General features: G+C 39.6%; 2 protein-coding genes, 2 long non-coding RNA genes and 1 other non-coding gene across 7 annotated transcripts; 1 reads left to right on the forward strand and 4 right to left on the reverse strand.

The window, feature by feature from the left end:
* Window positions 1-9,001: 9,001 nt before the first annotated feature.
* ZCCHC12 (zinc finger CCHC-type containing 12) lies at window positions 9,002-10,743 on the reverse strand. Its single transcript, XM_036443524.2, has one exon. The coding sequence runs from the start codon at window positions 10,738-10,740 to the stop codon at window positions 9,538-9,540; it is 1,203 nt and encodes a 400-aa protein (XP_036299417.1). The 5' UTR covers window positions 10,741-10,743; the 3' UTR covers window positions 9,002-9,537.
* A 31,214-nt stretch (window positions 10,744-41,957) lies between these two features.
* LOC118722076 lies at window positions 41,958-44,247 on the forward strand. The gene is made up of 2 exons (XR_004988890.2): window positions 41,958-44,044; window positions 44,077-44,247. It is a non-coding gene; the product is annotated as an uncharacterized LOC118722076 (long non-coding RNA).
* On the reverse strand, window positions 42,425-119,607 carry IL13RA1 (interleukin 13 receptor subunit alpha 1). Of its 3 annotated transcripts, none has more exons than XM_036443438.2 (11): window positions 119,398-119,596; window positions 109,839-109,978; window positions 102,840-102,978; window positions 98,904-99,024; window positions 89,092-89,282; window positions 85,815-85,966; window positions 76,630-76,677; window positions 76,213-76,345; window positions 70,043-70,139; window positions 67,527-67,611; window positions 42,425-45,021 (listed from the first exon to the last, which is right to left on the reverse strand). In XM_036443438.2, the coding sequence occupies exons 1-11, from the start codon at window positions 119,474-119,476 to the stop codon at window positions 44,929-44,931; spliced, it is 1,278 nt and encodes a 425-aa protein (XP_036299331.1). In that variant the 5' UTR covers window positions 119,477-119,596; the 3' UTR covers window positions 42,425-44,928. The 3 variants fall into 3 exon arrangements, with proteins under 3 accessions (XP_036299331.1, XP_045439529.1, XP_045439530.1); XM_045583573.1 differs by having other exon boundaries at window positions 76,213-76,348; XM_045583574.1 differs by lacking the exon at window positions 70,043-70,139 and having other exon boundaries at window positions 76,213-76,348; window positions 119,398-119,607.
* LOC118722232 lies at window positions 99,598-99,704 on the reverse strand. The gene has a single exon (XR_004988940.1). It is a non-coding gene; the product is annotated as a U6 spliceosomal RNA (small nuclear RNA).
* A 7,528-nt stretch (window positions 119,608-127,135) lies between the features above and the next one.
* On the reverse strand, window positions 127,136-127,936 carry LOC123652591. The gene is made up of 2 exons (XR_006742020.1): window positions 127,815-127,936; window positions 127,136-127,616 (listed from the first exon to the last, which is right to left on the reverse strand). It is a non-coding gene; the product is annotated as an uncharacterized LOC123652591 (long non-coding RNA).
* Window positions 127,937-142,776: the final 14,840 nt, after the last annotated feature.

Consider the following 142,776-nt stretch of genomic DNA (forward strand, 5'->3'; position numbering starts at 1 on the left):
CAGCCTCTCTGTCAGTTTAGGTGTGAGCATGCCTAGGGCCCCTAATCCAAGTAATAAACTAGTCAGGTAACAAATTCACTACTTGCAACTCTCGAGCCCTATGCATAACCAGGTGAATTTTTCTATCAAGGTATATCCGTGAAAATGTTGGGTGGGAGGGAAATTTGGTCAGTGCTTGTTAGGCAAAGGTGTTCTTCCAGAATAAGCGGTACAAACTCCACTCCCTAGGCCAGTTCCCTGGTGGTACCCCAGGGGAAAGCACACCTTTCCAAGGGCGGTGGGAAGGTGCAGGAGGCTGTAAATGAACCTTTTTGAGCTAGGCGAAAGGCCAGAACCAGCCCCTCTTCTGCATTGTGGGAAGGGCAAAAACTGCCACAAAGTAGGGGTCAGATGTGGGCTCCCAGGACCACCTCTTGTCCGAAACTCACGCTGCTACTGTCAGAGTCGCCGGGCTTATCTTGTTTTCTTGTTTGCCGCTGCAGCCCCACCTTTTAGGGAAGGAGAAGGTGGTGGAATTTTCAAAGCAGTCTGAGCTGGTTCTAGCCCTGCAGGACTCCAGTGTGCGATAACCCCACCACCCAGCGCGGGACCCCTGGGTCACGTGCCCACGCCCCCAGCCCCGCTCCCATACCCCACCTCCTCCCACCCTGCACTGGCGATGGCCTCGCAGCTCTCCCCGCACTGCGGGGACACCAGTTGGTCGGAGCATGTGCAGACGGGTTGGCGGGAAACCAGCGGCTTCTGTTCTGCAGGGTAACACTGGCCTGGCCGAGGACCCTGTGGCAGAAATGGCCATGCCCCTGGGACCTAGGTGGCCTCTCGAGGCGGAGGAAAGCTGACCTAGACTCAAACTGGAGTAGGTAAAGGGTTCAGGCTTCTACCTTTTCCTCCCTTTCTCTCCAGGGAAAGGACCCCGAAGAGGACAAAATTGCCAAATTATCATGAACCTGGATCCCAGCTCCTTTCTGCAAAAACTTGAACAAAATGAGGCAGTTTTGTTGAGGGTGGTTTTTCTTGGAGTTCCTGAAAGAAAGAAAAAATGTATTTGTAGCCTCGTGAATGTGAGCTAGGTATTGCCTCCCTGAGCCTCAGTTTCCTCCTCTATAAATTAGGAATAATAATGGTGCCTACTTCACAAGGTGTTGGTAAATATTAAAGAAAATAATCTATCTAAAGGGTTGACCAGACTGGAGAAAGCTAGTGATTTAATTTGTTTCGCAGAGTTTAGCACACTCCTAACGTAGGTGACATCTTCCTTGGGATTCAGGGAAACTAAAGGATGTTGACACCACAAAATAAACATATACTTAACGTTAAATATTCATTAAAATGTATATATGAGAATCGAAACAGTCTCCCCACACTCAGCCTGGACACAGAAACATAACCACCCCTTACTATCTACCATACATAAACATTACTTTACTAGACAACTGTCATTACTGGCATTTTCCAGGATTCTTTTGTCCAGGTAGTTTCTTCATTATAAGAATATCCCCAAAAGATCCATCAACTCTTCAATGGAAAGCATTAACAGCTTACTTAAAATTACTTAAATCCCTTTCCCCCAAATCCTCCCCTTGCTGCTTCCACAGACCTAGGCTGTTCATATCATGATCCTTACCCAACTCTAATCAAGTTCCCATGTTGACAGACTCTCTGCCTTAAATCAAGCTTTCACTTATCAGTAAATTCTGACCTTTCCATTCCTCCATGAAACATTGCTATAACTTTGAGTAAAGGGGTTCTCCTTTACTGCGATAAGCAGTAAATTCAGTTTTGTCATATCAGTAGGTGTGTGGGTGATATTTGGAAGCGAGCATTTGGCAGTTTTGAAGGCCTTACAGAGATTCAGGGCAGGCTAAAACCTCACTACCACAGCTCAAGATCTTTAACTTGGAAACAGTATGCTCCTCTGAACCCTCTTGAACCTATGTACCTTGGTTGCGACTCTCAGATAGCAATGGTGAGGTACAGAGGTTTCACATTAGTTGAAGCTCTGAACCCATGACTTGAGCTCCCATTTGCTAAGGATACTAATCCTATGGCCCATACATCAACCCCTACAAAAAGCCATTCCTGATCAGCTGGATTATAGGGTCCTCTATGTTCCAAATGTCCCCTGTCTCAACCCTGTCATGGCTGTCACCACATTTGTTTTATTCCCATTGAGCTACTTCATATAATTTTAAGCCTAGTGTGAAAAAGGGTCCCTGCTTGTAATTGGGTCAACCTGTGACGTGGCTGGGACTTGGGTGGTTTTATGGTGATGTCTTCCTCTCCACCTCAGCTGCCACACCCACCATCCTGTAGCTAACCTTGAGGTCACTCCTTTCATTCAAATCTAATAGTGAACTAGAGAGAGTTTTATCATTTTTTCTTCCAAGGTATTTCAGATTTTATATTAATGTCCCTTACTATTTTATTTTCAGATATGTTTCTACCAATTCTTTTGCTTATGAAAATAATCATAGTTACCACAATTAATGGTCAGTATTTATCAGCCAGTAACAACAGTGTTTATTTCTTGTAGTCCTTTTTTGGGGGGGGGGTATGTTTTTATATTTGCTCAGACTTTATCCTCCCCCCTTAATCTTCTTTTTCCACACAACTTTTATTTTGTGATCTTTAAAGTATTATCAATATATGTATTAATAGAAAAAGAACAAAAATTTCATAACCATGTAAAATATATATATATTCACTACAAAATTAGGGGAAAAAGATTTAAGAGGAATATGCCAAAATGTTTAGTGTTGACCTACAGTTTATTTTTTTGTTCTGTATATTTTTATGACTATTTAAATGTTAACCATATAAATCTTTTGCATAGATTTGTGATATTCTAAGTACTCTACTTTTATTTGCAGTTGTTTTCCTGTGCTGAATTAGGTCTTGGTCCATCCAGAATATTTAAAATCAACCTCCATAACATTCCTTCAAATAAAATTCAAGTTATTTTCCTTATAAAAATTCAAACAGCTTTAACATATGTTTGACAAATAGGAAACTATCAAATATTCATATCTACCTATTACCCCTTCCCCAATTACCCTTTTCCTAATAATTGATCTCCCATTGTGTAGAGAGCAGCCTGAGAAGGCACATGGACATTCTTTTAATTCTTATCAGCTGAGCCCGAGGGCACTGGCAGAATCCTCTTATCAGTACTGATTTCTTAATCCAGGTGCTTGGAATGAGGAACAAATAAGACCTTGACTCACCCAGGTCTTGATATGCTAAATCTTGTACCAAAAAAATAAGGAGCTTACCCAGATTTTGATGAATAGGATCTGGGCACACCAGAAACTGCTTTTGACCTTAAACACCCCTTTGGAAGCCAATAAATATGTTGTGCTGTCGACTGTCTCTCCATCAGAAAGATGGTACCCACCTAGCTCCCAGCTTTATAAATCTATTTCTGCCTCTTGTCTCTTTCTTTCTCTAAGTTCTTAATCCCCAGCTCCTCCCCTCAGGAACCTGTCGTTTTTTCCGTGTGGGACACGGAAAAAGGAGAAACACCACACCATTGTAATATAGATTTTCTCAGTAATGTCAATATTTTTACTTGAAATATATAATGGAAAGTTCACAGACTTTGGTGCTAACCTGTCTTTTGGTTATATAACAGTCCTGTTGCTATCCCTTACTGAGACTCACTTATGTCCTCTAAAATTAGGTTAATAATTCTTACTATATTTTTTATATGTTTAATACATGGGAATTGAAAATATGCATTATCATTACTCTCCATTATTCTTAAATAGATGGAAAAGAGCAAACAGTAACTGAAACCTCCCTATTCTAAGGGCAGTTCTTTTTAATATTTACAAATGCATGTGGAGTGACTGGGAGTTTGAAACACCTAAATATAAGTTTTGGTAATATGACATGGTTAAAGCACAAAGAAGCCAATCTCTCACTTTCTGCCATGCTAGGAGTGAATGGTCCAGATAATGTGACAGCCCGGGAGAGGGAGAAGCAAGCAATCCTATATAATAAAGAGGTAATATGCAAATTGACCATCACTCCAACACACAATAGGTCCACCACAAAATGGCCAGCAAGGGAGGGCAGTTGTGGGTGATCAGGTCAGCAGGGGAGGGCAGTTGGGGGTAACCAGGCCTGCAGGGGAGGATAGTTAGGAGTGACCAGGCTGGCAGGGTAGGGCAGTTAGGGGCAATTGGGCTGGCAGGGGAGCAGTTAGATTGATCAGGCTGGCAGGGGAGTGGTTAGGGGGTGATCAGGCTGGCAGGCAGAAGTGGTTAGGAGAAATCAGGCAGGCAGACAGGCAAGCGGTTGGGAGCCAGCAGTCCAGATTGGAAAGGGTGCAGTCTAGACTGAGGGACACAGACCCTTGTGCACTAATTTTGTGCACCGGGCCTCTAGTTGATCTATAATGTCTCCCAGGTTTCTGATCTCATCAGCTAGGTGGATGGTGGTTCAGCATTGTGAACTGTTTTCTCATTAACTATTTCCTCTCTAGCAGCACCTGTTCCAGGAGAGCAGCAATAATGAAGGCTGTCGTTTGCCTACTATGCAGCAGGCACTTCATTCATTCCAGCCACAAACATTTATTCAGAGCCAGCTTATGTTCTATACAGTGCTCTAGAAGCTGGGGATCCAAAAAGGAACTGGGAAGACTAAAATGTCTGCCTCTGTTGAGATTGTGTTCTAGTAGAGAGAGATACAAACGATATAATAAATCAATAAATTATCTCTCTATATAAAACCCTAATATGCAAGTAGACCGAACGGCAGACAGAACAACCAATCATTATGATGTGTGCTGACCACCAGAGGGCATGCATGAAACATGGCAGGCATCGGCCATGGCGAGATAGTGGGGCAGGTGAGCGGGGATGCCAGCCCAAGGCAGGGTGCCAGTCGCTGTCATCTGGGTGAACCTCCAGTGGTTACTGAAAATTCTTTGCTCCCATGTGCTGCAGTCCCATTGGGCACTCACACCTGCTGCCAGCACCAGCCCCGCTCGCACCCGCTGGCAGGGCCTGACACCAGCCCCAATCACTTGGCACTGTCAGCAGATGTGAGCAGTGGCTGCTCACCCCAATCGCCCCTGAAGGCTTCTCCACCTCCCCCTGCTCCTGAGGTATAATCAGAGCAACAGCCACTGCTCGCACCTGCTACTGGTGCTGGCCCCAATTGCTCCACACTATCAACGAGTGCAAGTGGGGACAGTGCTGTCAGCACATGGGAGCAGCAGCAGCAAGAACAGGGCTGCTGGCAAACGGGGAACCAGGGACCACTGCAAGAGGGGCCAGGTGGGGTATGGAGGATGGACTGAGACCCAGTCCTGTGCCCATCACAACCTTGCAGCCCACAGTTCCTTTCAAGGTACATGAATTCATGCACTGGGCCCCTAGTTGTATATAATAAAAGCCTAATACGCTAAGTGTCTGGTGGACTGTTCAGCCATTCAACCAACCAAAGTATAATATGCTAATGATATGCTAAGCCCACTCAAACGCTGGCTATGACATGCACTGACCACCGGGGGCAGAAGCTCCAACCAGTAGGTTAGCTTGCTGCTGGGGTCAAGCTGATTGGGACTGAGCTAGATGGGCTGTATATGCCATGGAGTCCTCCTGCTATCTCTTCTTCACTGGCCAACCTTCTGCATTCTTCCCTGGCCCCAATTGTACACCATTAGGGTCCCTTGACCTGGCCTGCTCCCTCTCACAATCAGGGATCCCCTTGGGGGATGTCAGAGAGGTGGTTTTGGCCCAGTCCAGTCCCACAGGGGGAGTGCCACTCAGCCAGAAACCAGGCTCACAGCTGGCAAGCACAGTGGCAGTGGCAGAAGCCTCTTCTGCCTCCGCAGCAGCACTAGGGCTGTCCTACTGCTGGCTTAGGCCCAGTCTCCCTGGACTGCAAGAGGGTACAAGCCAAGCTGAGGGACCCCCTAAGTGCATGAATTTCATGCACCAGGCCTCTAGTGTAGTATAATAGATGATACACATGATGGAAAAAATAGAGCAGGAAAGGAGGAATGGGAGTGCTAATGGCTAGGTATACAGTTTTATTCTTATTTAATTTTTAATATTTTTATTGATTTCAGAGAGGAAGGAAGAGGGAGAGAGAGATATTGAAACATCAATGATAAGAATCATTGATTGGCTGCCTTCTGCATGTACCCTACTGGGGACTGAGCTGGCAACCCACGCATGTGCCTTGACTGGAATCAAACCTGGGGCCCTTCAGTCCCCAGGTCGACACTATATCCACTGGGCCAAACCAGCCAGGGCTAAATGGGCAGTTTTAAATGGGCTGTGCAGGGTCAGTCTTACTGAGAAGTTGATATTTGAGCAAATACTTGATTAATGTGATGAGAGATCAAGGCAAAGGAACACCTGGGAGAACGTTAACAATAGCCTGTGCAAACATGTGAGATGAAAATGTGCCTGAATTCTGTACCAAGACATCCAAACAACCCTGTGCTAGGCACCAAAGATATAAGCCTAGTGGGGAAGAGAGATAATTATACAACCAGTTACAAAAAAATTACTTAAGACATAAGGGATGACCTCTAGTGAGAATCAGAGAATGCTGACCTAAGAGTGTACTAAGGGAAATGATACTAAAAGTTTGGCAAGGATTTTGCCTGATGAAGGGGAGGACTGGGATGATAGAAGAGCATGTTGGGAATCAATCATAACATAGATGACCTGCTGGACTGGTGGTCTTTTAAGCTCTTTGTCAGGAGGGGTCACATTTCATTTGTCTGATTGGGCCCAATGATCTGAAGGCACACCCAGCATTTTATTTATTTATTTATTTATTTATTTATTTATTTATTTATTAAATATATTTTATTGATTTTTTACAGAGGGGAAGAGAGAGGGATAGAGAGTTAGAAACATCGATGAGAGAAAGTAATCAATCAGCTGCCTCTTGCACAGCCCCCACTGGGGATGTGCCCACAACCAAGATACATGCCCTTGACCGGAATAGAACCTGGGACCTTTCAGTCCGCAGGCTGAAGCTCTATCCACTGAGCCAAACCAGTTTCAGCAACACACCCATCATTTTAAATGTGGCATTCCATTCCTAATGTGGAGCCTACTTTTTTTGGCCAAACTTTACTCAAAGTCTTTAAAATTGTTTCCAGTTTTCCACTATTACCAAAAATAAAAATAAAAAAAAGTAAAAAAAATGCTAGGGTAAGCATCTTTTATTCATAAAAAATGTTACATTTGTTTAGTTATTTCCTTTTTTAAACTTTTGTATTTAATTTATTGGAGTGACATTAGTTAATAAAAGTATATAGGTTTCAGGTGTACAATTCTATAATGTATCATCTGTATGTCCAGTTATTTTCTTGACATCAATTTCAGAAACTTAAACTGGGGTTTCATATTTCAACCTTTGAAAAATTGCATAGTTGGCCTTCCAGAAAGAATGTGTCAATTCTCAGTCCTATCTGCACTGTGGAAGAGAGACTGCCCATATCCTTACCAACAGTTTGTTACTTTTAGTATCTTACCTCAGAAATTGCATATAAGAATATAAGGATAAATATGAGGAGAAGATGATTTCAGGTTTTGAGAAGAAAGTTTCTTAAATTGATAATTTTTTTTCTATTTGTTCAATAGAATAAATTAGTCCATGCCCCAACAATGTTGCCCAATGGTTGAGCATCAACCATGCACCTGAAGGTCTCTGTTTGATTCCTGGTCAAGGCAAATTCCCAGGTTTCAGACTCAATCCCTAGTAGGAGGCATGCAGTAGACAGTGATCTATTATGTTTCTCTCTCATTGATGTTTCTATCTCTCTCTCTTCCTCTCTCTGGAATCAATAAAAACTTATTAACAAACAAAACACCCAGTGTTTTTTTGTTTGTTTGTTTGTTTTTTAAAGAAATGAGACTGAGACTATCCTACTGTGCAGGCTTTAGGTCATAACTATGACAATTTATAAACCTGTATCCAGCATGAAGCCAGTAGAAGGATCAGATATTTTATACTCATTACCTTAGAGAGAAGGTAATGGGGGATGTCATTACCTTTACAGAACAACAGTTGATCTCCGGCTCTGGGGAGGAGCAAATCTGATGTTTGATTTCCTTAATCTCTGTCTTAGGCAAATTACTATTGCTGTGTGTGACTCAGTGTCCTGGACTGTAAAATGCGGATGGTGCAAAGGCCCATACCTATGGGAGCAGTTGTGAGGCCATAAAAAGTTGTGAGTTCCATTTTGAGATGAAATGCTACATCTGGGGATAAATCCATCCCTTCAGGGTGAGGTGGAAACCCAGCCCCACTCTCTCTGCTCCTTTTTATGCTGCCTCTGAGTTTCCTAGTAGTGACAGGATTTCAGAGTTATCTGGATTGTAAAGGACTCCTCAGACCTCAGTCATAGCTCCTTCCCTCCACACACTGGGGAGCCTATGTGTCCCTCTGAGATGAGTTCCCCTTGCTCTTAGCTGCCAACTGTTGCTCAGCAAAGTGACTTGTGAGGGGGTAATTGGCTGGTACTGAGTGATCTGCAAGGGTAATGGTGCCTTTGACAAATGGGAGAAGGAGACAGTTCCTAGAGACACACAAAACCAGGAGAAATCCATCTCAGGAGAGATTGCTGGTTGTGACCATGATGGAGCAGCAGCAGTAATCTATTATAAGAAATCCACCCAAAAGAGAAAGAGCTGTCCCTCCTCAAAGGGACAAGGATCGAAGCCTCTAGACTTCCCATTTGGGGTTATACTCGCAGCACCAGATCCCCGGCCATAAGACTCCTCTGGATACATTACAGAAATCATTGAAGCATTGTCAGCTAGTGGGTGCCATAGTTTGGCTCTGATCTAAGGGACAAGTCAATTGTAGGAGTCTCTATTTACCTTTGGGGAATATTTCAGCTTATTTCTTCTTCCCTTTGCTGTGCCTGCAAAATGAGATTGCTAAAAACCCCTTTATAGCTTTTTACCATATTTCTCTTATTTCCTTTTCCTTTACTTCTTAAAATAATACCACAGAAACATTAAAATAGATGCTGATATATATTTATTGACATAGAAAGAAGCCCACAACAAATTGTTTGGTGAAAAAATACAGACAATAGAACAGCACTAATATTTGACACTTTTATCTGTACATATATCTATCTGAATACAAACTATAGGTGTATGGAAGTATCTAGAAGGATAGTCATCAAAGGGTTGACAATGGTTATATAAGGGTAGAAGATTTGGACTAATTTGTACTTGACTTTTTGTACTTTTTTGTTGTTTGAAGATTTAACAGTGAATTATATCACTTTCACAAAGAGAATAAAGCCATCAAGGAAATGAGCACACACAGAAAACAGACCCTTAGGCAGCAGAGGTGGGGGTGGGGAGCAAGGACAGAGGACAGGCCATCTTTCTCCATTGTGCTTGTATCCAAGACCCTTTCTCCTGAACCCTAATAAAAGCTGCTATGGGGATTAATTCATGCAATTAGAGACCCCCTCCCTCAGTTTTCCTATCACTGGGCTCTGAATATACCTTAACGCTTCATTTAAGGCTGAAGGCTAGCACCTCACTATAGCTCAGAAGGGTCATCAGATTGGTCAGGAGCCTCTCTTGACCTCTCCTCCTTTGTATGTGTCAGCTCCTGCAGGGTCATGACCAGATTTTCAAACATCTCAGCCTTGTTGCTCTTGTCACAAGTTTCCTTTGAGTGGTCCTCCTTGCCACAATATGAAGAATGGGTTGTGTATTTTCGCTTCCTGGCTCTACAAATATTCCCAGGACCATCATTTTTATCTCCAGAACCCCCACTGGTGGAAGGAGATTGAGCCTGGGAACTATTGGGGGAATCAATGACTACCACTTGATCCTGAGGTCTGGTTCTGCTTTTGGGGGGAGGAGAACCAGAGGATGAAAGTGGAGGGTCCTGAGATTCCACCAGGATCACATCTTCGTCTGAGTCATCCAGGGTGTCATCTATCTCTATCACGTTGCAGTCAGCACTGCCGATTACTATCCGTAGGGATCCCTGAAATGCCACTGGACTGGTTGCCCTCTCCACCATTGACTCAGATCTCCTGGCCCGCTTCCGATTAATAAAAGTGTCATCCCAATCCTCCTCCTCCCTTATCATCTTGATTAACTCCAGAAAATTGGGAAGACGCTCCTGCTCATTTGCATACATCCTGAGAAGATGCTTCAGTCTGTAGCGCAGGTCCCCATTCAGCTCAGCCCCTAAAAGGAGCTGGTGCAGGCGAGTCTGGTTTGCATCTTTCGCAGCTATGATCCCTGCCTGAATAGCATTCTGGAGTTGCACCTCTAAACGGATCACATACAGGGAGGCTTTCTCCCCTTGGGCCTGCACGGTGTTAAAAAATTTACCATGGGCACTCACATTGGTTTCAGTCTCCCCAAACACCAATTTCATTGCGTGCAAGAAATCTGCCACACTTAGGTTGGGGTTGGCTGCCTGGAGCAAATGCATGACCTCCCGGGCAGGGCCCCTAAGGGTTTTCATCAGGCGCTTGAGCTTTTCTTCTTCAGACATATTCCACTCTGGCAGGACCCCATTGACTTGGATTAGCCAGTTTTCAAAGGTTTCTTCCCCCTGGGCTGGCACCCCCCTCCCTGAGAACAACTTCATGTTTCTTTCTGCCAAGTTGGCCATTAAAGGACCAAGACTCCTACCCAGGGACCTCAGCATAGAATGGGCCCAAGGCGGCAAGCGTGTGTTCTGCCGCCGGCTATTACCCATGTGTGAAATGATGCTAGCCATGACAGATGATGATCGGGTATCTGAATATTATCAAGATGTTTGGGCTTTTTGGAAGAGACTAATCTGCAGGCGTGCCGGGAGCCTCTGCCTTCCCCCTGTAAAAAAGAAGAAAAAGAAAAAAAGAAAAAAAGAAAAAAAAAAAACCAGGAGGGGTGTGTAAGAGGAGATTAATAGGGCTGCAGCTGTTTTCTCTCCCTTCCTGAATATCCTCAGTACATTTTATATCTGCCATCTGCCTGCTGTCCTAAAAATATCCTCCAGGAGACTGGCAGTTACAACCTCAGGGAGCCAGCCGGTGTCTCCCTGTTAGCGCAGAGCTTTGGACAGCCACATCCATTCCTCCAGTCTTTCAAGAGCAACAGCAACTGTTGCTTCTAATTCTAAGTGTAATCGTGTATGGAGCTGATGTTGGGCTCTCAAAATAGAGCACAGTGGTCAGATCTCATTTACCTCATGGTCTCAGGTCTCAACCACATTCCCTCTCAAAGTGCCTCTCGCCCCACCCTTTATCTCTCAGATTCTTACAGGAGCTCAGGAACAAGCGTGTGCCTTTATTTCACTATCAGCCTCTGCAACTGGTGGCCTCCATGAGAAAGCTTGTCTCCAGGTACAGTCGATCTTTGTCCACTGGGGGTCCTTGATCCCGGACTTCTGGGCCTCAAGACTGAGCCTTCGTCAGGAAGGGCAGGGAAAGGAAGGGTCAGAAACAGCCCCATCCCTCATCCTGCTCCCTCCCTTCTCATCCCACACTCTTTTGCTCCCTCCACTGAAGCCAAGCTGGCCATTTGAATACAAGCCAAAGAGACCCTGCCCCTTCCAATTACAGTTCCCCTTGTAAGTCTTCAGCCTACCACCTCTGCAATCAGCAGCACAGAATTCAAGTCCAGATTCCTCTTAGATGGCCTGCCACCGAGAAAGGGAATAGGAGTTGGAAATGCACAGGGACACCCATATATCCCTCACCAGGATGAGATGAGGAGATGCAAGATAGACAGCTTGCGATTCTCTTCCCTTGCCTCCCCAACCTCTCTGAAAACTCCCCCTTCTCAATCCAGGCAAACCCTACCCACTAATAGCATTCCGTGGCACCCCACCTCCTCCCTCAGCGCAGTCAGGCCTAGAATGCTCCTTGCCCAGCCTCCTAGATCTCGATTTTCCAGGCGGGGAGCCGCCCATTCCCAGTGTGACTTTCCCTCCTCTTTCCCCTCCTGGCAATCGCCCCCCCTTTATTTACCTATGTTCCGCGGGTGGGCAGCGGCCAGACAGCTCTGGATGTAGGCTTTGGCCTCTGTGGCCCTGCAGTGGGAAAGGATGGACGCTTCTTGGGCCGCTAAACTACTCGGGGCTGCTGGAACTGAACTGTTCTGCACTGCCACCGGGCTAGGGGGAGTAGATTTCGGTCAGCATGGTTCCCAGGGCAGCAGCTGCTGCTTTTATCCTCAGTCCTCTGAGACAAAAGAGCGTGACGCGCGGGCTGGAGCGGCCAATCAAAGAAGCGTGTGTGTGTGTGTGTGTGTGTGTGTGTGTGTGTGTGTGTGTGTGTGTGTTGGTGGGGTGTACGACTCCCAGCACAACCTCTATCCTAGGCAAATTATACCGGAGCAGGGAGTGGGGGTGGGGGTGGTTACAAGGCACTGGGCCACAAGTCTGCTGGGCTTCAAGTGCAGTTTAGTTGCATGGACTGCAAATTTGCTACTCTTCCTTTCTCCCTCTTTCTCCCTTGACTAAATTCCGTGTCTTGAGGGCAAGTGCATTAAACACAATGTGGAATCGAAAACAAATAAATAATAGAAGTACTTCACCTTTGTGTGGTGGGAAGGGGGGTAACTGTAAGAACACTAGAGTTTTCTTAATGCAAATAGGCTTGCACAAACATCTTTTACTGTGAAGGATGTGGCTATATGTCCATGTCCAGTTAACAGCGAGAAGACTTAGGCACCCAAGCTGTTAACCAATTAAACTAAACTATGGGTACAAGGCTGACTGCAACAGAATAATTTGGGGGAACTTGTTAGAAGTGTAGATTACTGGATCTGGCTTCTGGGGGATTCTGATGAGATGAGGGGATGCAAATGAATGGGGTATGATTTTAGATTTTAGGTTTTTAACCACCACTGTAGTTGATCCTGAGGTGTATAGAAGATGGTAAGTAAATGCACCTGTCTCCAGTGTTCATAGTATATCTGTGGTGAAATGCATCTCTAGAACATATGTTCTTACCTGTGTCCATGATCTTCCTGAAGTTGTATGGGAAGAATTTGGAATCTGTAGGAGGCTGAATAATGGCCACCTAAATATATCAAGTCCTAACCCCTGGAACCTGTAAATGTCACCTTATAAAGTAAAAGAGCCTTGACAGATGTGACTGAGGATTTGGACATGGAGAGATTGTCCTGGATTATCTGAATGGGCCCTAAATGTGATCACAGGTGTCGTTATAAAGAGTACAAGAGAGCTGACACACAGAAAAGGAGAAAGGGATGTGAAGACAGAGGCAGAGAATGGATCGGTGTGGCCACAAGCAAAGGAATGCTGACAACCACCAGAAACCATAAGAGGCAAGGAGCAAAGTACAACTCTGCCCACACCTTCAATTCAGTACAGAGGAACTGATATTTAACTTCTGGTCTCCAGAACTATGAAAAAACAAATGCCTCTTCTTTCTAGACACCAAGTTTGTGGTAATTTGTCACTGCAGCAAAAGGAAACTAATGCAAATTGCATTTTTCTGAATCCATAGCTTTGTCAATTTTAAAATGGGTCAGTGGCTCAATAATTGTTAAAAAACAATCCCCTGTGATATTTCTTCATTAGTATATTCCTCCTTAAATTTGTACTTGAGGAAAGAGTTTGAGAAATTAAACACAGTTTTACTAGAGCTCTGAACTATAGTTTTCTGCCATAATATAGGTCTTTCATTTACTGGTTCAAGGATAAGTTTCTAGGTGGTTATTCGTTGAGCTCTTAAAAAACTTTGCCTGTGATGGACTTGGCATTAATAGACCCAGACAAGGAACAACTCAATGAAAACACTACGCAGAGTTGTCTGGGGTGAATGGGCCATGTGGCTCCATGTCTTAGGTCGGGCTGCCATGACAAAGTACGATACCATAGACTGTGGGGGCTTAAACAATAGGAATTACTTTTTTTGAAGTTCTGGAGGCTAGTATCCAGTTAAAGTTGCCTACAGGATTGGTTTCTTCTGGGGCATCTCTCCTTGGCTTGCAGATGGCCACCCTCTTGCTGTCTTTTTACAAGGTCTTTCCTCTGTGTGCCCACTCTTGATGTCTAAATTTCCTCTTCTTATAAGCACCCCAGTCAGACTGGATTAGAACCCACCTAACCTCCTCATTTTCACTTAGTCACCTTAAAAATCTGAAGTTTAGAAATTAAAGCTTTCAGTTGAAATACAAATAGCTAGCTTTGGTTGCCTTACTCCTCCGTGCCAGGAATTTTCCATCCGTTATCTCTTTTAAGCATCTCTGGCAACCCTAATGAGATAGAAATTGTTCTCTGACTGAAGGAGCTGAGGCCATGCAGGCTCTTCACACTAGGGCTTAGGCTCATTGGAAGCCAGAACCCAGATGGGGATAATTATGGGAGATCCTGGCCACACTAACCTCATAACCCAAGGACAGCATCTTTCATGAAAATATTCAACAAGATAGTGAAACAGCTGAGACCGGTTTGGCTCAATGGATAGAGCGTCGGCTTGGGGACTGAGGGACCCGGGTTCGATTCCGGTCAACGGCATGTACCTTGGCTGCGGGCATATCACCAGTAGGGGGTGTGCAAGAGGCATCTGATCGATGACTCTCTCTCATCGATGTTTCTAGCTCTCTATCTCTCTTCCTTCCTCTCTGTACAAAATCAATAAAATATATTTAAAAAAAAAAGAGAGTGAAACAAATATATTTTTTTCAAATTTTAAATTAAATTTTTTTCATCACCTTTTATCCACTCTATGCCCTATACCACCTCCACCTATCTCCCTCTACCCCTGTAATCACCACACTTTTTCTCTTTATTTATTTGGTCAGCAAACTCATTAGTCAACAGAGCCAAATATCAATAGTACAATGATAGAAATTTCTTTTGAGAGCCAAAATTTTAAAACTTAAACTTCTTCTAATACCATTTCTTCAAAATAAACTCGCCAGGGCCAAGGTATTTTGTGGAAGAGCCACTCTCAAGGGGCCAAAGAGCCGCATGTGGCTCGCGAGTTGCAGTTTGCCGACCACTGCATTAAGGTATTACACATGTGCCCTTATCCCCCCATTGCCCCTCCCACTTGTGCCTTTACCCCTAGTGCCTGTGTCAATTGGTTAGGCTTATATGCATGCATACAAGTCCTTTGGTTGATTTATCCCCTTCCCTCCAACTCTTCCCTGTCTTCCCTTTGAGGTTTGATGATTGGATTGATGCTTCTCTATCTCTGATTTTTTTTGGTTCATCAGTTTATGTTGTTCATTATAAATATAATTTTAGACAAATAAATCTAAAAGAGTTTATCACCAATAGACTGAACTAATGGAAATTCTAAAGAATGTACTTCAGGAGGAAAATGATCTTAGAAGAATGAAAACCTAGAAGGAATAAAGAACAAAGAAAGTAGCCGAAACCGGTTTGGCTCAGTGGTAGAGTGTCAGTCTGCGGACTGAAAGGTCCCAGGTTCGATTCCGGTCAAGGGCATGTATCTTGGTTGCGGGCATATCCCCGGTAGGGGGTGTGCAGGAGGCAGCTGGTCGATGTTTCTCTCTCATCAATGTTTCTAACTCTCTATCTCTCTCCCTTCCTCTCTGTTAAAAATCAATAAAATATATTTTTAAAAAAAGAACAAGGAAAGTAATAATGCATGGGCAATGTAAGTGAATATTGACTGAAGAAGGATTTATAAAAACATCTATTCTGGGGTTTTTGTTTTGTTTTTAGTAACTTTTTCTTTATTATTATTTTTTAATGCTCACCCGAGGATATTTTTCCATTGATTTTTAGAGAGAGTGGAAGAGAGAGGGAAAGACAGAGAAGTATCAATGTGAGAGAAACACATCAACTGGTTGCCTCCCACACGAACTCCAACCAGGGCCCTGGCCAGGGAGGAGCCTACAAGCAAGGTATGTGCCCTTTACCAGAATTGAACCTGGGACCCTTTGGGCCCCAGGCCAATGCTCTATCCACTGAGCCAAACCAGCCATAGTTTATTCTGTTTTTTAAAAATAAATGAAGTATTGTACAATAAGAAAAGATGTTAGGAAGGACATAAATGGAGTTGAACTTTTCTAAGGGCCTTGTATCATAACAGAAGTGATCTGGTTATTTATTAAATGTACACTTTGATAAGGTAATTTTGTATGTAGGAATTAATAGTATTAACTATTAAAATAATAGTAACAGGGTATAAATCTCCAAACTAGTAGAGAGGGAAAATAATTGAAAAAAAAATTTTTTTTAATTCTCAATAAAAAAAAAATTCAAGAAGAGGTGAAAGAAATAGAGGTTGGACCAATATAAGCACAAAATAAAATTATAGCTTGAGTCTCAAATATATCAATAATTTTATTAGATGTTTATGAGGTACATGATCAGATTAAAAAAACAAATATTGTCTAGTAGGATCAATAAATGCACCCCTATTTAAGAGAGACAAATCCAAAATATAAGAATACAGATAGGTTGATAAATCATACAAATAATATATGTGAGAGAAAAGTTGTATAGCTGTATTCATATCAGACAAAATACACTTAAAAGCAAAGCATTATTAGAGACACATTTCACAACTAGAGGCCTGATGCACAAAGATTTTGCAAGAATGGGCCTTCCTTCCCCTAGCTGCTGGCACTGCCTTTCCTCTGGCCAGGAGCTGCCTTTCTGCCTTTGCTCCAGCCAAGAGACACCTTTCTGCCTTCCCATGCTTCCCAGAGGCCTGGAGCTTCTGGAGCAGTGTGGAACACTTGCATCATCACCATGACGATGCAAGCATGCTGCCCAACCTCAGCAGCTGGGCGCCTGAATATGCAAATTAACCTTCCATCTTTGCATACTCACTCCTGATTGGCTGGTGGGCATCGTGAAGGTACAGTCAATTTGTATCTTCCTCTTTTAGTAGTATAGATGATAAATGGTTCAATTCACCAGGAATGACCTTGTACTTATAAATATATAAAGTAAAAATTAACTTACTAAAAGGAGAAATAAATATGTAATCAGAGTATATATTTCATTATATATAGAGACGTCTTACCATACTTCTAGCAGGAGCTGATCAAGGAGGCAAAAAAAAGTCTCTAAGGATATAGAATTTTTGAACAATATGATTAATAACTTGAACTAACCAACAACTATGGAATATACATACAAATGCTTATAAAATTTGAGCACGTACTATGCCAAATAGCAAGTTTCAACACATTTTTAAAAAATTAAATCTGGCTTGGCTGGCATGGTTCAGTAGTTGAGTGTCTATCTATGAACCAGGAGGTCACGATTCAATTCCAAGTCAGGGCATATGTCCAGATTGCAGGCTCAATCCCCAGTGTGGAGCATGCAAGAGGCAGCCAATCAATGATTCTCATCATTGATGTTATCTCTCTCTCCATCTCCATTCCTCTCTGAAATAAATAAAAATATATTTAAAATAAATTGAAATAAAAAATTCAAATAATTTATAAATTAATACCTAAAAGATAACTGGATAATATCTGTATATCTCAAAATCAAGACACACTGAAGGAACTGAGGTGTCGAAGAAAAATGATAGTGGAATTGAAAATATTTGTGGCAGAAAATAATGAAAATGCTCATATCAACACTTGGGAATGCAGCTAAAGCAGTGCTTAGAAGGAAAAATTATCTCTTATCAATGATGAAAGGCCAAAATTTTGTGAATTTAGCATTCACCTCAAGATATAAGAAAACAAGATGAGCACAAAAAATTAGGAAAACCAAATCACAAAGGTAGGAACAGAAATGACATAGAGAGCAATAAAAAATAAGTTGAGAATTTTCTCTTTTGACATTTCTTTTCAACATTAGACAGAAATTAGACATGAAAAGTAAGTAAATGGCATCCAGATTGGAAAGAAAGAAGATTTTTCTCTGTAGATGATATGATTTTACATGTAGAAATTCCTAAGGAAATCACTAAAAAACTGCTGGAATGAATAAATTAGTTCAGCATGATTATAAGATACAAGATTAATATATAAAAGTTCAGTTGTATTTCTATACACTAGCAATGAACAATCCAAAAATGAAATTTAAAGAACAATTCCACTTTATAAGAGCATCACAAATAAAATATTTATGAATGAAATTTTTAAAAGAAATGCAAAACTCCTACATCAGAAATTTCTCTGTACTTCTGTTACAATGTTACTGTAAATCTAAAACTATTCCAAAATCCCTTCACCTGTCTTGCCCAAACCCCCAACCCGTCTCCCGGATACTGTCCGTCTGTTCTCAGTATCTACCGTAAGAGTCAAGGTAAAGAGATTAAGAGGGGGGAGAAAAAAGACACAGATTGCCAGAAGGAAAGGGGCGTGAAGGGAGGTGGAAGAGGGCAAAGGGGGGATGAATGGTAGCAGAAAGAGACTTGACTGTGGATAATAATCACACAATGCAGTAAGCAAATAATGTGTTACAGAGTTGTGCATTTGAAACATGTATGGTTTTATTAGCCAATGTCACTCCAATAACTTCAACAAAAAAATAAAAATTTAAGGAAAAAGTACAATTGCATAGCTACAAAATAGTCATGGGATGTAGAGTTGTAATTATGTAAGGTGCCAGGTACATGCCTGAATTATCAGAGGGATCTCTTTGTAAATTATATAATTTTCTAATCACTGTGTTATACACCTGAAACTAATCTAAAATAATATTGAATGTAAACTAGAATTGAAAAATAAAATTAAAAATAAAACTTTTCCAAAATAAAATGTTTATATGTAAAAAAATGATGAATTTTATGAAAGTGCACTATCTATAATAATAAAAGAGTAGTATGCTAATTAGATCAGACAGCTGAACAACCTTCCAGATGTCCTTCCAGATGACCTCTGGACAAAGTCGGGGCTGTGAGACCAAGGCAAGCCGCAGAGGCTGCGAGGGGCTGTGAGGGCCAGCTGAGGCTGTGAGGGTTGGCCAAGTCAGCCAGGGCTGTGAGGGCCGAGCCCCTTGCATGAAGTTCATGAATCAGGCTTCTAGTATCACAATAAAGCTCTTTTATAAAAAAGAATACTTCTGATATGGATCCATTTATATAAAGATCAAACACAGGTGAGACTAAACTACATTGTTCAGACATGCATACAGAGATGATGAAACTATAAAACAAAGCAAGAAATTATTACCATAAAGTCAGGAGAGTGGTTACCCTGCTGGTGAGGGAGGAGTTTTGATTGAAAAGAGACCTACACAAGGCTTTTGTAATGCCCTAATGTTTTATTTCTGATCTTGATTAATGGTTACATGGTTGTGTTTTCAACTTGTGTTAAAATGTACATGCATACTTTATGCACATATGTTCTATTTTTTTAAAATATATTTTATTGATTTTGTACAGAGAGGAAGGGAGAGAGATAGAGAGTTAGAAACATCAATGGGAGAGAGTCATCGATCAGCTGCCTCTTGCACACCCCCTACTGGGGATATGTCCGCAACCAAGGTACATGCCCTTGACTGGAATCGAACCTGGGACCTTCCAGTCCCCAAGCCGACGCTCTATCCATTGAGCCAAACCAGTTTGGCAACACATATGTTCTATTTTCAACAAAACAATAAAATTAAACTCAGTCACATAAGTTTAGATGGACTTGTTAAAATGTTGGACTGAGCCAGGCTAGTTATTTCAGATATTTACAGAAAAGGGTTGCTAAAATAGTGTCCATGAGATTAAAAGAGTAGGGGTGGAGAAGGAGTATAGTAGAGGGGGCTGGGTAGAAGGTTTGACTTTCTAAAAGAAGTGCTTATTTGGGTTGGTTTAGCTAAGCACTAAAGATGAGGTAATAGTAATAGTCGTAACCAATATCAGGTTATAATACTTTTTTTTTGCATTCTTTCTATTGAGTAAGAAAAATTTACTTTCAACAATAGTATATTATGAGAATAAGGAGAAATTTAAATACTTTGTATCAGTGTAGTATTCCTTGTATTAAATTAAAAGGTTGTGGTTGAAAGCATTTAATGTATAGTTATATTATTTTAAACACTATGATTATTCAGTGAGACCTTACCATTGAGATCCAAAATGGTACCACTTATCAAAAACTGTTTTTTAAATAATTATAATTAAAATAATTCATCCAGTTTGTTTCATGCGGGAAGGTTAGGGAGAGGTGGACTTGTATGTATGCATATAAGCATAACCAAGGGACACAAAACACTGGAGGGTGAGGGCATGTATGGGAGTGGGGGGGCAATGATAAGATATGTACACATATAATACCTTAATAAAATATAGAAAAAATAAAATAATAAAATAATTCATCCAATTTGTATATTTCATTAAAAATCTCTTTGTAAAATATTGGAGTAGTGTGTAAGATTGTATGTAGTTGTTCACTGAATGTTTTGTTACCCTTAATTAATTTCTTTAAAAAATTTTTATATGACCTTTTTCACCGATTATACATTCATAAAATATGTTCAATATCTGGCCCTGCAAACCAATATTAAGAGTAACCGCTTCCATATGTTTCATCTGTATTTGACTATTTGATAATATGTATTCATACTTTGACTTTATGGGAGAGATAAAGAATAAATGTTGGATCCCTGGACAAAATTATAGGTGACACTTTTTTCTGACTCAGTATTGCATTCATTAGACCTAAGGGAAAATGATGCATACTATAATTAAACGCTATGTTTGTTTTATACTTTAAAAAAATATGGGACAGCCTGGCCAGTGTGCCTCAGTGGTTGAGCGTTGACCTGTGAACCTGGAGGCCAGGATTTGGTTCCTGGTCAGGGCACATGCCCAGGTTCCAGGCTCAATCCCCAGTGGGGGGCGTGCAGGAGCCGACCGATCAATGATTCTCATCATTGATGTTTCTATTTATCTCTCCCTCTCTCTTCCTCTTTGAAATCAATAAAAAATATATATATATTTAAAAAGATGAGGATAAAAGGGAGAGATCAACCAAAAGACTTATTTGCATACATATGAGCCTAACCAGTGGTCGAGGACAATAAGGGGGTGGGGGCATGAGTGGGGGGGGTAGAGGATTGGAATGGGGGGTTGACAAATATGTGATACCTTAATCAATAAAGAAAATTTTAAAAAAAGATGGGGTAATAGTGGTGAAGTACACAAGCTCAGCCCCCCAACAAACTCGGTTTGAATTCTGCATCTGCCACTTAGTTCTTAGGTTCTTAATCCTCCTGTGCCTCAGTTTCCACATCTGTGAACAAAGTTTATAATCACACTAGCTCAACTGTTATTGTGAAGATTAAAGGGGATAGTCCTTGTAAAGTCTTGGTTTTCGACACATAATTGCTTAATAACTATCATCTGTTATTACTTCTTTCTACAGCTCTTTATAAGGTATATTAAATTAATTCTGAGTTCCTCTTGTATGTCTGCTATTGTTCTATTTTCTATTTGTGTAGATACATGAAAATATTAAAATTGCATTTTTAAACAACTACATTTTTTACTTCTCAGTCTTTCAGACTGGTTCTGCCTCTTCAATTAGCCCAAAAAGAGGTTGAAAGGAATAAATATTTATTGAATATTCCAATGTGCTAGGTATTGTGTCAGGTGCTTTACATATGCCAACTCCCTCAGTTCTCAAACCTATCCTATGGATTGTTACATTTAATAGAAATTGAGACTCAGAGAGGTTAAGTATGAAGCCTTAAATTGCTCAGCCTAGAAGAGGTGAGGTCATTTTTTGGAAAAAGGTCCATCTACTTTAAGCCCTTGCACTTCCCCCAGCATTGTATTGGCATGGAGTTGACCAGACCATTAATCTACAAGGGATTCAAATAATTTTTTTATATTTTATTGATTTTGTACAGAGAGGAAGGGAGAGAGATAGAGAGCTAGAAACATCGATGAGAGAGAGTCATCGATCAGCTGCCTCTTGCACACCCTCTACCGGGGATATGCCCGCAAACAAGGTACATGCCCTTGACCGGAATCGAACCCGGGTCCCTTCAGTCCCCAAGCCGACACTCTATCCATTGAGCCAAACCGGTTTCAGCAAGATTCAAATAATTTTGAAAAACAAGAACAACACTGCTTTGTTAAGTTATTTATATGTCTTAATATAAATACCTGTCCAAAGCCTGAGTGCTTTGTATTCTGGAGTTCATACAGTGCAAGTGTATCATTTCAGAGCAGACCTAAATATCTTCTGTTCTGCAAAATAGGTGACCCTAGAAGTTGCTTTAATTGCAACAATCTAGCAATCTGGCTAAAACCTGAAATACAGTGGTAGGATTTCCGGAGGGGCGGGTGGTGGTGGTGGTGGTGGTGGTGGTGTTTTAACTATAGGAGAGCACAGGCCACCAAATCTGAGGGAGCCCAGTGCCAAATTTCTGATGAGGGCCCTGACATCCAAAAATGTTATTTGACAAGTTCTTCTCGCTCTGCCCCAGGTCTCTGAACATAGGAGAGTGCCTCCCCCCTCCCCCCGCCAGACCACCACCACAGAGGGACCCAGCTAAATGTCCAACCACATTTGCACGATTGCTGCACCACAGGAAAGAGAGACTAGCCCCTCCCAGCTTGTCTTGATCCGCTGAGGTGATTGAGGCCCAAGTGGTCCTTTGGAATCTATTTACTGTGAAGTAACAGTGCTGAGTACTTGGAAAAATCCTTGCTGACTGACTGATGGATTGGACTGCTGCAGCATAAACCAGATCTAGAACATGAGAGGGAGGATGGTGGAGTGCAGAGGCAGAAGGCAGGCTGGAAAACCCTGGGTGCCCAACTGGAAAAGGGAGACTGGAGAGTATAGATAAGGTTGGCGGCTACCTGTGCAATGAAGGAAGCACTAACATGCAGCCTGGAGGCCTGGGCTCAAATGTCAGCTCTGCTACTCTTGGAACAATTCATTAATCTCTGAGTATATTAGTTTCCTCATCTATAAAATGGAGATAAATCACAGTAGTGTCTATCTCATTTGATTGTCATGAGAATCAAATTAACTCATGTATATGAAAGCTCTGCGAAATCTCTCATGGTTTATAGAAATGTGAGGTTTGTATTTACTTATTTCCTTTATGTGAATATCCCTGGCATCTGGAATAGTGTCTGGTACATAGCAAGTACTCAATTCATTAATTGAATGAATGAATAAACTGTGTACTAGATTTTGAGTACTGGCTTTTAGAATACTAGGCGCATGTGATAAAAGCAAAACTATGAGACAGGCAAAAGTAAATTGTATCTTTCAACCTGGAGCCCTTCCCCTTGTCCTTTGACAGAGAGGTGCCCTGTAGGTATTAAATATCCAACATCTTCATGCTACCATTTTCCCTTACCGGGCTCATTTGGCACCAATCATGACAAGGATGACTGCTGTTCATTAAGGACTTATATTCTCAGCACTTGGCTTTACATGCACATCCTCAGCTTGCTCTTCAAATATTTAATGGGCTATTTTTCTCAGAAAAAAGTACATGTTGATCGCTCTGAAGCTTAAGTTTTCTCATCTAGGCTGTAAGGCAAATCCTGCTGCAGAAACTGGCATGGTTCCTATTAGAATTTCTGTTCCCATGACTCTACTAGCCCAACACAAACCCAAGTTTTGAATTTGTGCCAAGGGGCCCAGCTGCCATAGCTGTGCCGTCAGGCATGGCTGTGATTGATGGGGGCAGGAGCACTGGCAGAGGAGAACCTGGGGTCTGGTTCCTAAGGAAATCCAAAACATTCTGAGAAGTCAGCTAAGGACTCCTACCCTTGATTGATTCCAAACTGCACCAGGCACTGAAGCTCTTCTATGTGTTTCACAATTACATCGCTGGGACACAGCAGCTGTCATTCAAATCCAGGTAATCTCTTTTCAACACTCTGTGACTTTTAAGGGAGCAGATGGAACAACTTGTCAACTGCTTGTCCGAAGCTGCTCACCTGGGCCCACAAATCCTTTCCCTTAGCCAACAGATTTTTCATAAAGGAGTGCTAATTTGTCTGGCTCACTCCCCTTTGCGTCCTTACAACCTTAGGCTACGGCCAATTGTTAGGTTTAGGAGCTTATGGTAGGTTTTCTCATACTACTCACCCAATTCTACCATTGTAATTCTATCAAAGAAAGAATAGAACTATTTGTGTAATAATTTGATTACATTTGGTGAGTAGTAAGTGCCCCTAATTTCCACAAAAACAGATGGCACAAAGCAGATGCTCAATCAATATTTGTTGAGGAAGAAAAGAAGGAAGGAAGGAAGGAAGGAAGGAAGGAAGGAAGGAAGGAAGGAAGGAAGGAAGGAAGGAGGGAAGGAAGGAAGGAAGGAAGGAAGGAAGGAAGGAAGGAAGGAAGGAAGGAAAGAAGGAAGGAAAGGAGAAAAATAGAATAAAAATTGGTAATTGTTTTCTCAAGCTTTTGGAGAACTGTCTTATGAAAGAGGGGGGATTTTTAAATTAACTTTTTATTTTGAAATAATTTCAGTTACAGAATAGTTGCAAAAATACTACAAAGAAAGGAAAAAAGAGAATATTACAAATAATTTTCATATACCATCTATCCAGATCCCACCAATTTTAAATATTGTGTCATTTGACTTATCTATAAGTTGTTTTTTGGTTCTCTATTTCTATCACTCTCTTTGTCACTACTTATACATTAATGTTCTCTTTTTCCTGAACTATTTGAAGGTATGTTGCATACATCATGGCACTTTTCTCCTTAATATTCACAGCATAATTTCCCAGGACAAAGATATTCTCAAGGATAACCACAGTACAGTTATCAAATTCAGAAAGTTTGACAGTGATACACTAGTGCAGCCAATAGTCCTTATTCCAATTTTGCCAATTGTGAGGGAAGATTTTTGGTTCTGTTTGGTTCCTCAGGGCAGAAGGAAGATTAAGAGGTGTACATATGAGGAAAATGATTTTGGACTATCCAATGTAAAGATTGATCTGGAAATTAGAATTATCTACCAATAAATGAAATTACCTTTCTCCAAAAATAGGAAACCTCCTGTTTCTGGAACTATTTGGGTAGAGACTAGATTACCTGTTAGGGATGAAGGAAGAGGAGGTTCCTTATGAGCATGAGCTATATAATAAGCTTCTCTCTTTGTGTACTTCTGCAAGCCAGGTAACTTCCATGCAGTGTACTGGATTTCTTTTTATCACTTACCATTTCTAGTGTAAGGGTTTGTCCTTTGTGTAGTTGGAGTAACCAGCCTTTTCCATGGCATTGAAGATATTCCATCAGCCTGTATTTGCCTGACATGTTTTATAATCATATTAGCCCTGAAATAATAATATTAACATATATTATGTGCTTATTATGGACCAAGAACTGGTTTAAGTGCTTTGCAAGTGTTAACTCATTATGTCTCCAAAAACACCAGGATATAGCTGTTATTATTTCTATTTTTTCAATGAGGAATCTGAAGTTCAGATAGATTTTCATATGTTGATTTGGTTCAGGTTTAAGTTGTTAGGATATTTAAAACATTACTTTCCAGATGAAATGAATGTATATGAAGATTGTAAAAATTAATTCAATTCTTAGAAAGAAAAAGAAAAAAGAAACCAAAACACAGATTTCAAGACTTCAAGAAAACTAGTATTTCCATTTATTAATATTTATTCCTTTCCAAAGAAGCAGTCTAATTTGGAGTTATTTGTTTTTTTTGGTTCTCTATATCTATGTATCCTGAGTTTTTATTGTTGTTGTTGTATTATTATTTTTATTTAACACACACACCTTTCACTTTAATGGACATTCCAACTCAGGATTAAGGATTGGCCTGGCCCTGACCAGATAGCTCAGTTCGTTAGAGCACTGTGCTGATACACCAAGATTGAATGCATAAATAAGTGAACAACAACTTGATGTTTCTCTCTCTCTTCCTCCCTCTAAAAAAATCAATACATTTTAAAAGTTTAAAACACACACACACACACACACACACACACACACACACACACGGATTCTCTTACAGTCTGTCTGTGTAAACTGTTGAAATTCTCTACTGCACTATCAGCCTAGAAGACAGAGAAACCTGAAGGGTGGCTTCTTCATTTCCTGGCCTTGTGGATTGCATGCTTTTTTTTTTTTTTTTTTTTTTTTTTTTTTAGAGAGAGAAGTTCATTCCTAGCGAATTCCTACGAACCCTTCAAATTTCAACTTAAATGTCACATTCTCAGAAGTTTTTGCTACCCTTGTTTTTGCTCCCCAATGTATCCGCAGTACTTAGCACATTCAATAAACGTTTGTTGAATGACTGAACAAAAATATGAATATTCAGTTCCACTCCAGAAAAGGAGGTTGACCAAGAAAACATCAATGAATAAGTGGTGCCTCCAAAGGTAAAAAGTAGGATATTCTAGAATCAAAAGTCAGAGCCAGCCAGTGAAATCAAAACCAGGGGTTTGGTGCATCCATCATGGAGTTGTGCTCCAGGTCAGACCCTTGCTCAGTAGCTGAAGGGCAGTAGGGAAGCATGAAAGATCTCAATTCAGTGTAACCATGCATAGCTGACGGGAAGTAGTCTGGTGTTAAGGTTTAAATCCTTCTACAAAGAAAGGATACTACAAAACACATGCCTCCATGGTTTTACTGGGGACAGAAAAATAGAGCTAGGCTAAAAAGAGTTAAAGGGAAAATTATAAAAGGCTTTTGAGAGAAGGGTTTTGCTGGCTCCTGAATAATGTCCCCTCTAAATGGATTTCACAATGCTGCCGTTGCATTTTTACATGCAGCCCCTAGGTGGCAGCAGTGTGTTACTCTTAAGCTACAAGTTCCTAATAAGTGCTTTGCCTTGACAATGTCTTGTTTGCCATCCCATAACTGCCCCATAGCAGGCTTGGATTTGGGTTTTCTTCATCCTGTTATGAGAAGGCTTTGTAATGTGTCTTCTTTTGGGAGTGATTCCATATGTCTTTCCTGGTAGCTGACTCTTATAGTTGCTCTCCTCTCATTGGGAGTACCTCCCAACCCTGTTGGAAATCATGACCCAATAGTCCCCTCAAACAATCCATAGTCAACATGTCCAAAACAGAATTCATATTTTTCATCTACTTCATCCTCACTCCCCTAAAGCCTTTGCTTCTCACATCATCTTGAACATTTCCTATCCATTCATCTCTTATACATGGTGAAGTCACCTCGAAAATATTCCAGATCTACACCCTTCTCTCCAATTTGTCTGGTACAGCAGATACTCACCAGTTCCTGACAAAGCTCCGAACTCACCTGCTTATCTCCATCATCTTTCTCTCAGAATCCATATTGCCACCACAATCTATGCTTTTACTCAAACTCCTCCAATGATAAGAATGTCTCCTTTTGTAAATCTAGTCAGATTGTATTTATAATTCAAGGAACAGATCAACTAGCACCTTCAAGAATTTTTTATGGGTCTCCTCCAGCCTTGACAACCCCCATCATTCTTTCTACTGTCTGTCTACAACATTTTATTTGGATCTCTTTTATAGCTATATATTTTTTAAAATTTTATTGATTTCAGAGAAGAAGGGAGAGAGAGACAGAAACATCAATGAGAGTTATTGATCAGCTGCCTCCTGCATGCCCCCCACTGGGGATCAAGCCCAAAACTGGGGCATGTGTCCTTAAGCAGAATCAAACTCGGGACCCTTTAGCCCACAGGCTGATGCTATATCCACTGAGCCAACCCAGCTAGGGCACAGCTCTAATTTTTAACATTCTGCCTTGAAGATTATTATTTGTAGGCATGAATATCTCCTCCATTCCTTAGCCCAGGATGGCAACCTGTGAAACAATTGCTTCAAGTCATCCTCCTATAAACACCCAATAAGAGACATCACTAATAAATCTTAGCTGTCTTCCTAGTAAACACAAACTCAATCTCAAGATCATTCTCAAAACAGTACCCCAGGCAGATCTCATCCACAAGATGAAACAAAATTTTCATCCCTGCCATGGACTATAAGAAACAATAAGTCAGAAAACATGTCTTAGTCTTCTTTGAATCCATTACAGCATCTTGGACACAATCTATACTCATTTAAAGCCTTCTTGAATGAATAAATTAAAAAGTAAAGTAGAATAAGCAGGAATGCTGCTACTGGCTCCAATATATCCACTATATCTGGTTGGTGATACTCACATGGCATAAATCAATATTTCCCAATGGTATTCAAGGCAGCAACTTACCAAAAGCTACATGACTAAGTATATACTCAGCTGGTTTAAAGAGCACATGTCTAACCACCCATAATTTTTCTCAATCTAACATTTAGTCATAAGCCTGCTTTTCCATCCTGATTTCCAATTTTCAATGTATTGAAAAATGTCATAAAGAATTTGCAACATTTTGGTTTTAACCTATGTTGAAGTGCTCTTTCAATATCACATTGGGGGACCTGAGGCTGAGCCCTCCTCCCAGTGCTGGGCCAGGAGACCTGAGGCTACACCCCTCTCCCCTGCCTGGTGGGGCTTGATGGGAGACCTCAGGCTGTGTCTCCCACCTGGTGGGGCTTGATGGAGGACCTTAAGGTATGCCCCCCCACCCGAGTCTGGACTGGGGACCTCAGGCCACACCCCCCATCCTGGAGCCAGGCCAGGGGACATGAGGCTACGTACCCTGTCCTGTGAAGCTTGACGAGGGTTGCACTGGCTGGGTCTGGATCAAGCCCATTGAGGTGGGGGCACAACAGGTCTGGGTCTAACGTGATTTTGAGGTGCATGCAGGTGGGCAGGGACTTGACTCTGGTTCCCATGGTGAGCCCCAGACTCTGACAGGAGGGAGGTTTTCATATACATTTTACTAATTTTCTTTCATCTCTGAAGCTTCTATTATAGAGAAAGGGCAAATAGCAATATTAAATTATTTCCTCTAATTAATCCCCTTTTAATGTGCACTAATTTCGTGCATTGGGTCACTAGTTTTATAATATCAAGCAATTACTGTGAATTCTTAAGAGTATTATACTGTCCTGACTGGTTTGGCTCAGTGGATAGAGCATCTGCCTGTGGACTGAGGGGTCCCGGCTTCAATTCCAGTCAAGGTCATGGACCTTTGTTAAGGGCACATCCCCAGTGGGCCATGTGTAGGAAGCAGCTGATTGATATTTCTCTCTCATTGATGTTTCTGACTCTCTATTCTTTTCCCTTCCTCTCTGTTAAATAAATCTATCACACACGCACACACACACACACAAAACATTGCCTTCTCATTAAAAAAAAAAGAGTATTATGCTAAGTGAAATAAGTCAGTCAGAGAAAGGCAAGCATCACATGATCTCACTAATATGTGGAGTCCACTGACCAACATAAACTGATGAACAAAATAGACCCAGAGACATAGAAGAATGGAACTGTCAAATTTTAGAGGGAAGGTGGGGAGGGTGGATGGGTCAGAAGAGATCAACTGAAGAACTTGTATGCATATATGTATAACCCATGGACACAGACAATAGGGTGATGAAGGCCTGGGGTGGGGGAGGAGGGGGAGGATGAAGGCGGGCTAGAAGAGGACAATGGGAGGAAAGGGGACATATGTAATACTTTCAACAATAAAGATTAAAAACAAAAAACAATGAAGATTTTTGTTAATCCTCAGCTGAGAATATTTTCTCATCGATTTTTAGAGAAAATGGAAGGGAGGAGGACAGACTGAGAGAAAAACATTGATGTGAGAGAAACACATCAATTGGTTGCTTCTCACACATGCCCCAACCAAGTGCTGGGATTGAGTTTGCAACCAATGTATGAGATATGTGCCTTTGAGCAGGAATCGAACCAGGGACCCAATGGCTATCCACTGAGCCAAACAGGGTAGGGCAAGATTTTTTTTAAGTGTGATAAGGTATTGCAATTATCTATATATATATATATATAAAAGCCTAGTATGCAAATTGCCCCCTTGAGACTTTGACCAGGAGACTGGGAGTTCAGTAGTCACTATGACGTGTGCTGACCATCAGGAGGCAGCGCAGAACAAAGGAAGGCTCTGGCCAGCAGCAGGAAGGCCCTGATCAGCCCTGATCATTGACCAGGCCTAGGGACCCTATCTATGTACGAATTTTATGCACTGAACCTCTAGTTTTTTAATAAAAGGGGGTCCTTAGTTTCTACAAATGTTTATTGACATATTTACAGATGAAATGATGTCTGGGATTTGCTTCAAAATCATTTATTGGGAGGTAAAAATGGGTGGAAATATAAATGAAACAAGATTGAACATACTGCTTATTGTTGAAGCTAGATGATGGATATGTGGTCATTCACTGTAACAGTCTCTCTACTTTTATGTTTGAACTGTTCCATAATAAAAGATTTTCCAAAATCCATCATGAAATTGGTAGCATGGTTTGGGAGGCTCCTTGTAATATGAACCTTATCCAGGAATAATAACTCACAAACATCTTAGTCTTCCTTGACTACATTAGCAAGGATGAGCTGACCAAATGTATTATAAGAAGGCAGAGGAAAAAAGGAAGAAGAGATGAGTCAGAACAAGACTGAGAACAGAGGAAGTTCAGAAAGTCCTAGAACATGGACTCTTGCCAGAATGGACACACCACTTAAAGTAGCTGCTAAAAGATAGTAATAGATCAGGAAGAGGGAAGGCATATTTTGTATGCATGTTGGTGGAGTTGCTGGGGTGCAGTTTGAATGGCAAAGCTGTGAAACATCAAGGAGAGGAGATATTTATAATTCACTAGAGTCCCAGTGCATGAAATTCATGCACGGGAAGGGGGTGTCCCTCAGCCAGCCTGCACCCTCTCCAATCTGGGACCCCTCGAAGGATCTCCAACTGCCTGTTTTGGGCAGTCGGACATCCCTCTCACAATCGAGGACTGCTGGCTCCCAACTGCTCGCCTGCCTGCCTTCCTGATTGCCCCTAACCGCTTCTGCCTGCCAGCCTGATCACCTCCTAACCACTCCCCTGCCAGCCTGATTGATTCCTAACTGCTCCCCTGCCAACCTGTTTACCCCTAACTGCCCTCCCCTGCAGGCCTGGTCACCCCAAACTGTCCTCCCCTGCAATCCTGGTCACCCCTAATTACCCTCCCCTGCAGGCCCGGTCACCCCCAACTTCTCTCCTCTGCCAGCCTGGTCACCCCTAACTGCCTTCCCCTGCAGGCTTGATTGCCCCCAATAACTCTCCCTTGCAGGCCTGGTCCCTCCCAACTGCCACCCCCTGCTGGCCATCTTGTGGTGGCCATCTTGTGTCCACATGGGGGCAGGATCTTTGACCACATGGGGGCAGCCATCTTGTGTGTTGGAGTGATGGTCAATCTGCATATTACTCTTTTATTAGATAGGATAGAGGCCTTGTGCATCTGTGGGAGCCAGCTAGTTTGCCCTAAAGGGTGTCCCGGATCAGGGTAGGGGTTCCCTTAAGGCATGGGGTGGCCTGGGTGAGGTGATTTGCAGGCCAGCCACACCCCCTGGTGACCCAAGTGGAGGCTCTGGTATCTGGGATTTATTTATCTTCTACAATTGAAACTTTGTAGCTTTAAGCAGAAGCTTAGGCCAGTCAGGGTGTGGGGGACACTTGGCTTCCTCCTGCTCTCTCTGTGGCGGCAGCCATCTTGGGTTAATTTGCATACATGCTCCTGATTGGCTTGTGGGTGTCACAGAATAATGGTTAATTTGGATATTACTCTTTTATTAGATAGTATTTTTAGTCCAATTCTCAAATCAAACTATAATTCATAAATCATTTTCTCCCCCCCATATTTTCTTTTCTTTTTTTAAAAAAAATATATTTTATTGATTTTATACAGAGAGGAAGGGAGAGAGATAGAGAGTTAGAAACATCGATGAGAGAGAGTCATCGATCAGCTGCCTCTTGCACACCCCCTACTGGGGATATGCCCGCAACCAAGGTACATGCCCTTGACTGGAATCGAACCCGGGACCCTTCAGTCCCCAAGCCAACACTCTATCCATTGAACCAAACCGGTCCCGGCTCCCCCCCCATATTTTCAAATCTACAAGTTTTGTGTCAGCAGCTCTTTTTCTATATCTGCTTCAATTATATTTCTAAAAACAAAACAAAAATACTATTTTATTGATTGTGAATTTTAGACCTGAAGGGGCCCCTGTAGAGCATGTACTCCTTTTTCCACAAGTGAGAAAACTAAAACTAAGAGAAAGAAATGGACTTGCCCAGCATTGTACAGTGAAGGCACAGGGTAGGCACTTAACTACCTGTTGAATCCTGGATTGATACATACTAGTATGATCCTCACCAAGAAATTACAGCTAACATCAGATCTGATTGGTTGACACCCATGTTGTATAGTTTTAATATCATCCCTGGTTGAAAAAAAATGAACAAATAGTGCTCATTTTGGCAGCACATATACTGAAATATGAACAAACAAATAAATAGAAACCTTCCTCATCTGTAATTTTAGTTCTGGTTTCCATGGGGCCCTATGTGCAGGCATAGCAGCTCTTTGGCTGTGAAGTTCACAGCTAATCCAGGCCTCCTCTTGGGACTGAGATTTATCAATTAGGCTGTTAGCCTCCTCAGTGGCCCTAAGTACTGCTCAGCCTTATTTTGGACCGCATGGCAGAATGTACATTAGTCCTCATACATTAAAGGTGTGCACTGCTCTCCCATCCAGAGAAAATGGTTAGTTTGGGCTTCAAAGTAGCTATTTTACTGGTACTGTCAAGAGCAGCTTTCTAGCATTATTTTTCCAGTTTTTATCTACCCTAGGTTGGGGGGAGAGAGTGAATCTTTTTATTCCCTGACAAATTTTAAAAAATAGAAGGGGAAAAAAAACTACTTTTATTTTTTTATTTTGTTTTTAGACGCATAAATAAAAGTTGAGATTCAAATTCTAACATTCTAATACTGCTAAATAGATTTATACAATAAAACTTGCCTCCTAAAAACAGTGCAATTGGAAAATATATATTTCATTACAACGTCAGTTCAAAGAAGGTTAATAGTATAATATTGTAAAAGGTAGATATATTGCTGCCACAAAGATTGTCATTTTCACAGAAGAAGAAAAAAGGAATTGGTGCTAAAATAACAATGTGCAATCATAGCTACCATTTACTTTACATGGTTTACATTACTTTACATTCACTTTACATGGTTTATTTCAATGATATCATGTAATAACCCTATGAGGAAGGTCCTATTATCACCATTTTACAGATGAGAACTGAGGCTCAAATTAAGGAAAGTTAAGATTAAGGAAAGGAACCCTCCCAAAAAATAGAATCAAAAGACCATTAAATGGAACTTAAGAGAAAGATGCGAAAATTAGAGAATCAGTTCAGAACATCCAATATCCAGCTAATAGGAATTTGAAAATGAGAGAAAATAGAAAGGCTAATGTTGTATAAGAAACTAATGACATTGTGCACAAAATTCATGCACATTAAAAGGGGATTAATTAGAGGAAATAATTTACTATTGCTATTTTCCCTTTCTCTGTAATAGAAGTGTCAGAGATGAAAGAAAATTAGTAAAATGTATATAAAAATCTCTCTTGTGTCAGAGTCTGGGGCATGTTGCAGGACCCAGAGTCAAATCCCCGCCCATCCACATACACCTCAAAATCACTTGAGACCCAGATCCAACCTCTCATTGAGCTAGATCCAGACCCGGCCCTTGTCAGATCCCCCCGCTGGGCAGGGGGCATAGTCTCAGGTCCTCTGGCCCAGTTCCAGGAAAGGGGGCATGGCCTGAGGCCCCTCAGCTCAGACCGAGGTGAGGAGGTGTGCCTTGAGGTCCTCCATCAAGCCCCACCAAGTGGAGGACATGGCCTAAATTCCCTGTCAAGCCCCGCTGGGCAGAGTTGTAGCCTGAGTTCCCCCGACCCAGCACTGGGGGTGTACCTTGAGGTCCCCTGTCAAGCCCCATGGGAGTGGGGGAGGGCATAGCCTCAGGTCCCTGTTGATTGCTCATTAAGGCTCCTTATGGGAACTTGGCCTCAGCTGTGGGTACAGCCATCTTTGTGATGGAGTGATGGTCAATTAGCATAGTCCCTCTTTATTAGATAGGATAATATAAGATAATGTCTCAAAAATAAAAGATGAGTTTTTAGATTGAAAGGGCTCACAAGCTCAACAAGTAAGTTAAAGAAGATGCACAAGAAGGCATATCATTGTTAGATTTTAAAACACTATAGACCAAAAGAATTTTGAATATTGCAGAAAAAAAGAGTTACACACAGAAAACTAGAAATCAATAGGGAATCATCATTCTCAAAAAGCAACACTGGAAGTAAGAACATATTGGAATAATGTTTTCAAAATTCTGAAAGGAAATTGTTTATAATTAGGAATTCTTCACCTAGTGAAAATGTTAGCCACATGTGAAAATATATGCATTCAGAGGGTTTTATTAAAATTACTTTTCATGCAATTTTTCTAAGGAAATTACTTCAGAGTGTTGTTAAGCAAAACTAAGACATTAAAACAAGAAAGAGGACAACCTGAGATCTAGGAAAGAGAATCTAACACAGAAGAGGAGCAAAGGGAAATTCCCAGGATGACAGCCGGATGGCAAGTCTAAAGGGCAAACATTCCAGAATTAATCAGGAGGGTGAGGTTTGCCTCCAAAATAAAGAGATGGAACTCTAGATTACCTAATATATTTGACCATACTGAATGGAGTTTTATGATTCTGTCAGAAAGTTTGGGACTGAAGTCATGACAAGTACATAGAAGAACAAATCAAACCAAAAAATAGATAATTTGGGGAAAATAAATGTAATTAATGGCCCTCTACAGAATCAACTGTGAGCAATAATTATATGGTATAATGCAAATATTGAATATTTTAACCAAGAGTTTTGTGTTTGTGGAAGAGAAGTGTGAGTTCATGTGGTGTGTGTGTGTTGGATAAGAAAGCTAGTTCCTCATCTTTCATAGCCCTAAATAAAAATATCATTAAGTATAACGGTGTTATTGAGAAGTAGAGTAACATACTAAAGAAAACAGCTAAAAAGGTTTAAAAGTAGTTTAAAATAACACAAATGTATTATCTCACATTTCTGTGCTGTCAGAAATCCAGCCCAATCCAAATTGCATTTCTTTCCATACTAATAAAGATGCTTTTGTAAATAGATTATTCATTTCTCACTCTTTCACATTTCTCACCTAACATAGATGTGGTCAAATCAAATGCTATTTTCACTTTATAAAACCATACCAAATACTGCTTCTTTGCTCAGATACTAAATATATACAATTGCAGTCCAGCCGGAGTTGCTCAGTGGTTGAGTATAAGAACCAGGAAGTCACAGTTCATGCCCAGGGTTGCTGGCTTGATCTCCAGAGGGTGTGTAGGAGACAGCCAATCCATGATTCTCTCTCATCATTGATGTTTCTATCTCTCTCGCTCTCACCCTTTCTCTCTGAAATCAATAAAAAATATATTTAAATGTATTTGTATATATACTAATGCAGTCAATGCAAAAAATCATTAAAATATTAAGTTTGTGCACATAATATTATATTTTACATGCATTTTTTTTTTCAAATAGATTTTATCTTCTCAATCTCGCCAATAAAAATTCAATTAAGAAAAAAATAAATGACTGAATTTTCTGCCAAACCCAGGGAGTTGATAAGCCTAGGCTCCTACCTGGAGGCACTGAAACAGACTCGGCATCCAGGCTCATTCTGGTTATTGGCAGGATCTGATTCCTCTTAACATTTTTTTTTAATGTAGGCCTGTAATGCTATGAACTTCCCTCTTAGGACTGCTTTCACTGTGTCACAAAGATTTTGGATTGTTGTGTTTTCATTTTCCAGATGTGTTTTATTTCTTCTTTGATCGCTTTGGTAAACCACTCATTGTTTAATAGTGTGCTATTCAGCCTCCAAGTGTTTGAATTTTTTTGATTGTTTTTATTGTAATTGATTTCTAATTTTATGCCATTGTGATCTGAGAAGATGCTCGATATGATTTCAATCCTCTTGAATTTGGAAAGACTTTGCCTGTGTCCCAATTTGTGGTCTATCTTTATAAAAGTCTCATACACTATTAAGAAGAATGTATATTCTGTAGTTTTTGGGAAGATTGTTCTGAAGATGTCAATTAAGTCCATCTGATCTAGTGAGTCATTTAAGATTGATGTTTCTTTGCTAATTTTTTGTCTAGAGGATTTATCCAGTGATATTAATGGGGTATTGAAATCTCCTACTATGATTGTGTTGCTGTCAATATCTCCCCTGATATCTTCCAGAAGTTGTTTTATGTATTTGGGTGCTCCTGCATTGGGTGCATAAATGTTTACCAGAGTTATATCCTCTTCTTTTACCATCCCTTTAGAATTATTATAATAATTATTATAATAAAGTGGCCTTTATTATCTCATTACGGTCTTCACTTTGAGGTCTATTTTGTCAGATATAAGTATTGCTACCCCAGCTTTTTTATTTTTCATTTCTATCTGCGATAGATATTTTTCCATCCCTTCATTTTCAGTCTGTGTGAGTCCCTTGTCCTGAGGTGGGTCTCCCATAGACAGCATATATATGAGTCATGTTTTCTTATCCATTCAATCACTTGATGTCTTTTGATTAGAACATTTAATCCATTTACATTTAATATTATTGATAGGTATTACTTTGTAGCCATTTCTGTACTTTATGCCTGTGTTCCTTCTTCCCTTTCTATTTCTTCTTTTTAAAGCATTCCTTTTAGCATTTCTTACATTGCTGGCTTGATAGTAATAAACTTCCTTAGCCTTTTTTTTTTTTCTCTCTGCAAATCTCCTGACTTCCCCTTCAATTTTGATTTATAGTCTTTCTTGATAGAATATTCTTGGATTCAGTCCTTTGCTTTGCATCACTTTGCATATCTCCTTCCATTCCCTTCTAGCTTGATGTGTTTCTGTTGAGAAATCATTTGGTAGTCTGATGGGGGATCCTTTGTAGGTAACTGTCTCTCTTGCAGCCTTTAAGATTCTCTCTTTGTCATTAACATTTGCCCTTGTAATTATTATGTGTCTTGGTGTGGGTCTCTTGAGATTCATCTTGCTTGGGACTCCCTGTACTTGTGTAACGTTTTTTCTTCCTCATATCCAGGAAGTTTTCTGTCATTATTTCTTCAAATAGATTTTCTAATCCTTGCTGCTCTTCTTGGCCTTCTGGCAGCCCTATTATATGTATGTTATTTCATTTCATGTTGTCCCAAAGCTCCCTTAGGTTCCCCTCCTGCTTTTTAATTTTTTTTTTCTCTAGTTGCTGTTCAGATTGAGCTAGTTTCTCTACCTTATCTTCTAACTCACTAATTCCAGGGTCCTGGTTTGGATCTGAGACCAGACTGGGTGGTGCTAAAGTCAGTATCCTAGTCTCAAGAAGCTCTGTTTTTTTAAGATGGCCTGGTCTCTGTGCCCATGCTGCCCACACCCCTCCACCAGAGTGTCTGCAGTGGTAGCAGGACTCTGCAGTCTAAGACTGCCTGGTTTGCCAGCCCCTTAGAAGACTTATAGGATCTAACTGTCCCTAGCTCATACACACACACACACACACACCACACACATCCACACATTCTTCTATTGCTCCCTCATTTTCTCGTATTCTCTCCCTCCCTACCTTCCTGCCAGTTGCCATCTTCAGAATCACCAATGAGTCTTTTCAATACTTCGAATCTCTCATCCTTTTCTGCTTCAAGTCAGAGAAATTTCTCTGCTTTTATGAGTTCAAGTGATTAAATTGGGTTCACCTAAATAATGCAGGATAATCTCTCCATTTCAAGGTCTGCAATCTTTTTTTAAAAAATCAATCTTTATTGTTCATATTATTACAAAGATTCCTCATTTCTTCCCCCCTCCACCAGGTTCCCACCCCACCCTCCGCCCCCTCCCCACCCCCCATTGTCCTCATCTATAGGTGCACAGTTTATGTTCAGTCTTTTCCCGCATCCACCACTCCCCTTTTCCCCGAGAATTGTCAGTCCACTCCCTCCTGTATCTCTGATTCTATTATAATCAAGTTAATATTGTTCATCATATTTTTTAATTCCCTTGTTTTTTTAATTAATAAACTTTTATACTTTTGAGAATAAATTTTAAAATCTAATAATTTTAAACCTTGTTTTTTCTGCCCTGGGAACTGAGAAGCAAACTTGTTTACATGTAAACTTGCCCTTAGGCTATCAAAAGGCATAGCCATTCAAATGTAAATGAACACATTGTTTAAAGATAGCTGCTGGCTAGAATTGGATTACCTGTTCTGGGTGGGAAGGGCTTGTCCTCCTCTTTCTCCATTAAAATTAAGGTGTTAGCTTTAAAACCTCTTTTTGGCAAGAGAACTTAAACTTTCAGAACTTTAAATTTTTCAGGTAGTATATCAATTACTTAGCATTTTCTCAAATCAATAATACCTTCACATGCCCACGGATACACTTCACACAAAAGATACTTCCAAATAGATCAACCAACCTCATCCAGGCCCCACACAAGGCACTCACAGATAAACACCCCAGCACTACACAACTCAACACATCCAGATCTAAGCCTTCATCACTTGATTCAGCAGACCCTCAAGTTCCCCCAAAAGTTTCCAGCCATGTCTGAGAAGCAGCCTTGGGCATGGGCAGACGAGGAGAGAGCTGTTCCGGGCCCGGCTGCTCCTGGCCTGGCCTCTGTTGCTCCGGGCCGCTCCACAACCAGCTGCTCCAGGTCTGGCCGCTGCTGCTTGGGGCCCGGTTGCTGCCGCTCTGGGCCTGGATGCTGCCACTTTGGGCCTGGCTGCTCCCAACCCAGCTGTTCCAGGCCCGGATGCTCCGTGCCCAGCTGCTCCGGGCCTGGCCACTCCCGGCAAGGTCTGCAATCTTAATCACATTTGCAAAGTCCAATTTGCCATTAAAGTAACATTTTTACTGATCCTGGCAATTTTTTCTGGGCGTGGGCATTTTTTTCTGGAATCAAGGATCAGAACTAAGGATAGGTGGGGCAGGAGAATGCTTTTTTTTTTAATTTAAATATATTTTTATAATGAACAACATAAACTGATGAACAAAAACAGATCCAGAGACAGAGAAACATCAATCAGAACATCAAATCTCAGGGAAGGTAGGGGACGGTGGGGGTAAGAGGGAGATATCAACCAAGGGACTTATGCATGCATATAAGCCTAATCAATGGATACAGACAACAGAAGGGTAGGCGCATAAATGGGAGTGGGGGGTAAAATGAGGGAATAAGGACACATATGTAATACCTTAATCAATAAAGAAATTAAGCTGACAATCCCTTGTGATGTTAGCAATCAGCAGCTTTGTGTTGCTGCAGGTTGCCCAGGACCAAACCAGAGAGGGTCGGACCTGCTTTACCACCATTTGTCCACCATCCAGAACTGAAATATCATTGCTGACATGTACACATAAGGAACTGCTTGACATTGAAATTGGGACTCAAAAGAACTGTTGGCCCAGAAAGAAACTCACTACAGATTGATTAATTTGCCTCTCAGCATAACCATTATTGCTTGTCTCATTTTTGGTTCTTATAAGTGTATTTCTAGTATCACATGATCCACTCATTTAGGGGAAATAATGAACAACATAAACTGATGAACAAAAACAGACAGGGAAGGATCAATCAGACTGTCAAACCTCAGAGAGAAGGTAGGGGAGGGTGGGGAGAAGGGGGATTAATCTACCAAAGGACTGGTATGCATGCATATAAGCCTAACCAGTGGTCACGGACAACAGTGGGGTGGAGGCATGCATGGGGAGGGGTTTGGGATGGGAATGGGGGGATGAGGACAATTATGTGATGATACCTTAATCAATAAAGAAATTTTAAAAAAAAAGAAATAAAAAAAAACACATTCAAACCCGTAAAATATATATAATTGATTTTGGAGAGGAAAGGAGAGATAGAAACATCAATGATGAAAGAGAATCATTGATCAGGTGCCTCCTGCATACCCCACACTGGGGCTCGAGCCTGCAACCCGGGCATGTGGCCTGACTGGGAATCAAACCATTACCTACCTCTTGGTTCATAGGTCAATTCTCAACCATGGAGCTATGCTGGTTGGGCAAGATTGCTGTTTTTCTATAAGCACTGTAGTAATCTGACTTTTAAAACTATGTATGTTTTGTTTTGATCAAATAAAAACCAGTAAATTCAATGACCAAATTTACAAGTATTAAGATCAAATGGACTGTATTTTAGGTAATGTATCAAATTTAGTCATTAAACAAGCAATCTATATTATACAAAAGCAATTTTTGTGTTTCTAGGCAAAATGACCTAAGATCCACAAAGCTTAAGAAATATTTGTTAGGCACAACCATGGCTGGGTTCTTTTGGAGATTCTGATTTGGATTGACCACAGCACTCATCCAATGTATCAATTATCTTTATCAAAGGACCTACTCTGCTTATTTTTGGCAGTTTACTGCTAATAGCTAGCTCCTTCATGCAGCAAGAGTAGGAGATGACTATGTATGTATTGTCTTGATGTGTAAAACAGAAGTCACCTTAATTTTTGCTGGATGTCAAAATAGAGCTAATCTAGTCCAACCTTATTTTCGACAGATGCCTCCAGAGAGAGGAAGGAACCTGCCCATTGTACAGCAAAGATCCTCACTTCTAAATGAGCTCCACAACTTATGGCCTCTGCATTTTATAGGTGGGAAAGCAGATGCAGACAGGAAGAAATACCTGTCTAAGGTCATTTGGAACTCCTAAATTCTAATCTAGATTTCCCCTGAACAAAGTAGCCCCTTCCTGGCTAACCACCTGATACTAAGCTGAATCTTATTCACTAAGTTCCTAGTACCTAACGCATTGCCTGGCTCATAGAAGAATGAATGCACAAATTAATCATTTTTTATTAAGAAGGTTTTGTTTTTACTTGCATAATATTTTTTAAAATATATATTTTTATTGATTTCAGAGAGGAAGGGAAGAGAGAGAGAAAAAAATCAATGATGAGAGATAGGGCCGTATTATATAAGTCAAAATGTCAAAATCTGGGCTGACATTTTCCAATTCCATTTCAATCAGTTACTAGCTGTGTGATCTTGCACTCATACATCAATCAGTTTCTCTGCTTCTTCATCTATAAAATGAAGATAATAATGCAATCTATCTCATGGGACTCACATGAAGATTTAGTAAAATAATACATGTAACTTGGCACACAGCAGCCACTCAATAACTATTAATTTTCTCTTTTTATATAATGGTTCACCTAATAAATGTAGTAAACTAGGAGTGTAATATGTTCCTATTGCTATTGCTAGTAAATTAAAAGAGTGGCCATTAGGAAAGGGACCAAAGAACCTTCAGGAAGAAATCATCTTGGGGACTGATATAAAAAACAGCTAGCACATCCAATGTCAGTAAAACTCCTCCCTTGAAGTAAAATCATGCCAAGGTTTAGCTACAGTATTTGAAAAAAAATAGCTGTTGCTGATATAATTAGGGTTTAAAAGGAAAGAGCCTGCCCTGGCCGGTTTGGCTCAGTGGATAGAGCGTATTCCCAAGGACTGAGAGATCCCAAGTTTGATTCCAGTCAGTGGCATGTACCTTATTTGCAAGCACATTCCCAGTAAGGAGTGTGCAGAAGGCAGCTGATGGATGTTTCTCCCTCATCAATGTTTCTCTCTATCCCTCTCCCTACCTCTCTGTGAAAAATCAGTAAAACATATTTCAAAAAATAAATTAATAAAAGGAAAGAGACTTTGGAAATCAATGTGCTTAGCTCATTTTTGGCTCCTCTCCCCCTGAGATAAGGTGACTGTGTTTGTGCCTAGAGTAATTTGTTTCCATGGATCTCATATATACAAGGATCTTTATAGTTCAATGTTTTCTATCATAGTACTCCCTGTTTTGGTATACTAAGAATTAAAAGGAGGCTTGCTGTTAAAAACAAAGCTATACCAATCTGGAAGTAGATTTCTAGAATCTTCTTGGAGCATCCTAGATAACAGAACTAACCTGACTAAGATCAGTATCCCCTACACACATCCTTTGGTTGGGATTCTATGTAAATTCAGTGTAATTAACACACTGTGTTCTGGCTCAAGACCCACCCCTAGAGCTCAACATAAATGAGAAAAAAATCCTCTGTAACATTCAAACCATTTTTACTGTATTTATAGAAAACATGAAACTACATCACCATTTCTTAAGAACACAGCTATTGAGACTGATTTTCTTAGTCTCAAATCTAATCTGCTAATGTGATTAATTTGTAACTAGGGGGTCCCCCGCCTTCATGTGTACCATGACAGCTTCCTTAAGTATATTGTATTCTATTAATATTTTAAGCTTCATATTAGAAAAGATCAGTTTTCTATTTCCCTTAATTATCACAACCATCATTATCAAATACGTCCCTTTAGGTACTGCTTTCAAAGGCTGTACTAATATTAAACTAAGTGCATGGCCTTATCAGAAAACACAGCCATACTGAGAACAGCAAGGAAGCTTATGATAAATGATTGTAAGATAAAATAGCTGAGAAATGTTCACATTTATTCATTTAACTCCATTTTTTTCTGCCACCCACTATTCATAATTCTTTCCCCAAAATAATACCAAAGGAAAACATTTGAGTGACATATAAAAAGACAATCTTTATTTTATTCAAACTTTCCTATAAGAAGTTAAACACAATGACCCCTAGTTGAAGGCATTACAAAAAAATGTTAACATTGTTTCACATATCCCTTTAGTGCCCAGATGAAGAAAACACTTACCTGAATGAAAGAATAAGAATGTACATTCTTACAGTAGATTTACTTAAGTATGCGGAAGGGGGGGGAGATACATATAGGTCAAACATAAAACAGTAATGAACCTACTAGTTTCCTCCAGGTGATGAGAATTCCACTGATGTACAGGATGATACAAAAGTACATTTACAGTTGTAAGTACACAAAACATAGTTTATTTTTGTATTATTATTATTATTATATTATTATTTTCATATGAACAACTGTAAACCTACTTTTGCCCCACCCTGTATTAAATTCTCCAAAAGCTCCCAAGACCTGGGGATCACTCTTCAACAATTAAAAAACAGCTATAGCTAGCTAATCCCATAACTCATTGTCCCTTTCCCTCAACTATTTTGCTACCCCCTCCCCCCCAAAAATACTATTTTACTGCTAACAAATGAGAATGAAAAATACAATTTCCCCACTCCCAAGATGCATGACTATCAGTATCACTAGCTCCTTGGGTAAACAGTATCAAAGCACACCCTCACCGCATTGCCATCTACATAGAGTAAGAGGAAAAATGGCTTTGGGTGATGCATTTCAGTGTTCTGCCTCCCAGAATTATAAAAGACCTGGCTAGGATATAATTTCATTTCTACAAAGGAAGGCCAAGGTGTTGGGGTTTTTTGTTTTTGTTTGTTTGTTTTTTTGTTTTTGTTTTTTAGAAAACAGTAGAACCCAGTGGAACATCCATGCCTGTCTTCCAGGCTCAATCTGACCTCAAAAATAAAAGTGCAGGGAGGCAATAGCTTGGCATCTACTATTGCTCTGAACCCCAATTTCCTCAGAAAAGCTGGGGACACAGTGCTCCTCTTCTGCAGTGCAAGCAGGTTGCTACTTTCCCCCAAACCTGTGAAGAGCATGGATCTCTGATCTCCCTTCCCCTAACAGCAGGAATTATAAGCAGCACCATCTGGTTAATACCAATGGATGAATATTTGGAGAACTGGTGATACAAACTTCTCAAATTCTCACTAGTAATCTAACCCTATCTTTGTAAAGAGAGAAACACTAGGAGGGCAATATCATTTCCATACTTTAAATTTGGAGGAAGTAGGGGTCGGGGGAATATATGTTGTGGGGATGGGTGAGAATGGAACCCTAGCATATGCAAAAATTGCATACAAACATTGGAGCCTTGGATGCTGGCTAGCTGTACAAGACACAAAACCTAATAACTATTTGTGACAATAAAGGAAAAGAGGGAAACACAGCTAATTCTTTTTATTAAGCAAATAGCAAAGTTCTAAGTGAAGGTTATATCTCCTTTCTGTTTAGAAAGTATATAGAGAAATAGTAAATGCTGAAAACCATCAAATAAATGCAGACCCATACAGAACTTACAAAATATGCAAAAACTTGTCATTGTTTCTAAGTCAACTCACAATTTACAAATCACTCCCTGCTCCTCCAGGTATTCTGAGCAGATTTATATTCTAATATCCAATGAAAGGTGAAAGACTACAATGAGGGAAAATACAAAAGGGGAAATCAGGTGTGGGAACGGGGAATTAAAAGGTCTGAAAAATGACTGGTGGAGAAAAAGAAAGTGGTAAGAACCAGATTGTCAACCCTTCGACAGAGGTGCCTCACACCTGGGAGCCTAGCACAAACTGGACACATAGCAAATACTTGATTTTAGTAGTAGAGGTGAAGGAAAATCAGTATATCACTGGAGAATGCAGTGGTTCAAATACTAATACCCAGTAAGTCTTTCTGTCTCTGATGCCCTTAAAAGCCTGCAATAGCTTTGAAAGGTACTGGTGAAAGAAGCTGACACTGCTTTTTCTGTAGTTGTCATCATCGTGGCCAACACTAATGTCTGGGCCTTTCAAAGTAGAGAAACATGCTGCTGAAGGGATGATGATTCTGGATAGCCACAAGCATTACTTAATGGGATACCAAACAACATATATATATTTTTTTCAATTTTGTTTGCTAAATGGTCTCTGTGACTCAAGTTTGGCATTAGCATTTGCACTCAAAAATTAAAGCCCCCACAAATAAAATTTGTTGGTATCATTTGACAAAATGAGTACAAAACAGGCATAGAACCCTCAGAAAGTTGTCTCAGCTCTTGATAAGATTAACTCTATTGGTATCATCGATTTTTGCTTGGCCCCCTAGTTTGAAAACTTCACAAAGATGCCTGCTTGTACAATTCAATGAGAATAATTCCCCTCTCTTTTCCAAAGGGCCCATTATTTTTAGTTTTTCGGTGCATGACTCAACATACAAGCGTATGGCTCTTATGAGCTGCCTATTTTTAAATGGTCCAGTAGTTTCAGTTTCCATTTAACAAGTTCTCAGATTGAATGTTCAAATAAGTGATTCCCATCACTGAGAGGTTCTCTTCAGGTTTTCTATCAGCACGACAGAATCGGTTTCTTCTTTGGTTTGCTTCTCATAGATGTCATACTTCTTCCAGTGCTAGAAGAAAGGAAAAAACACAGACACGATGACTTTTCTAAATAATGTTCTTTCCCTGAGTACTCTTAGCCAATGCTTATTTTTAGCTTTACGTGCATGGAACCATGAGTGTGTGTTTCCTGTTATGTGTTGTTTTTTTCTTTTTTGACCTAAGAATCTTCATCTATTTGAGCAATTAACGAAATAAAACAATCAGGAATTAACTTTAAAGAAAGAAGAAAGCATGGGGTTGTTATGTGATATTGAATGGCCATTTTAAAAGATAAACAAATTTAGACATATCCAAAATTAAAAACAAAGTTGTTGTTTTTTTTTTGTTTTTTTTGTTTGTTTGTTTGTTTTTTAAAGAAGAATAAAAGGGTCAGGACTGGTTTGGCTCAGTGGATAGAGTGTCGGCCTGTGGAATGAAAGGTCCCGGGTTCGATTCCAGTCAAGGGCATGTACCTTGGCTGCGGGCACATCCCCAGTGGGGGGTGTGCAAGAGGCAGCTGGTCGATGTTTCTCTCTCATCGACGTTTCTAACTCTCTGTCCCTCTCTATGTAAAGTCAATAAAATATATTTTAAAAAAAGAAGAAGAAGAATAAAAGGGTGGTATACTTTTATTACTTAAAGTGTTTTAACCTTCGTTTTCTTAACACTCAAATTTGACTATTGCTCCAGAGACATATTAGGTTAAAAAGTCAACTAGTATTTTAGTAAATGGCAATATTAATTGTCCCAAAAGTTTCAATGCAGTTAAAACTTTTGAAAGACCTTATATTAATAGTTCCATTTAACACCATCTGCTAGAGCAGGGAATTATGCATAAGTTAAGCTCATCTTGAACTCAATTTACGTGTGTCTCCTATGGTGAGAACCAATATCCTGGTCCTTGCCATCTTTACATGTAAATCAAGGAAAAGGGTAAAACCTAAGCTCAGTCCCTTCATCTGTAAAAGAAAGTTGTTAGACTAAACCAAGGCTCAGTAAACTATGATCTAAAGCCAAAGCCAGTAGGTCACTTGGTTTTATTAAATTTTATTGGAACACAGCCACACCTACTTCTTCTGTATTGTCTGTGTCTGCTTTCATGCTCCAACAGCAGAGTTGAGTTGCTGTGACAGAGACAAACTGGCTTGCTAAGCCCAAAATATGTTTACTCAACCCTCTTTATCCACAGGTTTCACATCCACGTATTTAACCAATTCAGGAACAAAAACAGTATTTTCAACCCAAAGTTGATAATCCATGCATGTAGAGGGCCAATGCATTGCTTTACGCTATCTTATATAAGGGACTTGTGCATCCCAGATTTTGGTATCTGGGGGGGGGGGGGGGGGAAGAACCCTGGAACCAATCCTCCATGGACAACTGTACTATCTGGTCCTTGAAATAAATAGCTTGCCAACCATTACCCTAGATTATTTCTAGGCTCTTTTTCTGATTTTATGTTTTATGGTTCTACAACCCTCAGAAAGGAAATGGAAAGAAGAAAAACAGAAACAACAGTAACAATGGCCATTTAGCTACCTCAGGTTGAGCAACTGGGAATGGACTGAGCAAGTACAAACCACCCAGTCATAGAAAGCCTATGGAGGGGTAAGTTGGGAAACAATGCTTAAAATATCCCAATTAGTCTAAACAAATTATTTATCCCTGATACTCCTAATAGAATGGTGGAAATAAGAAATACTGACAATTCCAAGTACTGACAAGGATAACTGAATCTTTTATACATCGTTGGTGGAAATGTAAAATAGTACAGCCACTATGAAAAACAGTCTGAATGTTTCTTATAAAGCAAAACATATGCTTACTGCGTGACTCAGAAATCCCAACCCCTCGTGTCTAACCAAGAGAAATATGTCCACATAAAGACCTTTACAAAAATGTTTATAGCAGCTTTATTAATGAAAACCAAAAACTGAAGACCCCAAATGTCCTTGAATAAAAGAATGGTTAAATAAATGGTGATACAGCCGTATCATGGAATACTGTTCAGTAATAAAAAGAAATAAACTATGAACATAGGGGTGCATATATCCTTTCTGAGTACTACAATGTGTAATACTTTAAACAATAAAATAAAATTTAAAAGAAGAAATAAACTATTGCTACACATAACAACGTGGATGTCTCTTAAATGCGTATTAAAAAGGCAGACTCGAAAACTATTATACGTACTGCATGATTCCATTTATATCACATTCTGAAAAAAGGTAAAACTTTTGGGCAGAAAACAGATTAGTGATTGCAAGAGCATAGGGTCAGGGACTGAGGATTGACTGCAAAGGGGCAAAAGGGAGCTCCTGGGGGGATGGTGGAAATGTCCTATATCTTGATTATAGTAATGATTATAAAACTGTATATATTTTCTAAAACTCTTCCAATCAACAAACCTGATTTTTTTAAAAATGAGAAATACACAGATTTCTAATAAAAAAATCTAAAAAAATTATATAACCTTGAAATAATGGCTTATTTAATAAATGGCACTAAGACAACTGGCTAAGCATTTGAAAAATAAAGCTAAATCCTACCTCACAGCCTACATGGATAAATTCCCTATGGATTCAAGACTTTCAAGGCTGAAATATAAAAATCCAAATCAAATAAGTAATAGAAAAATATATTAAAAAACAATTATATAAACCTGAGGTAGGAAAGGCATTTCTATACATAAAAAATAAAGAAATATTTGATTGCATAAAAAAGAAAGAAATTTGTACATTATTAATGACAAAAGCAGATACAAATGACAGGCCAAAGGATTAATATTTGATATATTAAAAAAAGCTTTACAAATCACCAAAGAAAAGATGAATATTTCAGGGAAAATGGACAATAAACAAGAACTGTACAAAGGAATCAATTCAAGCTAAAGAACATGAAAAATATAAAAGTGGATATGTAAAATTAAAACAAGATGCCTTTTCCTCAGCTATCAAATTAGCAAGACCTTTAAAAAATTATATTTAGAAAAAATCAATAAAATATATTAAAAAAATTATATTTAGGCAACAACATGTCAAAACAACCATTCAGACATACTACTGGTAGGTATATAAACTGGTACAGCCTAGTTGTAACCTATACTTCTTGTGAAAAGTTTAAATATGTATATTCTAGTTCCCTCATTTCTTTACTATGAAGGAATCACTCCCAACATATGTAACCAGAGTGTCTAATAGCATATATTCTATGTTTTTATACATCAGTAAAATACATCCACTTCATCTTCTTTAATCTCTGCATAATATTTCATTACACAAATGCACCGTAATGCATCTAAACAGTATCCTTAAAAGATAATTAACCTGTATATCCTCTTTGTATGACAATTTGTCAATATCAATCAAATAATCTTCCTTGATCCAGCAATCTTACTTGTAACAATATATTCCAAGAACGTAATAAAATATATATGTTAATATTAGCTGTGAAATGATGCCTATAATAATGAAATTTAGAATTCATCTTAATGCCCAATAATGGAAACTTGGTTAAGTACATTATAACATATTTACACAATGGAATGCTATTTAGCCAATAAAGAGTATGATATAGAATCAGGGTTGGCAAACTTTTTCTGTAAGTGACCAGATAATAAATATTTTCAGATTTGAAGGCCATATAGTTCTGTCCCAGTAACTCAACTCTGCTGTCATAGCATGAATGCAGTCATAGATAACATATAAATGAATAGGTGTGACTGTGTTCCAACAAAACTTTACCTATAGACACTGAAATTTTCAATTTCACATCATTTTCAAGTGTCATGATAGGATTCTTCTTTAGATTTTTTCTCAAATGTTTAAAAGTATAATAGCATTCTTAGTTTGCAGACTGTACACAAATAACTAGCAGGCAACATTTGGCCTGTGGTGTATCATTTAGAGAGAAATCCTTGCATAAAAGTGGTGGTTGGCAGCAGGGTGTGTGTGGGTTTTTTTTTTATTTTTATGTTTTCATTGATTTCAGATACAGGAAGGGAGAAGGAGAAAGGAGGATAGAAACATCAATTACGAGAGGGGATCATTGAACAACTGCCTTCTGCATGTCCCACCCTGGGGAATGTGCACTGACTGGGAATTGAACCATGACCTCCTGGCTCATGATTCATTGCTCAACCGCTGAGTCACTCCAGGCAGGCAGCAGGGTTTTTTAAAATCTTTAAATGCCACCATAAAAACCACAAGTTAGAAAGTTAAGTAGGAAAGCGAAACCAAAATCCATGGACATAATCTACAACAAAATGAGATGAAAATTATTCCCCCGTGAACCCTGAAATATGAGTAGATGGGGAGAAATTAGAGATAACTACAAGAGATAAATGTTAACAGTTATGGAAGAATCTGCAGCAAGAATCAGCAGGGCATCTGACAGATGTGAGAACTGTGAAATAACTCACTCAAACCTCAGCAAGCTAATTTATGAACAACTAAGACTAACAGGGATATGTACCTTTAAAGAGTGACTGAGTGCAAGGAGTGCATGGTACAGCCAGGAGCTTCCTGGAACTTTCAAAGCCATCTAAAACCCCCTTTAAGGGCAAAGTGCCATTCTAAGAAGAAACTGGTGGGAATAGACTCCACATTGGCCAGGAAAGGGACAAGAGAGACAAAATAGAAAATCCAGACAAAAGTAGAAGAGGCACAAAGGAATTAGCTATAATTTTGAACAATTCTTAAAAATAATAGAAGATTGCCCAGACAGCATGGCTCAATGGTTGAGCATCAACCTAAGAACCAGGAGGTCATGATTCCTGCTCAGGCATATGCTCAGGTTGCAGGCTCCATCCCCAGTGTGGGGCATGCAGGAGGCAGCCGATCAATGATTTTCATCACTGATGTTTCTATCTCTCACTCCCTCTCCCTTCCTCTCTGAAATCACTAAAAATATATTTTTAAAAAAACACAATAAAAGATGGAACTCTATAGCCATACAATTAGAAGGAAGGAAAAAACACCACTGTCCTAAATCAAGCCTCCTGAAACTTCAGGGAAATTAATTTCTTGTAAAAATAAGCAACAAAATAATATATCCTTATGGAATTAAAACGTGTCAGAAAGATATATTCACTAAAAATAATGAAAATCTAATGTTTCAAAACTATCTAAAACATAATAAGAAAAAGTTATATGATATGAAAACATGTATATAATATGGAAGAATATAAAAATTCAGAGTAAGAACTCAGACATGACATGATAAAATGCTGGAAAGAGCAGTAAAATAATATCATTTCAGAAATGAAGACTACAGTAGAAGGAACACAGGAGCAAATAAACACAACAGATAATATCTTAAAATAAACAAAATAAAAAGGAAGAAAAAAAGAAATGCAAGTGACCTAGACAGGATGGCTCAGATGGTGGGAGCATTATCCCACACACCAGAAGGTTGCAGGTTTGATTCCTTGTCAGGGCACATGCTTAGGTTGTGGGTTTAGTCCCGGGTTGGGGTACTAGGAGAACCTGGTCAGGGTGCATATGAGAGGCAACTTATCAATGTTTCTCTCTCTCTCTAAAATAAAATAAAAAATAAATAAATAAAATAAAAATAAAATAAAATAAATCCTCAGGTGAGGATTTTAAAAAAAAGAAAGTGAGGTGATAAAAATTATTCAAAAGGATGTGGCAAATATCCAAGATGGGCAAAGAAAACAAGAGAACAAAATAGCTAGTCTATAAGTGAAGAAATTTTTACTGAAATTTAAAAAATCTCAAACTACATACTGAAAGGGAACACCATATACCTTGAAAAATTAACCCAAAATGACCAGCAACATCGAGTCATATTCTGGTAAAACTATTGGACTTTGAAGAAACAAATCTTTTGACAACTAGGCAAAAAACACCAAGTGTTTTAATACAGAAAGAAAATTATACTGTCAGCACACTTTGGCAACATTTTATGCCAGAAGAAAATGTATGACACATTTAAGATACCCATGGCAAGAATGTATGAGCAATAGATTTTATATCTAACTAAAATGATTTTTAATTATTAATGCAGCAAACTCCATCAATGTGTATTTTAGGGAATGTTGGTCCCACAAATCCTTCCTGATAAAACTTTTAGAGCTTTAAACAAGCAAAATGAGTGGAGAGACATAAAGAATGGTAGTGACCATCAAATACATACTCACACAGAAGAGGGCTATAAGAGACACAATCTTATATAATAAAATACTAATATGCAAATTGAACAACGGAAGGACCAGTCACTATGATGCACACTGACCACCAGGGGGCAGACACTCAGTGCAGGAGCTGCCCCCCTGGTGGTCAGTGTGCTCCCGCAGGGGGAGCGCTGCTCAGCCAGAAGCCAGGCTCATGATGGGTGAGCGCAGCAGCGGTGATGGGAGCCTCTCCAGCCTCTGTGGCAGTGCTAAGGACCCCTTGGGGAATGTCCACCTGCTAGCTAAGGTCAGTTCCCTGGGGACATTCCAAGGGGTTCAAGACTGTGAGAGGGTGCAGGCCAGGCTGAGGGACCCCTTCCTCCCAGTGCATGAATGTCATGCACTAGACCTCTAGGATAGTATATAATGGCCTTACACATTGTCAATGTAGATACTGGACAGCCGAGAGAGAATGGGGAGAAGATGGAAAAATTGTTCTTTCAATAATCATTAAAAATTATTACTTGTCAAAAGTTCAGAAATTCCTTTAGGTTCACCTATTTCTTTCCCATCTGCAAATTCAAATAAAATGAAATATGAGCACTTTATTAAAACATATTATATGATTAGTTAAAAGTGCAGAGTGGAGAATCAGAATGCCTGGGTTCAGATCCCAGCTCTAATACTAGTTGGTTAAACTTTTATCTTATCTCTGCTGTGTACTAGCAGTATAACCTTGAGCAAGTTACACGTAATACCCCTGATGCCTCATTTTCGTCATCTGTATAATGGAGATAATAGGTATTGTACATGGGGATAAATTAATGAGTGAGGTACCTCAAAAAGTATCTGATACACAGTAAAAGTTTAATAAGTATGAACTATTACATTGTTGGTATTGTCATTATTCCATTTACCAATAAATTTTCATTTCTCTATGTTGTTCACATAACATTAAATACAGTTATGTATGGGTGCTAGGATTAAGAGTGATTTTATTTTTCTCTTTTGATAATCTATATTTCTAATTTCTCTATAATACATATATATTGTTTTAAAAGAAATCATTTTAGAATCTCGGCTTGAAGATGGCGACCGAACAGTCGGTCTTGTTCTGACTCTGGTCCCAGAACAGATAGAAACAGCGTCTGAGTCGCTCAGGGAATGTTGATTGGCAGCTAAGGGGCTTCGGAATTCTCTAGGAAGGTAAGGAAAGGCCCGCTGGACAGGATTTCCTGACCAAGAGGCCAGCACTGCCGCGGCTGCAGCGGCTCTCCCAGCGAGCTCTCGCGGAGAGAAGGCAGCGCCATCTTACCAGGAAAGGAGGAGCATCCCTGAGGCCTGGAAAAACACACAGCGGGGAGGTCCATCGAGCAGCTGAGAAGCCCGAATCCGCACGGGCGCGTGGAATCCGGGGAGTTCTTCGGTCACCCACGGAAAGGTCAGAGTTTGCGGGGACAGCCTGGGGGACCGGGGTCCCTCGGCGCGGGCAGCTACAGTAGCCGGGGAGCTCCGGCCCCTCCCTCAGGGTAGCTGGGAGCGCGCACTACCGGCCGCCGAGCGGCACCCAAAGAAGGCTGCAGCAACACCTAGCGCTGGGTTTGACGTTATCCTCCCCAGAAGCGGGACTTTTTTAAAACGCCACAGGTCACTGGACAGAGCGTTAAGAATCTCGGCTGTTTCGCCAAGGGCGGAACATCTGGACACCTTGGTGCCTGATCCCCTTCACCCCCTTGCTTCTGAATACTAGGGAAGAACTGCCCAGTTGGGCATATCCGGGGAAATTGCAGGGGGAAATTGCCTTCCTGGAAACAAGGGATCTGTACCAGAAGAGATAGTCTGGGAGCCAGCTGGCACCCTGCCAGCTAGAGCCATAGAGAAAGAAGGCCAGAGCAACCAAAAAGACTGGGAGGTCAAACCAGTAACACTGACACCTAAGAACTGAATTACAAACTGCCCCCTTTTTTTTTTTTTTTTCCCTTCTCTTTTCTTTTCTTTTATCTTTTAATTAATCAAAAATAAATGGACACAAATAACTAAGATATAGCCTACTTAAAATTAAGGATTACCTTACAAATCTGAGGTGCAGTGGAATGCTGGGAACTGCAAGACTTTCTGGGCCGAGAATCAGGAGTGCCAAATACATTAACAGAGGAAGTGAATGACCACTACTGGACATTTTTATGCTAATTTTACTATTATTTTATTTTCATTTTTTACCTCTTTTATTTAATCTTCATTTTTTATATCTTTTACTTAAGAAACGATTTTTTTTCCTTACTTGATTTTACCTTTTTAATTATTACATTTTTCAATCTCTATCATCACTATTACTACTGCTATTTTGCAAATTTTTTTTTCCCCCCTCTTCAGTACCATTTTATTTTTTTCTTTATTTTACCTTGGGAGTAACCTTCATTCTATTTTAATCTCTACTATAGCATCATTCAACCCTATCTCAACTCGACCTTTACACCATCACTCTCTTGCTAAACTTTACCCTTTTAGTCTACGGTTTATCCTATCCCTTTCCGGCTTTAGTTTTTCCTCTATTCTTTCTGTATACCCCCTGCTAAAACTCTCACTATACTTATAGACCTATGTTCCAACCCCTGATCCAAGTGTATAAATACCAATCTCTGCACTATATTAACTAGTTAAAAAAAAGAAAGAAAGAAAGAAAGAAAAACTGTTCTCCCCTCTATCCTTTTCGCATTGTTTGTGTGAAGGTTGATTATTGTGAATTTTTAGGCTTGTTAGTGAAATTGTTATGCTTATTACTGTGTTGTTATTGTTGCTTTGTATTTTTTTTTAAATACTCTGTTTTTGTTTGTATCTTTTACTTCTGTATATCATAGCCTTACTTAATAATAGGGGATATTGTAGTTTGTATTAATCTCCAAGTATTGTTACTGGCATTGGCTGGGTTCAGTGGTTGTTCTATGGCAGTTTTCTCCACATATATATAGTTTGTTTCCCATTTCTCTTTTAGTTTGCTTCTTCTCTCTCTTTCCTTTCTTTTTTTCCCTGTTTTCCAACTTTATTTTGTCATTACTTTTTTTCCTCTTTTTCTATCTCTTTATCCCTCTTTTTTTTATTTTATTTACTTAATTTTTTTAATTTTAATTTTTACTTTTTTAAATTTTTCTTTATTTTATTTTTACCTTTCTTCCTTCTCTCCTATCCCCTAAGTTGCCTTTCTCTAGTGGTCACCTTTACTAAAGGTTATTAATATTGTAAGTACATTCCTGTTAAGTGCCTTTTGTGTTGTACCAGGTAGTGTTTGTATTTTGAAATTTTAAATCAATGCAGGAGAAGGAACACCACATAACCAGACATCCTGAGAAGAGAGGCCATGGGGAGACAAAAACATACTCCGCACATGAAAGAAAAGCAGGCATCACCAGAAAAGGAAGTAAACGAGCCCGAGGTAAGCAGCCTACCAGAGCAAGAATTCAGAATAATGATCATAGGATGGCTAAAAAGAATGGAAGAGAAATTTGACAATAACCAAGAAGAAATGAGGAAGAACCATGAGGAATTGAAGAAGAACCATGAGGAATTGAAGAAGAACCAAGAAGAAATGAAAAATGACATCGCTACCATGAAGAACTCAATAGAAAGCATCAAGAGTAGACTAGAGGAAGCAGAGGACCGCATCAGTGAGCTAGAAGATAAGATGGAAAAAAATACCCAAGTAGAGCAGCTTCTAGAAAAAAAGATTAAAAAGCAGGAGGAGAGCCTACGGGAGCTTTGGGACATTACAAAACAAAATAATATTCGAATAATAGGGGTTCCAGAAGGAAAGGAAACTGAGGTAGACATGGAAAAAGTATTTCAAGAAATAATGACAGAAAACTTTCCTGAAATAGAGAAGAAAAAAACCACACAAATCCAAGATGCTCGCAGAGTCCCAAGCAAAATGAATCCCAGAAGACAGACTCCAAGGCACATTATAATCAAATTGGCAAACAACAATGACAAAGTAAGAATCTTAAAAGCAGCCAGAGAGAGACAGAAAGTTACATACAAAGGAACCCCCATCAGACTAGCAACTGATTTCTCAACAGAAACTTACCAGGCCAGAAGGGAATGGAATGAAATATACAAAGTCATGCAAAGGAAGGGTCTGAATCCAAGAATACTGTACCCAGCAAGGCTATCAATCAAAATTGAAGGGGAAATCAGGAGCTTCACAGACAAAAAAAGACTGAAGGAATTTATCTCCACCAAACCAGCAATGCAAGAAATGCTAAAGGGTCTACTGTAAAAATAAAGAAATAGGAAGTGAAGAAGGAACACGGGTATAGAATAAAAATGACGTCAAATGTGTACCTATCAATAATAACCTTAAATGTAAATGGATTAAATGCTCCAATCAAAAGACATAGGGTAACAGATTGGATAAGAAAACAAGACCCATACATCTGTTGTCTACAAGAAACCCACCTCAGAAAAAAAGATGCACACAGACTGAGGGTGAAGGGATGGAAAAAAGTTTTCCAGGCAAATGGAAATGAAAAAAAAGCTGGGGTAGCAATACTTATATCTGACAAATTAGATCTCAGAGTGAAGGACATAATAAGAGATAATGAAGGCCACTTCATAATACTAAAGGGAACAATCCAACAAGAAGAAATAACCCTGGTAAATATATATGCACCCAATACAGGAGCAACCAAATACATAAAAAAACTGCTGGAGGACATTAAGAGAGAGATTAATAGCAATACAATCATAGTAGGAGATTTTAATACCCCACTGTCACCCTTCGACAAATCATCTAAACAAAAAAACAGCAAAGAAATATCAATCCTAAGTGACTCACTAGACCAGATGGAATTAATTGACATCTTCAGAACACTCCACCCCAAAGCCACAGAATATACATTCTTCTCAAGTGCACATGGGACATTCTCAAAGATAGACCACATTTTGGGTCATAGGCAAAGTCTCTTCAAATTCAAGAAGATAGAAATCATATCAAGTATCTTCTCAGACCATAATGGCATAAAACTGGAAATTAACTACAATAAAAATAATCCAAAGAAATCAAACACATGGAGACTAAACAGCACGCTATTAAACAAGGACTGGGTTACCAGAGAAATCAAGGAAGAAATTAAAAACATCCTGGAAACAAATGACAATGAAAACACAACAATCCAAAATCTATGGGACACAGCAAAAGCAGTCTTGAGAGGGAAGTTCATATCCTTACAAGCCTATTGCAAAAAACTAGAAAAAAGGGTAACAGATGATCTAACTCTACAACTCAAAGAGTTAGAAAAGGAGCAACAAGAAAAGCCCAGTGTAAGCAGAAGGAAGGAAACAACAAAAATCAGAGCACAGATAAACGACATAGAGACCAAAAAAACAATACATAAGATCAACAAAACCAAGAGCTGGTTCTTTGAAAGAATAAACAAGATAGATGAACCTCTAGCCAGGCTAACTAAGAAATAAAGAGAGAGGACCCAAATAAACAAAATCAGAAATGAAAGAGGTGAAATAACAACAGACCCCAACGAAATACAACGGATTGTTACAAAATACTACGAACAACTCTATTCCAACAAACTGAACAACCTGGAGGAAATGGACATATTCCTAGAAAAATACAAACTTCCAAAACTCGATCAGGAAGAATCTAAAAATCTCAATAGACCAGTGACTTGGGAAGAAATTGAAACAGTCATCAGAAAGCTTCCAGCAAACAAAAGCCCAGGGCCAGATGGCTTCACAGGAGAGTTTTACCAAACATTCAAGGAAGAACTAAAACCTATCCTCCTCAGACTTTTCCAAAAAATTCAAGAGGAAGGAACACTTCCAAACTCCTTCTATGAAGCCAGCATCACCCTAATACCAAAACCAGATAAAGACAACTCAATGAAAGAGAATTACAGGCCAATATCCCTCATGAACATAGATGCCAAAATCCTCAACAAAATCCTAGCAAATAGGCTCCAGCAGAGCATCACAAAGATCATACACCATGACCAAGTAGGATTTATTCCAGGAATGCAAGGATGGTACAATATCCGCAAATCAATAAACGTGATACATCACATAAACAAATTGAAAGATAAAAATCATATAGTCATATCAATTGATGCAGAAAAAGCATTCGATAAAATCCAACACCCTTTCCTGATAAAAAACTCTTAACAAGGTGGGAGTACAAGGATCATACCTCAACATAATAAAAGCCATATATGATAAACCCACAGCCAACATTATACTCAATGGGCAAAAACTAAAACCATTCCCTCTAAGAACAGGAACAAGACAGGGATGCCCACTTTCGCCACTCCTATTTGACATAGTACTGGAAGTACTAGCCATTGCAATTAGACAAGAGGAGGAAATAAAAGGCATCCAAATTGGAAAAGAAGAAGTAAAGTTATCCTTATTTGCAGATGACATGATATTGTACATAAAGAACCCAAAAGACTCCATTAAGAAACTAATTGACTTAATAAATGAATTTGGCAATGTAGCAGGATACAAAATTAACGCCAAGAAATCCATGGCATTTCTATACACCAACAGTGAAACTACAGAAACAGAGACTAAAAAAGCAATTCCATTTACCATCGCACCAAAAAAATTAAGATACCTAGGAATAAATTTAACTAAGGAAGTAAAGGATCTATATGCAGAAAATTACACGACATTGAAAAAAGAGATAGAGGATGATGTAAGGAGATGGAAGAACATACCATGTTCATGGATTGGTAGAATCAACATCATCAAAATGTCCATACTTCCTAAAGCAATCTATAGGTTCAATGCACTCCCCATTAAAATACCAAGGGCAAATTTCACTGACCTAGAAAGAACTCTCCAAAAGTTCATTTGGAACAATAAAAGACTCCGAATAGCCACAGCAATCCTGAGAAAGAAGGGTAAAGTAGGAGGGATCTCAATACCGGACTTCAAACTGTATTACAAAGCCACTGTTCTCAAAACAGCCTGGTACTGGCACAAGAACAGACATATAGATCAATGGAATCGAATCGGGAACCCAGATATCAACCCAAATCACTATGCTCAATTAATATTTGACAAAGGAGGCACGAATATACAATGGAGTCAAGACAGTTTCTTCAATAAATGGTGTTGGGAAAATTGGGTAGACACATGCAAAAGAATGAAACTAGATCACCAACTTACACCATACACAAAAATAAACTCAAAATGGATACAGGACTTAAACATCAGACGGGAAACCATAAAAATACTAGAAGCATCCTCAGGCAGCAAAATCTCAGACGTATGCCAAAAGAACTTCTTCACTGATACTGCCCCTAGAGCAATGGAAGCTAAAGAGAAAATAAACAAATGGGACTACATCAAAATAAAAAGCTTTTTTACAGCAAAAGAAACCATCAACAAAACAACAAGAAAGCCCACGGTGTGGGAGAACATATTTGCAAATAACACCACTGATAAAGGTTTAATCTCTAACATCTACAGACAGCTGATACAACTAAATAAAAGGAAGATGAATGATCCAATTAAGAAATGGGCAAGGGACCTAAATAGAATATTTTCAAAAGAAGACAGAAGGAAGGCCAAAAGGCACATGAAAACATGCTCAAAGTCACTAATTATACGAGAGATGCAAATCAAAACAACAATGGGGTACCATCTCACACCTGTCAGAATGGCCAACATCAACAAATCGACAAACGACAAGTGTTGGCGAGGTTGCGGAGAAAAAGGAACCCTCGTGCACTGCTGGTGGGAATGCAGACTGGTGCAACCACTGTGGAGAACAGTGTGGAGTTTCCTCAAAAAACTGAAAATGGAACTCCCATTTGACCCAGTAATCCCACTCCTAGGAATATATCCCAAGAAACTAGAAACACCAATCAGAAAGGATATATGCACCCCTATGTCCATAGCAGCACAATGTACAATAGCCAGAATTTGGAAACAGCCTAGGTGCCCGTCAGCAGATGATTGGATCCAAAAACTATGGTACATCTACACAATGGAATACTATGCTGCCATAAAGAAGAAGGAATTCTCATCATTTGCAGCAACCTGGATGGAATTGGAGAACATCATGCTGAGTGAAATAAGCCAATCAATGAAAGAGAAACACCACATGACCTCACTCATTTGTGGATAATAAAGAGCATTATAAACTGATGAACCAAAAGATAGATATAGAGACCGTAAAGCAACAAGCAGATTGTCAAATTACAGCGGGGAGGGGAGGAGGATCTGGGGGAGATAATAGATCAACCGAAGGACTTGTATACATGCATATAAGTACAACCAATGGACATAAAACTATGGGGAGGGAGGGGATATGGGGGAGGGAGGGAGGGGGGTAAAAAAAATCATTAAAATATGTAAAAAAATAAATAAATTAATTAAAAATATATATATATAAAAAAATAATAAAATAAAATAAAATAATAAAAATAAATAAATAAATAAATAAATAAAAAATCCAATCTCTATAACTTTGTATTTGGATACCTCTTATGATGTGAATAAAATGTAAAATAAGAAGTAAACAAAATATTCATATTTTGACTAAATTTTGAAATAAATCAATGAAGTTCATCCTCTGTATATATTAATGAAAATATTAACATTTCAGTATTATTAATTTAAATAAACAGTGATTCACATAATGGGTACTAATTATGGAAAAGATAACTTGGTGTAGACGGAATCTCAATAGAAGAGGAAGACATTTATCAAATTAAGTTAATAAAACCATTTATTAAAAAAAATAAATAATAAAAAAATAAATAAAAGAAATCATTTTAATTTTTTAAAATGTGCACTGAACATTATACTTTCATTGGTTTTTGGTCACGAGACCCAATGCTTAACTGTATTGGACAGGAATAAAGCAATCTGTTTCAGTGAGGTAAACAACGCAGCAGAAAAGGCTTCTAAGGATCCACTCATTTTTTCAATTACCTGTTTTCATTTCTGAAACTTCGGTACTCTCATTTTCACCCAACATTAGCATCATGGCCTTTTCCTGAGCAGTGTTTCTATGACTATGGCCATGTATAGTAAAAGGACCAAATGGAAAGGCTTTGACCTATTCTTCAATTCTGTAAATTATGTCAGTCTAATTGTTAATTTAACCAGGGAACTTACATGCTTATATGCATGGCCATGGACGCAGACAGTGCTATGGTGAAAGCCTGGGAGGGACGGATGCGGGGTTTCACACATCTAACCACCAAGCCAAACATGGGCCTTTTGTATATAAATCAAGCAATTACATGCCCTAGTCTTCTTTGGATCAACATTCACAATAGAAAGTTGTCCGGGAGCCCTAAGGAAATGTCTCTGCAGGGAGTGGGCCTAAGCTGGCAGCAGGACATCCTTAGCACTGCCACGGAGGCCTCTGGCTGAGCTGCGTTCCCCCCGTGAAAGCACACTGATCACCAGGGGACAATATAGCGACCCTTCTGTCCGATATTTGGTCAATTTGCATATTAGCCATTTATTATATAGGGTGCAGGCTGGGCTGAGAAGACCCCTCCGCCTGCCCAATGCACAAATTTCGTGCATAGGGCCGCTAGTACAGGATAATATTTTTAGTTTTTAAAGATATATACTGAGGTTTTAAAAAAATCAGCACTATTTTGAAGTCAACTCCCAAGTTAAAAAGCTGCTTTCCAGTTAGGAATGCAAAACTGGCACAATACTGAAAACATCATTGGTTTCCAAAAAGTAGGGGAAGAATAGATGATTTTTTATGGATGAAAAAGATGCAAAGGAGAAGCAATCAATCCCCTGTGTGTATCCTCACAATATGGCCAGCAGCCCAATTAGTTACAGAGAAAAGACAAACAGCAATGAACAGGAAGAAATGCTGTTGGCCAAAATGTTACTACAGTGATGAACAAAACATTATCAAAACACTAGAACCCTTAAGGAAAACGACACAGATTTAATTTATTTGTGGCCACACCTAGATGACTTTTAAAAAAAATTAAACTAACATCAGCAATGTTAGTTTTTTAAAAAATATATATTTTTATTGATTTCAGATAGATAAGGAGAGGGAGAGATAAAAACAATGATGATAGAATTATTTATTGGCTGCCTCCTGCACGCCCCCTACTGGGGATGGAGCCTGTAATCCAGGCATGTGCCCTTACTGGAATCAAACCCAGAACCTTTTAGTCTACAAGCTGATGCTCTTTCCACTGAGCCAAATCCGGTAGGGCCTAAATGAGTTTCATTTTTTTTTAAGGACTATTGATGGTGTAGTATGGGAGAAAAACATATTTAGAAAGGGCATGGAATATTTCTTTGGATTATGAGTCAGTAATTGAAGTTATAATGGCTTCTCATTCAGGTTCTGCAATTATCTATGTACTAATCCTTGAGAAATTTCTCTGTAGCCTCCAATGTCCCCATCTCTCAAGTGAAGGGGTAGGATTAGAATCTAGAGTTTTAAAATTTTATAATTAAAGAAATATAATTAACCATGTAAACATCTAACTCATTAGGTGAGCTCTAGGGCCACATTCATTCTGAAATTCAATGATTCTGAAAATAAAAAAATCAGTACTTCTGTTAGATATGCAGTTCACTTTGGGAAGATTACTGCTATGTACAGAAAGAAGATTGTTCATTTGGTTAAACAGGAAACATGAAAATTTGTTCTATTACCCTATCCCCAGTCTGGCATTTTTATTAATTTTAAAGACGGATTTTATTTAATGGTCTGCAACCATCACAAAAAAAAAAAAAATCATATGCTTTAAGTGATCCATCTTGCCAGTGCATCCACTTCACTAAATTACAGCATTATCTGACTCACTGGGACAACATATTATCCTCTAGACAGCAAATTGAAAAAACAAACAAACAATTTTCCCATTTCTGAGAAAGATAATTGATCTGATTTTGTTGTCAATGTTATTATCATTCACTCTACCACCCAGGCTTGAGATCTTGAAATTATTTTTTACTCTCTCCTGCCTTTCATCACCTACATAGAGTCACCAAGTCTAATGAGTTTCCTTTAATGTCTCTTGCTTCAATTTCCTCTGCTACCACTCTGGTTCAAGTCTCTATTATCTCTCAAACCTGGATGACTACAATACTCTCTATTGCCTTAATAACTTATGCAGGGTCTCTTTTTATCATAAAAGCAATACATATTCATTACAGGCAATTTGGAAATTTCAGAAAGGTAGAGAGAATGATATTATCCACAATAACTTTGCCAGAGTTGATCATTTTGACCCATTTCTAACCACTCATTGTTCTATGTATATATTCACAGATATTTTTTAAAATTAGGATTATAATACACTACACATTTATGTTTCTTTTATATCATAAATATTTTACTATGACATTAAATGCTTTGAAAGCCTAATTTATAAAAACTAATTTCAATTGCTGATATTTTATTCATTTCTAATTTTTCATGTTAGAAACAAATGCTGCATTGACACTCCTTGGCCATTGCTGGATAATTTCCTTAAAATAGATTCTTAAAAGTATAATTACAAGATCAAAGATTCTTGTTACAATTTACCAAGTTGTTCTCCAGAAGGATTATATATTCTATTTTACAGGATCCCCAAAAGTGCATTAAAAGTCCAGGTCCCGGGATTGGATTTCTGCTATCAGTCTCCCAATTCAGATTAAAAAAATAAGGATAGGCAGAGAGATCCGAGATGGCTGCGCCCAGGTGAACACCTAGCCGCAGCTGCACACAACAATTTCAATAAAATACAACTAAAATATAAAACGGACATTGCCCAGAACTACAGGAAGGTTGACTGACTGGAAATTCTACAGCGAGAAGCAAGGAGAAAACCAGAAGGAGGCGCGGAGGAGCTGGAAAAGCCAAGGTACGGAGACACGAGGCGGGCGGAGAGGACGGACCTGAGAGGAGGGAGGCCGAGTGCCTGGCGGGCGTTCCCCAGCGGAAAGGAGATAAAACTCCGACTGTGCTGGGCCCCCGACTGCTCTGGACCCCAGTTCTAGGCCGGACCCCGGGGACTCAGGCTCAGCCACAGGGAGCCGGGCTGTAAGGCGAAACCCCGGGGAGAGGCGGAAGGAGGTCCCGGAGGCACGCACACTGAGCGCAGAGAAGGGACGGTCGGCTGTGCCGGGGGATTGCCCTGACGGGAAGGAGACTGGGGCTCCAGACTGCTGTGAACGCCACCTCCTACTCCACTTCGAACTGAACTGAACCCCAATACCGGGCTCATTGTGGGAAAGCATAGACTGTTTGGCAGCAGGCGAAAATCGAGGGCACCTCTCTCTCAGAGGCGCCGGCAGCAGCGAGCACTGAAGGACCCACATAGGGCGGGGCTGACAGAAGCCAAAGCTGCAGGCTCCACCCTGAAACCCCGCCCCATCTGTAACTGCGAAATGAGACAACAAAATAGATCAAAAACGAAAGAATTGGAGGACAAAAAGCGTCTGGATATAGAGTTCAAATCTACGCTTATAAGGTTTTTCAAGAATTTCCTAGAAAAGATGGATAAGGCCTATGAGGATATGAAAAGAGATCAACTAGAATTAATAAGGAGTCAACAAGAAATGATAAGGGATCAACAAGAAATAAAGAATACATTGTCTGAAATAAAAAATATTTTACAGAGTCCTAAAAACAGGAGGGATGATCGCAAGAATCAAGTCAAAGATTTGGAACATAAAGAGCCAGAAGACACTCCTCCACAGAAGCTAGAAGGCAAGAGAATCCAGAAAATTGAAGATAATGTAAGAAACCTCTGGGACAACTTCAAGCGAACCAACATCAGAATTATGGGGGTCCCAGAAGATGAGAGAGAGCAAGATATCGAAAACATACTGAAAGAAATAGTGACAGAAAACTTCCCCCAACTGGTGAAAGAATTAGACTTACAAGTCCAGGAAGCGTACAGAACTCCAAACAAAAGGAATCCAAAGAGGACCACACCAAGACACATCATTATTAAAATTCCAAGAGCAAAAGACAAAGAGAGAATATTAAAAGAAGCAAGAGCAAAGAAGGTAGTTACCTATAAAGGAGCACCTATACGATTGTCAGCTGACTTCTCAACAGAAACCATGCAGGCCAGACGGGAATGGCAAGAAATATTCAAGGTGATGAATAGCAAGAACCTACAGCCAAAGATAATCTACCCAGCAAAGCTATCACTCAGAATCGAAGGCCAGATAAAGAGCTTCACTAATAAACAAAAGCTAAAGGAGTTCATCAACACCAAACCAGAATTATATGAATTGCTGAAGGGGGTTCTTTCAGAAGAGAAAGTAAACAAAGATAAAAATTATGAACAACAAATATGTAACTATCAACAAGTGAATCTAAAAACCAAGGAAATTAAAAAAATCTGATGAACAATATTAACTGTTGAATATAATAGAATCAGAGGTATGGAAGGGGAGTGAACTGATGATTCTTGGGGAAAAGGGCAGAGGGGGGAGTGGGAAGAGACTGAACATAAACTGTGCACCTATGGATGAGGACAATGGGGAGAGGGGAAAGGGCAGAGGGTGGGGTGGGAACCTGGTGGAGGAGAGCAATGGTGGGGGGGGGGGGGAAGGAACATTTGTAATATGAACAATAAAAACTTATTTAAAAAAAAAAAAAAAAAAAAAAAAAAAAGTCTAGGTCCCCACCCTCTTGTTTAACACTGGCTATTATCACTTTTTAGAAATTTATTAGGTTGGAAATTTATATCTCATCTATGCTTTGGTTGGCATGATTTGTGTGTATTAGTGAGTCCAAACATGTTTTCACAGATATTGGGCATTTGTGTTATAGCACTTTGGACTGGTCTTCATTCTGATAGCAGGGGTAACAAACTCAAATGCCTTTTTGGGATTTGGCATGTTGAGGTCATCGTGTGAAACCACAGTGGGAATTGGGAATGGCAGGGCCCAAGATAAATTGGAGAGTGTATACCCTGCTTAAGATTCCAAATTGAAAAAAAAATAATATACATCACGCTGGTCAAACAAAACATCTATGGGGCAAATTTAGGACTAGGTTCCCAGTTTGCTAACATGCTGGTGCCTCCCCTCTTTAATCCATTCCCTCCTGACTATTGTCAGAATGGCATTCCTAATACCTTCCCATATAAGGTCAGCCATAATGTGACTCAACATCTTTTACTCAGAACTCCCCTATCACAACCTTCTATTTCTATCATAGAGAACTCTTTGAAGAGGGTGATGTTCTTGAGGACAAGCATTCTATCTTACAAGAGGCAATGCAGCACAGTGGAAAGAGAGAACTCTGGAATGAGATAGTCCTGTGTCAAATCCCACCTAACCTTTACCTACTAGCTGTGCGACCTCAGGAAAGCTACTTAACCTTTCTGAAGCTCCATTTCCTCATCTGTGAAATGTTACTAACAGCACCTACACCACAGAGTTGTTATGAGCATTCATAAGGAAATGTATGCAAAGCACAAAGAACACTACTAGGCACATAATAAAAGGTAATGGGGATTTTCAAAATCTTGCCATGATAGAAATGATCTGTGGGCTCCTATCAAATATACAAACTCCTGAGCCCGATCCCAGACCTGTTGAATCAGAATTTATAGAACTAGGGCCTAGGATTCTATGTTGTTATTAGTTCTAGTTGATTGGGACTCGACTGAAGTTGAAGAACCATTGGTTGACATATTCACTTCAATTACAGTGTTCAATCTCCTTCTCAGGTAGCTGACTCTGGACCTACCTGCCTAGTGGTGCCCTGTCCCCCAGGGTCTGGCAGAGTTACCCACCGTCTATGACCATGACTTGGTGGAAAAGTAATCCAAATGAATTATCCTCAGCTAGCATGTCAGTCTCCCTGCCCTTCCTTCCCTAGCCACATATCTTAGCTGCCACTGTCAATCACTCATTACAAAAGTTGTTTGGGGCTAAAGATAAATGCAAAGTATTATGAAAATATTATCAGTAATACTTACTAAGCATCTATAATGTGCCAGGCACACTAAGTGGTCTTTATGTATTAAATTAATTTAATCCACATAACAATGCCATGAGGCAGGTGGTATCATTACCTCCTGTTTATAAATGGGAAAACCAAGGCACAGAGAGGTTAAGAAAGTTACCTAAGGTCAAGTAGATGGTAAATGCCACAGCAGAGATTTGAATCCAGACAATCTGACTCCAGAGGGTAGGCCATTATCTACTATGCTGAACTGCTTCCCCAAATTAACTGCTTTATCCCTGATATTACTAATTTAAGATGCACATGATAATATAATATTGATATTTCTTTCATTTAATGTCTTCATTATTTTATTTGGGTGAATGTATTTATCAGAGGAACTTCAAAGCCCTTTGATCCCATAAGGTCTTATATTTTTTAGCCACAAATGATAACATGAGAGTTTGCAGCAAACTAACTATAACAGTTGGAGTGGTTTGCTGTATTTCCATGCAGAGGCCAGGTTTCCAGACAACAGCATGAGCAAAATCTATTTTAATTGTTTACCCTATTTTTCTATTTCCACAAATCAAGCTGTAAAAATTATCCAGGAGTCAGAGCCTTGCTTATTAGGCTAGTTGCATAACAAAGGATCTTCCCCCCACAGGCTTGTATAAAATATGTCCCCTACCCCAGAAAGAGAATGAGGCCAAGTGATATAAGACAGACAGAGTGTTCTGGAGACTTCTTAAATGCTATGTGTGGACTGAGATACATTTTTAATAAGCTCTTCATTAATATTTTAGACAAAATCTAATTTCAAATAACCAATTTTGAAATGTAATTCTGGCCCAGCTAGTGTAGCTCACTGGTTGAGCATTGACCCATGAACCAAGAGGTTGCTGGTTTGATTTCCAGTCAGGGCATATGCCTGGGTTTCAAACTTGGTCCCCAGTAGGAGGCATGCAGGAGGCAGCCAATCGATGATGTTTCTTTCTAATTGATGCTTCTATCTCTCTATCCCTTTCCCTTTCTCTCTTTCTAAAAAGCAATAAAATATATTTTTAAAAAGAAATGTAATTCTGACACATGCTACGACATGGATGAACCTTGAAAACACGCTAAGTGGAAGAAGCCAGACACAAAAGGGCACATAATGAAGGATTCTGCTTATATGAGGTATCTAGAATAGGCAAATTCAGAAACACAGAAAGTAGAATAGAGGTTACCAGGGGCTGGGAGGAATGGTGAGTTATGGTTTAATGAGCACAGTTTCTGTTTGGGATGATGAAAAAGTTCTGGAAATAGTGATGGATGGTTGCATAACTTATTAATGTACTTAATGCCATTGAACTGTACACTTAAAAATGGTGAAAATGGTAAATTTTATCTCAGAGTTCAAACAAATCCCACAGCCTCAAACAAAAAAACAAACAAAAAACAAAAAAACAAAAAAAAACACCTGTTTTGAATCTCATGGAGTCAGAGCTTACCAGGGTGTCATCATTTTGGTCTCCAAACATTTCTTTAAAAATCTTGCCAGGATCAGGAATTGGAGGGAATATAATGATCTTGAGCCTTTAAAAAAAACAAAAAACAGACTTTTTTTTTTTTTTTTTTTTTTTTTTTTTACCAAATCTTCACCCTATGAGAACATCATACTTAAATACAGCATATTAAAAGAAGGCTTGGACAGCCTGGCCGGTGTGGCTCAATGGTTAAGCATCAAACCATGAATCAGGAGGTCATGGTTCCATCCCCATCAGGGTATATGCCCGGGTTGCACACTCAGTCCCTAGTAGGGGGCATGCAGGAGCCAGCCGATCCATGATTCTCTCTCATCATTGATGTTTCTATCCCTCTCTCCTTTCCCCTTCCTCTCTCAGAAATATATATTTATATATTTTTTTTATTATTTTTTTTTAAGAAGAAGGCTTGGACTGAAGGCATGGTATGCAAATGATCTGTAGTGATAGAGCAGTTGTGAAGAAATTTCTAAAACAAGCTGAGAAATCAATGTGCAAATAGGATCAAGTATGTGTGGAGTTAGGGGACTTTCAGGATAGGCAGACTTACTCATACCCTACCATTTTAAAAATTTTAAGCTTTATTGCGATATACTTGACAAATAATTGTATATATTTAAGGTGTATGTACAATGCAATGCTTTAATATATGTATACATTGTGAAATGAGCACTACAATCAATCTAATTAACATTCATCACCTCACATGGTTATGATTGTGCATGTGATACCCTATAATTTAATAATAATGCTTTAGTCATCATAGATTAGATGGGAGCTTGCTATTACTAATTTTGGAAAACATAATATCATATTCCTAAAACAGGGTAAAGGCCTCTTTTTCTGTCTCTTTCTTACTTCTCTGCTCTATTTTTACATAGAGATGGTGGATTACCTCATCTCTGAGGTCTCTACACATTGGTGTGTCACAGCGTTCAGCCTTTTGTCCTCTTTATCTCCTTCACCTTATGAGCACTTTCTTTACATCTTAGTGCTTTAAATTCATTCACATGCCAAGGACTCCCCAAATTCTATCTCCAGCCCAGACCTCTCTTAAACTCCAGATTCATGTATACAACTACTTATTTAACACCTCTACTTGGACATCTAGTAGGCATCTCAAACTTATGTTCAAAACTGAAGTTCTCACCTTTACATTAAAGCTAGCTCTCCTCATAAATTTCTCTATCACGTACAGAGTAAATGGCTCCAGCATTCACTTAGTTGGCTAAAGCCAAAAATCTTAAGAGTTATGTTTGAATTTTCAATTTCTCCCACATCTCCACAGAGAAGCATCATCAGCTAGTGCTATCAATTCTATCTTCAAAATATATCTCACATCAGACCAGTTCTTACTATTTCCACTGCCAACACATAGCCGAGGCCACCCTCACCTTTCCCCTCAAATCCTGCCATATCTTCTAATCTGCTGCTTCCATGCTTGCCCATTCTTCACTCAGCAACTATAGTGATCTTTTGTGACAGTAAATCAGATCACATCCCTCCCCTGCTTAAAACTCTCTAATGTTTCCCCCTTATGCTTAAGATAAAATTTAATTTCTTGCCATGGCCTGCATGATCTAGCCCTGCTATCTCTCCAGTCTCATCTCCTGTCTCTCTCTCCCTTGCTCACTCTACTCCAATAAGACACACAAAGCTCATCCCAGCCTTGGAGCCTTTGCACTTATTATTCCCTTGGCCTGGAATACTCTTTCTCTGAATATCCAGCCTTTCTCCACATCACCCCCATAACTTTACTACTCACTATGTGAAATCATAGTATTTATGATTTGTTATCTATCTCTCTATCTCTCTATCTATCTATCTATTCTCTCTCTCTCTCTCTCTCTCTCTCTCTCTCTCTCTCAAAATATATATAATTTGTTTTATAAATAGGCACTCAATAAATGTACAGTGGATGAATATTGACATGATGATAAAATATTGGTTTAGATTCAGCTTAATAACCTTATTTCAACCATAGGTATTTACTAAAAGAGCAAATAATGACACCAGACTAGTCCCTATAGTTAGATAGAGAAGGGAAAACATTCTCAAGGAATGAATACCATATATTACATTCAACTTGGTGAAGCTCCTTCCTACAGCATTAAGTAGCAGCATGCTTTCCATTCATACCAGACAAGTCATTTAATGAACAATAGTTTCCATTTTTAAAACTTCACTCCAACAGTTACCAACTAACTGTCAATAAATTAGACATTTGAAAGAGTAGAATGAACAAAAGTCCTAGCAACAATTCTAAACACATGCAAAGAAAGCAGTGCCTGAGAAGAGCCCTGGGAAACTCAACTAACACTTCCCTCACCATAAAATGTACATAATAATACCTCTTTGCCAAAAGTCAGTTATAATCCAAATGCTTTTAATACACTGGGCAAACATCAAACACCCACACAGAGTAATAACCATAGCAACCAGGCTAGCAGAAATTGTCAAGCCTGCCTGGGCAGTTGCCTTACCTTTTTAGATAAAGCAGAAGGACTATGATTGCACCTGCAACAATGATTGGAATTATGAGTAACATGATGATATAGAGTGTTGGATTGGTCTTCTTACCTGGAAAATGGAAAGCAAACAGAAAGATATGAGAAATAAAATTATTTTAGAAATAAATCAAGCAACAGCTCTGTTAGAGCAGTGAGGTCACATATATTTCTGCCCTCTGCCCCAAACTATTTTCCAAAACCCTTCAATTAAATTATCCTCTGTTATCTTAATAGTGGGGGGAAGTCTTGCTCTAGTGCCTAAATTCCATGAATGAATGAATAAACACCTTAATATTATCTAAAACTGACTCTCAATGTTGCAAAGATGGCAACCAGCAGGAAGGTAGAGTGTGAGAGAATGACGGAGTGATAGAGAAGTATGTGGATGTGTGCGGTGTGCGTGTGTGTGTGCGTGCGTGCGTGTGTGTGTGTGTGTGCGTGTGTGTGTGTGTGTGTGTGTGTATGAGCTAGGGACACTTAGATTCTGCAGGTCTTCCACGGTGCTGACAAACCGGGCAGTCTTAGATGGTGGAGCCCTGTATACAAAGGATTGTTAGAAAATAATATGAACAACTGTACTCCAACAAACTAGACAACCTGGATGAAATGGATATATTTCTAGAAAAATATAACCTTCCAAAACTCATTCAGGAAGATTCTAAAAATCTCAATAGCTTGATAACTATGGAAGAAATTGAAGCAGTCATCAAAAAGACACCAGTAAACAAAAGTCCGGGGCCAGATGGCTTCCCAGGGGAATTTTACCAAACATTCAAGGAAGAACTAAAAATCTATCCTCAGACTATTCCAAAAAATTCAAGAGGAAGGAACATTTCCAAGGTCATTCTATGAATCCAGCATTAACCTAATACCAAAACCAGATAAAGACAACACAATGAAAGAGAATTATAGGCCAATATCCCTGATGAACATAGATGCCAAAATCCTCAACAAAATTGTAGCAAATCAGATTCCAGCAATACATCAGAAAGATCATACATCATGACCAAGCAGGATTTATCTCGGGGATGCAAGGATGGTACAATATCTGCAAATCAATAGATGTTATACATCACATAAACAAATTGAGAGATAAAAATCACATAGTCATATCTAAGGATGCAGAAAAAGCATTTGATAAAATCCAACATCCTTGATAAAAACTCTCAGCAAGGTAGGAATAGCAGGATCATACCTCAGCATAATAAAAGCCATATATGACAAATCCACAGCCAACATCATACTCAATGGGCAAAAACTAAAACCATTTTCCCTAAGAACAGGAACAAGACAGGGATGCCCACTCTCACCACTCCTGTTTGACATAGTACTGGAAGTACTAACCATAGTGATCAGACAAGAAGAATAAATAAATAAAAGGCATCCAAATTGGAAAAGAAGTAAAACTCCTTATTCCCAGATGACATGATACTGTACATAGAAAACCCTAAGGACTCCATCAAAAAGTTATCAGACTTAATAAGTGAATTTTGGCAATGTAGCAGAATATAGACTTAACGCCAAGAAATCTATGGCATTTCTTTATACCAATAGTGAACTTATAGAAAGAGAAACTAAAAAAGCAGTCCCATGTACCATTGTACCAAAAAAATTAAGATACATAGGAATTAACTAAAGAGGTTAAAGACCTATATGCAAAAAACTACAGGACACTGAATAAAGAGATAGAGGAAGACAAGAAGATGGAAGAACATACCATGTTCATGGACTGGTACAATCAACATCATTAAAATGTCCATACTACCCAAAGCAATCTACAGATTCCATGCAATCCCCATTAAAATACCAACAGCATATTTCACAGACCTAGAACAAACGTTCCAATAATTCATTTGGAATTTTATAAAAGACCCCAAATAGCAGCAGCAATCCTAAGAAAGAAGAACAATGTAGGTGGGATCTCAATACCAGAATTCAAGCTGTATTACAAAGCCACTGTTATTAATATTAAAACAGCCTGGTACTGGCATAAGAACAGACATATAGATCAATGGAATAGAATAGAGAACTCAGAAATCAACCCAAACCACTATGCCCAATTAATATTCGACGAAGGAGGCAAGAGCATACAATGGAGTCAAGACGGTCTCTTCAATAAATGGTGTTGGGAAAATTGGACAGATAGATGCAAAAAGATGAAATTAGACAACCAACTTACACCATACACAAAAATAAACTCAAAATGGGTAAAGGACTTAAACATAAGATGAGAAACCATAAAAATATTAGAGGAATCCACAGGCAGCGAAATCTCAGACATATGCCGAAGCAATTTCTTCACTGATACTGCTCCTAGAGCAATGGAAACTAAAGAGAAAATAAACAAATGGGACTTCATCAAAATAAAAAGCTTTTGCACAGCAAAAGAAACCATCAACAAAACAACAAGAAAGCCCACTGTATGGGAGAACATATTTGCCAATGTTATCACCGATAAGGGTTTAATTTCCAAAATTTACAGGGAACTCATACAGCTTAATAAAAGGAAGATAAACAACCCAATTAAAAAACAGGCAATGGCCGGGAACGGTTTGGCTCAGTGGATAGAGCGTCGGCTTGTGGACTGAAAGGTCCCGGGTTCGATTCCGGTCAAGGGCATGTACCTTGGTTGAGGGCGCATCCCCAGTAGGGGGTGTGCAAGAGGCAGCTGATCGATGATTCTCTCTCATCGATGTTTCTAACTCTCTATCCCTCTCTCTTCCTCTCTGTGAAAAATCAATAAAATATATTAAAAAAAACAAAAAAATAAAAAAACAGGCAATGGACCTAAATAGATACTTTTCAAAAGAAGACAAAAGGAAGGCCAAGAGACCTATGAAAACCTGCTCAAAGTCACTAATTATATGAGAGATGCAAATCAAAATGACAATGCAGTACCATCTCACACCTGTCATAATGGCTATCATCAACAAATCAACAAGTGACAAGTGTTGGCGAGGATGTGGAGAAACAGGAACTCTTTTGCCCTGCTGGTGGGAATGCAGACTGGTGCAGCCACTGTGGAGAACAGTATGGAGTTTCCTCAAAAAACAAAATGGAACTCCCATTTGACTCAGTGATCCCACTTCTAGGAATATATTCCAAGAAGCTATTGTAGAAACACCAATCAGATAGGATATATGCACCCCTTTGTTCATAATAGCACAATTCATCAAAGCTAAGATTTGGAAACAGCCTAAGTACCTGTCAGCAGATGAGTGGATTAAAAAACTGTGGTATATCTATGCAATGGAATACTATGCTGCAGTAAAAAAGGAGGAATTCTTACCATTTGCAACAGCATGGATGGACTTGGAGAGCATTATGCCAAGTGAAACATGCCAGTCAGAGAAAGATAAATACCACATGATTTCACTCATTTATGCAATATAATGAACAACATAAACTGATGAACAAAAACAGATCCAGTGACAGAGAAACAGCAATCAGACTGTCAAACCTCAGAGGGAAGGTAGGGGAAGGTGGGAGTAAGGGGGAGAGATCAACCCAAGGACTTGTATGCATGCATATAAGCCCAACCAATGGACACAGACAACAGGGAGGTGAGGGCATGATTGGGGGGGGGTTATGGGGGGATGAGGACATATGTAATACCTTAATCAATAAAGAATTTAAAGATTAAAATAAAATAAAAACAAATTATATAAAACCAAGATATCTCATCAGGTTTCAGACACTATTAACAAAGGTGTTATATCTTTTAAATACATCATCTCATTAACAGTGACTATATTTTCGTTTTGGTTACTTAATACTATTAGAACACCTAAAATAATCCTAACAACAACTAGCACTACTACTGTTCTGAATTGAGCACCTACTATATGTGTGATACCATACTACGTGCTTCTATATGTGTATATCTATGCTACAGAGGTAGATAATACTGTCTCCCATTTACACAGATGAGAAGAGCAAGGCTCAGAGCAGTTTACTAGATTATCTCTAAGGTTTTAGTAAGTGATGGAGTCAAGCCTCAAATCCAGCACTGTCCAAATCCAAAGTCTTTAATTGTTACACCTAACTCGTGAACTATATGTCTATTTATTCAATTATCTTTTCCACTAGGACATGAACATTTAGAAAGCATCAAGGCATAGATAGTGTCATTGTTTTAGGCAGCCTCTAAGATGACCCCAAATGATCCCTGCCTCCTGGTATTCATACCCTTATTTAACCCCTCCCCTTGAGGATGGGCTGAACTAATTGACACATTTGTGAAAAACTGAACAGCAACAGTGATGGAATATTATTTCCAAGATCAGGTTATAAAAGACTGTGGTTTCCATACTGGGTATTCTCTTATATAGTCTTTCTTTCTTGGATCACTCAATTGGGGAAGCCAGCTGATACTATGTAGTGAGGTAGCCCTATGGGGAGATCCATATAGCAAGGAACTGAGGGAGGCCTCTGTATTGATATTCTAGAATTACTTTAACAAATCACTACACACTGGTTGGCTTAAAACAACAGGAATATATTCTCTAACAGTTCGGGAAGCTAAAAATCCAAAATGAAGGTATCAACAAGGACATGCTCCCTCTGAAAGCTCTAGAGAATAATCCCTCTTTGCCTGTTCCTAGATTTTGGTGGGTCCCAGAATCCTTGGCATTTCTTGGTTTGCAGCTGCAGCACTCCAATTTCTATCTCCATGTTCACATGGTCTTTGCTATGTGTGTCTCTCTGTGTTTCTGTGTATCCTCTCTTCTACTTATAATACTAGTCATTGGTTTTAGCACTTAATCTACTCCAGTATGACCTCATTTCAACTTGAATACATCTGCAAATCTCTATTTCCAAATAAGGTCACAATTATAGGTAACAGGAGTTGGAATTGAAACACATCTTTTGGGGGGATATAATTCAATCTGTTATAACCCCCCTCCTCTCCAGCAGCCAGAGAGGAATTGAGGCTCTCCAATGACAACGTTAGTAGTGAGCTTGGAAGTGGACTCTTAAGCTCCAGTCAAGCTTTCAGATGAGGCTCTAGTCCACATTGGTAGCTTGACTGTAACCTGATGAGAGAACTTGAGCCAGAGTTGCCTGGCTAACCTGTGCACAGATTCCTGACACACAGAAAAAAAACTGAATTAGTAAATATGTGTTTTTTTAAGCCACTATATTTTGGCATAATTTGTTATGCAACGATAGATAACTAATACAACCATGTTTGACACATAGATTGTTCAATTACTCAAATAATAGGGAATTGACTACCTTAACAACTTGTCTCTCTGACTATTAGATAGCTGTTAGAAAGTCCTAAAGTTGGTCCTCTTTTTCCCATAAGGAGCCTCAAAAAACATACGTAGTCTATTCCCTCTTCTACCTGAAAATACCTAAAATGTTAGAATTCATCAATCATGACTTCCCCCGCTTACTTCATCAAGTCTTTCTCCCTAAATTTTGAGATTCTTCAACATCCTGATTACCCTCTTTCAAGAATAGGCATCCGCAAGAATGTGGTGCCCAGCATGAATACAGCACACTTCTGATGTGTACAGGACTCTGTGCCCCACCCTCCCACGTTCCTTTGTTTTAGGTGCTTCACTGTCGCTACTGCCTATAACTGCATGTTCCTTTAGGGATACTTAAGGACCCAATGTTGAGTCACTTTGAGTTTACAGTCAAACAAAACCCTATATGCACCCTACAACACACACATTCATAAAGCACAGGTATTTCAATCCTATACTTGAGTCTGGCAAATAGCTTGTTCAGCCTCTCAATAAATGAAACTGATTTTTTCAAAACTAAATACAGGTTTATCTCTATTAAATGCCATCAAGGGCCACTGTTCTATTCTTGATTCTATCACCAACACATAAGTTAAGTCCTCTAGCATTGTACAATCTGCAGATCTAATCATGCCTACCTTCTAAAGATGGAGACAGGACAGAAGAGAAAAAAATACCATTTGCATTATGGATTTTCAAAGTGCCTTATTAGTATATTGCAAATTGGGTGATTTGACAGTAATTAAACAGAAAATACATTTCAATTGTAATACTCACTGGCTGACATTAAGAATATAGAACACCCCTTTTCCCATCCTATTTTCTGCTTCAGCTTAGTTTCCATGCATCAGTGGTTTAAATTTAAATAAAATCCTGTTCCCTTACCTATAGTCATCGCTGGACTCCAATTACTCCACAGTTTGTCATCCGCATAGCAAATCTTATTTGTTTTTACTCTCATTCTGACTGTGTTCAAAGTATCATGAAGAACACCAGGAATCCGGAAACAAATTGTACCATCCTTAAAATTAACAACAACAACAACAACAACAACAACAACACAAGTATATTAATAGTTTATTCTCTTTCTCTGCTTCTGAATCTTAAATATAATTATCGAACAAATTCTGTATATGATTAAGACTTGAATTGTACTCCAAATTATCTGACTTTAACTCCTGGATAAAAATGGACAATAATACACAGAACAAAGAAGTTCAAATTTAGGCTATGCTCCCCCGGCCCTATCCCCAACTACTCTTATGTGTTTAAGTCCAAATAGCTAAAGTTGAATTTACTGACCTCCGGGTTTCCCTCAAACTCTGAATGATTACATATGGATTCATCAACCTTGAAAATAAAAAAATAAATAAAAATGAGTAAATTGAAAATATTTTAAAAATCACATTTTACATGATTTAACCATTTCTAACAAGGTTTCCTTTATTCCATTAAAAGAAAACCTGCTCTGGCTGGTATGGCTCAGTTGGTTGTGTATCGTCTCATATATGATGATTGATTATTCTCTCTCATTATTGATATTTCTATTTCTCTCTCTCCCTTCCTCTCTGAAATCAATAAAAATATTTTTTAAAAAGATGTCTTAAATAGGTTAAAATATTAACCATAAAGAAAACACTTTTTATAAATCTATATTCACATTAAAAATATATTCTATCCTCTATAATAAAAGCCTAATATGCAAATTGAATTTCATTCCAGCACACAAGGTGACTGCCCCTATGTGGTCAAAGATGGCCATCCCCATGTGAACATAAGATGGCTGCCACAAGATGGCCAGCAGGGGAGGGCAGTTGGGATGACCAGGCCTGCAGGGAAGGGCAGTTTAGGGGTGACCAGACCAGCAGGGGAGGGCAGTTGGGGGCAACCAGGCCAGCAGGGGAGGGCAGTTAGGGGCAATTAGGTGGGCAAGGGAGCAGTTAGGTGTTGATCAGACTGGCATGGCAGTGGTTAGGGGGTGATCAGGCTAGCAGGCAGAAGCAATTAGGGGCAATCAGGCAGGCAGGCAGGCAAATGGTTGGGAGCCAGCAGTCCTGGATTGTGAGAGGGATGTCCCATATTGGAGAGGGTGCAGGCTAGGGTGAGGGACACCGCCCTCCCCCCACCATGCTCAAATTTCATGCACCAGGCCTCTAGTTAAGGAAATAAAAAGGTAAGGCATAGAATGAGAGAAGATATTTGTAATTTCTGACAAAAGACTTGCATATATGTATTATATAACATGTATTTACATTTATACATGATACACATATATGTACATACATCCCACAAATTAATAAGGAAAAAACAGACAAGTCAATGAAAAAACTGGCAAAATACTTGAACAGGCATTTCACAAGAAGATATTAAAATTGTCAGTAAACATGAAAAAGTACTCAATTTTATTAATTACCAGGGAAATGCAAATTAAATATACAAGATAAGAATACACACACCAACCAGACAATAAATACCAAGTGGTTGCAGTGGTTGCCACCAACTGGTGGCCTGCAAGGTCCAAAAAGTTTACCACCGCTGTTGATGAGGATATGAAGGATCTAGTGCTCTCAATTTCTGCTCTTAGTAGTGTAAATTAGCAAAATCATTAGAGAAAATGATATTATTTACTAGATAGAATAAGATGAAATCCTACAACCTATATATGCCCAATCAAAATGTATGCATGTGTGCACCAAGAAACAAGTATGAAAATGTTCATAAAAACTCTAGCGATAAAACTCCAAACTAGAAACTACTGAAATGTCCATCAATGGGAGAAGGGATAAATCAAATGTATATTGGCACAATAGAATGAATACAATGAATATGAACCATCTACAACTACAGGCAAGAATATCAGTCAATCTCATAAACATAACACAATGAAAGAAGGCAGATACACACAAAAATAAATTCACTATAATCAATTTTAAAAAGCTTAAAAAGAGTCAACAAAACTAATCTCTGAGATTAGAAGTCAGGATAATAGTTGTTCTTTGGGAGGGTAGTGACCAAAAGGGGTCATGATGTGGCTTCTGGAGTGCTAGTTATGAAATTAGCAAAATCACTTGTGAAAAATCATCTAACTGCATATAATGACTTTTGTAGTTTTTCTCCTACGTCAATTACAAATTTTAAAAAGAGGAAAAGAAATCATTCTCCCTTGTTCATAGTATAATGTATGAAAAATAACTAGGTTACAGGAAATATATAAAATTTTACTCCACACAATTTAAGTCACTTGCTGTCTGACGTAAAAAGAAAAACAGTTCCTGAAATGCTAATATTTCAAAACTGAGTAAAAAATCAACACATGAAAATCTCTACTTCTGGCCAACAGGTACATGAAAAAATGTTCAATATCACTAATCATTGGGAAATACAAAACAAAAGCACAATGAGATACCATCTCATACCTATTAGAAGTGCTATTATAAAAGAAAATCAATAAATAACAAGTGTTGTCAAGGATATAGAGAAAAGGGGGCACTTGTGCACTATTGGTGAGAATGTAAACTAGTATAGCCACTATGGAATACAGTATTACATAGCCATATGGAAGGAGAATCTTTCTTTTTTTGTATAGAGGTTCCTCAAAAAATTAAAAATAGAACTACCATATGATCCGGCAATTTTATTTCTGTGAATATATCCAAAGGAAATGAAATTAGGACCTCAATGAAAAACAAATCAGGATCTTGAAGAGATATTTGCACCCCATGTTCACTGCAGCATTATTCATCATAGCCAAGATGTGGAAACAACCTAAGTATATCAATGGTTGGATAAAGAAGAAATGGCACCTATGGAATATTATTCATATACTAGAGGCCTGTGCATGAAATTCGTGCACAGTGGGGAGATGTGTCCCTCAGACCAGCCTGCACCCTCTCCAATCTGAGACCCCTTGAAGGATGTCTGACTGCCCGTTTAGGCCCGTTACTGGTAGGATCAGGCCTAAACAGGCAGTTGGACATCCCTCTTACAATCCAGGACTGCTGGCTCCCAAATGCCCACCTGCCTGCCTTCCTGATTGCCCCTAACTGCTTCTGTCTGCCAGCCTGATCACTCCCTAACAACTCCTCTGCCAGCCTGGTTGATGCCTAACTGCTCCCCTGCCAGCCTGATTGCCTCTAACTTCTCTCCCCTGCAGGCCTGGTCACCCCTAACTACCCTCCCCTGCAGGCTTAATCACCCCCAACTGCCCTCTCTTGCAGACCTGGTCCATCCCAACTGCCCTCTTCTGCTGGACATTTTGTGGTGGCCTTTTTGTGTGTTTGAGTGACGGTCAATTTGCATATTACTCTTTTATTAGATAGGATAGAGGCCTAGTGCATGGGTGGGGGCCAGCTGGTTTTCCCTGAAGGGCATCCCAGATCAGGGTTAGGATTTCCTTTGGGCATAGGATGGCCTGGGCGAGGAGCCTGTGGTGGTTTGCAGGCTGGCCATGCCCACAGGTGACCCAAGCAAAGGCCCTGGTATCTTGGGTTTATTTATCTTCTATAATTGAAATTTTGTAGCCTTGAGCGGAGGCCAAGACAGGCCAAGGCAGGCGTAAAGCTTGACTTCCTCCATCGCCAGGGAAACCCAAGCTTCCTGCTTGTTCTGTGGCTGCAGCCATTTTGTTGGGATTTATTTATCTTCTGTAATTGAAACGTTGTAGCCTTGAGTGAAGTCCATGGACAGTCAGGGTGTGCAGGAAGCTTGGCTTCCTCCATTGCCAGGGAAACCCAAGCCTCCTGCTTGCTTCACGGTGGCAGCCATCTTAGTTGTGTTAATTTGCATACTCACTCCTGATTGGCTGATGGGCGTGGCTTGTGGGTATAGCAGATGTATGGTTAATTTGCATATTACTCTTTTATTAGATAGTATGAGAAAGAAAAATATCCTGCCATTTGTGATAACTTCGATGAAACTTGAGGGCATTATGCTAAGTGGAATAAGACAGAGAAATACAAATACTATATGCTGTCACTTATATGTGGGATCTAAAAAAGTCAAATTCATAGAAGCAGAGAATAGAATGTTAGTTGCCAGAGGCTAGGGTATATGAAAAATGGGAAGATGTACATCAAAAGTATAAAATTTCAGTTATAAGTTCTGAAGATCTAATGGGTAGCATGGTGATTATCCTATCTAATAAAAGAGTAATATGCAAATTGACCATCACTCCAACACACAAGATGACTGCCCCGATGTGGACACAAGATGGCTGCCACAAGATGGCCAGTAAAGGAGGGCAGTTAGGGGTGATCAGGTCAGCAGGGGAGGGCAGTTAGGGGCAATCGGGCCAGCAGGAGCAGTTAAGCATCAATCAGACTGGCAGGGGAGTGGTTAGGGGGTGATCAGGCTGGCACGCAGAAGTAGTTAGGGGCAACCAGGCTGGCAGGCAGGCGAGTGGTTGGGAGCCAGAGGTTCTGGATTGTGAGAGGGATGTCCCATATTGGAGAGGGTGCAGGCTGGGCGGAGGAACACACACACACCCTGTGCACCAATTTCATGCACTGAGCCTCTAGTAGTTAATAATACTCTATTGTATACTTGAAATTTGCTATGAGAGTAGATTTTAAGTGTTCTCACCACACCAAACAAAGGTAACTGTGAAGTGATGGATGTTAATTAACTTAATTGTGGATATCATTTCACAAAGTGCATGTATATTAAATCATCATGTTGTACACCTTAAAAATAATCACATTATACAACCTATATATATATATATATAATTTTTACATGTTAATTATACCTCAGTAAAGCTGGAAAATAATCTTCCTTTTTAAAAATATTTTTTATTACAGTTGACATACTATGTTATATTAGTTTCAGATGTATAACATAGTGGTTAGACATTTATATAAAAAAATAATTCAATTTTTATGCCCTTGCCAGTGTGGACCAGTTAGTTGGAGCATCATCCTATGCACCAGAAGTTTGTAGGTTCGATTCCCAGTCAGGACACATGCTCAAGGTTGCGGGTTCCATCTGGACCAGGGTACATATGGGAGGCAGCCGATTGATGTTTAGCATGTTTCTCTCTCTCTCTTTCTCCCTCTCCCTCTAAAATTAATAAAAACATATCCTCAGGTGAGGATTAATATATATATATATATATATATATATATATATATATATATATATATATATATATTTAACTTCTATCAGAGATATTTAAACATGGGACAAAGAGCAGAACATATATAGTTATGATTTATGATTTTTGGCATTCAATGTGATTCACTAAAATGGTTCCTATCAGTATTTGTGAAGAGCTGAAAGGTCAGCTGAATGATGAAGGGTCATTCTTTCAATACCTCATATAGATGCAAAGAAAAAGCCACTGAGGGACTACTGTACCCTACTGCTGGTCATTTGGAATTAGAGGCCTGTTGGGGAATCCTAAGTGTCAACAACCATTTGAGGGATAGGTTGCAAGCTGATGTCCTCCTTTCCTTGGACCATCTCCCAGATATATTTTTATAAATATACTAGAGGCCTGGTGCAGGAAATTTGTGCACTCAGGGAGGGGTGTCCTTCAGCCCAGCCTGCACCCTCTCCAATCTGGGATCCCTCGGGGGATGTCCGACTGCCAGTTTAAGATTGGGCCTAAACCAGCAGTTGGGCATCCCTTTCACAATCTGGAACTGCTGGCTCCTAACCACTCACCTGCCTGCTGCCTGATTGCCCCTAACTGTTTCTGCCTGCTAGCCTGATTACCTCCTAACTACTCCCCTGCCAGCGTGATTGACGCTTAACTGCTCCCCTGCTAGCCTAGTTGCCCCCAAATGCCCTCCTCTGCTGGCCTGGTTGCCCCCAACTGCCCTCCCCTGCTGGCCTGGTTGCTCTCAACTGCCCTCCCCTGTAGGCCTGGTCACCCCTAACTGCCATCCCTGCTGGCCTGATCACCCACAACTATCCTCCCCTGCCAGCCATCTTGTGGCAGCCATCTTTGACCACATGGAGGCAGCTATCTTGTGTGAGGGCATGAAGGTCAATTTGCATATAACCTCTTTATTATACAGGATATATATAGATATTAGTATATATATCCTAAAGCCAGCAAATCATTGTGTAAATTAAAGGCTTTGGGCTCTTGTTCAAATGTAAATCTTCTTGTGTTATTTATCAGTTTGTGAGAAAAGAAAAACAAAGGCACAGAGAACCAAGTAGATAGTTTGCAGGGATGGGGGTGGCCAAAGACAAGTCATTCCTTAACTTTGTGATTCTGCCATGAGCTACCTCTATCTGACCACATCCCTCATGTGATGGCACAATTCATGTTCCAGTCTACTTCCCTCTTAACTGGAACACCAGGCAAAATAATTCCTCAAAAAGTCTTGCAAAAAGAAAAAAAAGAAAAAAGGTCTAAACAGCAGAACTCATGATCAGAGAGCACACAAAAGCTGATGATATTCTAGGAGAGGAAGCAGCTGCTGACCATCTGTTAGGAAAGAGTACATTACACTCAAGTGTATAAACAGAGTTATAATTCCAAATAGACTATAGATCTGACTTAGATGAATAAGTTCCATATATGTGTGTTCTCTTCAGAAGTTCATAAAAATAAAGTAATTTAATTCAACAAAAATGTGTTAAGTGATGATTACACAAATGGTGTTATACCAAGTATTTTTTGTTAAAGTTTAATACATGGAGACCAACTTTTGAAGTCATACTTATTAGCTGTATGGCCTGTAATATGTTACTTAACTTTTCTGAGCCTTAGTTTCTCTATAAAATGTAAACTACTTCATGAATTATTATAAACCACTGTATGAGAAGTACACAGAAGAGTATATCTGTAGCATATCATATAAACACTTAATAATTAATGACTGTTAGTATTAAGCTAAAGTATTGATGTGATTCACAGTGTTTAAGAACAAATACCTAGAACTTGGATTTTTGCTGAAATCCTGACTCTATCAGTTTTTCTAGAAATGTGATCTCAGTAGTAACCTCTGAGACTGAGTTTTCTCAAATAAAGAGGGGGACAGGACCTATATCCTTGGGGTTACTCTGAGGACTTAATGAGACAATTCAGATAAAATCCTTATTAAAATACCTAGTGCATATTAATTGCTCAATACATGTTAGCTGCTATTAATAGCAGGAACAGCACAAAGTAAACAACACCTAATTCCTACCTATAGCAGCTTATATTTTTAGTGGAGAGAACAGGCCTACACAGGTGATCAGAGTAACTATCAAGACATAATTCAGTGCTAAATGAATAATACAAGCAGAATACAAGTGAATTCTGGATTTGACAGGAGAGCAGTAAAGGCTGGAGAAAGCAATTATATTTCAGTTTTCTGGTAGGTCACTTAGTTGGAAATGCAAGCCGCACCCTCTCCCCACTTGGAAGCCCTCTGCCTTTTCCCTTTGCAGTACTGTATGGGGACATCAGTTTCTATAACAGATCATGGGTACTTTATTTCAGAAATAGATTCATCTGCAAATGCCCAGAAGAGCTCTGCTCAGCTGTGGACCTGGTCATTCCCTTTGGAGTTATTAACCTGTCAACACTGGCATATTTTAGTAAGTAGAAATGCTCCTCAAGTTATGATGGCGTTACATCCCAATAAACACCTCATATGTTGAAAATATCCAAAGTAAAAAATGCACTTGATACACCTAACGTAATGAACATCATAGCTTAGCCTAGCCTATATTAAACATTCTCAGAACACTTACATGACCTACAGTGGGGCAAAATTATCTAACAAAAGCCTATCCTATATAATAAAAGGGTATTATGCAAATTGACTGAACAGTGGAATGACCAGAATGCCCACGACCCCTCAGGGGTGTGGGGCCAGCCAGCAAACCATCCACAGCCCCTCTCCCCAGCCAGCCCTGCCCATGACCCCTCACCACAGCCACCCACCCCTCAGGGCAGGATGGCTGACCAGTGCACGAATTCATGCACTGGCCTCTAGTTTTATAATAAAGTGTTGAATATCTCATATAATTTATTAAATACTGTACCAAAAGTGAAAAACAATGGATATATGGATAGTTGTCATTAATGTACACAGTTAAAACCACAGTGGGCCTGAAGAATGTTTGAAGCATTGAACTAAAATTAATTACACATGAGAGCGTATTGTACTGCATATCACTAGTCCAGGAAAAGATCAAAATTCAAACTTTGAAGTACAGTTGCTAGCAAATGTGTTATCATTTTTTTGTGCCATCATAAGTCAAACCATGGTAAGTCTGTATTTTGAGACTCCCCTGAGGAGCTAAAACAATTGATCCAAGGAATTTGTCCATGTGTGCTGGGCTCCTTTAAAAGCCAATACAAAAAACTTGGTTTCGAACCTCTAAAACTCAAATGCACAGGGCCAGGGCAGGTGGCACACAACTGAGTCCCTGTGGTCTTGAGGTGCCACCTAATAGAAACTACACTCTTCAGGCACCACAGTTTTAAATCTAGATAAAAAATTCAAATTAAAAAGACAAAACTCCACTTTGTAGCCCAAACAAAAATGTCTCAGTCCCAATTTGTGACTAATGCCCTAAGGTTATACCGCATGATGTTATGCCCAGTGTCCCACAGGGACCTCTAATTAGCATATTTTGTACCAGATTCTGAATAATAAAACTGTATTTAATCCAACCAATACTAACTATTCAAATTTGAATACTTTAGTTGCCACAAACTCTAAGAAAACTGAATGGCCATACCAGAGCCTCCAAGTATCTACCTGATCCAGAGTTCATTCTATTTTTCACACACGCCACACTCATTCCTTCCTCAGGCTTTGTATTTGCTGTCCCCTCCAACCTCAGATATTCACATGGCTAGCTCCTGCTAATCATTCTGGTCTCATCTCAACTGTCACCACTTTGAATTATTATCCTACCTACTATTTCATCACGCTACTATATCACCCCATTTAATTTTCTTCATAGTATCCATTCCCTGAAATTAGCTTATTCAATTACATATTTATCTTATATTAGGTAAGCTTCATGGAAAAAAATAATTTTGCATCAGGTGTCATGTACACAAAAATAGTGTATGGCACACAGTATTAATAGATAATAAAATTTTTGAAATATGTTTTTACTGATTTTTAGAGAATGAGGAAGGAAGAGGGAGGGAAAAACATTGATGTGAAGGAGAAACATTGATCAGCTGCCTCCTGCACACACCCCAACGAGGTTCAAGCCCACAACCTGGGCATGTGCCCTGACCAGGAATGCAATGCACAGGACGATGCTCAACCAACTGAGCCATGGACCAGAGCTAATAAAATTTTTTGAGCAAATGAATTAATATATGGCGTGAATCTTGCAGTCAATGCTATCATAAACCCTCAAACCTTCCACCAACCTATTTCAGAAAAGGAATTATCATCATAATAATTGTGTGACAAATCTAAGAGCTAAATTTCATTGATGTTTCAATGTGTTATACTATAAGAAATTCAAGTGAAAGAAAAATATCCAAATAAAAACAAAATCTAGAAAACACTTACGGTTAAACTAAAACGTGTCTCAGTTTGGCTGTTATTGACTTTTACTTGATAAGATAAACAAGCGCTAGAAAAAGGCTGTGGATTCTTCCCTACTACGTATAAGTCACCATGTTGAAAGAAGAGCCTTTTAATATGTGGAGGATCAGGTTGCACTGAAAGAGAAATAGAAGAATACAAATTAGCTTCCAGAGTTTACTTTGATGAGATACCTATGTGGGAACTGATAACAAAAGTCACAAAGTTAAATCAAAATAGGGCTGATACTTTCAAGGGCCTTCCATGATCAGACATACTAGTACAGCGGTCGGCAAACTCATTAGTCAACAGAGACAAATATCAACAGTACAATGATTGAAATTTCTTTTGAGAGCCAAATTTTTAAAACTTAAACTACTTCTAACACCACTTCTTCAAAATAGACTTACCCAGGCTGTGGTATTTTGTGGAAGAGTCACACTCGCCAAAGAGCCGCATGTGGCTCGCGAGCCACAGTTTGTCAATCATGGGAATAGTACAATTCTAGATTTCTGATTAGCCATGATTAATGAAGGAATGTTATACTAAATTGCCTAGTAATTGATTTAAGGAACATCTTTGGGTGTCTAGCAGATGGCATGAACTCTGATATGCATCTGGTTAGAATATGGCAAGGGTATAATCAGGATACCCAGCTGCATCATAAAGAAAAGAACTGTCTGGTCCAGATGTGCCTCCACCTAATGGGTAACAGGGGCACCAAGTGCAAGGAGTTTCCCCAGCTGTTACCCATTTTGCCAATCAAAGACCACAATTAAACATTAGCTTAGTCTTTCACACATGCTACAACAATGATGAACCTCATGGACATTATGCTAAGTGAAATAAGCCCATCACTGAAGAACAACTACTATATGATTCCATTTAGGAAGTATCCAAAGTAGTCATAATCATAGCAACAGAAAGTAAGAAGGTGGCCACCAATGAAGCATCCATCTTACATAAAAAACTGCAGTTTGAATTTTTAAAATATATTTTATTGATTTTTACAGAGAGAAAGGGAGAGAGAGAGAGAGAGAGAGAGAGAGAGAGAGAGAGAGAGAGAGAGAGAGAGAGAGAGAGAGAGAGTGTCAGAAACATCTATCAGCTGCCACAACCAAGGTACATGCCCTTGATCAGAATCGAACCTGAGACCTTTCAGTCTGCAGGCCAATGCTCTATCCACTGAGCCAAACCGGTTTTGGCTGCTGTTTGAAATTTTAACCCTGCTATTTTGGCTTCTGTAAAGACTTGCTTGTTTAAATGATAAGGAAAACAAGACTACTCCCATTCCAGAGAGGCCGTGGACTATGTCCCAGACAGAGTTGTCAGTGCTGGCACCAGGCCAGGCCTTGAGATATGGTCTCATAGCCCCTTCCCAGCACGTAGGCCTTCTTTCCCAGAAGCCCCAGAAGTCTCATTCCAATTTTGGGAGACAAAAGAATTAGGAAAAGTATAAATAGAAAAGGTTTCCTCCAAGGGGGGGGGCAGAATTTAAAAGGCATATTTTTCTCTGGCCCTGCCCTTAGTAAAATGTAATTTTTTTCTGGTCTTCTGTAACACCAAGAGAGGAGGTGGGGGGGATGAGAGAGAATTTGTTTTGGGGCATTGAGTTTCAGTTTTATAAGATAAAAGTTCTTGAGATTTGATGCACAACAATGTGAATATATTTAACTGCTGAACAGTAGTACACTTAGAAATGGTTAAGATGATAAATTTAATGTTAAGTGATTATAACCACAATGTAAAATAAATAAGAAAATTAGCTTAGTCAATTCAGTTTTTTGGGAGTCAGCTATGCATACCACACAACAGAAGAGAATGAATAATTAACAAAAAATCTGAAGATGTCACCTTCTAGCTGAGACGTATCTCCCTTTATGTCACCACTAATCCCTAGGAAGAAAACTAGCAAAATGAGCTTTAAAAGGTCCATCGAGGACAACCTGCCAAGCAAGGAAGAGGACAAACAAGGGCTTTGCTTTAGATTATCCCACATGGCATGTTACCTCAACTTCACTCCCTGGACCTACAAACTAAGCTCCCTTTGGTTCACTATTAGAATTCACTTCCCTGAGTACCTGAAAGAGCAAATAGTGTCCTGCTCACAAACTTCGCACTTTTGTCAATTTATGATTATTTGCCTACACATTTTCTATATACCACTTAGCCAGTATATGAACTCCTTGTTGGGGTATTGCAAGATATAAACAAACATAATGCTTACAGTAGTCTGCTTTAGAGATTTACAAAACATTTTTATACACTTCACATTCATTTGAACCTTCTACAGTTGACCCTTGAACAACAGAGGGTTAAGAAAATCACTGTCACCCCTAGTCAAAAATCTGCATATAACTTCTGACTCCCTAAAAACTTAACAACTAATAACCTACTATTAACTAGAAGCCTTCCCGATAATAAACAGTTGAGTAATGCATATTTGTATTTTTATATGTATTTTATACTGTATTCTTATAATAAAATAAGCTAGAGAAAATATTATTAAGGAAATCCTAAGAAAAATACATTTACAATACTGGACAGATTGAAAAAAAATACACGTATAAGTGGACCCATACAGTTCAAACCCATGCTGTTCAAGGGTCAGATGTACAATTTTTTGAGATCAAGAGGGACAATGCAACCCATTTTATAGATGAGGAAACACTTTAATAGAATGTACTAGTATATACCACTTTTCCAAAGTGAAGAAGCTAGCACCTCAAGCAGATATTTTATTTTCAAGTGGGAGGCTCTTTCTAATAGGCTGATATTCAGCTGCACTGGTTGCTCCGATCAATGCCGGACCCAGAATGTTAGATAATTTGGATATCACCCCTGATCATTCTACCTCCAGTCTAAGCTTTAAAAAAAACCCACAACACTATAAAATAGATTTTTCAGGAACTATATTCAATCAGAGTTATTCTGTAGCACTACCCTGACAAGTATTATAAGTAAAAGAGAACTGATCTTAAGAGTCAGAGAGCCTGGGTTCCAATCGTGGTTCTATAACTAACTGCTTGCTGTCTGTCCCAGTGTACTCATAAGTGAACAAGGAGAAAACATGTGCATAGGTACTAAATAAAATAATTTCTAAGCTTGCTTCTTTAAAAAAAGATAAAATAGAAATATATAACCATAGTCTTTTTTTCTGGTAAGATCTTAAAAAGATAATCTGTTTCCATTATATGTACTGACTATTCAAAAGACATTAACACTTTTATCCACGCTGTCATAGAGGTCTTTGAAAACTTACCATGAGAAGTTAAAGGCACTATATGAAAGGATGGTCTAATTTTTCCTGCATTATCCTTGACCATCACCTGAACATTGTCTTGGTCGAAACTGGGATCCTTTATTTTAGTAGTCAGAATAAAAGAACAAGTAATGTGTTGACTTTCTCTATAGATGTTTTCACATTGACGAATTTTTCCCAGGCTGCTGTGCCTACAAGGTAAAATAAGACAATCTTCTGCATTATTTTTAACAAGGAACTCAAGAAACAAAGGCAGACATTGTTGGGTTTTGTTTTGTTTTGAATGACTTAAGATGTCCATGAAAAGCAGTATTTGCAATATGGCAAGATAGCTTTTTCTAAAAAGATACTTTACTTGGCTCCATTTCATACTCTAAGAGAGCAAATGTTCCTATAGCTATGGAAACTACAGGAGTATTGGTTATTTTTCTTCTTCTGAATACGAGGTGTTATGAGGGCAGGATGAAAAGTTTTATGCTTCTTGAAAATATCCCATCTTCTGAATTCTATGGTTCTCCTCTGGTCCCACTTTCTGCTCCCTCCTTGTTTTCTTGTCTTGTTCTTCTCCCTTTTGATCTTCTCAGCGGGTTCCCATTAAGTTAATAGCCCTCTGCACATCCCTCTCTATTTCTTAGTCCCACATCTGTTCAGCCCAAGCCTATAATTTCCATCCCTTGATTAGAATTTCTATGCTAGGGATGCCTAGTCCTAACCTTTCACCTTGGATCCAGTCCCAGTCTTCCAAATGCTCCATTCTAGTATTCCACTCTTGCCTCAAATTCAATGACCAAAACATATGTCCCTTTTCCCCTGACAAATTGCCTTTCCTTCTAATGTTCCAAATTTCCACCATCTGAGCTCATTTCCTCTGGGCTCCTCAATTTCAGCCTTTGAAATTCTGTTTTACCCTTCCTTTCCCTATATTCTACCACTAAATTCTGTTATTTCTTTCTTTGCAAAGCTTGAATTCTCTCCTGTGTTATTTCTATTGGCCTCACCCACTTTCATGTTCTACCCACTTCAGGCTTCACGTCTTCTCTAGACTTACCACTGGGACGTTCATTATTAGTTCCCTCCAATCACTGCCAGATCTATGTTCCAGAATACACTGGCTTTCTAAGTGTCTTACTTCACTATGTGGCTTTAACTGCCTTCCATAATGAGTACTGCTGGTATATTACTTCCCATTTCAAAAACCTCTACATATACCTTTCCTCAATGATCATTAGCACCTAGCACAATGCAAGCACAGAGAATGTGCTCACTATACGTTTTCGTCTATGCTATCAAAGGATTCTGTTTTGTAGTAAGTGGCAGAAGAGAGTTGGCTTTATATCATCAGCCACAATGGGAGCTGTGCAAAGATTCTGCAGAAAAGGGAAGCAGTTTAAATAATGGACTAAGAGTGAAGAATCCAAAACCCTTGACCTGTTATCACAGAATCATCTGCAGTCATTTAAAATGTAGATTTCTCAAACCCTCTCTCAGAGGATCCTATTTAGAAGTCTTTGACCAGGGCCTAGGGATCAGCATTTTAACAAAAATTCTCCAGGGGATTCTACTGCAAATCAGGATTTATAAAACTCAGATCTACTCCCATAAATACAATCAACTGATCTTTAACAAAGGAGCAAAGGCAATACCAAGGAGCAAAACTTGTCTTTTCAACTAACGGTGCCAGAACAGCTAGACATCCGCATGCAAAAAAAAAAAAAAAAAAATCTAGTCACAAACCTTATACCCTTCACAAAACTAAACTCACAACAAGTCACAGACTTAAATGTAAAATGTACAACTATAAAACTTCTATGTAATAACATAGAATAAAACCTAAATGAAGTTAGGTATGATAATGACTTTTTTAGACACAACACCAAAGGTATGACCTATAAAAGAAATAATAAGTTAGACTTCATTAAAAGTAAAAACTTCTGCTTTGCAAGACAATATAAAGAAAATAAGAAAACAAGCCACGGAATGCAAGAAAATATTTGCAAAAGACACATCTGTTAAAGGACTAGTATCCAAAAATACACAAAGAACTCTAAAAACTCAACAACAAAAAACAAATAACCCAACTAAAAATGGGCCAAAGACCCTCACAGACACCTCACCAAAGATATACCCGTGTTTCCCTGAAAATAAGACATCCTCCGAAAATAAAACCTACTTACAGGTTTCCTTCTGAGTGAACTATAAGGCATCCTCCCGAAAATAAGGCCTATCTCCAGACTCTTGATATTGCAATAAATAAGCCATTCAAAGACAATTTGCGCATGGAAATTAATGACTACATTGAAAATAGAATGGAGAGCAGAAATCCATTTGGCTCAGTGGATAGAGTGTCGGTCTGCGGACTGGGGGGTCCCGGATTCGTTTCTGGTCATGGGCATGTACCTTGGTTGCGGGCACATCCCCGGTGGGGGGTGTACGGGAGGCAGCTGGTTGATGTTTCTCTCTCATCGATATTTCTAGCTCTCTATCTCTCTCCCTTCCTTTGTAAAAAAATCAATAAAATATATTGAAAAAAGAAAAAAGAAAATAGAATGGAGAGAAATCAGCGTGGAAACTTTGTGAAACCTAAATTGCAAGTTGTGACTTGGGTGAAGAATTCATGGGAGAAAAATCACTGACAGTTGCATTGCAAATGCACTGCGAGCAGGCTACCTTGACAAGAAGTACTCATTTAAAGACAGTGCTATTGCTAAACATGAGAGATTTGATCCACTGATTCTGAAAGAAATGGAGCCACAAGAAATTCACCAGGAAATTCAGGAATTGGATTGTTATGATGATGTTCCAGTAGATGATGACATGATTGTCATTGAATAAATGAGTAAATTCTTGATACTGTAGATTCACAGTTTGTCTGGTTTGTATTAACAACTACCATACTACTGTACCGTATACAGTTAATAAATTTCCTTTATTTTCATTTAACAATAAATGTGTATCGTATTCTTCATAGAAAAATAAGACATCCCCTGAAAATAAGACCTAGCGCATCTTTGGGAGCAAAAATTTAATATAAGACACTGTCTTATTTTCAGGGAAATAGGGTACAGATGAGAAAAGATGCTCTACATCAGGGAAATGCAAATTAAAGCAACAATATAACACTAAACACCTATCAAAATGGCCAAATCCAGAATGCTGATGACACCAAATGCTTGTAAGAATGTGGAGCAACAGGAACTTTCATTCATTGCTTGTGGGAATGCAAAAATGGTCACTTCGGAAGACAATTTAGAAGTTTCTTTAATAAGTGAACATACTTTTAACAAACAATCCAGCAATCACACTCTAGTACTTAAACAAGTTGAAAACTTATGTCCACATAAAATCCTGCATACACCATTCATAGCTAGAGTTGGAAAGCTTCTAATATGTCAAGGAAGCAGGCTTGATCCCTGGTAGAGGCCTGCAGGAGGCAATGATCAATGTTTCTTATTGATGTTTCTATCTCTCTCTCCCTCTCCCTTCATCTCTCTGAAATCAATAAAAACATGAAAAGTTATATCTACACAAATTCTGCATATAACATTCATTTTTAAGAGTTTGAAAGCAACCAAAATGTCCTTCAGTAGGTGAATGGATAAACTGTGGTACACTCAGAAAATGAAACATTATTTAGCCCTAAAAAGAAATGAGCTATCAAGCCATGAAAAGACATGGAAGAACCTTAAGTTCATATTACTAAGTAAAAGAAGCCAGTCTGAAAAGACTAGATACTGTATGATTCTAACTATATGACATTCTGGGAAAAGGCAAAACTATAGAGACTATAAAAAGATCAGTGTTTGTCAGAGGTTGGGGGAAGGGATGAAAAGGCAGAGAATAAAGAATTTTAGGGCAAGGAAAATACTCTGCATAATACTATAATCATGGATGCATGTTATTGTACATGCATCCAAACACATAACATATATAACAGCAAGAGTGACCCCTAAGACAGCCTAGTACCAGGAATGCTCAGGGCCTACTCAAGAAGGCAAATAATCCTTTCCACTAACACACACAGGGTAAAATAAGATTGTTGATAGAGTGTCGAGTTTGATAGTTGAATAGTAGTCAATTTCTCAGAGATAATTAAATTGGTTAATTGAAATAAGCGAATATTCTAGAAAAATTGATTATACTATACAAAAACCTGTTCCTAAAGTGTTAACAAAATTTTTATTGGCAGCTCATCTCATGGTAAAATTGCATAACATGTAATGAATGTAAAGCAGTCATATTTTAGAGCAAATAATTAAAATGTAAAAGCTATCAAGACTACATTATAAAATTTCCAAAAGCCTCCTAATATTTAAATTAAAAAAGGGGGTGATAGATAGTGAAAAAATAACATGTAAGGAAAAATATCCTGCAAGTAAATTACATCTAGAAAATTTGTACTTTAGAAAATTAACTTTCATTTGAAATGCTCACAGCAAGATACCCATGAAAAACCTACAGGGTGTCAAAACAAGCCAGAGGAAAATCATTTGGGCGGGGGGGAAAAAAAGAGAGAGAGAAAGAAAGAAAAAAAAAGGATCCCAAGTCAAATTTATAGAAAATATCCCTTTATTAACTTTTGGTTGAGAATATGTTTGTATATTTTCAGAAAACAACTCCGAGACCATGTGGATTCCTGCAACAGAGAGGAATTGACAGAAGTGCCCCAGCCATCAAGACAGAAGAAAAACAATTCAGAGATGGAAGACGCTAACTACGCCTTGCCATACTAGCACACAGCAGCTGTGCGTAGCTGAAGGATGCCCAGGACCAAACCAAAGATGGTTGGACCTGCATCAACACCATTTGTCCACCAATCAGATCTGAAATACCATGGCTGACATGTACACATAAGGAACTGTTTGACATTGAAATTGGTATTCAAAAGAACTGTAGAGGGCCGCCTGGGAAGGCACATGGGCAATTATTTATTTATTTATTTATTTAGGAAAATTTTAAAATAAAAATTGCCCATGTGCCTTCCCAGGCAGTCCTCTACAAAGAACTGTTGGCCCAGAAAGGAACTCACTACAGACTGATTCATTTGCCTCTCAGCATAACCATTATGGCTTGTCTCAGTTCTGGTTCTTATAAGGGAATTCCTTGTATCACATGATCTAACGCATCTAGGGGGAATAATAAACAACATAAATTGATGAGCAGAAATAGACCTCGAGACAGAGAAGCAGCGATCAGACTGTCAAACCTCAGATTGAAAGTAGGGGAAGGGGGTGGGGCAAAGGGGAGAGATCAACCAAAGGACTTGTGTGCATGCATATAAGCCTAACCAGTGGTCATGGACAACAGTGGGTAGGCATACGTGGGGAGGGGTTTGGGATGGGAATGGGGGGATAAGGACAATTATGTGATACCATAATCAATAAAGAATTTTTTTTTAAAAAGTGACTCCTAAAATAAACTGTGGACTTTGGGTGATGATGTGTCAAAGTAGGTTCACCATTGGTAACAAATGTACCACTCTGGTCAGGGATGTTGATAATAGAGGAGTCTGTGCATGTGTAGGGGTAGAGGTTATGTGGGAAATTTCTGTATCTTCCTCTCAATTTTGTTGTAAACCTAAAACTGCTCCAAGAAAATAAGGTCTTAAAAAAAGAAAAGTTCAGATCTAATATATTTAATCCTTCAAAGGCTGTGCAAAGAAATGCTTCAGTATAAAAAATGCTCTTGACCCTTACGAAATAGTATATAAGGCTTTGCTCCTAATTGTAGGCCCCAGTGGTTCATGAATGAAAACAGTCTTTTAAAAACTCACTGCCTTGGTTAGTTTTTAGAACAGACAGCCCTGGAGTGTTTTCCACAGACAGCCAGAAACAGAAACCAAGATACTAATGACAATTTTGTTACATGACTAAAGAAAACTATGTACAAAGTTATGTTTTTGTTTGTTTCAAATGATGAAAGGAACTCTTCTAATGGGCAATCTTTGAGATTCCTTTTGCAGTTTTGTACCCTGAGTATTTCACATATTCTCATGGACCCCAGATATAAAATTTATTTTTCTGTTGTAATTTAGAAAAAATAAGAAAGAGAAATAATGTTTTTGTTGATTTTATAGAGAGAGGAAGGGAGAAGGACAGATAGAAACATCAATAAAAACATTGATTGGCTGCCTCCTACACTCCCCCTACTGGGAATTGAACTCGAAACCCGGCATGTGCCCCAACTGGGAATTGACTCAGTGACCTCTTGGTTCATGGGTCAATGCTCAACCACTGAGCCACACATGCTGGTTAATATTGTTTTTTAAAAGACAATTTTGGGGGGCTCCCTGTGAAAGATTATATGATAACTAAGACAGAAGGCATTAGCTGCTTCATGTTAAAAATTCACAAACTGGCCCAGCCTGTGTGGCTCAGTTGTTGAGCATCATCCCATGCACCAGGAGGTTACAGTCTGGTCCCTGGTAGGGGGCATGAAGGAAGTGATCGTTTGTTTCTCATTGATGTTTCTGTCTCTCTCATCCTCTCCCTTCCTTTCTCTGAAATCAATAAAAACATATTTTTTAAAATCTTTAAAATTCACACACTGAAATCCTCCACAGACTTGCACTGCAAACATACGAAGGGAATGGACAAATGAAAGACTATTTCCTCAACTCTGGAGATGATTAATGTGGTAAGAAATTCCCTAAAATTCACTGACATGGCTAGTCTGGAGCAATTAAGGTCAGGCTCCTTCAATGCCAGACTCTCTCTCCAGAGTCACAAGTGACAGCCCTGGGGCTTCAAAATGACACTACATTTTTTGATTGGGGATTAGAGAAACAGTCTGAGAGTTTTACATGATTTAAACTGATACCTAAATCAATTTCAAATGCTTGGTAAGGAATAAGCCATATGTTTCTCTTTCTTTTGTGATTCTGATTGGAAGAATCTCTCTAGGGGAGAGCAGAAGAGGAGGAAGTAGGTGCTATTCCTTCAAGATGGGGGAAGAGGCCAGCAATGTGTACTGGCTACATCTCCAAGGGAGTGGGTTGAATAATAAAATACAATATAGCTATCATGTATGGAGTGCTTAATCTATACATGTTAGGGGTTAGACATGGCTCTAAACACTTTTCATACAATAGTGACCCTCACAACAACCTTAAGAAGTAGTACTATTTTTACTATTTCCATTTTACAGTTTACAAAACTGAGGCTCAGAGAGAAGGCACTTGCCCCAAATTACACTTGCTAGTTAGAAAGAGAGCCAAGATTTGAACCCAGGGAGGGTGGCTCCAGAAAAGAATAAGTTATGGAATGGTGAGGGTAGAAGATATAGAATCTGTATCAGCAATGGCCAACAAAATTTTCTGGAGTTATGGAAAGTTTGATATCTGAACTATCTAATACAGGAACCACTAGCCACATGTGAAATTGGCTAGTAAGACTAAACAATGACATTTTAATTTGCTTTAATTTTACTTAAATTAAAATGCAAATAATCGCATGTGGCTAGTGGCTCCTGTGTTGGACAGTGCAGGTCTTTATTATAACAAGAGTCCATGCTAATGACCAACTCCAGGAATGTGTATGACAAGAAGTGCCATCCCTAATCCCTGCCCCATTGGGTGCAAGGAACCATCACTCTCTTGGGATGACTTCTTGAGCCACATCCAATGATGGTAGATTGTGGTTTGCAGGCTGAAAGGCAACCCAAGCTCCGTCTGTTATCAGCTTTGGCAGGACAATGCATAAACCTGGAAGAAGATTGGTTGTTCCAGTCTTTTGTAATTTATTCACCCAGGAGGGCAATCATTTCACAATTTGCTTTAAGAAGTGGTTGTGCTAGTATATTGCCCTAGACACTTCCCTATTCTTCTTGTAAGAAATCCAAGGACTACATCACCATCTACCTCCAGTGTCACCCCAATTCCTATATCTGGGTTACTTTGCTGGATAGTCTTGCTATGGAATAATATAGTTTTAAGGCAGCTCCCATTCCTTTCCCTGACCTCTCTATAGACACAGATTCTTTAAAGATCTTCCCTGTGATTATACCAATACTGATTCCAGGGAAAGCAAGAGAAGTTAATAGCGAAATAAACAAAGGATGTTACCAACTCTTGAGAGCTCTTAAAAGCCTGTAATAACAGCTCTCTCCAGACATCACTGCAACATCAACAGAGCCAGGCTATTCCTTTTAAGACTTAGTTCTATGGCCCTTTCACTAGCAATTCTTTAGGGAATCAAATCTACTCAATCCTCCTCTTTTTAGCCCTGAACCATAATGTTCCTAAGTTGTTTATCCCTCTTAAAGTCTCCCCCCAGTTCCGAATGTTCTCTCGCTTTAGTTCCTACCAAACATTCAAACTTATATATGGAGCATGCACCTACCATGTGTCAGGCACAAGACACAGTCCTTGCTTCTCAAGGGAGACCGCAGTCTGGGGAGGGCTACCACTAAGTAAACAGGAAACTACAACACAATGTGCTGAGTACTATGGCATGGGAAAGTGCAAGGTACCATGGGATACAACTATGATGGGGCACATAAAGCTAGACTTCAGAGGTCAAGAAAGGCTTTGTGGAGAGGAAGTAATGAGCTAAGATAAGAACAAAGAAGAGTTTAAGCTATAGGAGCAAAGAGGCATGTATCTTATCTCAGCTGCCCATTCAGTGCTTTACCTGCAAGGTGTGCTAATTAAAGTCTTATTGAATTAAATTGATTAACCTGGTCCTTTCTTCCTTGTCCTGTTGCTAATAATTCTAACTTTTAAGAGAAAGAAAATTATTAAATATAACTTTAGAAATTTAACAGATTTTGTAGCTATAGTCATAAATATCAAATATAAGTTATTTTATGGGGAGCTAAATTATTTGTAATCCTAGGCATGATATAATTTTCCCTTTTAAAGTTAGACACCAAAGACTCATACATTGCTGGTGGGAATGAAAAATAGTACAGATACTCTAGAAAATAGTTTGGCAGATTGTTATAAATCTAAATATGCAATTACTGTAGGACCTAACAACTGTATACTTGGGCATTTATTCCAGAGAATGACATGTTATATTCACAAATATTCACAGGAGCTTCATTCATAACCAAAAAACTAGAAACAACCAAGATATCCTCCAGTAAATTAATGCTTAAACAAACTGGTACATCCATATCATGCACTACTATTCAGCAATAAAAAGGAATAAATGAACTATTAATACACACAACACACAACAACTTGGATACCATGCCTAGGAGTTTTTTTTTAAAGCCTCTAACAGTTATATGTTGTATGATTCCATTCCAGTAACATTCTTAAAATGACAAAATTATAGAGATGAACAGAGGTTAGAAACTTGAGGGAAAGGCGTAGAGGGGGAGGGGATGCAGAAGGGAGGTGGATATGGCAATAAAAGGGAAACTTAAGGAATCCTTGTAGTAATGGAACCTTTTTATATCAATACATGTGATAAAATTGCAAACACTCACATGAGTGCATTTAATACTGGTAAATACTGAATGAGTCCAGTGGACTTGTACCGATGCCAATTTTCTGGTTTTGATTTCGTACTCTAGTTATACAGGATGTTACCATTGGGAGAAGCTGGGTGAAGGAAATGCAGGATCTCTTTGTGAATTTCTGCAACATCCTGTGGATCTATAATTATTTTTTTAAAGTTTTTTCAAAGTAGCCACCAAAATCAAATGCATTTTTCACTAAAGCAAACTGCCCATCTCCTGGGGTGTGCCGAAAAGAATTAGTTGCTGTTGTTTTTTTTTGTTGTTGTTTTTAATACTAAGTTAGATCCAAAGGCTCCCAACACCATCACAATCAGTCCTTCTCCTATAAGTCTCCTGTCCATACTTACCAGTAGTAGAGAGTATAGTTAGTGTCAGGACTTGTGTTCTTTCCTGGGAGCCAAGTGCACTTCATGTAGCTCAGGTTGTGCCAAACACATTGTAGCTCAGTCACAGCGGACTCAGGATCGCCTAGAATACCCAGCCAAGAGTTTAGGACCTTTCTTTCCTTGTAAGGACTTTTCTTTTCTTTTCTTTTTCAGACTAGCCAACAAACAAAATATATCTTTTCAACAAATGGTGCCAGAACAGCAGACGTCCACATGTAAAAAAATGGGTCATGGGAATGGTGGGGGTGAAGCATGCTTCTTTACCCAAATCTAAAATGCTTACAACTTTCTTACCTCCCGATACTAAGAAAATACCTTTATTATCATTGAGGGGCCCTCTTATATCCCTAACTGGAGAGTGGAAAGGACACATAATATTTTCATAATAAGAAATGACTACAGAATTCCTAAATTAATGTGAAAATATAAACAACCTATCTACATTCTTTACTTTTTGCACAAAATTGCTTAATTTCATATAACTTATTTACCACACTTGAATCCAAAATTAAATTTGTTTACTTCTTATAAATAGTTTCATTTTTAAAAAATAATACTGAGTTTCTCTGAAATTATTCAAAGGAATATGTTATCTATTCTCAAGATAAATTCCAAAAAAGGAGTATTAAAAATATATTTATCTTAGCAGCATCATTAGAATATTTTTATTGTCATGAATTTGTGTGTCATCCTTGTGCAGAAGCCATGTTAATCTTCTCTGTATCATTGCAATTTTAGTACACGTGCTGCCAAAGTGAGCACTATCTATCTTTAAAAACAAATAAGTTTAGCTCAGCCAGCATGGCTCAGTGGTTGAGCACTGACCTGTGAACCAGGAGGTGATGGTTTGATTCCTAGCCAGGACTCAAATCAATGATTCTCTCTTCCACTCTCTCTTCCTCTTTGAAATCAATAAAAAGATATATTTTCTTAAAAAACACACAAGTTTAGCCCTGGCTGGTTAAAGTACCCCAGGTGGGTTGTGTATGGGAGGCAACCAAAGATGTGTCTCTCTCAAATCAATGTCTCTCTCTCTCTCTCTCTCTCTCTCTCTCTCTCTCTCTCTCTCTCTCTCTCTCTCTCTATCTCTATCTCTATCTATCTCTTTCTCTATCTCTCTCTCCCATTGCCTCCCTGCCTTACACTCTCTTTAAAAATCAAATGAAAAATATCCTTGGGTGAGGATTTACAAAAAAAAAGTTTACTGGGTTATAACTTACCTTCTTATCTTTTGATTAATACTGACACATATTGTTTTAAACACTAAACATTCTCCTTGAACTAATTCAGGGAAAGGTATGCATAATATAATTCTTAGTATCTCCCTATTGTGTGTTATGACTTTAATGGCCTTAAAATCTTTATGATCTGAGATTTCTACTGTTAACATTTTTTTTTAGTTGAAGCACCAAGTCTTTATATTAAATACCTCTGTTTAAAATGCAAACCTCTTATCCCTCAGGGATTCTTAAAGTAGTACTATACTAAGCCATCAACCATTTTACTGTCAAAATGCAATTTAAGTTTTTTTTTCAGATTATTTATTAAACTCCTAAAGAAATGAGAATAGGTTAAGTAAGTTGTTTTAAACCATGCTCCCAGCCTCCTAGCAGTACCAAACTTTTTAATTTTATAAATATTACTAGATACCCAGTGCATGAAATTCGTGCACAGGGGTAGGGGATCCCCTCAGCCCAGCCTGCACCCTCTCCAATCCAGGACCCCTTGGGGAATGTCTGACTGTCAGTTTAGGCCCAATCCTGGGGATCAAGCCTAAAATGGCAGTCCGACATTCCTCTCACAATCCTGGACCGCTGGCTCCTAATCACTCAGCTGCCTGCCTGCCTGATCACACTTAACTGTCCCCTCCCTGCCAACCTGGTCGTTCCTAACGGCCCCCCTCTGCCTGTTCCCCCTTACTGGCCCCCCTGCCAGCCTGGTCTCCCCCAACTGTCCCCCCCTGCCCACCTGGTCACCCCTACCAGACCCCCCTGCCAACCTGGTTACCCCCAACTGCCCCACCACCGACCTAGTTGCCCCTCACTTCCCCCCCTGCCAGCCTAATTGTCCCCAACAGCCCCGCTGCCAGCCTGGTCACCCCCAACTGCACTGCCCCCGCTGACCTGGTCACTCATAACTAACCCCCAGCCAGCCTGGTTGCTTCTTACTACCCCCTCTGCTGGCCTGGTTGCCCCCAACTGCCTCCCCACTGGCCTGATTGCCCCAGACAGCCTGCTGTTCAGTTGTTTGGTCATACCTCACTAGCCCCCCTGCTGGCCTGGTCTTAGGCAGCCATCTTATAAGGGTATGAGGGTCAATTTGCATATTACCTCTTTATTATATAGGATTTAATATACTTATTCTTTTGTCAATCCTAACCCAAGGATATTTTTCCATTGCTTTTTAGAGTGCAAGGGAGGGGGGAGACAGAGAGAGAAATATTGATGTGAGAGAAACATCAATTAGCTGCCTCCTACATGCACCTGGACCAGGGCCAGGGCCAGAGCCTACAACTGAGGTATATACCTTTGACTAGAATCAAACCCTGGACCTTTCAGTCCGCAGGCCAATGTTCTATGCATTGAGTCAATAGCTAGGGCTATTTCATATACTTTTCATCAGCGCAAGGCAGGTAAACAGCATGGTCTGGAGGTCTGAAAAGTTGGTGACTGCTGGTCTGGAGAAATGCCATGCAGTGCTAATGTTTGGAGGTAGTAGTTGCACCCTGCACAGACAAGGGGTAATATAACAGCAACAGGTAATATGTACAGAGCATTTACTCTTCGCCAGGCACTATTCTATGTGCCTCACATATACTGAGTTAGGTAATCCTTTCAACAGTCATGGTAAGTAGGTACTATCATCATCTCCATTTTACAGATGAGGAAACTTAATGAAGGAAGGGCCAAGTGATCTGCCTATGGTCACAGAAATAGGCAGAACTAAGTAGTAAACTTGGGCATTTTAGCTCTGGTAGCTCTGCTCTTAAGCAGTATATACTAGTATGCACTCCCTGCCTGCAACATAAAAGCCAAAAGGATATTGGATGGTGGGTGCAAAGGCAGGTGGGGGACAATTTTACTACTTGACAACTTTTTCTAGGGCTAATGTTGAATTGGAGCCTTGCTAGCAGTTTGCCTTTCTAACATCTTTGCCAAAATACATTATGTGTATCAAGTTAATCTCTCTATAATGAACAAGATAGTACATGTTTTGTGTGTTTTTTAAAGCACTGGATCTGGAATTTCAAGACCTACAGCAACTCACTCAGTTCCTTCATAAAACGAAAAGGATAATATGTGCCTTGCTTACTTCACAAGATAAGCTTATGAGGCTTGATGAAATGTGTGTGTGTGTGTGTGTGTGCGTGTGTGGTGTGTGTGTGTGTGTGTGTGTGTGTGTGTGTGTGTGTAGCCCTAGCTGGTTTGGCTCAGTGGATAGAGTGTTGGTCTTCAGACTGAAGGGTCCCAGGTTTGATTCTGGTCAAGGGCACATGCCTGGATTATGGGCTCAATCTCCAGAGTTGGGTGTGCAAGAGGCAGCCAATCAATGATTCTCTCTAATCATTCATGTTTCTATATCTCTCCCTTTCCCTTCCTCTCTGAAATCAATAAAAATATATTTAAAAAAGAAAAGTGTGTGTGTGTGTGATTTTCCAAATCATTAAGTGCTACATAACTCTTTGAGCATTGTTATTCAAGGTGTTGGTGAGCACCTTGAAGGCAGGGATTATCCTCATATTGATCATAGTGTTGCTAGCACCTAGTCCAAGTGCTTGTAACTTATTACATTCAGCAAATGTTTGTAACTGAATGAATTAATGGACACTGAACATAAGCATATGGATAATTTGGATTATTCTCTATATACCAAGAGAAACTGCTTTCAAGTTGTTACCTTCAGGGGGTGAGATGCACTTTTCCACCAAAACGCTAGGATTGTCACTTTCATTGGCGCTACACTGGGACCCCACTTGCAGACAAATCCTCTCATTCAGGGGCACTTCTTTTGAACGACGAGTTTCTGGAGCAATTTCCTAAGGTTAGGAAATAAAAATAGGCATTGCTACAGCAAACACACAGAAATACACTTATGTAATAAAACATTAGCATGGCCAGATGTATAAAAAATGGAAAGTTATTCAATGGTATACATAAGTCATCTCGACTTGGGGTGATTTTCTCCACCCACCAACCCTGGGGGACATTTGGAATTGTCTAAGAACACTTTCAGTTGTCATGACTTGAAGGAACTTGCTACTGGCATTGAGTGGTTAGATGCCAAAGATGCTGCTAAATATCCCACAAAGCACTGCACAGCCTTCCCTTCCCCCTATAACAAGAATTATCCTAGGCCAAATGTCAGTGGTATCACCATTAAGAAACCCTGTTATAGATAAAAGACAATTTTTCCATGTTTTAAATGTATAAACATTAGGACATTTACCTAGAAATCCTACCATACTAAAATGTCACATATCTAAAAGCAATTCTATGGAAAACACAATAATATTATCAAAATTCCATTCCAAGCAGATGCAGTATGCCATCAGGATCAAGGTAAAAAGGATTGCTTAGTCATCCTGGTCACATCTGAGGAAGGGAAGTAAAGAAAGAGAGCCTCAGGGTCAAAGATAAATTTTTCATTAAACATCTTTCTGTACTGTTTGACCATTTTTATTATCTTACATAACCATAGAAATGTTAATGGTTGATATATGCACTGACTATACCACACTCTTATTCTGAAAAGTAGATAAGTTTTGTGAAACCACAGAAAGCTAACTTAAAGATAACATACAGACATAAATCATAAATCTAGTTATTATGATTTTAGTATATGTGCTGCCGAAGCGAGCACTAGTTATTATTATTCAGAATAATAAGATTAAAGGGTTCCTTAGGAAAATATCTCCCAAGGTGACAGAGTTGGAATTATTAAAAATGGAGTTGCTTTTAATCAGAGCTCCAAGGAGTTTCCTGTTTTGCAATAGTTTCTTACTCAAGTTGAAGACAGCATTTCCTTTTATATATGTGCTGATGGCCACGAAGGGGAAAATTGGTCACAGCTGACTCTATTTTCCATCCTAAGGCTCTACACTTCCATTTCACATGGCTGCTTCCAAGTGAACATGAGGGCAAATATGAGATACTCCCAAAACCAGGACATAAAAGATGCCATGTGAGAGGTAGCTAACAAATCAAGAATTCATGAAAAGATGAAAGAAAATCACTTTACAGAGACTGAACAGCTCTTAAGCCCGGACAAGACAACCCTCTGAAAAGGGAGTTAGTTGGTCAGCCCTGGAAGAAAATAAAAATAAATGTCTGTTAGAAAATTCTGGCTGGGAGATAAGAAAGGGTGATTTAGCTCCATGGACATTGAGTACTTCTGTCCTACCAGCAAAGCTATGCCTACCCTCAGTGGGGCCTCCTGCTATTCTTAGATGGGTAAATTTTCACAACTAATTCCTAGCCAAGAAGCCTACTTATCATTTGGAATTCCATACAGTTGCTGCCTACAGGGATGGAACACATCAGTGAGGCCAACAGAAGGCTTTCTATAATATTTCACTTTTATAGTTTTCATGGCAAAGGAAGGAAGTGGCCCTTGAGAGGTGAATGTGTGCTGAGGAAATGAAGTTTCTCAGCCTGTGAAGTGGAAAGCCTGCTCCAGGATCCTGGTAATGGTGGCAGGAAAGGTCCAAATGCAAATTTCACCAAGCTCACAATTTTATTAAGCACAAGTTTTACACACTAAGTCCTCACTTAATGCCATCAGTAGGTTCTATGACTTTTGAAATGACAGTGATGTATAACGAAGCTAGTTTTACCACAAGCTAATTGATATAAAAGAGTTGAGTTCCTATGGCATCCTATCAATATTATAACAAAAAGATGTTGAACAAAACAATATTATCCCAAGACCTCTTGTATAGCCCTGAAGGAGCCACCCTGACCCAAGGATCCTTGATAATTCTTATTTAGAAGCTGCATTTGCCCTTGAAGAAACCAGGGGGAAAATGTGCATTCAAATGCCATAAATTAGAATCATCATGGAAAATCTCAGTTCTCTTATTACATTAGATATTGTTCCAGGGAGAGGGCTGAGGAGTTTTATTACACAAATATTTCTATTATAATGGAATTTTTAATTAAAAAAATACTTTAGTATCTAAATCTGAACCTTATGTTTTGGGCATAGGAATAATAAAAGGACTTAGAAAAGAGATGGGGAGGGGGAGATAGAATCATTTTAAAAAATATCTTTCAAAGTTCAAGGTAAATAATATTAGATTGGCATGAATAAAGTAAGAATACACATTGTCAATGATCGCCAAGTCAAGCACACTTCTTGGTAATGAACTAAAGCCCTTGGAGCAGATCTGGATGAGGTATGTGAGATGGCTCCCATGTGACTTTCAGTTATGGTGACTCATTCCACTGGTAGCTAGCTGCTGTATGATATTATGCTCCACCCTTCAAATAATCTGTCCTCCTTTGAAAGTTTATCAAAAATCAAGGCAAGAGTCCTGAATTGATCCCTCCCATTAGGACCAATGTTCACTTGGCTGTATCAAAACTTTCCCAGTTGCAGATTCCTTTATAAGAACGAACGGGGTATCAGTTTCAGCTCTGCCTCTCTGGATGCCTGGACAAAACAACAATCTTTTAATTTATTCACCTGGTGAGACTTTTCTACCTCTTGGTGGTGAAAGATACTATCTAAAATCTGATGCCAGATCCTTCTTTCACTTGCCAGATTGGGAAACTATTAGATAGCTAAAAGAGTGGTAGGGGACAGCCACTTAAGCTAATTTTTTAAAAGAATCATTATAAACACTTGATTTATCTTAATGGACTGAAAATGACCTCCAGGGTTTATCTCATTTAGCAATTTGAGAACTTTGGACATTCACATCAGCCCCTTAACATGTGCAAACGATTATAATACCACTTCTTCAATATGCTTCAAAGGATGTTTGTACCCTAGTTTTGTCTGATGATGTTAATGCTGGGACTGAAGGACAGAAAAAGAAAAGGAAAATTACTCCCACCATTTATTCCTAGCCTCAAGACTATAACCTTCAAAAGATCCAGACAGGAAGTCCCCCAGCACTAATTGAAGACATAATCCATTTATCACAAATTTGGGATTGATAGCCACCAACGCTGTCAAATGGCTGAAATAAGTTACTTTAAACAGAGGTCACCCTTTATGGTCTTTTCAGGGACAAAATGGGAGGAACAATATCAAATGATAATATAAGGTTACACCATAAAAATGAAAATTGCTGCCGAAACCGGTTTGGCTCAATGGATAGAGCATCGGCTTGGGGACTGAAAGGTCCCGGGTTCGATTCTGGTCAAGGGCATGTACCTTGGTTGCGGGCATATCCCCAGTAGGGGGTGTGCAAGTGGCAGCTGATCGATGACTCTCTCTCATCCATGTTTCTAACTCTATCTCTCTCCCTTCCTCTCTGTACAAAATCAATAAAATATATATTTTTAAAAATGAAAATTGCTTATGGTTCAACCTAACAATTGCAATAATGATAAAAGCTAACAATTACTGAGCACTAATTCTGTAGTCAGGTGCATTAAAAGCATCATATTCTTTTCTTTTGAGGCCACTGGAGCCAGCCAGCCAAGGGGAGGGACCACAGGATGTTGGCTGGCCATGGGAGGTAGGTTGTGGAAGTGCACTGACCACAAAGGGGCAGCTCCTGCATTGAGCATCTGCCCCCTGGTAGTCAATGTGTGGAATGACTGGTTGTTAACAGTCGCTTAGGCTTTTATATATATATAGATTGATTTGAGAGAGATAGGAAAGAAGGGAGAGAAACATTGATCTGCTACTCCACCCACTCATGCATTCACTGGTTGATTCCTGTATGTGACCTGACTGGGGATCAAATCCACAACGTTGGCACATCAGGACTATGCTCTAACCAAGTGAGGTAACCTGCCAAAACCCAGAAATATCATCTCCTTTTAATACACGTGCCCTTCATATGAAGTAGGTACAGTTGACCCTTGAACAACTCAGGGTGGGGTATCAATACCCCCTCTAGCAGTTTAAAATCCGCATATAAATTTTAGCCTACAGTGGGCCCTTTGAATACACAAATTAAACCAACCACAGGTTGAAAACAGTATTTCTGATCCAATGTTGGGAAAAGCTGGGAAACAGTGGTTAGGAATGCAGAAATACTGTATTTGATCCACAGTTGGGTGAACTCACAGATTTGAACCAGGAACATACTAAGGGTTGACTGTATTTATTTTTTAAAATCTACATAGAAGTGAACCTGTACAGTTCAAAATTGTTATTTAAGGGTCAACTGTACAATTAATAGCTCATTCCCCCACCAGCTTTTTATAAACAAGGAACTGGAGGCTCAGAGAGGTTAAGTGACTTGCCCAAGATCACACAGCAAGTTGAAAGGGGAAAAGACAAAATTTCAAATCCAATTCTGATTCCACTGCCTCCTCGTTTCTTTTAAGTTTAAAGTCCTATGAGTATAGAGAGGACTTTATTCACCTGGCCAATTCACACCTGGCCAATCCTTGAATGTGGTTAACAAGCTAACAAATAGGGAACAGTTAGAAAAAAAGTGACCTCTCAGGATTTCAATTAGATACTTAGGGGAGACTTAGGTGTCTTTTCCGGAATTTCTCAAGATTGAACTACCAGAAATTGCTACAAAGACTCTCAATGCCTAAAGCCCCTCCTTAGGAACAAGAGGAAGCCATGTTGTGAAAAGCAGAACTCTAGCTACTCAAGTTTCACAGTTAAGGAATATTACAGGCTCCTGCATTTAGAGGAATTCTTTGAAAATGCAAATAATTTTGACTAACCTCATTTAACACCTAAACCTTAATTAACACCTCAGCAAGAAAAGGTTGAGGGAGGCAAATTAGCACATTTCCCTCAAGAGGCAAAACCTGTTACTTCCTGACTTTCTTAAGCCTTCACATAATTATTTTCCTTATCCCAGCAAAATTAGGGAAGTGAGTAGAGTCACACTTTACACACAAAGAAACTGAGGCTCAGTTTAAGTGATTTACCCCAGGCCACTGACCTCGTTAAGTGGCACATCAGTTAGCACCTAGCCTTGTCCTGCCACCAAACTGCTTGAACTGGTTATTTCACAATTCACAGCTCCAAAATAGTGTCACTAATAACAACTTATTATGTGGCCTCAAAATCCTGGACAAAGTCAACCCTAAACATCCCCTCACACTCCCACTGAAAGAAGGTATCTATACTAATAATAGAGAAATATGCATATTGGTCAGGACACCCTCATGCAACGACCAAACAGTAGGCTGCATGGGGCAAACGACTGAACAGCAGGCTATGTAGGGGGACCAGGCTCGCAGGGAGGGCAGTGAGAGGTAACCAGGCCGGCAGAGGGGGGCAGTGAGGAGCAACCAGGCCAGCATGGGCAGGGGGGCAGCTGGGGACAACCAGGCTGGCGGGGGGGGGGGGGGGCAGTGAGAGGCAACTAGGCTGGCAGAAGGGGGTAGTTGGGAGTGATCAGGCTGGTGGGGGGATAGTGAGGGTTGGCCAGGCCAGTGGGGGGTGGGCAATTAAGGGTGACCAGGCCAGTGGGAGAGGGAGGCACTTGGGGGCAACCAGACTGTTAGCAAGGGGCAGTTGGGGGTGACCAGGCCAGCAGGGGAGGGCAGTTATAGGCAATCAGGCCAGCAGGAAGAGGTAGTTAGGGACAATCAGGCAGGCAGGCAGGTGAGCAGTTAGGATCCAAGAGTCCTGCATTGTGAGAGGGATGTCCAACTGCCAGTTTAGGCCCAATCCCTGTGTGTGGGATCGGGCCTAAACCAGCAGGCGGACAACCCCCAAGGGTCCCGAATTGGAGAGGGTACGGGCTGGCTGAGGAGACTCCACCCCCCCACCCATGCACGAATTTCATGCGCTGGGCCTCTAGTCCTATATAAGGCCAATATGCAAATGGTCTGAATGACAGGCTGCTATGATGTGCACTACCATCAGGGGGCACACGAGCTCCCACAGAGGAAACACTGCTCAGCCAGAAGCTGTGCTTACAGCTGGCGAGCACAGTGGTGGTGGCAGGAGCTTCTCCCACCTCCACAGCAGCACTACGGATGCCACTCCCCAAGGGCTCCCAGACTGCAAGAGGGTGCAGGCTGGGCTTAGGGCCTCCCACACACGAGTGCACGAATTTGGTGCACTGGGCCTCTAGTAAAGACATAAAAGAGCTTTGAACAGATGATATGACGCTTTGAAGAACTTATCAATTAGAAGGGGCTACAAACCAATAAAGCCCAAGAGAAAATTCTGCTGAATAAAATCATCATAAAGAACTAATCCTGTTATCAAAAATTCACCTGAATCAGTCAACTACATCTGACTGGAAAGGCTGAAAGTTCCCCTGTTTTCTTCAGACATCAGAAAACCTTCTGGTCAACCCCACCTGCTAGGAACATCTCATTTGTTTTTGCTTCCCATACAGTCCTTTGCTTTGAATTACATAGTTCTTGCGTAACTATCCATGCATGTGATTAACAAGATGGTGAATGTGAAAATTCCCTGAGAAATTGAAAGTGTTATGTAGATACAAGGGTTTAGGTAGGAACCAATTTTAACATATTTACTTAGTGAGTGCCTAATAAAGATATCTACCATAGTATTTCCTATCAGAGAATCTCAATTGTATTTATCAAATAATTAGCAAATCATTTCATATGTTCCATTTCCTCAACAGTTGTTTCTGTAATGTTATGTTAAAATTTAGACATAGCTCAAAATCAAATTTTCACCTTGAAGTAAGATCAGAATAGGGCTTATTCTTGGCTCCAATTCATAGTGTTCATTTTACCTCATTAATGCCATATGTTCCAGAAAACTTACCTTATCCTGCTTGTTGCCAAAATGACTAAAATACCACAGACTACAATTCGGGCTGGCTCCCTCTGGAGGATTCCATGTCCATATCACTGTGCAGAGGTTTTCAACTGAAACACTCAAATTCGTCACTGGTGGCTGAATTTCTGTTCAAATCAAGCATAAGAAATAAATGTATCAATATCAGCCACTATTTGGGTTGGTTCATTTAATTCATTCCTCCAAGTCCTAGAAGCCTAGAAGTCAAGAATAAGAAAAATGAGCAGAGTCCAGTGGCCGAGTATCAACCTATGAACCAGGAGGTCAATGTTCAATTCCAGGTCAAGGCACATGCCCAGGTTGTGGGCTCAATCACTAGTGTGGGGTGTACAGGAGGCAGCCAATCAATAATGCTCTCTCATCATTGATATTTTTATCTCTCTCTCTCTCTCCCTTCCTCTTTGAAATCAATAGAACTGTATTTTAAAAAACTGAGTAGAAATATCTAACATTTATTGAGACAGGCACTGTTCTAAGTTCTCTCCACATATTCACTCATTGAATCCTCACAACAACCTTATAAGACAGGGACTATCAGCCTGTTCTTAAAGATGAGGCAACTAAGATGCAGAGAAGTTGAATCACTTGTCTTATATCTAAAGGCTAGTGAATGGCAGAGCTGGGTGCAAACCCAGAAATTCATGTTGCTCCAAAGCCACCTTCTTAACTACTTGCTATACAGAGAAAAGTATATTCTTAAATTTCTAAGTTTTCGTCTCTCAGGAATTTGGGTTCCCCACACTTAGGATCCACGTCTTTCTCAATACAGGCACTTCCATCTCAGCAGTTCTGCCAGTGAGCTTAAGCGGCTCATCGGCTTGCTAACATGATCTGTCAATTATTTATAACTCTGACAAACAAGTACTGAGATTGAACAGCCTTTATTGTTCCCCTGAGTTCTGACACTAAACAGTTGGAACTGTACCTTTAGCTAATCTGAAGAGGAAATAAAAGAGGAGAAACTGTGAACCAGTATCTTAAAAATGTTTTTCATTTGGAAAAAGCCTCCACACTAAATATTTACTATTATTTTAGATTAAGCTCTAAGATGAGGGAAAGAAATTTTACTACTTCTGCCAAATACAGGGAAATACATAGGGGCAGGGGTACATAATTTCAAACTTCCTTGAGAACTTCCCCTGAGGCCAGGACTACCAAAATCATCACCCCAGATACTGGGGTACAGGAATGCTTTATCCTACCTTCACAACCTCTACCTTCACAACCTTTCTGTAAATCAAAAATTATTCCAAAGAGGAGAAACCAAGATGGCAGCATAGGTAAACTCCTGAACTTCTGCCTCACACAACAACTTCAAAACTACAACTAAAAGACAAAACAGACATCATCCAGAACCACAGTAAGGCTGGCTGAGTGGAAATTCTACAACTAGAAGGAAGGAGAAAAGCACACTGAGACTCAAAGGAGGGAGACACAAACTCCCACCTGCTCTGAACTCCAGTTCCAGGCAAGATTCTAAGGACACAGGCTCATACCGGGAGAAACTGGACTATCTGGAAGCGGGTGGAACTTTTTTTTTTTTTTTAACATATTATATTGATTTTTTTTTACAGAGAGGAAGGAGATGGATAGAGAGCTAGTAGAAGCATCGATGAGAGAGAAACATCGACCAGCTGCCTCCTGCACACTCCACCAGGGATGTGCCCGCAACCAAGGTACATGCCCTTGACTAGAATTGAACCTGGGACCTTTCAGTCCTCAGACCGACACTCTATCCACTAAGCCAAACCGATTTTGGCTAGTGGGTGGAACTTGAGGGCGGCTTTCTCTCAGAGGTGCTTGCAGCAATTAACGAGGGACACTGTAACCCAGGCTTCTTGGGGCAGAGCTGACAGTCAGCCATTGCTGTTTGCTCCCCGAGACTCCGCCCCATCCAAGCTGTGTACAGAGGCTTTTGCATATGAATGGCCTATTCCTTTGAAATCTAAACTCACCTAACAAACTGTAGCTGAGTTAGTGAGACCCAGAACATCCAAAAGAAGGCCCACGGCCCAGCAGCAGCTTGCATTGCTTCACAGCTGGAGCTCATCTGGGAACCTCCAAAACCCAAAGAAGAGGAATCTGCAGATCTCTCCGTAGCTCCTGCTGGGTGGCCTCAGGCAGAGGCTAAATTAGCACTTCCTTGGAGATGCAAGAGCCACTGTACCAGTGGTCAGAGTGGGATCATCCAGATTACAACTCCTCAGATCCATAAAGGACACACTCAGGGGGCAGACTCAGTGAGCACCAAAGCCCCACTGAGGCAAGTCCTGCCTCCTATGGGTGTCTCCAGCACAGCAGTTCTCCCATCGTAGACACAGCTGATCCTCACAGCCAACTGGCCTGGAGGCCAATTCCTCCCAGTGATACCAACAATAATCGAGGCTTAACTATAACAAGACTGTGCACGCAACCCACACAGGGGTGCACCAAGAGTATCCACCTCAGGTAAGTGGAGAGGCTGAGCCACTGGACCATTTTGGACACCTAGCACACAAAGCCACTCTATCAACAAAGGAAAGAAGCCAAAATGCAGAGACAAAGGAGCAGGTCACAAATGACAGAAATGGAAAAAAGCAAACTACTGGCTATAGAGTTCAAAACCACGGTTATAAGGTTTTTCAAGAATTCTCTAGAAAAGGCTGATAAATTTAGCGAGACCCTCAAGGATATGAAAATGGACCAACTAGAAATTAAGCATACACTGACTGAAATAAAAAATAATATACAGAGATCCAACAGCAGACTAGAGGATCACAAGAATCAAGTCAAAGATTTGAAATACAAAAAAGCAAAAAACACCCAACCTGAAAAGCAAAAAGATAAAATCCCAAAATATGAAGATAGTGTAAGGAGCCTCTGGGACAACTTCAAGTGTACCAACATCCAAATTATGGGGGTGCCAGAAGAAGAGAGAGCAAGTTACTGAAAATCTATTTGAAGAAATAATGACTGAAGACACCCCCACCTGGTGAAAGAAATAGACTTACAAGTCCAGGAAATGCACAGAACCCCAAACAAAAGGAATCCAAAGAGGATCACAGCAAGACACATCATAATTAAAATGCCAAGAGCAAAATACAAAGAGAGAATATTAAAAGCAGCAAGAGAAGAACAGTTACCTACAAAGGAGCACCCATACGATTGTCAGCTGATTTCTCAACAGAAACCAAGCAGGCCAGACAGTAGTGACAAGAAATATTCAAAGTGATGAATAGCAAAAACCTACAACCAAGATTACTCTACCCAGGAAAGTTATCATTCAAAATTTAAGGTTAGTTAAAGAGATTCAGCTGAAACCGGTTTGGCTCAATGGATAGAGCGTCGGCTTGGGGACTGAAGGGTCCCGGGTTCGATTCCGGGCATGGGCATGTACCTTGGTTGCAGGCATATCCCCAGTAGGGGGTGTGCAAGAGGCAGCTGATCGATGACTGCCTCTCATCGATGTTTCTAACTCTCTATCTCTCTCCCTTCCTCTCTGTAAAAAATCAATAAAATATATTTTAAAAAAAAAAATTCACAGATAAGAAAAAGCTAAAGGAGTTCATCACCACCAAACCAGTATTATATAAAATGCTTGAAGATATTCTGTAAGAAGAGGAAGAAGAAAAAGATAAATATAAAAATTATGAACAACAAATATATATCTATCGATATCAATAAGTGAATTTAATAATCAAGTGAATAAAAAATCTGATGAACAGAATAAACTGGTGAACATAATAGAATCAGGGGCATAGAAATGGAATGGACTGGCAATTCTCAGGGGAAAAAGGGTATAGGGGGGTGCAGGAAGAGACTGGACAAAAATCATATACCTATGGATGAGGATGGTGGGAGGGGGTTAAGGGCAGAGGGTGGGGTGGGAACCGGGTGGAGGGGAGCTATGGGGAGAAAAAAGAGGAACAATTGCAATAATCTGAACAATAAAGATTTATTAAGAAAAAAAGTATTCCAAAATAAAGTTTATTAAACTAATTTTTAAAACAACCACCCAAATTATCTATAAAGTGTCAAACAATAATTATTAATTACTTAAGGAGTACAGTTATATTAATTTATCAGTCTATAGTGTTATATTTCATACCCTATGCCCGTGGTCAGCAAACCGCGGCTTGCAAGCCACATGTGGCTCTTTGGCCCCTTGAGTGTGGCTCTTCCACAAAATACCACAGCCTGGGTGAGTCTATTTTGAAGAAGTGGCATTAGAAGAAGTTTAAGTTTAAAAAATTTGGCTCTCAAAAGAAATTTCAATAGTTGTACTGTTGATATTTGGCTCTGTTGACTAATGAGTTTGCTGACCATCATCCAATGCCAACACTTTCGAGTGCATTGGGCATCTTACATAATCTGCAATACGTATAGCATTACTTTGCTCTTTAACTGAACAAAAAAATTCCATTTGTCCCAAAAATATCAAGCGGACAGTCACTGTGTAGTTGGGATTTCCCCAACGGTCAGTTTTGTACATCGCAGCCAAAAAGGCCCTTGACTCTCAATATTCATTCCCTTTCCTGACTCTAGTACATTAGACTTTCAGCAAGGTAGACCAGAGGCCCAAATGTAGGGAGGAGAAGCCCACAGGCTAGGCTTTGTGGAAACAGGGAATTCCTATTGCACTTCATTCTAACCCAGCTAGTGCCAGAGAGCACCAATGGCTCAAGCAACAGGATTTTAAGTAACTACAGAAGTTTACAGCTATTCCGTTTTGGCTCTTCTAACATACATCAATGATGTTTGTTTGTTTGTTTGTTTTTGTGTTTGTTTATTTCCAAAAGGGAGGGGGAGAGAGAATGGAAACATCAATGATGAGAGAGAATCATTGATCAGCTGCTTCCTGCACTTCCCCTCCTGGGGCTCAGTGTCCTTGATAGGAATCAAACCTGGGAACCTTAAGACTGCAGGCCGATGCTCTATCCACTGAGTCAAACCAGATACGGCCAATGATGTTTTGAAGACAAATCATTTGTCTGATATAGAGCCTCTAATAAAAACTTGCTCCTACTGAAGACAATAATCTACTACGTTAGGATTATTTGTCTTATTTTCCAGATTCCAGAACTACACTAAAATAACCTTTCTATCTACCTCCCTTTCCCATACAAAAATTAAAGCCCTGATAATAAAAACATTACTTATTTATGGTTCAATTACATTGGACAGCAATTTTCAAGTAATTTAAGACCTTTTAAAATCTTTCTTTAACCTAAGTGTTTTAACAGAATAATATCCTGCACTATTTCCATCTCACAAACAGATTGAATTCCCCACACACACACCCGGGCGCGCGCGCACACACACACACACACACACACACACACACACATCTATTTTGAAGTGTCCTTAAGTCAGATTTCATTGTTTTTGCATTTTATTTTTTTATTTTTTTTAAAATATATTTTATTGATTTTGTACAGACAGAAAGGGAGAGAGATAGAGAGTTAGAAACACTGATGAGAGAGTCATCGATCAGCTGCCTCTTGCACACCCCCTACTGGGGATATGCCCGCAACCAAGGTACATGCCCTTCACCGGAATCGAACCTGGGACCCTTCAGTCCCCAAGCCAACGCTCTATCCATTGAGCCAAACCGGCCTCAGCTGTTTTTGCATTTTAGGCTACTTGTGAATATCTGCTATGCTTCCCCCCCCCTAATTATTCCTTCCATTTATCCTGAGATTTTTCTATTTCCTATGATTTAAAACACACACACACACATACACACACACACTCACACAAATATATCATATATATATGTGTGTGTGTTTATATATATATATATATATATATGCGTGCGCGCACACACGCACACTGAAACTTTAAATATAATCTCCAAATGTTTGGATATATATTAATTCATGTGTATGTGTGTATAATACATCCAGACATCTACATAAATAAGTGCATATCGTACTTCTTATAAAGGTCTCTAACAACAGCTCACAGGTAATAGGACATAGAATTTCAGTGTAGTGGAGTGACTAAGAACATGGGCTCTGGAGCCAGACTGTCTGAGTTCATATGCCTGCTCTGCTACTTACTAACTGCTAAGTCACTTAACCTCTCTATGCCTCAGTTTTCTCATATATAACATGAGGATGATCATAACCTAACTATTATTATAAAGTTTAAATAACTTCACACAGATAAAATGTCCTAACAGTGCCTGGCACAAAGCAAGTGCTAAATAAATGTTAGGTAGCTGCTTTCTTTCTCTTTGAAGAGACAAAAAAAAAAAAAAAAAAAAAAAAAAAAAAAAAAGTTCTGCCGAAACTGGTTTGGCTCAGTGGATAGAGCGTCGGCCTGAGGACAGAAAGGTCCCAGGTTCGATTCCGGTCAAGGGCATGTACCTTGGTTGCGGGCACATCCCCAGTAAGGGGTGTGCAAAAGGCAGCTGATTGATGTTTCTAACTATCACTCTCTCTTCCTCTCTGTAAAAAATCAATAAAATATATTTTTTAAAAGAAAAGTTCTAAATAATTGTTTTGGTTTTCTCTGGAGGTGATATGTGCCTATGGTCTTTGAGACACAACCTCTCTCTTCTGCCTAATAAGCTTTCCTTGGGCATCTAATGCATCCAGTTCTTAGAGACGGATCACTTCAGAAAGCAAAGCGTGAGGGAGAGGAGACAGGGACTTAAGTAGCTCCCCCAACTAAATTTCAAACCACAAGTGAATCTGTCTGGTAATCTAGCACAATATCCTATTCTAATCAGGAATTAAAGGGATCAATGGTCTTTATAATGTTGCTTAGCTAATAGTTTTGCATGCATATTTTAGGAAAAGTTAAGAAAATCACAATAATCACATATGAGTCATTTATCTCCTTCCCTTACATCTACTCACTCATCAACTACGTCTCCATTTTTTCTTGCACCAACATCTCTCTCTTTGTGATTTCAATCACACTAGTTTGCTCTGCTGGGTCCATGGTCCTGGACATAAGGTGTTCACAACACAACTTTCTACTGGTCACTTAGGACCCTAGATTCCTGCATAACTTCACTCTCCAGCAATCTCCCTCACCCAGTGAAGTCTCCCTGCTTGCTTCTCCTCCAGTGTAATTCTCCCACTTTGCTCCCTACTCAGGGCCTTCAGGGGAAAATGAAACACTTCTGTTTGGACTGACTTTGCCGAAGCACCCTCTTGCCAAGCAGGGCTCCTCCACTGAGCACAAAAGAACACTCTCACCCTCTCACACCAGGGCATCTGCTCTTGCTATGCATCCTGCCCACCCCTCATGGAATTTCTCCACCTATTCAAATTCCACCCATCCTGAAGGTCTAGCTCAAGTTTTACCTCTTCCATGAAACTACCAGCCCTCACAGTTTCCCCTCTTCTGAGTGCCTACAGTACTTATTATTTGGACTAAACAATCTGGCAATTACAAATCGGGTCTCCAAGCTACGAACATTCACTCCGTAACAAGTGGCCTGTACATACTTTCATGGGTCCCAACTAGTCCTGCCCTGCTACTAGTGGGAGGCACCCTGCTCCTCTCCCAGCCAAGGACTCCCTCATCTCTAAACAGAGAGGCACTGATACAGTGGTTAAAGCCTCTGAAATCAGGCTGTGGGTGGGGGTTGGAGGCCTGGCTCCTCCACTCTACCAGCTGTTGTTCAAGCAAGGCTGGTAGCCTCACTGTGCCTCAGCTTCCGCACATACAAAATGAGACTGATACCAGCACCTGCAGTATAAATTTTGTGTAAAGATTAAATGAAATAGGATGGGTAAAAAAACTTAAAACACTACCTGGCATCGAGCAAACACTATATAAATGCTAGTTGGTGTTATTAATTCATACCACAGTGTAGGCTACCATTCTAAACAGAATAAACTGAGCTGGTGACCTAATCATTCTCTAAACCTTCAATATCAGAGCTAAAAAGAGCCTTTAGAACTTACGGAGTTCATAGAAAAACACTGCACAATGAAAGGGAAACGACTAGTCCAGAGTCCAACAGCCGGGAAATGTCAGACCACTAAAAGTCAAGTCCCCTGACTTATTTTCTTCACCACATTGTAATGCAATTCTATCAATATTTCTATTGGGGGGAGTTTTTCTGTATTCTAAATAATCAAGTTGCCAATGAACCCCTATGACAAAACTGATTAAGTGTGCGGAGGGGTGGGGGTGCTAGCATTGTCTAGAAGGCCAGCTGTTGTTTCAGGTGTGTGTGGGAGGGAGTCTGTAGGAGGGAGAGTGGTGAAGTAGCACTGCGAACATCAGGAGACTAATGCGATGGGTGACCTTAAACAAGTCCCTTCCCTTCAATGGACCCCAAGTAATTATGGAAATCAGATCTCCCCCAAATGAACTAGAGGCACTGTGGGCAAGAATGATGCTGTACACCCTCGGGTTCTAAGTGAATGTACAGAGCCTGGCTGAGTACTAAACAAGGCAGGCACTTGAATAATGACTGACTGACAAATTTCAAACTTCTCTCAGGTCTCTACTCAAACACCACCTTTTCAATGAGGTCTTCCCACTCCTCTTTACAATGGCAAACCCCGCTTTTGTTTTTCTACGTAGTACTTAGCACCATCGGACATAACTTATATGCCTCCCCACTCAGACTCTTCCAATAGCAGATAAGCTCCACGGGGTGGGGACTCAATCTGTTTTGCTCATTGTTGACTCAATCGATTGAGGACTTGGAGGTTTCCTAATCAGCATTTCAACTTGGGTTTCAAAGCACAACAAGAAGGTGAAAATACAATAAAGCTAATTGTGGGGTTTGTGTCAATGTGGAAATAAAACCTATCAAATTTGGAGCTGCTGTTATCATCCAAAATATCCAGAAGGCCACTGGTGCCAGGAGCTGTTCCTGAGGAAGTCATTGGCCCCCAACTTTTTACCGTGATTCTGAGGATTAAAAAAAATTGCCACACAGGGTGAGGGGTATCGGCGAACTCTCTATACTTCCCTTGCAACTTTTCGGTAAATCAAAACTTATTCCAAAACATAAAAGGTTATTAAAGAGAATAAAAAAGCGTCCGCCTGGATGCTGCGCAGGGTTTCCCAACGGATTTCATGAACGCCAGAGGAGGACGTGATCCGAACATCCTTTTTCTAAGAGGACTGGGACCTTCAGAGGTTCCCTTCACTCCCACCCCTTCATCGGACCGGCCTCGCCCGGATCTCGGTCTCTATTTCCTCTGGTTCCAAGCCCCTCGACCCGTTCGGGACTCCTGGGCTACATTCCGGGTCCGGAACCGCCGCCTCCTGACGCCGCAAGCGGGTTTCGGCTCCTTGGCTCTTCTCGACGGCGCGAGGGCAGAGCGGCGGCGAGTCTCCGTCCTCCCGCTCCGGCGTCGCCGCCGGGATCAGGAAAGCCCCGCCGCCCCAGGACTCCCCGCCTCGAAGCCGAAGCCGGAGGCAGCCTTCGCCGATCGCTGGGCGTCGAGGAACGGACCCCGACACCCGTTCCCTTCGCGACCCTCGGCCCCGCGGCGCCCTCGCCCGCCTCTCGGCCTCGTCCCCCTCCGCCCTCGGTTGCCGTCCCGCGTCCAGGAGCCACACTCACCCGCGGGCGCCGCGTCCCCGCCGCCGCCAGCGCTCAGGAGCAGCGCCCACAGCGCGCAGAGCCGCGCCGGTAGCTCCATGCAGCCCCTCGCCCAGGAGCCCGGCGGGCGGAGGCAGCCTCGCCAGTCTCCGCCTCCTCAGCTCCGGCTCCCACTTCCCGGCTCCGCCGCCCTGGAGGCTGGGGCCGGCACAGACGGGAAGGGCCGCCCCGCCCACCGGCCGCAGGTAACCCGAACCCGGAGCGCGGTGGGGGCGGGGCGAAGGACTGCGGGCGCTCTGACCCTCCGAGTTTCGTCCCCCCAGGCCAATTGGAATCACCAGGACCGCGTCCTGGCTCACCCTGAGCACCTGCCGGTCCGATCCCCGCGCCACGGCCCGGGTCTCCCCTGAGTGCCTATTTGCAGGGACTGGGCAGTTCCAAGGACTGTGCCCTGCTGGGCACCAGGGCAGGGCCATCTAAGGGAAAGAGGCTTGGCCTGGGAGCTTAGAGACCTGGCTTCTAATCCTTGGCCTCTGAGCCATTGTTTCCTAAACTGTGAGTCCAGGATTAGTAATCTCAGCCCGACCTCACTGGGTGGATTTGGAGGACCTCAGATTGGATTTGGTGGGAGTGACTATGTGAAAATGGCCAAATGTATATTTAAATAATACATAATATTCGGGGTGGGGGGTGAACCACAGCTCTAAACATAAGGCTCAGTGCCATAATGTGTACTTGGATTTTTAAAAAGCCCACAACTAACTTTCTTCGTGTTTCTTTTCTGTGGGTATGGATTGAGGGAATGGAAAGTGAGGCAGAAGGATACATATTAAATAGAGAAAGTGGGTGACCAAGGGCCATTTAAACTGAGAATAGAGGAGATCTGGAACCTTTATTTGTTTCCTATTGCTGCTGTAATGAATCACCACAAATGTGCTGACCTAAAACAACACAGTTTTTTATTTTTATTATATTAGAGTTCTGGAGGTCAGAAGTCTCACTGGGCTAAAAAGGTGTAGGCAGAGCTGCCTTCCTTTGGGAGGTTCTAAGGGAGAACCTATTTCCTGCCTTTTCCAGCTTCTAGACTGCCCACATTCCTTGGCTTGTTGCTATACCACTTAGACCTCTACATTCCTTCTTGCATCATCTCTCACTCTGACCCTCTGCCTCCCTTTTTTCATTTCTAAAACCTTTTTGATTAAATTGGACCTACCAGATAATCCATGAAAATCTCCCCACCTCAAAACCTCTGATTTAATCACATCTGCAGCACCTCTTTTGCCAGGTAAGGTAACAGATTCACAGTTGTCTAGAATTAGGACATGGATATGGTGGGTGGGGAACATTTTCTGTTACCAGCTCCCAAGAAGAATCACGTCTGGATGGATGAGACCCACTAACTGAGGTGTATTTTGGTTGAATTAAGCCAATGTATATACCTGAAATCTGTTGCAAAAATATATAATGAATAAAAATGCTGATGATACACCTAGTCCAGACCCTCCCCAAAAAAGCATGGGAATGTTGAACCCATCCAAAACAAAGTCCTTATTCATGGCCCTCAAACTCAATGAATATTTATTGTCCTTTCAGGAACTGTGGTAGACAGTCATTACAAATAGGCCCTGCCAATAAAAAGCTACATCCAGCCGAAGCCGGTTTGGCTCAGTGGTAGAGCGTCGGTCTGCAGACTGAAGGGTCCTGGGCTTGATTCCGGTCAAGGACATGTACATTGGTTGCGGGCACACCCCCAGTAGGGGTTGTGCAAGAGGCAGCTGGTCGATGTTTCTCTCTCACCGACGTTTCTAGCTCTCTATCTCTCTCCCTTCCTCTCTGTAAAAAATCAATAAAATATTTAAAAAAAAAAGAAAAGAAAAGAAAAAGAAAAGAAAAGCTACATCTAATGCAAAGGGCAAGAACACGGACATGTGGGGCACAAAGAAGAGGCACCGTATGGGAGAGAAGGGAGGCTTCCAGGAGTCAGGCCTGCATGTACTGAATTGTGAGATATGCAGTCTCTGGTTCAAGGTTCATAATAAATACTTGCCTGCATATGTTATTGGACAAAATAATGTTTATGAAAACATTTTGTAAACTACCAAACCCTGTAGAACGGCAAGATTATTTTTCAGTTATTTCTTCTTATGTAATTTCTAAATTAATCCTGCAAATAGGTCAGCCAGTCTGTAACCTAAGACCTCCTCTCCCATCACCACACACATGCACACTTGTTGACATTCGCCATAAACATTACACAATAAGCTTATCATAATGTCTCCAAAATCATTATGACATCTGCCTTTGAGAAGTCTCCAGTGAGAACAGGATCCCCGAGGACTGGCTGAGTGCCATTGAGTACATTGTCTGCATACACTAAGCAAGTGAGTACTTAATGAAAGAACAGCAATGGCAGGAAATGATTAGGAAAAAGAGGGTCAGGACTTGTCGTTAGCCTCCAGAAAACACCCTGAGAATTTGGACAGACATTGTGAGCAAAAAGACAAAGGGTGATAGTGTGGCAACAGTAGTTCTGGCCTGCTGTCTGTGAGTAAGATTTATTGTGAGTTCCACATCCTCTGGATCCTATCAAACAACATTTACAAAAAACTTTAAGGAGGTGGTAAGGGTTAGGAATGCTGTTCTTCAGCATCAAACTTTTATTAGTAATCTTTATGTCCTTTTACTAAATGAGCATCTTGGATGGAATTAAGCCGCTGTCCTGGTCTGCAGGAAGATGAAGATAAATGGAAGGCTTTCCAGGAACTGCAATAAACAAGAGCTTTCATTTTGCCTTGTGTAATCAAAGTCCTGATGAGTCAACATCAAGTTCAGCTGCTTTAACCCTTAATTCATTGAGCCCTGATGACTTGGCGTGAGGCTGCCATTTTGCCTTTATTTGCACTTTAGCCTGAGATGGCTGGAGTTCTGGACCGACCTAGTCACCTCAGCCCCTCTAGCTTTCTCCATTTCTCTGAGTGGAATTAGAATCGGGCACAAACAGGAAAATATCTCAGAGGAAAAAAATAACACCCCTATTTCCAAAGTCAGGCCTTCTTTCAGCCAGTTAGAGATACACTCCTGAGTTCATAGCTAAGAATTCTGGTTCCTTAGGCAAAAATCTCACAAAGGGTCTTCTGCCTTTTATTAAACAAAAACCAAACAGATCCCCACCACCTCTGAAAGCAAAAAGGGAAATAGCAAATAGGGAATTTCCCTCCTCTGACACCAAAGCAATGGTTCCCAATTCGGGGGGGGGGCAATTTTGCCTCCCCAGGGGGCATTGGGCAATATCTGGAGATATTTTTGGTGGTAATGATGTGGGGTTGTGGGTGTGCTACTGGCATCTACTATGTATAGGCCAGAAATGCTGCTAAACATCCTACTAGGCACAGGCCCATCTGCCACAACAAAGACTTTTCTAGCTCAAAATGATAATAGTGCCAAAGTTGAGAAATACTGAGTTTATGTCCTCTTTGTTATCTTCTGTACTTCACCCCTACCCACCCATTCTCCTCATGCCCACTAAAAATCTCTGAGAGATTAATGCTAGAAGTAGTTACCCTTGACACCTCTTTTCCTTGTATCTAGTGTTCCTAGTTTCTCCACCCCATCGTCTAGCCATACAGTCACTTACATTATAAAACATCTCTCAGATCTCTTCTCTACCCTCCTCACCTCCACAGGTCCTTATGGCCTTTCCCTTATACAATCAATAACAGTCTTCAAGCCCACCTTTCCAGATGTAGATCTTTCCAATGTGCAAATCTGATCTTTTCTCTTCCAGCTTATGTTTCTTAAGTGACCACCCCTCCCCGCAAATGCCACAAAAGGAAGTCACAACTCCTTTGCCTACAGTCTTGTTTCTTTGTTTCACATTTCCCACTCTTCCCAGCTTCATCTCCAGCTAGTTTCCCCAAGTCACTTGACACTCTTATTTTCCTAACTAGCTGGCCACTTTTCAGCAATTTTGTTTGGTCCATGTCATGTTTAAGTTTATTTATATTTTGATGCCAAAAATGAAAAGAAAATTAGGAGATTTTGCATAACACTCCCTAATTCCAGCTTCTCTGGAGAAACCAGCAGTTCTGGTAACATTGGACCTACAGTCTAGTGTGCCAACAGCCAGCAGGCCTAACTTTAGCAACAGGGCACATGCTCCCTAGCTGGCCTGGCACCTGTTACCTGCTTGGACCTTGGTTGTCACCTCTGATATTTTCTCACTATAACTCTTTCCTCTTGCTGTTCTCTTTGGCCAGAAAGCGTTTCCATTCCTCAAATGCCATTTTTTTTTTTTTTTTTTTTTTGCCTAACCACAAATGCAAAATTCTTTACTCCCTCCTATGTGTGTGCTAATAGCACTTAACAAATTATCAACCATAACAGATAATACAGAGGTTTGTGTGCATGTCTCTTTCTGCCACTGGACTCAAGCTCCTGGAGGCTAGAGACTCTGTCCAGGTTGACCACAGGATTTTCACATAGAGGGGCTTAGGGATAGTGATCTGATTGGAAGACACAACATCAGGGGGCTTGTCTTGAAGCCATGTGTGTACAGCAAGGTCATTGCCTTTAGATTCTAAACTTATTTGGGACAGCTTGAGGGAAAACACCTCTGGCACCACAGAGAAGATAGAGATGAAAGTAACATGGTCAGTGACATCTTGCCCTCAATGCACAGGTTGAAGGTTCCGGTTCTTCAGCAAGTGGTTTTCTTCTATAGTACGAGTTCAGTGTGGCTCACTCAGGGGAGTACTTTTTGCACAAGAGGCCTGTGACAGGACCCTTTGGGTTTAACCTGAGACAGGGTAGCATGGTGCCTGGGTGTCTGAGCCAATCTGCTGAGGCCCGTCAACCTCTAGATCTCTAAAGTTTACAGCAGTTATTGAACTGACTCTTGGATTCAACAAGACATTCTGCTACTTGAAACTTCCAAAATTGAAAGCCCCATCCACACTCACTTCCTATCCCCCTTCCTGGGTGATTACAGCTCTCCACACTGGAATATAAGCTTCACCCAAGAGGACAGGGAATTTCTTCTGATTTGCTCCCAGCTGTATCCCTAGTACTCAGAACCATCTTTGATACATAGTACATATTCAATAAATATGTTAATGAATGAAGAAATTACACTTTGTCAGGTGCTGTGTGGGCTAACAACCAACCACCAACCAACCAACCAACCAACAAAAAGCAGCATTTCTTGTTGTTGCCCTTGGGAAATTTCCAGTCTAAGTTGTAGAAAGGTATGTAAAGCAATTAGAGAAAATGCAAAGAACAAAAACAAAACAAAACAAAAAAACCAACAAACAGAAATAGTAAAAATGCTCATTTGGGGTACAGGCTTCAGAGAAGGGTGAGACAGACCAGTGTGGTTAGAATTGCTTTTAAAGGTTTCTTGGAGTAGACTGGAGTTGAACTAGACCTTGAAGAAACGGGGTGGGGGAAGGTAGAGGGAGGGGGGAAAGGGAAAAGGGAAGGGAGGAAGAGAGAAGCAGTCAGTTTATAGCTAGCTCTTAATCAATAAGGAGTCGCAGCAGACTTTTACAAGCAAGATGGTGACATAATAAAAGTGGCGTTTAGAGATCTGATTTCTAAGATGAATTACCAAACTTTTTTAATGCTTACCTAGCAGCAAGAAGGCTGGGGAAAGACCCTCTGAGGTGTTGACAGTCAGGGACCGAGTCAGCCTCCAGGCAAACTGCCATTGTGAGGCTGATTCTTCCCTGCATTTAATGACTTGGGGTGCTGCTCCAAGAGAGAGTGTGACCCTGGCCTGGCACCCCTACTCTGTCTCTTGTTCTCTTTGAAAGCATTTAATATCCTTTCCAGTCACTCCTCGACCTCACTCCCTTCAGGCTGAAAATCTTCCTCTTTAATTGGCCCTCTTCTACTTTCTGACACTTGGGTCTCTGAAAGAGGAAATGTCCCGTCTGTGAATCACATCAGCCTCATTTGATTTCTGGTTGTGGTGTTTGTGCTGGTGCTGCCATTACTCACTCCAGCATGTCAGCCAGGATCCTCGGACACTTTTTCACAGCACCTTTTCACTCCACACCAGATGCCCAACTCTATTTAGTCCCCTTCCTCTTCCCCAGCCCAGCAAGTACAGGTCCAATCTTTGCACACTGTCAAGGGTAGCCTTTAACAGCCCCATTGGTGCCTCACCACTCAGCTCCCAACAGCATTAATGTCTCTCCCTCCCTCTCTTCTCAGCCACAGGACTTCTCAAGCATCAGCCCTAACCCAGTGGCTTGGTTGGTTGGAGAGTTGTCCCATACACCAAAAGGTTGCCCGTTTCATTCCTGGTCAGGGCACTTACCTAGGTTGTGGGTTCAGTTCAAGGACAGGATGGATACAGGAGGCAATTGAATGATGTTTCTTTCTCACATCAATGTTTCTCTCTCTCTCTCTCTCTCTCTCTCTCTCTCTCTCTCTCTCTCTCTCTCTCTCCCCCACCCTCCCCCTTTCTTCTCTCTTTCAAATCAATAAATATGTCCTCAGGTGAGGCTAAAAAAAAAAAAAAGAGTCAAACATCATTTGCATATTAGTCACCTTTACCTCCTTGTCCTGTAAAGTTTCCATTGTTTGTCTTGAACATGTAGGATAATCTATATTTACATAATATTTTTATTTGAATATAGAAACCTCCAGTCCTTATTGCCTCTTAGTTGTCCCCTCAATCCACAAAGCCTCTCTGAGAAAGGGGCTCTTTGCACAGCTGTGACTTTGAACCAGGAATCAGCACTCTCATTTGCACATCCCTGGAGGAAACTTTGCCTATCTGCCTGTGGGACAGTTCCCTATGCAAGCAAGGAATCGAGGCCTCGCTTTTCACTTAGAAAGCACTGAGTTTTGGGAAGGGGTAGTAGCAAAATACACACCAATTTAGTCTATGAATTACTCCATCTCTCCCACAACACTTCCACCTGAAATGACCTTTCTGGCTCTGTGCTACTCAGAGCAAGTGGACTACAGCCCCACCTCATTGGTAGCATCTCTAGTGTTGTGCTGTCTGTGCTCTGGGCTGACAACCGATGACCAGCTTCAACACTTCACAACCACAGAAGCTAAGGCTGGTACTTAAACTTCTTTGCAGCCTCAGTTTCCAGGATGGTACCAATCCTTGTGAATTGATGAGCTCTGCTTTATGACACATTGTATATTTTATTTTTGCAAATGTTTCATGAATGTTTGAGGAAAATATATATTCTCTAATTATTGGGTTCAATGCTCTACATGTACCCATTAAATCAAATATGTGAATCATGTTGGTCAAGACAGAATACTTGTTGGATGTTTTGTTTTGTTTTGTCTGTTGGACCTATCACTTGCTGAAAGAGGTGTTAAAGTCTCCCACAATGATATTATGAAAAAGGGTGGGTCAAGTTTTCCTTATAATTCTGTTGACTTTTGCGATAGATAGATATTGATAGATAGATAGATAGATAGATAGATAGATATCTGGTGAGGCTATTTATTTCATCATGCAAATCTAGAATTCTTTTAGCTTCATAGTGAACCAAGTCATTTATTATTATGAAGCAACTTTATTAATCTATTAATACTTTTGACCTTAAAGTTTATTTTAATGAATGTTATTATAAGTTAATAAGCTTTCTTGGTATATTTTCCCACATCTTTACTTTCCTGTCTCTACCATTCTATTTTAGATGTGCTCTTGGAAACAACATATAGTGCCAATTTGTTTTTTCTATTCAATGGGCAGTCATTGTCTTTTAACTTTAGAGTTTAGTTCTAATATATTTATACTTATTTCTACTATCTGATTTTGTGCCATTTGTCCCATTTTTTTTCTGGTTCTTTTTATCCTCTCCCCTCTTAACTTCTTTTAAATGTTGTGGGGGACTTGGGTTTTGTTTTTTCATTTAAAGAGCATTTTTATCTTTTGTAAAATAGGCATCACAATTGTGTCTATCACAGTGTTTGTTGTAAGGATTAAATGAGATGAAGAAACTCATATAAAATGTATATCCAGTGCCTAGCACACAGTAAGTACTAATAAGTGTGAATTATTATTGGAAGTCCTAGTACTTGTTCATCTTTAGGGTTCCCTCATCTCTTGCGGTTCCGCTTCTGATGTTCTCCTTTCTGCTGGTAATGTCACATTTGTTCCCAGTCCTTTTTCTTTCATTTCTCCTTTACTGCCATTCAATTTCCTGTTTCCTCTTACTCGTTTATCTCCAGGCCAGCTACATATACAAGCTTCCATGGTGAAGGCTCTTGGGGAAGAGGTTTGGTGGCACAGCAGGGCAGGAGAGACAGCGGTGCCTTGTCCACTGATTCTCATTCCACAAGACGACAAAGGCACTGCCCAACACTCAGACAACTCTGCTCATCACTCTAGGCTAGCCATGCTAAAATTGGATCAGCTGGAATCAGCACTTTCTCTGAAATAGGTATAAAGACAAAGAATTCACCAACTAGGATACCATTTGCTTCCTTAGCACCTTCACCTATAGATGCTCACTGTCCACTCTCAAAAAGGAATCTTGCTGTGGGAGAATGGGTGTCACCCCACTAGAAATTTGTATATGTACAAACCAGAACCTGGAAAGAGGAACAAGTTGTGCTCAAACACATTGTGGTCAGAGGAAAATTTTGTCATAATTGTTGTGACATAGCTACAACTAAATTTAGCAAGCTGTGTATTTTTGTTTGTGTGTGTGTGTGTGTGTGTGTGTGTGTGTGTGTATGTGTGTGTGTGTGTGTGTGTGTGTGTGTGTTATGCTTAGAAAAAGTAACACATTATGGTTCCAAAAAGCAAAAACCCTTCAGATCAAATAAGAAGCCCCCTTCTAATTGAGCATTTGATTGCCATGGCGATTCCTTACTCCAGTTACTTCATATATTTGGTTTTACTGTGACCTCTGTAGCATGAACATTCTTTCAAGATAGACTGTGTCACTGGAGGAACAGGGTCACTTGGTGGAGTTTTGGGTGTTTTTCTGTTCTCTGGTGGTTTCCACACTTGGATCATGCTAAGTGAAGTAAGTCAGTCAGAGAAAGACAAATACTTATATGTAGAATCCAAAGAGCAAAATAAACAACCTACAAAATTGAAAGAGACTCAGAGACAGAGAAACTGAACTGGTGTCTTGCCAGATGGGAGAGGAGTTGGTGGGCTGGGTGAAAAGATGAAGGGATTAAAAAATACAGTTACAAAATAGTCATGGGAGAATGTAAAGTGCAGCATAGAGAAGATAGTCAATAATATTGCAATAACTATGTTTGGTGCCCATTGTGTACTGGAAATATCAGGGGAACACTGTAAAGTATATGATTATCTAACCATTATGCTGTACACTGAAACTAATACAAAATAATATTCAATTTAAACTTAAATTAAAAAATAATGATTCCATGAGAAAAAAGAGGCCTTGTCCCTCTGGATGTATCTCTGTATGTCCTAAGTCACTATACATGTATCACTATATGTCCTTTGAATAACATTCAAATCAGTATGATCTGTCTTACATTAGATTGAAGAAACTTAACCTTGGAATCCATTCTACTTTGGGGTAATTGATTTTAAAAAAATTTCCAGATTGTAAAACAAAAATATTCCGGAGAATGTGGATTCTTTTTTGTCTCTTTATTTTTTCTCTATAAACCTACCAAAGTCCACAGTTTATGTTGTACATTCTATGAGGCACATCATATAATTTCACTGCCATAAAAATCACCTGTGTTCCACCTATTCCTCCCTCCTCCATAACCTCTGGCAAACACCGATCTTTTTACTGTTTCATCTTACCCAGGATGTCATATACTTGAAATCATACAGTATGTAGCCTTTTACTATGGGCTTCTTTCAATGATTTAATTTCCCTCCAGTCTTTCCATGGAACACCAAAATTGCTACAATTGGCAAATCTGTCTATCTATAGTGCTAATTGAACATTAATATAAAAAGACAATCAGTTTTGACAGTTATTGGCAAACTTGCAGAATTTAAGGACCCAAACCAGAAACTGTATATTATTTATTTTCTTGCTAATACAATATGTAAAGAAAAGTCTTTTTTAAATACATTAATTTAATTTAAAATATTAATTCATTATCTTTTTGTACTGTAATATCAGTTTTATTTTCATTAAAATTATACTGGCATCATTATTTAAATGAAGTTTAATAAAATAATATTTTTACTATAAAAAATAAATAATAAATACAATTTTAAAAAAGAAATTAAAGAGGTATTGAACTTACATATTTTGAATGGGCCTCACTTGAATATGAGAGTCTAATTTTTTTGTTTATTGAATTTATTTGGGTGGTATTGGTCAACAAAATTATATAGGATTTTATAATATCATTATTTTAAATATGTTTTTATTGGTTTCAGAGAGGAAGGGAGAGGGAGAGAGAGAGAGAAACATCAATGATGAGAGAGAAACATTGATCGGCTGCCCTCTGCATGCCCTGCACTGGGGATCAAGCCAGTAACCTGGGCATGTGCCTGAACCCTGACTTCCTGGCTCATAGGTCAACTACTGAGCCACACTGGCTGGGCTATATAGGTTTTGAGTATACTACTCTACAACACATCATCTGTACACTGTATTGTGTATTTACCACCTTGAGTCTCCTTCCGTGACCATTTATTCCCCTTTATCCTCTTCTACCTCTTCCCGCACCCCACATCCCTCTGTGAATCACCATAGTGGTGTCTGTGTCCATGAATCTCTCTCTCTCTCTCTCTCTCTCTCTCTCTCTCTCTCTCTCTCTCTCTCTCTCGACCTTTGGCAATGAAGCATATACTTTTATTCTTCTTTTAAAACATATTTTATTGATTTTTTACAGAGAGGAAGGAGAAGGATAGAGAGTTAGAAACATCAATGAAGGAGAAGCATTGATCAGCTGCCTCCTGCACACCTCCTACTGGGAATATGCCCACAACCAAGGTACATGCCCTTGATCAGAATCGAACCCGGGACCCTTCAGTCCACAGGCCAACATTCTATCCACTGAGCCAAACTGGCCAGGGCTATACTTTTATCCTTCACAGTAAATTTTATTATTAAAATATATTTTATTGATTTTTTTACAGAAAGGAAGAGAGAAGGATAGAGAGTTAGAAACATCAATGAGAGAAAATCATCAATCAGCTGCCTCTTGCACACCCCCTACTGGGGATGTGCCCACAACCAAGGTACATGCCCTTGACCAGAATCAAACCTGGGACCTTTCAGTTCTCAGGCCAACACTCTATCCATTGAGCCAAACCGGTTACGGCTAAATTTTAAATAGATGGTGTTGTATTTTTAAATATCTTTATTACAAAAGAACAATTTCAACTTACAATAGAGATGAAATGCAATACATTTATGACTATATACAATAACAAAATGCCTTACCATGCTTGAAAATTTCTAAACCAACAAGCTACATAATGTATTGGATCTGTCTTCATCAAAGAGAATGCTGCTACCAGCATGGAAACAGGAACAATTTAATTTCCTGCAATGCACAGAAACTATATGGAGTAGAAGGTGAGATAAACATATGCTGCAGACAGAGGTGCAGAGTGAAACACATCTAAGAGGAAAGAGAGTTTTAGGAAAGAGTGGGAAAAGAAATGGAGAGGGAGGAAGGGAGGGATGGAGGGAGGGAAGGAGGAAGGAAGGGAGGGAGGGAGGGAGGGAGGGAGGGAGGGAGAGAGAGAGAGAGAGAGAGAGAGAGAGAGAGAGAGGAAATGGGAAAAGAGGGTCTTGTTGCAAATTTAGTAGTCAGATAAATATTTGATTTGAAACAACTCTGAGGGGGTTTTACCTCCCCTAATGTCCTCTAAACTTTTTAAAATCATTGAGGACCCCAGTCCTACTTTCTTTTCATCACAACTATTCATTCCAAGGACCTGCCTTACTTAGCCTTCATTATAAACTCTGTCTCAGGGTTTACATCCTGGGGAACAAAATCTGTGACAATTGTCTAACACAGTGCCTTCCACATTCATGCTTAAAGTATTAAAGCAGTTAGTTTCCTCAGTTACAGGTAGACTTGACTTTAAACAAACTAAATTTAACAACTTCTAGAACTTGTGAGAATTGTACATTTTATAAACATGTTCTTTAAATATCTTAAGGTATTTAGGAGACAATGGGATTTATTTAAAATAAGGTATAATCATTAGGGAAGAACAGATCAAAACCACAATGAGTTACCATTTCATAGTCATTAAGATGGCTATTATTAAAAAACAACAACACAGAAAATAAGTGTTAGCGAGGATGTGGAGAAATTGGAACGTTTGCGCATTGTAACATGTGCAGCCACTGTGGAAAACAGTTTGGCAGTTCTTCAAAAACTTAAACATAAAATTATCATATTCAATTATCAGCAATCCTACTTCTAGATATATATCCAAAAGAACTGAATGCAGTGACTTGAACAGATATTTACAATCCCATGTTCATAGCAACATTATTCACAGTAGCTAAAACATGAAAGCAATCTAAGTGTCCATAAATGGATAAGCAAAATATAGAATATACATACAAGGGAATATTATTCAGTCTTAAAAAGGAAGAAAATTCTAACACATGCTACAACACTGATGAACATTGATGACATTATGCTAAGTGCAATAAGTGAGTAACAAAAAGATAAATACTGTATTTTTCCTTTTATATGAAGTCTCTAAAATAGTCAGATTCATAGATACAGAAAGTACAATGGTGGTCACCAGAGGCTGGAGGGAATCAGAAGAAAAGAGTTATTGCTTAATGCATAGGAGTTTCAGTTTGAAAAAATTCTGGAGATGGATGGTGGTGATGGTTGCACAACAATATGAATGTACTTAATGCCACTGAATTGTACACCTAATGGTTAAAATGGAAATTTTTTGTTATTTTATGTATATTTTTGCCACAATAAAAAGTAAAATATTTTCAAAAGTATAAATAAATATGACTGAAACCTTGCAGTACATTAGTAAATTGGTTGCATAGAATAGCTAATGAATTCTTTCTTTTTATTGCCAAATAATAGCTCATTGTATGGATATACTGCCTTGAAAACATTATGGTAAATGAGAGAAGCCAGTCACAAAAGACAACATATTGGCTGATTCCATTTATATGTGATGTCCAGAAAAGGTAAGTCTTTAGAGACAGAAACTAGTTTAATAGTTGCCTACAGATGGGTGGAGAAGTGGGATGAAAAGAGGAATGACCGCTAATGATGCTAAGATACTCAGGAGGGATGGGTGATGAAACTGAAAATCATTGAATTCATTTTAAATGAGTGAATTATATGTCAATAAATCTGTTATTAACAAATACATTAATGAAAACCAAAATAATAGAAAAGACTCTCTTAAGGAATACCTTTCTTGATTGATCTAGAAAATTAAACTTTTATGCCTCAGTGTGGAAAGGTTCATGGGTGTTTTTGTATTTCCTTCCAATCATTCAGTAAGTACTTAGTGAAAACTTTCTGTGAGTAAATTACACTATTGAAGGTACAAAGCAATCTACAAAAAATATTGTCTTAAAATATGTGCCTGCCTTTCAGAAGCTTGCGCTCTGATTAAGACAACAAGATACACACACATGAAATGAGATGAAGGCAATGCCATATTGGAGTTCAATTATCAACTCACGATAATGATTCCATTTGTCACATACAACCAACCAAATTTATTGTTATTGTAGAATTAGTGATACTGAACATAATATTTCATAGTGAATAAGAGCAAGGGCTCTGAAGCCAGACTGCCTGGTTTGAATCATGGCTCCATTACTTCCTAGCTGCGTGAACTTGTGCAAGTTATTTAACTTCTCTGTTTCTCAGCTTCCTCCTTTTGAAAATGGTGATGATCATGATAATAACATACTTCAGAGGGTTGTTGTGAGGATTAGATATGTTAATTCATGTAAAGTACAGTACTTAGAACAGATCCTGGCACATAGCAAATGTTCAATAAAAGCATTAGTTACTGTTATTTCCAGAAAATAGTGAGAAATCCCTTCAATGAATATTGAATATTTAAACATACATTTTAAATGTATTTCTTAACAGAGCTATGACCCTTTTATTGGAGATTTTGGCAATGCATATGCCAGGATGTCATTCAGAATGTCACAGTATTATTTGGCTCGGGGTATCTAAAATGTCTAATATCCTGGCTGGGCACAAAATAGGGGTTTGATACGTAGTAGAATTCAATGGAAAAAAAATGTAGATTAAAATGTTAAAATTTTTGGATGATAAGATTATGTCATTTTTTATCCCTCTTTTCTCTTTTTCCCCCCAAAATGATTGGATTAATTTTATTTTATTTTATATTTTTACTAGAGGCCTGATGCATGAAATTCATGTAAGAGTAGGCCTTCCTTCCCCAGGATGCTGGCACCAGCTTCCCTCTGACACCCAGGACCTGGGCTTCCCTCTGGCAGTTGACAGGCACCCGGGACCCAGCTTCCCTCACAGCCTCAGCTTCTTTCAGAAGGTCGTCTGGAAGGATGTCTGGTCTGATTAGCATATTATGCTTTTATTATTATAGATTTTTTTAAACACTCTTTTTTTAAAATAAATATTTATTTTTTTTTTACAGAGAGGAAGGGAGATAGAGAGCTAGAAACGTCGATGAGAGAGAAACACTGACCAGCTGCCTCCTGCACACCTCCCACTGAGGATGTGCCTGCAACCAACGTACATGTCCCTGACGGGAATCGAACCTGGGACCTTTCAGTCCGCAGACTGACGCTCTACCACTGAGCCAAACCGGTTTCGGCTATTATTATAGATTTTTAATGTATCAAGCCTACAGAAATGAATGGGGGCCAACATGATGGAGGGAAATATACCTATTAAACTCAGTTATAACTTTAATAAGGTTAGCTTTATTAAACTGTGATCCTATACCATATTTGCCTGAATTTGCTTTCTCTCTTTTTAAGAATTAAGACATTATAGATAGAGTTGACACCCTTTATGCACTCTTTCCAGAGTGTCTCCTAAAACCATCTCTCCTTAGAAGTCTCATTATCTTGAAGATTCTTATATTACTACTACTAAAATGAGTATATTCATAAATAATGTAGGAATATTTTGCATATTTTAAAACTATGTAAAAATGGTAATCTCTGCATATGTCATTCTAAAACTTGCCTCCTTCACTCAGCATTTTGTGAGATTCAACGTTAACACATGTAGCTATAATTAATTTATTTTCTTTGTAGAATATTTCAGAGTGTGTATGTTTACTTATCCATTCTGATGGAGGGCATTTGTATTGTTTCCATTTTTTCACTCTTACAAATAGGGCTGCAAATAGGACTGCTATGATTTTTGGCATCCATGCAAGTTTCTCTAGGTGTCCATCTAGAAATGATATTTGCATCTTTCACTTTACTCCATATTGCCAAATGGCCCTGTAAAGTCATTATTATATATGTTAATTACCAGCAGTGCCCACAAGTTTCCATTGCTTCACATTTTTGCCAAAACTTGTTGTGCTTTTAAAAATTTTGCCAATTTGATAGGTGTAAATGGTCTCTTTTGTAAAACATTTGGAACAATTCCTGGTAGATAGTTGGGTCTCAAGAGGCTGAGTTTTTATTTTAAATTAACATTTCCATAATCAATATGGATGTTGGGCATCTTTTCCTTTGTTTATTGGTCATTAAAGTTTCTGCTTTTGTGAACTACCTCTTTATGTCCTTTCTCCATTGTTTTTTTTTTAACTATGTTATTTGTCTTTTTCTTATTGATTTATATGGTTATATATTTTTTTGCACTAATCTTTTGTTGCTTAGGTAGTTTTTCACATGTTTTTAACTTCATTTATGGTGTCTTTTGTAATTTAGAATTATATTTTTTATTTCAATGTATTCAGATTTATCACTTCCCCCTTTGGGTTCTGCTTTTATACCTTGTTTATAAAATCCTTCCTTATTAGTGGTTATGATTTGTCAAAGAGCTCTGTTTTTCTGCCCAGAACACTAGGTAACCAATCTTTCATTTAATTTCCTCTGCCAACGGACAGGCTTTTTTCTAATTTGCCATTTCACTGACGGAATTACTAATTGAGGGTCCAGGACTTATATGTTATAACGCTCTTGATTTCAAGATCTTGGCTCGTCTCTGTGCATTGTGCTGAAAGCTGAGAGAAACAGAGCTTAAGAATAATAGTGGTATAAATAGGATAATTTGTCTCACTTAACAGTTCGGAGAAAGGCAGTCCAGACTGGTATGGAGTGTTTGTCCATTCTGTGCTCTCAGGCACCCAGGCTCTTTCTATTTCGTTCTTCCAATCTATGTAGCCTGTTTTACAGATCCCCTCATGGTCCAAGATGGCTGCTCCTGATCCATCCTTCATTTTTACATTCCAGCCACCAGGTCAAGAAGATAGGACATGACAGCTGTCATTCAAGGAAGATTCTCTGTAGCTTCTATATGACTTTTGCTTTTGTATCTCATTGGATAAAAACTTAGACACAGTAGTCTTTATTCTGCATGGTCATTTGTCCAAATAAAAACTAGGAGTTCTGTTACTATGGATATGGAGGAGAATGGATATTGGGGGATAACAAATGGTCTTGGGGATAACAAATAGTGGTCAAATCCCAAGTTACTAGATCATATGTTACCTGTATACCACTCTCGTTTTCAGTTCTCTCCTCTTTTCTGGCACCTTATTTTCTTGCAATCCCAACTGTGCCTTTCAGTATTTATTGAGCATCTACTATGGGCTAAGATCTGTTTTCAGAGCTGGGGTTATAGGAATAACAAGACAAAGACCTTATCCTCTTGAAGCTTACATTCTAGATGAGAGAGACAGGCCATAAACAAACAAGAAAATGCAATACTATAATTCAGAGGGTGTGAATTGGTATGGAGAAAAATAAAACAGGTTATAAGGGGATGGAGAGTGCTAGTACTGGAATGAATAGTTATTATTCAGGGAAGGACTCTGTGTTAAGGTAACATTTAAATAGAAACCGGAATGAAATGAGGAAGAAAGCTACGGCATTATTTTGGGCAAGAGCATTTCAGACAGAGGTAAGAGCAAGTGTAAATGCCCTGAGGTAGAAGAGGACATACTGTGTTCAAGGAACACCTAGGAGGCCTGTGTGACTTCAGCAGAGCAGGGAAGTGGAGCGGGATGGCAGCAGTGCTCCAGAGGTATCAAAGTGCCAGATTAGCCAGGGCTTTTGCTTTTATTGGAGAAGAGAAGTCATTGGGAGAATTGAGCAGAGGCATGACATGATCTGCCTTATGTTTTAAAAGAATCACTTCAGCTACTGAGTTGAAGATGGGGATCCTAGTATAAGGCAACAGGAGAAGATTTGGCTTTGGGTGGTGGGCACACAGCGCAATGTACAGATCTTATAACATAGAAACCCATACCTGAAGCTTATATGTTCATGTTCACTAATGTCACTCCAATCTATTTAATTTTTAAAAAGGTAATAATAGTGGCTTCAGGGACAGAAGTTAGAAGGCTATTGTTGTGGCCAGGCAGGAAATGAAAGTTATTTGGACTAGGATTGTAGTGATGGAGGTAGTGAGAAAGGGTAAAATTAGAGCTATATTTTGAAGGTACACCCAAAAATATTTGCTGAAGGATTAGATGCAAGGTGTGAGAGAAAAGTGTGATGATGGATTGGCCCCTTAGGTTTCTGGCCTGAGCAACTGATTAAGTGGTGACACTGTTTACTGAGATGAGGAACTCTGGGAAAAGAGCAAGTTTTGGGGGTGGAAACCAGGAGTCCTGTTTGACCAGGTTAAATTTTAGCTTTACAAAGGGAGAGGTCATGATAGAATTGGGTATAGAATTTTTGAATTTAGATTAGATAAGGCCATGAGATTAGATAAGATCACCAGGAAAGGCAGAAGAGAGGCTGGTAGATTTGGCAACCAGGAGAATGAGGGCATTCTCTTATTTCTCCTGATTTTTTCCTCAGTGAAGTAAAAAGAAAGTTAATTTGCTGAAAGTGAGATTGTAGAGAGGAAACAAGATTATAGGAGAGGGCAGATGGTATGGAATAACTGTGATTTTATAAAACATTTCTAGGTGTTTTGTGATTTTTGTGTTATCCAATGATTAGTTTGCTGTCACAGCTCATTTTTATGAGGAAAAAATGTCATTTTAAATTAAAAGACATGCAGATACTTAACGACCATCCTGTCCAAAATAATCCAAAAGATGCTTTATCCAGAAATGGATTTATTAGACAACATAAAAAAGAAACAATAAAAAATGTTTCTTAAATTACATCAAATGAATAAAAGAAAATAGGAACTGGATCGGCTTTCCTCTTTATTTACCAGGAAGGGTGACACCAAAGAGTGATTTACCTTGTTCCCAGCAAGATTTAGTGAACTCCCATGATAGTTTGCCACTAGTCATGTTTTCAGAGAAGAATGCTACTCCTGTCCAATGCCACACAGAGTATAGACAGGGAAGAGGACTAAAAATTGAGAAGCAAATGCCTCAGATGTCCTTGTCAGATTAGCTGGGTCCTAGCAACATGCAGGTGGTGTGGCTCCAAGCTAAAACAGGTCTGAATGGCCAGTCTGGAGAGCATTGGAGGAAAGGGACCAGACTTAGTCCAGCCAGCTTCTAAGGTTAGATAGAGCCAGCATGCGCTCAAGTTGTCTCTCTATTCTTTGCTTTGGATTCCCTTTCACAGGGACTAGATTACAAAGAGCCATTAACTCTCCTTCCAGGCCACCCCAGAAAACAGTGGCACACAACAAACATATTGTTTCTCCAGTGCCAGGTGAAGGAAGTGGCAAACTCATCTGTAGCTTATACTTCACCCTACCAGGAATTTAAAACATGAGAAACACGTGTATTTCCACATGTCTTAGTTGTAGAGGATCTTTCCCTATAGTCTTGGCTTTTGCTTAACTGTTTATGTCAGAAAACAATATGAACAAGCACCTGAAGTAAAATAGTGTAAGTATGGATGAAGAAGGGGGGCAGATTCAAGAACTGTTTAGGAAGTGAGCTCTGTAGGACTTGCCTGATTAGATGTGGGAAAGAAAGAGAGTGAGGACTCCAGAGCAGTTAGATCCAGCCTGCCTATCTCTATAGGATGAACCCATGACCCAAGAATGGATTTTCCATTTTTAAATACTGTAGTTGAAAAAATAAAACAAAAACAAGTGTCAGCCAGTGTGGTTCAGTGGTTGAGTGTTGACCCATGAACCAGGAAGTTTGATTCCCCATCAGGGTTGTGGGCTCCATCCCCAGTAGGGGGCATGCAGGAAACAGCTAATTGATGATTCTCTCTCATCATTGATGGTTCTATCCCTCTCTCCCTCTTCCTCCCTCTCTGATATTAATAAAACCATATTTTAAAAATCAAAACAAGAATATTTCATAAGATACGACAGATTTATGAAATTAACATTTCGGTGCACAGAAGCTTTATTGGAACTCAGTCCCATCTATTTGCTACACATTGTCTATGGCTGTTTTCTTCCTGCGACATCAGAGTTGAATAGTTGTGATGGAGACTGAATGGCCGGCAAACCTTCAAATATTTCAAAATTGGCCCTTGATGGAAAAAGACTATTACTCTAGATGACTTGTAGGTTTCTGGCCTGGATAACTGGATGGCAGGTGGTGTCATCACTGAGATGCAGAACACAGGAAGAGGAATAGGTTCCTCGGGAAGAGGTATAACCATGGTGATTTTGAGGTGCCTGTGGGTCCCCAAGGGAAGAAGCCCAGCAAGCAGCTGGGTATAAGGCTCTAGAACTCAGAAGAGAGGCCAAACTAGAGAATGTGGATGTGAATGTTGGCACTCTTGTCCAGAAGTGAATTTCCACATTTCTATAGTCTCTTCCCACTGTTTTGATAGCGGGCTTGCAGCTCCAATTTTATCTTCAATCTCAGCGTTTGCTTTAAACATAAAGCTTTAATTTTTGTATAGAATCCTAAAGGTGTGGCACAACTTGGGTGAAGACTACAGAGAGGGTTTCTAAGAAAGTATTTGAGAAACTAGAATTATCTTCAGTTTAGTTTCCAGTCTTCCTAAGATGTAAGGTCTTTTCTTGTTTAAATTACAGCTAAATGATGGGGGAAATGGCATAAATGGAAGTTTTTATTTTTTTCTAGGTTGTGCTTAGACAGAGGAGAAAAACAAAACTGAAAAGGCAGCATTTTGTATTCCTGAATGCACATGATTCCTTCTGAAAACAATGTGTGGTTTTTGTTTGTTTTTTTAAAACATATTTTTATTAATTTCAGAGAGGGAGAAAGAGATAGAAACATCAATGATGAGAATAATTGGTCAACTGCCCCCTGCATGCCCCTTACTAGGGATTGAGCCTACTATCCAGGGCATGTGCCCTGACCTAGAATCAAACCGAGACCTGATTAATAAGTTGATGCTCAACCACTGAGCCATGATGGCCGGGCTGAAAACAATGTTTTTCACAATACAAAGATAGCATTGATTTCTCTGGAAACAATTTTTTTCGTTGGTTTAAGCCTTTTTGCCAAAAGAAGAAATATAATAAAAATAAACCATTTTGCAAAAATCAAATGACCTTAGGAAGCTTTGATAACAGAGACAGAAGTGGGGATTGCAAGGGCCTGGGTGTGGCTGGAGGAGGCTGGGTATCATCTAGCAACTGCCTTCTGGTGTCAATGAACTACATTTTTCCTTTCTTCCTTCCTCCTCTTTTTATTTTCCTGGATCGCTCTTCTTTTCCTTTTGATTCATCTTAGTGTGTAGGTTAAGAGCATGAGTTTTTACATCAGATTCTCTGGATTCAAACTCCAGCTCTGCCACTTATTTATTGTGTGAACGGAAACAAGTTATCTAGCTTCACCATGCCTCAGTTTTCCCGTTCATAAAATGGTGGATAGTATTAGTAACTGCCTCACAAAGTTGCAGTGAGCATTAAATGAGTTGATTCATGCAAAGCACTTATAACAGTCCCAGGCATGTATTTCACTACTATATGAGTTGTTATTAATATCATCATTCCCTTCCCTAACCTTTGTTCTCCTGTCCCTTGTTATTTGCTGCTCTGCAATTACCCTGCATATATTACTGCCTAAGCATGAGTCTTTTATTTTTTTTATTAATGCTGGGGTGGTTATGATTTGCTTAGATGTGGTTCTGTCTTTGGGCCAACCAGAGCAAAGTGGAACCTCTATGACTCAAGGGTGAGTCCTCACCTGAACAAGTCCAGTCCACGTGTAGTCACCTTGGTAAAAGGCCTGTGTTAGGGAAAGTCTTCATTGGCATGTCTAGTGGAATCCTGACTCTCCATTTTCACCAAGAATATGTCAAAATGTGTGGCAGGGGCCTCCTAGGGTGAAAAGTTTGTGGGGGTGAGAAGCAGGGAGAAAAAGCAAGGAACCTACATGTCTCTGAAGCATAACCAGCCTTATTTTAAGGCTAGATATCTCAAATGCTTATTTCCCTTTTGTTCCTTCTTAGAGTTTAATAAAGACATCTCCTCCTCCTCCTTTGACTATTACTGTTTTTTTTAAGTTCTGTTTGATTTATTAGATAAAATATCAAACTATAATATTTCAGGTGTTTATGTTTTCATATGAAAATGTCAAAGTGTAATCTTCCAATTAATAAATTGAAACCTTGCTGTATAAGAGTATCCATAAAACAAAACTTTTTATAATAAGGACATAACTAGGAACTCTTCCCAATAGAATTATGTACATACCATGTGAGCTAATGCCACACACAGAGCCCTAATCAATTTTCCAAGTGGGCATAGAAAGATGCTTCATATATCTCCACAAAGAAATGGCAGATATTATAGGTGAATAATAAAAATTATGGCAGTTAAATGTAATTGCATCCTAAAAATATTATAATGATTATGTGTTTACTTGTATGCTTCCCAAATCTGTTAACCAGAATCATTTGTTCCTATTAGTTGCTATTGTACATAAAATCAATTATAGCATTATTAAGGTATTAGAAATAATAAGGATGTCTTGCTAATGCTTACCCTATCTACTTCTTATAATGAAGAAATTATAAATATGGGAGAAAGTTCTCTTTAAACTATAAAAGTACAAAAAATCTCAGCAGTCATTTAAAGTGAATCATCAATAAATACTTAAGTATACAGAAATCTAGTATGAAATTCAATGTATATCTAGTAGATATTCTTAACTCTAGGATGAATTGCTTATATTTCTAACACTGAAGATCAGAAGCAGATTTTCTCCACATAATGTAATAAGGCAAATACAGAAAAGTTGTTCACCTTTTCACCCCCTGTAGCCATCTGGATAGCATTTGGAATGAGTCAAGCAGTTTTCTCCTTGATCATGAAGTTATATTCTTTGAAGCAATAGAAATTGTAGTTTCCCATCTGAAGATGTTGCTATAGAAACATCCATACAGCAACTATATGGAATTGCCACCTGAGTTTATACCTGAGTATAAAGGTAGCGTTGTCCCTGAAGCAAAATGTCTCACAGAAGAGCACAAGCATAATCTGCTATCAGCTTTCTGTAACAGGTAAATATGTGAACTGTCATCTGTATTCCTCATTGACTATTATGAATGTATTTATTTTTAATCCAAGAATATTTTTCCATTGATTTTTAGAAAGTGGAAGAGAGAGGGAAAGACAGAGAAATACTGATGTGAGAGAAACACATTAATTGGTTGCTTCCTGCATGAGCCCCATCCAGGTCCCTGGCCATGGAGGAGCCTGCAACCAAGTATGTGCCCTTGTTGGGAATGGGACCCGGGACCCTTTGATCCACAGGCTGATGCTCTTATCCACTGAGCCAAATTGGCTAGGGCAAATATTATTGTTTTAATTTGCATTTCTTTAATAAGGAATTTGAATATTTGTTCATATTTATCAACCATTTATATTTTCATTTCTGCAAATTGCCTATTCATGTCCTTTATCCATTTTCCTACTTGGAAATTAATCTTATTGATTTGTAAGTGCTCTTTTTATACTAAGGATATTTATCCTTAATCTATCAGACATACTACAAAGATTGCATTTCAAGAAATAAATCAATAAATAGTGTTGGAATTATTCAATAAATAGTGTTATACTAGTAATAATTGGCCAAGTATTTGCATGAAGTGTAAGGTATCTCTACCTTACTATTTACACAAAAATAAATTTCAAATTGACCAGAGATTTAAATGCAAAAAACAAAACCCTTAAAGAACCAAAATGAACATGTATTACTAAGTGTACAATCTTGAAGTTGGGAAAGTCTTTCTAAGAAAGACTCAGAATCCAGAAGTCAAAAAAGAAAAACAATTACTAAATTTGATCACATAAAATTTAAATTTAAAACATAATAAGTAGCCGAAACCAGTTTGGCTCAATGGGTAGAGAGTCGGCTTGGGGACTGAAAGGTCCCGGGTTCGATTCCAGTGAAGGGCATGTACCTTGGTTGCG

The sequence above is a fragment of the Pipistrellus kuhlii genome, unplaced genomic scaffold (assembly GCF_014108245.1).
Source record: "Pipistrellus kuhlii isolate mPipKuh1 unplaced genomic scaffold, mPipKuh1.p scaffold_m20_p_19, whole genome shotgun sequence".
In the NCBI taxonomy this organism is placed as follows: domain Eukaryota; kingdom Metazoa; phylum Chordata; class Mammalia; order Chiroptera; family Vespertilionidae; genus Pipistrellus; species Pipistrellus kuhlii.

Bases quoted from the DNA above. Each gene is read 5' to 3' on its own strand.
- ZCCHC12 (XM_036443524.2), bottom strand. From the start codon at position 10,740: ATGGCTAGCATCATTTCACACATGGGTAATAGCCGGCGGCAGAACACA.
- IL13RA1 (XM_045583573.1), bottom strand. From the start codon at position 119,476: ATGGAGCTACCGGCGCGGCTCTGCGCGCTGTGGGCGCTGCTCCTGAGC. The intron at 109,979-119,397 runs GTGAGTGTGGCT...TGATTTGAACAG, and splicing joins CGGGGACGCGGCGCCCGCGG to AAATTCAGCCACCAGTGACG. The intron at 76,349-76,629 runs GTCAGTAAATTC...GTTAATTTTAAG, and splicing joins AGTTTGAGGGAAACCCGGAG to GATGGTACAATTTGTTTCCG.